The sequence below is a fragment of the Tenrec ecaudatus genome, chromosome 17 (assembly GCF_050624435.1).
Source record: "Tenrec ecaudatus isolate mTenEca1 chromosome 17, mTenEca1.hap1, whole genome shotgun sequence".
NCBI classification, from domain to species: Eukaryota; Metazoa; Chordata; class Mammalia; order Afrosoricida; family Tenrecidae; genus Tenrec; species Tenrec ecaudatus.
In genome coordinates, this window is record NC_134546.1 from 10,326,953 (window position 1) to 10,471,131 (window position 144,179).

Consider the following 144,179-nt stretch of genomic DNA (forward strand, 5'->3'; position numbering starts at 1 on the left):
GTAACTGTGCACTGTGCATTGTGATGTTCATGTGGAGAAAAAGATCAATCTCCAATCAGACCATTTCACTTGTCCACGGGCCTCCTTTACCAAGGCTCCCTGGGTCCCCCAGGATGGGAGGGCGGGGCATAAGGTGTACCCCTCTGTCGACAAAGCTCTTCATTTCTCTCCTGCTCCCCATTGTCCAGCCCCACCAGGGTGGGCGTCCCCTCTCCTATCCTGTACTATCGAGGTGGCTAGGAAATTAGAAATTTCTATGCAGGAAGGATGAAGGATGAAGGGTCCGATTCTAGTCTACTTAAATATGTAATGAATATTTTACCGGAGGCTGGCTCGCCGCAGGAAATGCTATTTTTCACAGTGCCCTAGGGTTTTAGGAAGCGCCACATCTTTGTATTTTATCTTATTCCTTTCTGAGAGAGGGGTGTGAGGGGCCCATGCCGCATCGTCAAAGGGCTTTAATCAAGAGCAGGCAGAATCAAATCCTAATAGTTTCCGTCTTGGTCATTCAGGTCCAAATCACATTTACTAATTTAAGACCCCTAAAAGGAACCGATCTCGCGGAATTCCACAGAAGCATGACATTAGCTTGCTGGCGGTACATCGCTGGACAGGAACCAGGCCAACAAATAAATCACGGAGGGACTTCAGAACCAACGTTTTCTTTCCAGCCAGGAAGACCGATGTCCCAGCACAGTAAGGATGCCAGCAGGCGGACGCCGTGTTTCTGCATAATTCCGAGAGACTTGGAAGCGGCCTTGGGGGCGGTATGGTTGGCTCATTGAAAAACAAATCTAAAAAGGGATCCCTTTTTTGGGCCAGTGATCATCTCCTGGAGAAAACCAACCTGTAAGGCACTCTATCCGAGGTGTACCCGCGGGTATCACGTGCTGCAGCGAATGGGTGAGGCTGTGAGCCAGGCAACGCACCTGCATAAGAAAAACATCTAACACCCAAATTCTTTCCACACAGAGAGAAACTAGGAAGAAACACAGTCACAAAATGATGTTCCGGAAGGGCTCTCACTTGGTGGGATGAGAGCTGCTTGTGTGTGTGGAAATCCTCTCCAGTAAAGGCTGGAGGCAAATAAAGGAGTCCTAACGAGCTGGTGTGGTGTGCGCTCTGAGAGAAGTACAGACTGACTGTAGAGATCAGATATGAGTCTTGAAACCGAGGAAACCCAGGTGTCAGGCATCATATGCAACAATTATGACAAAAAGTCAAAGGAATGTTCCCAAGAGTGAAAAAAAAAGTTAATTGCTCTGTGTTCTCTAAGCCTTCTCCACATCTGTGTCATCTGGGAGATATTTCATTGCTAGCCAGGTTTCAGGCAACCTAAGGAAGCAGTCATCTAGAAATCCTCATCACTGCAAAACACGCTCGCAGATGCACACGATGTTCAGACTGGTGTGGGTGTCCGCGGCTCCAAGTCACAGGTCAACATGTCATTAGATACACACGTGTAGCAATAGTCCGTGGAGTTCCTTATGAACTCTGACAATACGGAGTCACTACTCTGCTCCCAAGCTATGTCCTTCCAGTTTTTCAGCAGCGAATAATCTGGATCGTCCTTTGCATTCACGATTGAATGATGAAAAAAGTCCCGTGGCTTGAAGATAACTTGATAATTGAAGATGCTCGTTGTATGTCAGGCGACTGAACTTCCCAAGTGAAGGGGCTATAGATTTATTAGTTTGAGACCATCTGCTGTCACACAAGTCTGATTCCACACACAGGGCCAGCACCAAAGACCTAAGGGACTAAGATAGGTAGAACAAGTCTTAATGCATTGAGGCCAAAGGGTTGAATGGTCTTATTCCCATAAGAAGGCAGGTAACGAGGCTCATGACCACAGAGCCAAGGAGTTAAACAGAAAAGTGTGTTATAAAATTACAGGAAATGCTGGCTTCGGTACAGGAAATGCTGGCTTCCAGTCTTTTCAGAAGGGCAGAACTGCTTATCTTGATATTTTCTAACTCTCTCCCAGCAGTTAGGCTCTCATCAATTTCCAAGAAATAACTGTCCAGTTACCCACCTCGATAGAAGAACACTGGAGGACGGGTCTTTGAGGCTGGATGAGATTCAGGCTTGGACTCGTGCCTGACCTTAAGAGTTCCACGAATCCTGTGAAACTCCACCCAAGCAACATTTTCAAGGGTGCTTTTGTATTTAAAGAGGAATGAAAACACGTTGGTAAGTATGTATGTCCATATTTGAAGTCAGCAGCAATAATGAAGCCATAAAAGCACTTTTAAACAAACTATTGATTGTTGATGCTCAGACTTTAAAAGCCCTATCACCTACACCAAAGCAGCAAAATGCTCACTTACTGCTTCTCTGGAGAGGCGCTAATCCCAAGAATAATCCCTTTGTCTTCCATTTATCTCATCCCATACGCGTATCACTTAACAGTTTGCATAGTTACCTTTGCACCAAGATCACCAACTCTGCACAGGACAGTGGATTTGGATCATTTGCTACCATTGAGTTCTTTGAATAAAATCAATATAACATAAACCATCTGTATTCATATGTACATGCAGCATGCCCAACCTAGAAATGACATTGATAACAAATCAGAATGCACACATTGAAGTGAACGCTACTGTTAGTTGTTAGTTGCCATTGAGTCGATTAGACTTGGGCAGAGTAGAACCACACCCTCCCATTTCCAAGGCTGTGAGCTGTGAGCTTGCAGAAGCAGCCTGCCGGCTTGTCTTCTGAGGCACCCGAGTGGGTCCCCATCAACCTCTTGGTTGATAATCCAGTATTTAATCATTTTTATCACCCAGGCAGCCCGAGCTGTGGTAACACCACACTCACTGCCAGTGAGCTGATTCTGACTCATAGTGACCCTACAGGTCAGAGGAGAACTGCCCACTTTGGGTTCCTAGACTGTAAATCTTTATGGAAACAGAAAACCTTAACTTTCCCCTGCAGAGCAGTTGGTGGTTCGAACATCCAGTCGTGCAGTTTGCAGCTCAATGCATAACCCAGTATGCCAACAGGGCTCCTGAGAAGCCATACTTAAACATTAGCAGCAGCTGCCTAGAGAGTGTAGGTGTGACAGACGGAGAGCATCTAAGAAACTGCCTGCCTCTTGACCATATAGGATGCTTTTCTACAATCTCATCGCTGGAAACTTGGGAGGGCCACTGTGGCTTCTCTGGTGGAGGCAACAATATTTCTAACCACATCAGCTGCAAATTACTTTGGAAGTAACTACTTTAGGTGAGGATCCTTACATGTTACCAAGAACCACAGTAGGGGATTCCTCCTACAACATTGGTTGACTGCCACCTAAACCCAGGCTACCTGGTCTGGGAGCTCCTAGTTGCTCAGCTCTTGGACAGCTGTGGGAATCTTCCATTCTCTTCTCTGAACATCTGCTAATTTAACTCCTGCTCCTCCACCTATGGATCTGGACCTCAAATTCAGGATTGAGACACCTTGATGGGATTTGGGGTTCAAATCATCCTTATTACTCACCTATACTGTCGTGCCCTGGTGGGGCTGCCTGCTATGTGTTGAACTGCTAACAGGACCGCTAACCCAAAAATGACAGTTCAAATCCACTCACTCCTCCGAAGAAAGATAAGGCTACCTTGCTCCCATCAAGAATTACAACCTCTGAAACGCTATGTAACAGTGGTTCTCAACCTTCCTAATGCTGCGACCCTTTAACACGGTTCCTCATGTTGTGGTGCCCCCCATCCATAAAATTATTTTTGTTGCTACTTCATCACTGTCATTTTGCTACTGTTATGAATCGACAACCCCTGTGAAAGGATTGTTCGACCCCCAAAGGGGTTGTGACCTACAGGTTGAGAGCCTACAGGTTAGGGTCACCATAAATTGGAATAGACTCAAAGGCAGACACAAAGGATCGGGTTGTGGTACCCGACTTATGAATTAGTAAGTGTTTTGTCTGACTAGGCTTGGCTTCCTCATCTGTCACTTGATTGGCAAGATTTCCCACCAGTTTACACCTGTGATTTTATTAATAGTCACATAGTAACATGAACAGTAACAACTTCTGGAGCTTCTAAGACCAAAGCCTCATTTTTCTCCTGTGGTGCCGCTGCCAGGTTTAAACTACCAACCTTGCAGTGAGCAGTCCCAGTCTTAGCCACCAGTGCAACCAGGGCTCTTTTCTGAGACAGGCAGCTCCTCCCATTTCTTTTGATCTTGGCTGCTGCCTTGTGCCATCATTCCTCACCAAAAACAGTGGCTCGAAAACGTGACTAGCTGAACGACACCCTTTGGGGCTCTAAGGGACAGCCTTTTCTTCAACTCGAGGGGAATCCTTTCTGTTCTCTTCTGGCACCACCCCCATCGGTGTTCTTCCTGGCGCCCTGTCAACTTTAGTTATTGCCACTCTCTGAAGAATCACCGCCGCTTCCCTTGTTGCTTTCCAGCCAGGGAAAACACATTCTCAACCCATCAGCTTCTGCAAACTCCATCCCTTTGGCTATTTTTTCCTTGTTAATAGTACTACTCAGAGGCTATTTTGGAAATTTAAGGGCTGGTTTCTGTGATACATAGGATCCAAGAAATAAGTTGGCTGTTTTGTTTTTTTTAAAGCATAACTGTGTGTTAGCCAAGGAGTTCTGTTGGCTGCTAACTGCACTGGGCTGCTAACCGCAAGGTCTGCTGTTCAAAATCAGCAGCAGCAGCAGCAGCTCTTGGGAGCAAAATGAGGCTCGTTTTACTTCCAGAAAGTTAGTCTCGGAAATCCACAGGGGCAGTCCTTCCCAGTCCCATAGGGCTGCTCCCAACAGTCTGCCTTGACTCCACAGCAGAGAGTGAGTATGTGGAGCCCTGGTGGTGTGGTCGGTTATGTACTGGGCTGCTAACAGCAAGGTCAGCTGTTCAAAACCACCAGCCTCTCCAGGGGAGAAAGAAGCGGCTTTCTGTTCCCTTGAAGAGCTAGTCTTGGAAGCTGCCAGGGGCAGTCCTGTCCTGGGGGGTCGCTATGAGTCGGCATTGACTTCGTGGCAGTGTCTTGTGCACTAGCCACTGTGATCCTTCTTTTATCAAAGTGCGGAAGAATTCTTCCAGTATGTCATATCGTTAAAGGCAACAAAACATGGTGGCCGTGTACGGAAGGACGGAGACAGACATCTGAGCTTCAAGTTCAGATTCTTCTCCTTACAAGCCACGCAGACCTTGGGCCGCTTACTCAGCGGTGCTGTGCCTGCTTTCCTGTCATACGGAGACTCTAGGTCCTCCCTCAGTTTTGCATCTCAAGACCAGTACTCTGTTAAACATGGTGCATTTAGAAGGCAGCATGGCACACAGCAAGCACTCAAATATTGTTAGTTGTCCTCCAAATTAAAACCCCTTGCCAATTAGTCAATGCGGACTCATTATGACCCTGGAGAGCAGAGAACTGTTTTCTTAGGGTTTCCAAGATTGCCAATCCTTACAGGCACAGCCAGCCTCACCTGTCTCCCTAGTGGTTAGTGGTTCTGGATCACCTACCTCGCCGTGAGCAGCATTCTGCTTACCCGAACACGCCACCAGGGCCCCTTAGTGGCTATTACAATTGTAGTCTATGCTGTGTCTTGATCATGCACATAGCTGGGCTTACAATTTAATATTAACCTAAGAAAGTCAGCGTTCCCAGCACATCTTGGGAACATGATACAATAATGGCTAAAAACATTTCATGTGTTCTGCTGACAAGTGTTAGAAAAACATAATGTGCTACTCCCTGCTAAAAGGATTTAGAGCAGTAAAAATTTAAGTTTCAGTAACATTTGAGTCTTTTTCAATGTCAAGTAAAAAGGAGAAAACCTGCATTAGAACATATTGGTGAGTGGCCATGACTGCAGTTGCAAACAGTACTTCATTTCCTCAGAGGGCAGCCAAAGCACAGGGAAACATGAGAGGTGCCTCAGCTCTCAGTATCAGTCAAAGGAAGTCCACCATCTATTAGGAGAAATATGTTTTTGTTTCTAAGCTAGCATGGGTGCGTGGAGAACAGAAGTTCTGATGTTTAAAAGGCAGAGACATCTTCACTTTAGGCAAGTATCTTGTCTGATAGCTACCAGAGTCAATCTTAAGCACAAGACTTGAGTTTGGATTCTACAGCCAACCTCCTTCCCCACAATCTGTTCCTTCAAGAATCTTTCTCACATTGTTGGTTTATTGTGGCAACTAGGCTCCTGTAGGAACACATGGGCAGACTTCAATCAGGTTGCAGCTTGGAGCGCAGCCGAGATAAATGGCTGTCTGAGGCTTCTTCCTTTCCCCCTGGTGATCGGACTAGCAAGCTGCTGCCTGAGCAAGTCCTTTGCCTCAACCGTGTGGTGCACTACCTGTGGGCTGAACCAACCTGGGGATGCAGTTGCCTTCCCGTACATGAGAGTTGTGGATTCACAGAGACCTGTGAGGGCCCATTTCCACCTTCCTGTTGACAAGCTACATTGAGCCATGCTGAGACCTGCAAGAGCCCTGGAGATGCTTCCACTGTCACTGAATCCACAAGACTGCACCCACTGACTTGTCATCTTCCTGCATTTTGCATCATTGAATGTGCTTCGGGAGTCTGAAGAGGGATTTATAGGCTAGTTATCAGGCTTATGGTCTATTATTAGATTTATGGACTTGATATGGACTGGGCTAGGATGTTTTCTTGATATACAATTACTCTTTGATAAAAAGCTCTTCTTATACGTGTTACTGAATTTGTCTTTCGACTTAACCCGGTTTAAAACAGTGGCAATCTCACCTTTCCAGTTGCTGAGAACTGACCTGAGTTCTCCTTCTTCATACCCCACATCTCATCTGCCAGCACATGCTGTCAGCTCAGACATCGAAAAGGTATCCAGAATCTCGTCACTGCTCCCTTGATCCATGTCGCTGCCATTCTCCTGGGCTACTGCCATACATGGCCTTCTTACCAAGGCTTCCCCGTTTCTGCTTCAGGCTGGAGTTCCTCCTCCATCCCACCCGGAGTAAAGGGCACATTCTCACTAGATCTATTTCCATCTGCATTCCCTTTCCTCTTCAACCTTACCTACTTGCCCACAGTTCATAGCAGTTAGCCACCTTGGTCCATCTGCTCCTTTGTGCACTCTTTCGATATGCGTCTACTCCAGGGCCTTTGCAGTGGCTGTTCCCTGTCTGGAACGCTCTTCTCCTAAGTAGTCACTCCCTTCAGAGCTGTACTGAAGCATCGCCAGGATGAACGTTCTTGGCTGTCCAACTGCAACCCCCTCCTTGCACACTGGATTATGTGTACTCTATGTGAACTCCTACAGGTTGTACCCTTTATTTTCCTTATTCGTTTCTAGCTTCCACTCTAGAATAGAAGCCCCCTGAAGGCAAGAGACTCCCCCCCACCACCTATGAAATCACCTGTTTAGAACAGGGCCTGGGGCGTCGTGGGCAAATATCTCTAAGAATGAGCAGGTAAGATTTGAGAGCATGGCATTAAAGGAAATTCCTCGAGGAGTAAACTCCTACAGGAGGGATGGCGGACAGGACAGACAGGCAGTCCCTCGAGTGTGAATGAGTTCTGCTACTAAGTCCAATTTGTCACATAAATTGGAACATATATAGGTATCATAAGTTCAAGTACATAGTGTACCTTCGTTTGTATTTTTTAAAAAACAAAGCTTTAAAATAGTACTAATTTTGAAGTGCATCTCGGAGTCGCGTCTGTTTGTTATGTGATGAACATCTGTACCTTGAATTTTTAATACAAGCTGTACGTGGCTTGGTATGTCACCATGGGTCGTGCAGAGCTACACACCATGGGGGCTGCATGTAGTTTGTATGCAGTGTTTCAGTGACGATTATAAAGAAATGAACTAGAACTCTTTCCAACAGTGGTCTCTAAAATGGGGTAGCACAAGATGATCTGTTGGGATTAAGGACCAGCGTTAGAACTCTATTTTTCTTACAAAATTAAAGACCATTCGGTGAATACCCATGGGTCCCCCTCAGTCAGGTGGGAATGAAGCAAGTATCTTGAAGGGTCAATAGAATAGGCATGCTCAAATGATAGACAAGAATTTACACTGTTAACATTTATTCCTAACCTGCTTCCTATGGCATTGGGTGGCCCCTAAACAAGGAAAGGCTGGCTGCTAGACAGCTCTGTAGCTTGAATCCACCTACAGGCTGCATGGAAAAGGCCGGGGACTACTTCCAATGAGAACATTATGGGGCACAGTTCTACAGGACACATGGGGCAACGTGCCAGAATTATCTCGACAGCAACTGGTTCTATCCTGCTTCATGCGAAGAGTTTAAGAAACCCATGGGATAAGTTCTATTGTCCTAGAGTCACTATGAGCTAGAATTGACTCAGTGGTACATAGCAACAACAGATAAGATCATTTTAATTATGAAGAAAGTAAACTATAGCTTTAAGATCACCTGATCAAGGAATCCTAGCTCTAGCTACCTGCATGGTCTTCCTTCATGACACCAAATTTTAGATGGAGGGAAATGGAGTTTTGGGTTCCTGTTAAACAGGATTTAAATATTAACATCTTTCTGATACAGAGGGTTATCATAAAGATGAGCTTTTTGTCATCAGTGCACTAAGGAGATCTAAATACAACTTTTTCTCCTCCTGGTTCAGAGTACTGACATCCTTTAATAGAAACGAAAAAGCAAAAGTATCCTTTCCATTAGCCATTGACAAAACTAAGATGCAAAGTACTTGAACCGAAAAACACCTAATGAATTAAAATGTCTAAATTCCTAAATTTTCCAAACTTGAATTAGATCAAAAATGACCCCAGTGTCCCCCCAGCTGATAGGAAGAATGCAAGCACTGTGGGACGAGCATGGATCTTCTATGGTCTAGATATTCCGCAGGCAACACTTTAGCAGGACACCCCTTAGAAAAATGCCTCATCTCCTCGGCCATGAACTTAAAAGTCTCTGTGACTAAGTAGAGGCGCTTTCCCAGCTCAATGCAAACCCTCCAGTGACTTCAAATGACTATTTCTGGGAGTGGGGGCAGATTTTATACCCAAGTTTTCACTTCTGGTTTCCTACTCTCACGTAAAAAATGAACTCACAAAGGCAAGCATCTATTTTGAAAAGTATTTTACTTAGTTTGAATAAATTAATTGCAAATAAAAATTAGCTACAATATATAGCCTGAATAGAAATGATTAGAACAAACACAACACAGGACTGGATTTCCTTGCATTAGTCACGGGTATGTGACAGCCTGGAAAATCTCAAAATCAAGGCTCTTTCTTAGAAAAAGGGGGTAACAGCAGTTACTGATACATAACAACTAGTAAACTTATAATACAAGTTTCCTGACATGCATTTCCTGAGTGAACCCAAATGATCATTTTTAAGAACAAGAAAAATGTTGACAGCGGAAGTAAAATAAAATAGCTCATGGCTTCTAAGCAACAAAGGCTTGCTTCTTTTTTCTTAAAACCAAAAGAAAATTCAGAACATCATTATGACAGGTTAAATTAAAGCTATGCTATCACATACAGAAATGTGCTACCGTCAGTGAAGTATTCTACAACCTTTCGAACTAAAGGAAAACAGGATTTAAAAAATGACTGTCTAATCTAAAAATCTACCAACTTCTGTAAGTGTCACAATAGGGCTTGATGTAGTGCAACTGTCTATAGTTTCTTTGTGGTGCATTAAAAAAAAAGGTGGGGAGGAGAGAAGAGGGGAAAGGGAGTGTTGGCAAGAGACTGCGTTTTTGCTTTTGCAAGCAAAGAATTCATTGAAATTAGAGAATAAACAGACAATGCAAGCACGTCCCTCCTCTCTGCTGTTCCTGGTGCTCACCTGGCAGCCCAGTGTTCAACTGAGTCTCACGATGGTTACTCTCCTTGGGATTCACACCCACTGTTGAAGCTGGTCTGCTGGATTTAAAAAACAACCCAAAAAGTGGGGGAGGGGGTGGGGCGGGGACAGGCACTGTTGTCACTCAACCCTTTCTCTTCTCTAGATTTCCTAAGGCCTGGATAAAGCCAGATATAGAAAAATTAATTAAGCATTTCTTTTTCTAAAAGCAAATCAAGTCACACTCCTTTCAAGTGTTAATTTATGCTTTTTCTCAAGGGAATGGGTTTTTCTTTTTCTTTTCTAGAAACAGTGAACAGATGAACCACAGTTTATATCTAAAAAATAAACTTGCCAAATGTTGCTGATACTAAAAAGAGGTTAGTAATCATGGGAGAAAAATAGATAATCTAGATTAAATTGCATATTCAAAGGAGCATATAAAATGTTTCTTAGCATTAAGTTTTTGTTATAGTACTACACTCAAGAGAAACATTAAGGAGAAAAAAATATATCTTTCCTGATTATCTTCATGTGGTTAAAAGCAAACACATCTTACACAATGGTAACTAATAGGAATTTGGTATACAAACGTATCTTGCCTACCAAATCCCATGTTTAGATGAGGTGGTGGTGGGGAGAGGCTCGCGTGTCCTTCCATCCTAACCTGGCAAACTCTGGCACTGTGCTCGCTAAACTACCGGTCACATCCAGGATGTGGCCCCGTCACTGTCATGCTACTCTGACGACGCTCTAAGGTATTTTCTATAATAAAGATAAATAGAGGGGGGGGGAGTTAATATACAGGTTGTATTTTACAATGCTTGCGACACACTGTAAACTAACAGAGTGTGAACCAACAGTACCCTTGGCCTATACAAAACAAGTTCTCAACACTGAGGATGGGATGGGGTGATTTAAAAACACTAACACAAAGGCATCAAATTAGACTTTTTTTTTTTTCTCCTTAAAATATATTTTCGGAACTCAGGATTCAGAAGTCTGATACTTTCAGAAACCCTTCTGCTTGAGTTTCCCAGATTTTTGCTCAGAAATGGCTACTATTTATTACAAATGTTTAGAAAAATTCTTCATCTTAATGCAAATGATGAGAGCAGAGAAACGGTGATGGGGACAGAGGGTTGGAAATCCCCAATCTCTTAGCTTATAAATTTGTAATGCAGTCCTGGAGGGCAACTGTTAGTCTAGAGGTCCTTGGAAAATAAGTCTGATGTAGCCTTGTTCACCAGCCAACTGATGTGCACAGAAGGGGCAGGCTGCGTGGAAAGTGTGAGTACCATGAGGCAGCGGGATCTGGGACCAGTAGGCAGTTGTCTTTTCTGAACACACATGCCCACACGGGCTGAACGCGTGGGTTGGAGGGCCAGCATCCACATAAAATCCCGCTTCACATCCAAGCCACAGAGGGACGTAAGGACCCACGGACCTACACATAGGGCATTCCCGATCTTTTCCGTCCCGCTCTTCCTTGTTTCCCCAGTTGTGGTAGCCGTGGACATGGCCACAGTTTAGATAGACCCATGGTTGCTTTTCGTCTACGACATCTTTCCTCTTCATACTAGGAAATGCTAGTGTGTTGAAGCCGACAGGGCACTGGGGTCGGGCTGCATTGATTTCTTGTCTTAAAGCTTCTAAGTGCTTCACGGTGGGCGTGTGGGACAGGCCTTCCGCAGTGCGCCACAGCAACGTGGCCCCACAGAGGTCTATCAGTGAGCCATCTTGTAACTGATTGGTTTCAATTTCCACCTAAAGGAGAAAAGGGGGGGGGGGGGGGGGAAGAAACACTAGTGTGTAGATGTTTTGCATAATGGCTGTGGTCTTAAATGCTGCTTCTACAAGAGACTGGGTCTATGACTGCAATTACCATATATATGCGAGTGTAAGCTGAGTTTTCCAGCACACTTTTTAATGCAGTTTTTGTGGTAAAATTAGGTGCCTAGGCTGATATTTGAGTTGGCTTATACTTGAGTTTCTATGGTAAATATTTGAGAAACTCTTGACGGCCGCCATGAGAAAGTTAAGTCTAAGACAGAATATGATGCGTGGTCACTTACCTCTTTTCAGTCTTTTGGTAAAGATAGGTTTATGATGAACATATCTGGCTAGACAGTAATTTTAGTATTTTCAACTGGGTTAAGTATCATGGCTAATGATATATAAACACAGATAGTGCTGCTTAATTTAGGGAAGCTTAGGTTTTAAACAGAAATGTGACAGAGAAACTTTTAAGTGTCTCAATTGAAAAACAAACTACCGTATACACTCAAATATAAGCCAACCCGAGTATAAGCCGAGGTACCTAATTATTACCTGGGAAACAAAAAACCGATTGACTTGAGTATAAGCCTAGGGTGGGAATCGCAGGATGTGAATTAACACGGAGACCAGAGGGGAGAGACGGAGCGCAGCCACAGGCACATCCTTACCAGTTCAGCTGCCGGCATAAGTGAATCACTACGGGTGCTTCTGCGAATTGGAGCTGTCCCCGTCATAGGACGGCTCTGATTGGTTAGATGTGAGTAAACAAACATTCGAAGCCCTGCAGTGTCAGCGGGGTGGAGGAACGGCAATAACCCGCGAGATGTTACACCTCGCTGGGGTACCACTGACCCGTGTATAAGCCGAACCCCAGGTTTTTCAGCACAAAAAATGTGCTGAAAAACTCAGCTTATACACGAGTATATACAGTACATTCTCTTTTAGAACAGTGCTTGACGCGAGACTCGTCCTGGCTCAGCAATCTACATGAGAGCAGATATACCCCAGTCCTTACCATTTTCCCCCGCTGCTGAGCAGACCTGGTTTCCCTCAGGCTGAACACATTGCCGCACACTGATATTTCTCTCCAGATTCCAGGCTTGGAGTCTTCCGTGAACCCATTGCGGGGATGCATCACAAGGACTCCGTTGGTGGTCAAGCCATCCATCTGCCCATCTGAGGTCTTCCATTTGGCTGCCTTCTCCTAGGAGGAGCAAGAGTGAGTGGTAAACTCTCATTTACTTGAAAGCATGAGCTGGTACCAAATAATGCAGCAGGTAGGACCAAAGCTTCTTACCCCGAGGAAGATATTTTTTGAGGAGTCAAACCCTGCGGCATAAATCCGTGCGGTAAAGGGGGGATTCCGTTCACATATGATCCGACAAGCAAACCTTGATATCGTGCTCTGCACCGACTGTGTGTCGGAGTTACTTTGACTTCCGGGCACTGTGTCAGTTACTACAAAATCGATGGGACTTTCAGTCGACCGACCAATCTAAGGGGAAAAAAAAAGAAACGGCTAGAAAACCTAGTCAGCGGTCACAGTGGAAGATAGGTTCATGAAAGGCATGAAGAAGTGGGAACAGGGGCCTCTGAAATTTCTAGAGCTCAAGTTTGTCAGACTTAACTCTAAGGGCATCCCCCTGTCAGCCTCTCATGGAACAATGAACTTAAGAACTTAATTTTAGCCCTTGTAGATAGAAATACTTTTACTCTATCCTCCTCTATCAGAGCATACTCATCACCACCGGTGAGCCGATTCTGACCCACAGCAACTCTACAGGACAGGGTGGGATAGCCCTGCTGAGTTTCCAGGACTGTATCTCCTTATTGGGAGTAGAAAGCTGCATCTTCCTCCTTTCACCCTTGCCTGCTGGCTTTGAACTGTTGAACTTGAGGTTAGCAGCCCCATGTGTACACTACTACACCACCAGGGCTCCTACAGAAGATACTGGACATACTGATGTTGGAGACTCCAGATCAGTCCACTGTGAACAGCAATTATGGTACTCTGAAATACAGCAATTCTCAGGTGCTACAGAAGTATACTAAACTGCGGGTCCTCCAGTAGCCCGGCCAAGTCTTCCATACATGTCTCTGATGTTCCTCTCTGTCTTGCCAGGCTGCCACCTCCACTTCTTGCTGCTAGTGTCTCAAGGAGTTCAACCCCTTCTACCTAGCTCCTCTGATTCTGCCAGGGTTATGAGACAATGACGACACAGTAACTCACTTGAACCCCAAACCAAGCTCACTGCCATCAAACGGACCCTGACTCACAGCAGCCCAACAGGTCCCTGTGGGTTTGCGAGCCAGGCTGGAACTCTTCAGAAGTAGCTGAGAGTTTCGAATTGCTGATCCTTGTGGTTAGCAGCCCAACGCTGAACTACTCCACCACCATGGGTCCTTAGCAAGAGAGCCCAAGGCTCTCTCCAGGGAGCACAGAGTCCCAGGGTGTGGGTACTTAGGTTCGGTGTTTTTATTTCCTTCCTAGTTCTTGACCATATCTCAGAGCAACAAGGCTCTCAGGTAAGATGTCTTTAATTTTTTAAATGTTCTCACTGCCACGAAGTTGATTCAACACCATCAAATTAAAATACATTTTTCAGGGGGAGCAGCTAGTAAGTAGGCCCTTGGTGGCAGATGGATTACACAATGGCTTGGTAACCACAATGAGGTCAGCAGTTTGAAACCACCAACAGATCTGAGGGAAGAAAGACGGGCTTTGTACTCAAAGGAAGCGTTCCTGTCTCAGACACTCACAGGGGCAGATCTACCCTGTCTTAGAGAACCACGCTGAGTCAAAATCGACCAGATGGCAGTGGTAGTTAGTAAGTGAAAGCATGACCTTTGAAAAGCTGCTAGCAGAAAAGAACAAAGAAACCAGGGAATGGCTGACACAGGGTCAAAGGTTTAAAGCACCCATTTCAAAGTGCTCTTATCATGTCGCATCCTCCTTGTAGGCACTGAGACAAAACAATGGCCCTCCTTGAAAGGGGACCGCCACCAGCCACTGTTCTGCTCTCCTAGTTGGGCTTCAAGAGGTCCTCTGCCAGCATGCTTTGAGATAAAATTCTTCACAGGCTTCTTCCCATCAAGAACAATGTCTTTATTTACTTTAGATAGTTGCAGGTGGAAAATGGCTGGTTATCAAAGGTAACTAGACTGCAGGTTCCTTATTTTTAGTTTAATTATATCCAAAGGAAATGGTCTCTAATCTTTGAGTCATGTAAAAAAATTCATAAAAGGTGTGTTTAGAGATCAACATTCGGAACCAAGGAGAGGAATTCAAAACAGGCAAGGATTTGGAAGGGAGATTGGTGCCATTTGATCTGGGCCTTAGAGGAGGTGATTTAAGCCATTAAAGTAGTATTGATAAGAGCAGGTGAGACCAATGAAATCTTAAATTAGAAGAAGAAAAACACTTGAAGATTGTGCTCAGGTGCCAAGAAACGAATGCGTTTAGTCCGATAGACTCTAGTGCCTCTTCCTTCTATTAGTTGTGATAGCTCTTATCACAGGACATGTGGAGCCCTGGTGCCATAGTGATTACATATGTCTTGGTCTGCTGACTGCAAGATCACTAGTTCAGAACCACCAGCCGCTCCTTGGGAGAAAGATGGGCTTTAAGCTCCTGTAAGGGTTACAGTCTCGGAAACTCACAGGGCAGGTCTGCCCTATGAGGTCACCAGAATGGTCTTAGTGGCAGTGGGTTTGGTTTGGGATCACCAGACATAAACACACATCATTCCTCACCTCCATGAACACCTTTGGTGCTTCCCCACAGCATATACATACTTCACGTACTCATCAATATAGTCTAATTGTCTTCTATTTCTAACTACATAAAAAGTATATTCCAGCTACAAGTAGCTTATTCGTCAATCTTTCTCTTTGCCATTTCATGGCTTTAAAAAAATCATTTTATTGGGGCCTTTTACATCTCTTTATCATAATCCATACATAAATCCATTCTGTCAAACACACTTGTACATATGTTGTCATCATCTTTTTCAAACAATTTTCTTTCTACTTGAGGCCTGGCATTAGCTCATTCCACCCACCCCCCTCCCCTATGTCCCCTTGATGATTTATAAATCCTTTGTGGGGCGAGAATGCTGTTTCACTCACTGGAGCAGCAAAACCCCACGTAACCTTCAAGGTCCAGATACAAAGGTCCTACTATAAAGTCCTTTCTTCACTCTTTTCCTACCCAATCAGATGTGTGCACTTCCTTCAGGCTGCCAGTAGTGTCTCAGCATGTAACCAACGTATAGACTCCCTTACTTACATCATACTACTATGCAGGATAGAGCAAGTTCGATACTGGTTGGACTGAACAATAACGGCTTACTTTAGAAGTCTGCTAATCCTAGAATGTTTACAAAAGCAGCTCCTCCAGGATTAGTTTTAACTTTTTTTTTAAGGCAAATGTTTGCATGTTTACATAGGTGTACTGACTGAAATACAAGCTGTTTATGATGTTGGGAAAAGCTTTGTACTACTCAATGAAAAGGAGGAAACAAAAACTGCAACTTATTTACCCCAAACCACCAACCCACCGCCATCCAGCTGATTTCAACGTATAGGGCTTTATATAGGGTTCCTGGGGCTGTAAATCTGTATCGGAGCAGGCAGCGTCATCTTTCTCCCTCCGAGTGGCTGGTGGGTTTGAACCACTGATCTTGTCATTACCAGTCCACTGTGTCCCTGACAGCACCACCAGGGCTCCTTACAACAACATACTCAAAAACCTCCATAGAATGGTGAAGACTCTGGTCCACAACACAGTATGCTTATTTAGTTAACTTTGTCCTTAACAAACTGTATTCTTTAACTCTCCGGATTTCAGTAATTTTGTTTAAAAAAAAAAAAAAAAGCCAGGATTTACATCGACTAATACAAGGAAGCTTCAGCAAATTTGTAGAAAAAATGGAACTAAAGATAATGGAAGTTTCCCATATACTTAAGGCCTCTCATGCAAGGCCCTTTTGGACTCTGAAATTCTAGTCTAGGATCAAATATCTAGGTAGCATCTTGAGTCCAAAAATATGAGGCACATTTGTTTTAATTGACTTTCAGTAAAACAGATTGTAGAAAATCATGCTAAAACCTCATGGTGATGGCTTTGGTCAGATACAAAAGAGCACTGTCATGATACAAACCTGCATCTCACTATGTGCAGTATCTTTTTGGCAAAGGGAAGGAAACCATTAACATCTCGTCCTTGAACACTACCCACAGAGACACCACCTAAAAGACACCCAGTATTCCATGAAAAGGGATGAGGGAGGACGTGAGTGACTCCAAAGAGAGATCTTGCTATTGACTGTAATTAATGACTTTTCCAGACCCGTTCTCCTTTATTTAATCTTACAAAGACAAATGAAAAAATCTTCGGGCCAATAATTAAAAGAGAAAGCAACGTTAGCTGGTACTTCTTATCTTACGTGTTTGTTTTTTAAAAGCCCAAGGGTTTATACCAAGCCCTGTATTAAAGGAGAAGAGACGTGAATTTTGTTTATCTCCTTGGGCTTACCAGTTTATAAAAATTCTAGTACAAAGAAGTAAAAGAAAACAAACTGCTAGTTTTGAAATACATTTTCTGCTGAGAAACAAGTGTGACTTCATATATACAAGGGGGTACCCCCACAAAAATCAGAATATTTTTTCAAAACTATGTATTTAAATTTTAACAAAATAACCTTACCACCTTCCAAGTACTCTCCAATATATGTAAGACATTTGTCAAATCTGTGATTCCATTCTTGGAAACATTTTTCAAACTATCTATTTAGGATGGCTACAGCCCATTTTTTCCTTCACCTCTTCTATGCCACCAAACTGCTGCCCTTTCTTTCCCTTTTCATTCGGAAACAAAAAGAATTCCCATGGAGCAAGGTCAGGAGAGTAAAGTGTGTGGGGCAAGAAAGGCATGTTTTGTTTTTTTCCAAACACTGGCATACTGAGATGGCTGCATGAGCAGGTGCATTGTCTCAGTGGCAAAACCAGTCCCCCATCTGCCACAAACCAGGCAGGCAACCTTTTCAGAACCTCTAAATAGAAAACTTGATTAACCATCTGACCTGGTGGAAAAAACTCCAAATGCACTATCCTCACATTCAAAAAAATCCCCCCAAACAAAACAAATGAGTATCGTCTTGATCTTAGATTTCACTTGACAAGTTTTTTGGGGGCAAGGTGACAATGGCTTTCAGGGTCGTAAGAATAGCACCATGTTTGTTACCAGTAATGACCTTGGAAAAACTCTACAGTGACCCTTCTCATTCCCAAATGTTCCGTTAAAATTCGCTGAACCCAGCTCCAAGATAACTTCCCCATCGATTCAATGTTCTATCCTGGGTCTTCGAGCACAAGTGCACGGATTTTGTCAACATTTTCATCCGTTTGGGAAGTTGAGAGAGTCCAGAATTGATGACAGACCTTTTTTGAAACAAGAAAACCACTCATACATTGGAATTTTTTCCATAGCACTGTCCTTGTAAGCTGTGTTCAACATCACAACAGTTTTTATGGAATTTTCCCCAAGAGGGAAACAAAATTTCATAGCTGCACCCTGTTCTCTTAAATCAGCCATCACCAAAAACGAAGTCTGAGTGAAACTGCTTTTACTAAGATTCACTGTAACCACACGAACCTTCCAGGGCGATGCCACTGGGTGCACTACCTCAGAGTGAGTTGCTCCATGCTTGCCTTGTGGGAAAAATGTGTACTGCAAAAGCTCTGCCCAGCGACCAGCGGAGCTTTTTGCCGTTTGTTTTTGTGGGGGCACCCCTTGTGTGATATGAATATAGGTAGTCCCTGCCTTACAATGGTGATTTTGAGTTGTGACAAACCACAATTATGATGATCCATTCTTGGGGAACAAACAATGATGCAGTAGCTAGAGCACTGATGTTCTTTTGCAAGCCAACCCTGTAAACAAGTAACAGTCACATTTATAAAGACACTGATAATAACAAGCAATATTAATGACAACTAAAATAAAAAAAAGAAACACACAAAACAAAAAACAAAGAGGTACTTGAGAAGATTTATATCAGAAATGACTGACAGTGGAGTCACTGGTAAAGAATTGTTGTAAGTTGGTAACTGCCTGTACAAAACCTTTGTAGAGTAGTGGTTGAGTTGGGCTGTGACAAGATTAGCAGTTTGAAACCACTAGCCGCTCTGCAGGGAAAAGATGAGGCTTTCTAATCCTGTGAAAAGTCTCAGTGTCAGAAACCCAAGGGGGAGTTCTCCCCTGTCCTACAGGGCTGCTATGGGTTATAGCAAGGACTTCATGGCCATGAGTTTGGTTTTCTGGCTTAACCTGTCGTTAGGAATTGTTTGTAATTTCTGGTGTATAAAGAGGAAGGTGGGAGTATTGGCACAAAAGTGAAGCTATCAAAATGCACAGAACATTTCTCAGTTGCTATTTTTGGAGAACAATGCTAATATCACAGTACGCGTACTAAGTCGCAGGCACAACTAGCACCTTACGTGTCCCAACTCGTCCAATCCCATGAGCGTTCCCGAGGACGCCCCCCCAGCTTGCACGCTACAGAGGAGGAAACTGAGGGCAGAAGGGGTAGCTAATGTTCCCCTCACTGTTTGCAGAGCCCACCTCTTAACCCCGCTGCGCACGACTTTTACAGGTGGGGTTTACGAGTTAAAATAGAACAGTCCCTCATCCAACACAGCTGCAGGGTCAACGACAACAGATTTTAACTTTTATTATTATTTTAAAAGAAAAACAAAACAAAAATTTGATTTTAATACCTGAAACATATCCGTGTTGCTGTCATGAGTATATTCAACCACCACTGTCTGGGCCCGAGATAAGGTGTATGATATGCTATGCTGGTCCTTGTTGCTTATTGCCTGAGAGAGAACCGGTGAAGAGAAAAAGTGAGCACACAGGTCATTCAAGACAGAGAATCTTTTTTCTCCTCCAGAGAATCTTTTCACTTACAAAGGCGCATATGTTTATCACAAATATGACCTAGTTAGGTATTTTCCCTCTGAAATGTAAGGTACAGATTAGTAACTCTTGCTCGACCTCATCTGTGACACAGGAGGTGAGTGAGACTGAGTGGTGTATAGAACAATCTCCTGAAGCAGGGATGGTAGGGAACATAATTTAACTTTATAGAAAAGATTATAAAACCTGGGCCTGCCTTGTAAATATTTTAAATTATAATGTAGCTATAAGAGAATTCCATGTAGGAAATGAAAAACAATAACCAGTACTCCGAAAGGGACAAATGCGAAGTCTTGCAAGGTAAGAGAAACCTAATTTTTAAAGTCATACTGAGAGTTGCACAGGTAACTAATTAGCTTCTTAACTATCTTGTGATTCTGTAGACACGTGTTTGCTGTGTGCTGGTCTTGATAAAAAAAATGTCCATAGAATGACTAAACATTAAGAAGGGAAATGAGAACAAAGCTACTAACTTCTGATGTATCCCAGACGATAAACATAGCTAAAAGGGATTTTCAGTTTTGTTTCAGATGTCTTCTATGTATGTCACTGAGTAGAGACTATCAGAGGAAAAACGTAGCCATTGCACAAGAGATGTGAAAACTGGTTGCGTAAAAGGAAAACAGATACTAAGGCACAGGAAGTGATTGCATACAGCCAAGAGATGCAATGAAAAATGAATTTTAATCAGAACTTAGGTATTAGAAAAATATTACTTGGTTTCAATTTGCAACTCATCTGATAAAATCTACAGCAATAGCTTTAAATTAAGAAAGGCTTTGAAAATTTCAAATATGAAAAGAAAATCAATGAACACCTGGGTACCAAACCCAGTTAGTTCTCTCAAGACTTGAAAAATATCATCTGTGTTTCTGAATTTCCTTCCTTTTTCTAAAGAAATGACCCTTCACAGATAGACCTGAGGGGAGTTTCCACAGAACCATCCTCCCTGGGAAGCAGCAGTGATCATACTGTGCTTGTACCACATTGTAAGCACGCATGAACAATGATTTTGCAGGTGCTAAAACCTACAATTTACTTTATTACCTCAGTGTTTAATCAACTTTTCAAATATCTGCTCAGTACTTTTGGATGTTTATTCTGAGTGACATAACAGAGTTTTAAAAACCAAATCTGGATACTTTGATGTTGTAATTCCGGTGTCCTCTATTAGGCCGTACTCTTCGATCGAAAAAGAGAACTGTGCCAGCATAAGTTTGGGTCTCCCTGGCTTTGAAAGTAGACTTCTAACTATTCATCCCAGATGACTGCCAGACTAAACAATTCGGTTTCTTCACGACCTCACTAATAACTTTCCTCTAACATTGACAGAGAAAAGAGTCAAGTCTCTGATTGCTAGGATTCTTGATGTCTGGTCAAAATGAGAAGGCGCTAACAATGAAAATATGAGGAGTTTGACAAAGTAAGTCTGGAAGAAAAGGCACGGATTTCAGCGGTTCTTAACCTGCAAGTCACGACAGGGGCCGTCTGATTCTTAACAGTAGCATAATTACAGTTGTGAAGTAGCAACGAAAATTAATTTATGGTTGGGGTCCCCACAACATGAGGAACTGTAGGAAAGGGTCACGGCACGAGGAAGGTTGAGAACCACTGGATTAGGGTTTGCTGAGGCAAGGGTTAGAAACACCTGTCCTAGAATAAGAGTTCTCACCCAGAGGCAGTGCTAGCTGTCCAGCATGCATTTGGAAATGGAGGAGTATTTTTTGGGAGGTGGGGGGCTGTCACAATGATGTGAGGGCTCAAATGAGATTCTGTGGACAAGATGCAAAATTCCAAGATTGTATTAAGTGTCCTGTAATATGTGGGACAGTTCTGCAAACGAAGGCCTGCAGCAGCTGATATGCGAAAAGCTCTCCTGTGGGAATGAGCTATAAGAAGCTGCTCTCATCAGATCAACAGGTGTTTGTTCCACCACCTGCTCAGCACATTTCTTTTCTGCCACCAAGCAGCAGGAGTCCAGACAAGAACCGGCCCCTTTGTGGACACTTTGGCTCCCAACTAATCAAAGATGATGCTTGGTGCAGATTTGAGGGCTCTGTTTTAGTCAGCAAACTGGATATAAAACAGAGCCAAAATTCCAAATCTCTCCCAGGACTAAAGCATTATATACCAATTTCACTGTCTTGGATTTATTGCATTTACAAAAGTATACTTCAGATGGTATAAAACTGGACACCGCGTGAATGTTTAATTAAAGAGATTCCAGAAGTCAAAGGGCACAGTAATTTGTCTTACTTGTGCATCACAGTATCAATTCCATATGTGATATAAAGCTGGAAATAAGAGGGAATCACAGGCAACACAGAGACCTGACAGTCCTCTCACCTGCCTACCGTTCTCGGAAAAGCCCAGGATTCTGACGTGGGGCCACCTTTTCTCACTTGGGTAGGGACAGGAAGGGGCTAGAAGCACTCAACAGACCAGGGGTTTGGGAAGTTTTATTGTAGATACGGCTGAGCATTTGCTTTTACAGCTGTGATTCAAATGAATAATTATTTACTTTTGTACAAGGTGCGCACCACTGCTAAAAGCCATGAGGCCCATACAACAAAAACAAATAACAAGAGCCTCCAGAGACTATACCTTTAGTTTAAAAAATGACCTCATCCAGAGACCTGGCTATAAATACATATATTATACCTGGATCCAGCATCTTTTGCCTTCAAGTAACACAGCAACTCCCGACCTGCCAGGGCAGACTGACCAATCCTAAGGATTTCATCAAATCCCTGCACCCCCACCCACCCTCCACCATCTTAAATTTCTATTTATTTATTTATTTTTGCCAAAGGGGTATTCCCTTTTAATTTCCATCCACTGGTTTAGGTTTGTTATAGAAAATCGTTGGATTCCCCTTCTAGATAGCAGCCCTCCAAAGAACAGCCATGAATCCCTCTCAGAAAGCCCTGCCCATCCTGGCCTGCAAGGGCCTTTGGTCATCTTGTTCTTTCTTCCTGTCTTCTCTGATTCTCAGTTCTTAAAATTGTCCTGGAGAATGGATTCTCACACTGGTGCATCATGACCTGGTGGGTGGGTGGGACTTTGTCTGGACAAAAGCACCCCACGTTAGATCAAACACCTCCTCTCCTTCAGAAGGGAGTAGAGGGGCACCTCCTCTCCAGAAGGGGGGCTGGGGGCTTTCCAGGACAAGTAGGGTTGGGAGGCACACAGGCTTTAGAATATCTGTGCTCTTGCTTCTGCGCCATCAGAGGCCGCTGCCCAGGCAGGCTAGCCCATCCTCCTCTCAGGTGTACTTGTGTTGCTTACACTACATTCCAAATGAAAACAATCTTACCATGAAAAAGGAAAGGAAAAAAAAAACAAACCTTCTCAAATCCAAACAAAAGAGAATTTCTGAAATAGAAACATGAAGGGGAAGCCAGAGAATAATATAATATCAACAACACAGACAAGTCTTGCACACTTTCCCCAAGGTGATGTACTTGGTTTTTGTTTGACTTCTTACCTTTGCAGCCTGAGGGGTACAGGCTATGTGCACAGTGCTGGGCTTCACCCCGTTTGCCTTGGGTCTTTTAAACAAAGCAAACCTACTTTTCCTCCGTCCTCTATCGCCATTAGGGAGAGACCCATTATACCTAAGAGGTGGGGTAGAGGAAAAGTTTAGGTGAGTTCTTGTTAAAACCACAAAATTATAAAATGATGTTTTACTTTGCCCGTCAGAATGAATCTCATTAATTATCTATTAGCACACTCTAATTATCTCAAGTTCCTCTTAGCAACTGCTGATCCCCAGACCAGATGCCTGGGTGTGAAACAAGATGAGCTGCTTTCTGGCGATGCTCCAACGTCAGAGAAGCACCTTGTAGATTATACATAGCTTGAGTGGCTGTACTTTTCCTTTCTTCTGCTACTGAAGATAATCAAGAGCTGACTAATGGGGAGACCTAACTCTTTATGACGCACCCTGTTGTTTAAGGTGAACGTTTGCATGTGCTAATATAACCTTTGAAAAGTACACTAGCATTGTTCAAAATAGAATCTGCTTTAATTGTGAACCAAACCCTTAAAAAGTTGAACACAAAATAAAGGCTCTACAGACTCTGTTAAGTCTCAGCAACCTGGATGCGCACAAATACATGCACGTTCTGCTGGTAGAACCTGCCCAGCTGAGAAGTCTGCTAAGTGGTAATCCGACTTCTGCTATATTAGCAATCGCCTCTCCTCATTCCCTGACCTCTTCACTGTCCCCCTGAGAGTGTGGGTTGGGTGCTCTGGCAGAAAGGAAGCAAGCAAGGGCAGTTTTGAGGTGGAAGGAGAATGGGGTTGTCAAGTGGCCTGGGCCTGGACTGACAAGAGAAGAATCATGTTCTCAAATGGAGGGAGTTGTTTTTTTTAACGACTGCCATATAAAGAAATTGCACTGATCCTTTATAAAACAAAAAAACACTGATTTCTGTTGGAGAAAGCCTTGCTCATTGTGCTAACTCTTGACTGAAAAGCCAGACAGAGCCAAGCCTTTGGCCAACAGCCCCACTGCGGCTTCCTCAGGACCAGCCTCCGAGGTGCATGACTCACCCTTCTTTCTTCTGGATCTAAGCTCTCTATTCCCACGCTGTGGTCATGTAGCTCAGAGCTCTTTATTCTGAATCTCTCTTTTTTGTAGTAAAATAAACATAATTCGCCATTTTAACCTTCTTCCACCCTGCAGCTCAGTGGCACAGATTGCAGTCGTAGCGGCATCCACTTTCCCACCCTCTTCCTTGTGTTCAAGCTCTTTAAGTAGCAACAGAACCCGCAGACAACCTTGTCCAGCTCCACTCATCCTTGCAGAAGGAAACGAGGGAGGGGCAGCATCTGCATTTTCAGACACAGACTGAGAGACATAGAAACAATTCCTGTTGCTGTGGATGAACTGAGAAACTGCTAGGCCAAGAGGGCCCTTTAAGACAAATGGAAACTCTGGTCTTCACATGGACTGTCTGTCATTCATCTCCTTAGAACTGAGGTGGCTTGAACTTATAATTTTATATAGAGAATGTTACATATGGATATTATAATATTGTACTTGTTAAGCTTATGACCTTTTTAAAGTTTGTTTTTTTTTGCGGGTTGTGTGATGTTTTAAGTCTCAAAGGGGCTTCGGTGATCTTGTCAAACTGCCACTTTTCAGAAAACTGAAGTCCCAAACGGTGAAGGGACTTGCTCCTCAGAGCTGACGGTGCTGGAGGGAGCCCCCGGGTCTAGGATTCCTGATTCCCTAGACAAGCTCAGGGTACCACGTGGTCGTCGTCATAGTTTCTCACACTCTTTCATCTCAAACGTCAATGCATTTTTTCACTTAGACAAGAACTTGTACCAACCTGACTCTAAACCATGTTGCAATATCTAACAGGGTTTCTTTTGGCAGGAGGAAGGTAACGGCAGGGGGAGAGTCAAGTTTGCAATGTCTAGTTTCTGCAACATTCCCTTTCGTAGCTATGGCGAGTGTAGCTATGGCGAGTGTTGCGCGAACAAAGTGAAGTAATGCAATCATCTACTCCTCATTCTGTAGACTGTGTCTCTGGGAGCTAGGTGGATGGCCTGATTTGTAAAGCAAACAGGTAGCAAGGTCCTGGGCTTCGTTTTGCTGCCATGTACCTATGAGACATCTTTCACCACAGAGTACATCAAACTGAACCTACGAACAAAGCACAGCTACCTCTGAGGGACATAGGAACAAGTAACTGCCAACCTCCACCAAACAGCTTCAACAGGCGAAGGGATTTTTGGGTAAAGTCAGCTGAGACAAATTTTTCTAGAAGATCGAACAAGGAAGACAGAGGCAAATTGTCTATGTAACATTAGCCAAATAACGTTGCATTGCATCTTTACCACCTTTTCAAGGAGGTTAGAGGAAGGCAGTCTGAGCTGTAATTGGAGCACTTACTAAGATGGCATGACCTTATGAATTTCAAAGCCTTTCTTGATTTGGTAACATTGGCTTGTCCTTTTAATACTTTTTGAAAGCAGGCAGACAAATTCCACATGAATACCTTTAACTTACATGTTAAAGTTAATAGACAACATTTAATTTTATGTCCCATCAGATGGACAAACTTACCCTAAGACAATGAGTTCACCATATTTTACAGGGGCTTTGGATGGGTGATTTTCTTGATCAGGAGAAAACATGAGCTTGGCTGTCTTTCTCAAATCTCTGTCCACTGATCAGGAGGCTTGGGACACCTTTTGCATTATTTCCTAGAGGGAAAAAGTTTCCATGAATAATGTGATCAATGAATTTGAGTTTAGTTCAACTAAAGAGGTTGCTTTTCAGTGGTCCTCTTGAGCACAATATTATGTACAGTGTACAAAGTGACACCTTCTACAAAGGGTTATATATTAAACAAAATAATTTAAATAAATTAATTCTAGGAAGAGTTAAGATATTCTTTTTCCTACTCCTTTTAAATAAAACTAAAACCCTTGGTCATTATATACAACACATGAGACGCTGACCAGGAAAGAGAAGACAAACTGGCTAGGGACGGGGGTGAAGGAACAACTCAATGCATTCGTTTTCCTGAGGTGGTTTTTTGTCTCTTATATCCCAGCTTGTGGCTGAAGAAGCCAGCAATCTGAAAATGCCACGTAGCACAAAAAGAGAAGACAAAAAAGGCAACAAAAGCCTACTCTCTCTAGCCAAAGAAACAGGAGGGGGCCAATAAGAGAAAAAAAAACTTCTGACAATAACGGCTCCACTCCAGCCAAACCCCACAAAAGACACCATGGCCCCACTGTATCAGCAAAGCCAAGTGGGAAAGCCTAGACTTCATCCTCTGATGCTGAACCACCCCACACCCTGACTGCTGGTTTCAGGAGAGTCCCTAATCCTAGGCCAACCCACTGACTAGGAATGAACCTCACTCCACCATGGTGGGGTTGTGGAAACCACACCAGGGGTCAGAACTCCATCCTATCCAGCCAGCAGAGGCTGTCTGTCCACCTGGCAGTATCAAGGTGCCTAGCTCCTACTGCATAAGTGTCTGAGAAGGCCAACAAAAACAGACACTTCAGACAAATCCAGAGTCTCATAATATAATATGAAAATGTCCAGTGTTAAATATAAAACTACTTATATCAAGAATCTAAATGACCCAAGTAGAATGAAATACAATTCATAGATGCCTCAAAGTGGAGATGACAAAGATGTTAGAGTTGTCTGATGCAGAAAATTATCTGAGGAGATTTTCTAGCCGCCATGAAAAAAATGCTTCCATGAACCAAATAGAAGCTTTAGAACTAAAATTTTATTAACTGAAACAGAAAAGCTCAGTGATGGGTTCTACAGTAAAATGAAAGGGGCACAAAAAACGAATCAATAAAGTGGAAGTAAACAAACAAACAAAACTACAAGAACAAACTCATTGCCACCTCACTGATTCCGACACACAGTGACCCTCCAGGGCAGGAGAACTGCTCTTCTGGGCATCTGTGGAGTGGCTGGTGGGGTCAATCTGCTGCCTTGGCAGCTGTAGTCCGATGATAACCACTATGCTACCTGGGCTCCTAAATTGGAAGACAGACTAATACAAATAAGTCAGTTTGAACAACAAAGAGATCATTGATTTTGGGGGTGGGGGGGAGGTGAAGAACAGAACCACAGGAACCTGTGACACTGTAACAAAAGAGCTACTATTTGTGTCATTGTAATCAGAACGTGGAAGAGGAAAAAAAAGCCTGAAAAAATACTTGAAGAACTAATGCTTGCTGGATAACATAAAACTACCAATTCACGGAGCTGAACAAACCCCAAACAGAATCAATCCAAAAGAACCCACTGCAAGACACGTCCTAAGCTAACGTTCTGAAAACTAAAGACAGAAAATGTCTTGAAAGCAGCCAGAGATAAAACTTTCCTTAAAAAGGAAATATCCTTCAAGAATTAGGGGAAACACCAAGATACTCTCAGGCAACGAATGGAAAGTGAAAAGTATTGGTGACTAGTTGCGCTACTCTAAAAGAACGACTAAACCAAGTTCCCCAAACCAAAAAGAAATGATAAAATAATGCCAGAATGTTAGGAAAGAATGAATATGCTAAGAAAAAATATGAGTAACATTTCCCTCCATAAATTTTCTAAAATATGTTCGTTCAGAGCAAACACTGTTAACACTAATGTGTTTGTGCCAAGTAGTATTTAAGGCAATTGTAAGCAGGAAACATAAACAGGAAATAAAAGTTTTGGGTAGCTTTAAAAAAATGATGTGTACATACATAGCATTCAAACAACATATCATGTAATAGCTCGAGTAAACACTAAGAATAACTCTATAATGGACTATGTACAAAAACAATACAAATAAGTAGCAATTGAATCCTACAAAACATTTAAATAACCCACAGGAAAACAAAACAACAGAATGAATAACAAAGCAGAGACTTAAACCCTAAATGTTATCAATAACAATAGCAAATGTAAATGATCTAAATATACCAATTAGATTACCCAGAAAACAAACCTCAATATAAAAGTATCAAAACCAAAGAATGTGTTCTCTAAGCACAATGGAATAGAACTAAAAATCATTAAGAAGGTTAACAGGAATATCTCCTAGTATGTAGAAATCAAACAATATAACTTGTAAATATTCTGTAAGAAATTTCAAGGAAAATAAAAACACTAAACTGATTAAAAATGAGAATACAACATATCAAAATTTGTGGGACACAGTTAATGATGGGCTACACTAGAAAAAGAAAAAACTCTTATTCAAATTAATCTATGCTTCCACCTCAAAAAAGAGCAAAGTAAACAAAAAAAGGGAGAAAAGAAATAAAGAGCAGCTATCAGTAAAATTAAAAAATAGAAAAATGAAACAAAAAAATCAATGAGACAAAGAGCTACTTCTAGCAACAAAATTGACACGCCTTCATAGCAAGACTGGCAAAAAAGCAAAATGTAAGAAAACAACCCTTTAAGAGAGAAAATACACAAATTACCAGTATTAAGAATTCAAAAGAGGGTATTACGACAGACTCTAGAGATACTAATGATTGTAAGGAACATATACTCATACACATAAATGCTTATGAAAAAAATCGATCAATTCTTTGTAAAACACAAACTATCACAATTCACCCAATATTATCAATTGGCCTATGACTAAACAAAACTGAATGTATAATTCAAAAACTTCCAGAAAAAAACTTCCAGGCCCAGATGAGTTCACTGAAAAGTTCTAACAAGTATTTAAAAAATAAATAACATCAATTTTGCACAATCCTTTAAAACAAACCCACACACACAAAAAACCTTTAAGAATTATTCTGTAAAAATATTATTATCCTGCAGAGCTGCTGCAAAGTTCAAACCACTGACCTTTTTTTTTTTCATTTAGTAGCTAAGCACATCAGAGCTTCTGCCTATTAAGGAAATGCAAATTAAAACCTCAAAAGAGATCATTATCAGACTAAGAAAAATTAAAAACGATGACAACAGCAAGTCCTGGTGAGGATGATGAAAAAGTGGAAAATTTACAAATTTGAGCAACTGAATTACTTATACAGTTAGTGGAACTATAAAATGGTACAGCTAGTCTGAAAAATAGTTGAGGAATTTCTTAATAAACTAAACATGCACCTACCACACAATACAGCTACTACCCTCCTGGGCACTTACCCCAGAGCAGTAAAGACTGATGTGTGCAGACAAACACATACATGAGTGGTTGTAGCAGCTTTTGTCTAAATAGCCCCAAACCAGAAACAACCCAGATATCCTTCACCAGGTGAATGGTGAGTCTGGAATATCCGCAAGACTCAACAATGTCATGGTTTTATCACCCACCATAAAAAAGAATAATTAGTGATATAAGTAACAAACTAGATGAATCTTTAGATTCTTATGTGGAGTAAAATCTCAAAAGCTTACGTATTGTACTGTTCCATTTATGAAACATTCTTGAAAGGGCAAAATTTGATAGAAAAATGGAGGCCAAATTACTGGCTGCCAGGGAACAGTGTGTGTGTGGGGGTAAGAATGGAAAGAAAGTGGGTGTGGTTATAAAAGGGACCCTTCTGGTGATGATGCCTACATCAATGTCAATGTCCTGATTATATTTTGTTATAGTTTTGCAAGGTGTTATCATTGGGGGGAAATTGGGTAAAGGATTTCTGTGCATTCCTTATAAGTACATGTAAATTTACAATGACCTCAATATACACATAATTTAATTAGAAGAATTATAAATTTGACCCAAGGATGGAAAACAAATGATTACCAGACTACCCAGCAATGCAGATAAGCTGGAGTTATTACTATAATAAATAATTCCCAAATGTCAACCTATTTCATCAATTTAATGGGACCACGTGTTCCCTATTATCTATTTCTCTTCCTGATTTTCTTGTTAGACTGGTTTGTTACAAAGGTTTCACAATAAAATTCTTACTGGCTAACCTATAAAAACCTCTTGCTTTTCGACCTTGTCCAATAGGTTTCATAGGAAGCTCATGAACAAGTACACCTACTTGTCTTTTTCTATACTACAGTGAAATATACCCTATTACTACCTTCACTTCAGAGGCCAGTGAAGCAGCAGTTAAAAGCACTTGCCTGCTCCCCCAATGTCAGTGATGCAAACCTGAGGAGAGGTTGCCCCTCAGGAAAAAGATGGAGCAATCTGTTTCTGCGAGATGGACAGCCTTTGAAACCCTCTGGGGGCCGTTCTACGGAGTCGGAATCGTCTCAGTGCTAGCGGGCAATGTGTTGACCATCACTTCTGGAGAAAAGGCAACACAGAAAATCTTTTGCCCAATGAACAAGTAAAAAGAGAAAGCTTAGCTATTTCTACCCCCTTTATATCTCGATACACACACATTTACATCAGTAATCACGCAAATTCAATTATTGTTGGCAAATTAAAAAAATCTAAGTTCATTTAAAATAACACGCTTAAGAGTTATTTTAAGAAAAACACATTTCCTCTATCCAAACACACCATTAAACCTCTTCTTCCTAGATTAATTCCCTTTTGTTGACCAGATTTTAATTCATCGTATTGGTTAAAAGGTTATGGAAACCAGAGCTGTTGTCAGGCAACGTTGAGTCAGTTCCCACTCACAGTGACCCGTATCTACAACAGAATGAAACACTGCCTCTCCTGCACTATCCTCACCACCACCGTTTGAGTCCATTGTTGCAGCCACTGTGCCAATCCATTTCATTGAGGGATTTTCTCTTCTTTTTGGCAGACCCGCTACTGTATCAACCATGACGGCCCTCCTGACAAAGTCTCTAAAATACAGGAGAGGAAGTCACCCTTTACACTTCTATGGATTACTCTAGCTGTACTTTTCTTTCCCAGCAGATTTGTTTGTTCTTCTGGCAGTACACAGTACTTTCAATATTCTTTGTCTGCCTCCTAGTTCAGAGGCATACTTATCTCTGATCTTCCTTATCCATTGTCGAGCATGTGTATGCATATGAAGCAATGAAAAATACAATTGTTTAGGTCAGGCACACCTTAGACCTCAAAGCTCTTTGCTCTTAAATACTTTTGCAACAGATTTACCTAATGTGAATCAAATGGCATTTGATTACTGCTGTGGGTGTTGATTGTAGATCTGAGTCAAGTAAAATCCTCGACAATTTTAATCTTTTCTCCATTTATCATGCTTCTTACTGATCCAGTTTTGAAGGATTTTGACTTCTTTACATTAAGATGTAAAATATACTACACTGACGGCTAGTATTTGATTACTAAGTACTTCAAGTCCCCTTTACTTTCTGGAAGGTTGTATCATTTGCATATTACAAGTTGTTAGTGAGTCTTCCTCCAATTTTAATACCTCTTTTTTCTTCATGAGGTAGCGTAGTGGCAATGCATCGGGCTGCGATTCACATGCCGGTAGTACGAAACCACCAGCAGCTCCTGGGGAGAAAGACTGGGCTTTCTACATTGGTAAACACAGAGGTTCACTATTGGGTCAGCATTGACTAAGGCAGTGAGTCTGGTTTTTGAACCTATGTACTGAAACAGTCTTCTTGTACCTACAACAGTATATAATTCAGTTGACAAGCACTAGCAGCATTAAACCATGCTGAACATAGCTCATAATCAGTTCTGTAGGAGCCTTACACTGAAATACTGATATGGACAAGCATCAATAGGTGTGTGTTGCAAAGTTGTTGTAGGAATCTTCATGTGTTTTGAAGGTTTGTTTTTTTGTGTGGTGCCTTGGACATTGTGTAGTTTCTTTTTAAATTTTTATTGGCATATGCTTCACACATCATACAATTTAAACATTCAATCATAGGAAGAGTTGCAAAATCATCACCACAATCCATTTCAGAACATTTTCTTCTTACACTCATTGTTGTTAGCGCCCCATTTTACCCATCCGCCCCTGCCAAACCCCTAGGTAACTATCAATCCAGTTTCTGTCTCTACAGAGCCGCCTATTCCAGGTTTCATAGACAGAAAATCATACAAAACACAAACAGGAAGCCAACGACTAGATAAAATACAGAAAAACTTCCATCTCAAAGCAGAACATATTGAAAACAAACAACTTTAGAATGAGTCAAAAGACCAAATGAGAGGTGTTCTATTGTAATCTAAACACACTACCATATAGACTTCATAGTGCCCTTCGTCTGCTAGCAAGGGGATTGATTCTCTGAAGGCTTATTCCATGTGAGGACCCTGCAAATGGATTTCGGGCTTCTTTCCACTGTCATTCATAGCATTTTACAAACCGGTGTTCACAATTTAAGCTCTGATATTATCCCCTCCTTCAGATTTGGATCCATTATTTACAATTCTTGGTGTGCTTCTTCTATTCAGGCTTAATTGACACCTCACTGAGATGGCTGTTTGTTAGAAGACACAAGCCTTAAGACCCCAGGCACTATTTTTTCTGATAGTTAGGCACTACCTGGTTTCTGCACCACACTTTGCTATTGTACCCATCTTGAATGGTCTCTTCATGAAGGTGAGCATCAAGCAGGGCCATGTCATCGAAGAATTGTTCTTAGATTGGGAGTGAAATTAGGGCAAACCCTAAATCGATTCATTTATCGATGGTTTAAATGTATGTCTCTGGTTCACTTTAGGGACATCATTATCATTTTATGATGAGAGGATTATAAATCACTCCCTTGGGGCATAAAGTAACTATTGATAGTAGCATTAATTTATAGCCATGGTGGCCTAACTGGTTACTAGTTGGGCTGTTAACTAACTACAAGGTCAGCAATTTGAAACCACTAGCTGATCCTCAAGAAAAAGAGCTTTCTACTCCTGTAAAGAATCACAGTCTTGGAAACTGACAAAGGCAATTCCACCCTGTCCAATAGGGTCGCTATGAGTTCGCATTGACTTGATGGCAATGAGAAACAAGAGAGATGAGTTTAAAACAGTGCTGAAAAAAAGGAAATTACACAAGGTTAGGCTGGCTTCAGACTGTAATACTGTTGACCTGTAGAGATTAAACTCTCAAGTGACTGGACACTATTTATGCAAACTAAGGGGTTTGGTGATAGTGCAAAACTTTCAGTAACTCTCATTCACAAAGGTGAAACCATGCCTATAAAATCAGTATGTGTCACGAGAAAGCAAGTAGGGCCCTAAAATACCTGTATGGTAGTCCCGGGCCACCATTCAATACCTGTAGTGGTAGCCCCGGGCCACCATTCACTGGGTGCCTTCTAGGCATGAGACCCAAATCAGTGAAGAAAGATTCATGATCTTCACGATGGCTCAACATCTGTCATGCTTCTTCCCTTTCGATAGATTTCCTATACATTTTAAAATCCATGTAAGAGATACAAAACTATTCAACTTGATGGGTATATATATATATATATATATATATATTTAACATAGATTCTACTGCCTCAATCACTACTGGTTCCACAAGGTGGTCTTCATTACATTATAGATGATGATATCTCATATTCAGTCTTATCCCAATGTGATCTAACACCAAGAAGTTAAAATGGCACCATTAATGCTTCCGATGGGGAGGAGGGGAGGAGAACTAAGAAATGGCTACCATGAACAAAGAGATCAGGGGGGAAAAAAATCTTGCCAATAAGGTTGTTTTTGAAAATATCTTTCACTTTGAAGGCTTGCTTGATCCTTGAAAATTAACCATGTTGCTCTCATCAGGAGGAACTAACCTTTCCAAGTTAAAAAATAAAAACTGGTTTTTTTTTAGTAATATATTCTAGAACAGTGTTATTTTCTGTGTAGGTTGGGAGAACATGGAAAGTTAGGTATAAAATATATACATATTTCTTAGAAACAGCTTATTAATTTGATTGATTTAACATTCAAATCACTTGTTCTTTAAAGGCCAGTGAAGTACAATTACTTTCCTATCAATTTTTCCCAAGGGAAGACCTTCTAAAATATGTAACTGTCAGTTTCACCTTTAGGAGGAAAATTAGGAAATCAATCTTTGTCCAAATTGCTCCCTCAACATAACTGCTTTTTCCTTCTATTATTTTACATTGCACCCAGCCCTTTGCTTACCACCTGCTGAACACAAGTACACAATTCCTGCCCTGAAAAACAAAGAGCAGCAAAACAAGCCCTAAGCAAGGGACAGAACAGATCCTATGTAGATGTTTACACAAGCTTTTGAACACTTTTACTTTGGTGGGGTGGGCCTGAGGAATGTGATGAGGGAATAAAAAGAAAAAATAATTAAACATGAAACTGCTATGCTTTGTGACAGAAAACTATAGTGCTGGATTGCATATATTATCTCTGATGAACCAGATTCCCATCCATACTCATGTTCCCTGTGGTTGAATTTAAAAGGGCGACTCAAACCGAAAGAATGGTTTTGATATATTTGTGGTGGGGCCATTTTATGAAGCCAAATCAGCTGCTGACTGAAGGGAGGCTAATTTATAGCAGCTTCTTGATAAGGGTGGGGATTTAATCACTTTCTTCCTTCTTTCTCAACCAGCAGGATTAGTAAGCAGCATCTTTTACATAAAAGGAGAGAGATGCTAGGAGAAACAACGGTGTCATCAGCAGCGGAAGGAAATTCTGACTTTCTGTCAGTACCATTTCGTTTTCCCACACTTAGGCAGCTAAGAGGTGAAGTCTGTTCCCCTTTCCAAGATACAGGGCACCAACCAGGCCAGGACAGCCAAAGGATACACGGACAGTTTACCACCTCAGGGCTAACGTGCTGTCACCCTGAAAGGAAAGCAGTACACAGCTCTCACAGACAGAGAAAGTCGATGTTTCTCTAAACCAAAGGGCCTCAACCTCAGCACTACTGACTCTTTGCTGCCAGGGAGGCTATTCGTGCATTGCAGGAGGCTCAGCAGCAATGCTGACTGACCCTTGCCTCTGAGATGCCAGCACAGCAGCACCGCCCAGTTGTGGTAACCACTTATGGACCCCTGCCCCACTCAGCCTGTGAAAACCAAAGTTCTAATCTCACACTGGAAAATAACAGGATTTGGTTTTAGGAGAATTTCCTTTACTTTCTGGCATAATGCCTGGCACATAGGTTCTTAAAAATAAATGTTGGAGACTAAAATCACCACAATGATGCCTTTTTGGCTTTGTTGGGGCTGCCATCGAACTGATTTTCAACTCACTGTAACCCTATGTGACAGAGCAGAGCAACCTGATGGGTTTTCTAGGCTGTAGTCTTTATCTTAAGATGAAGCAATAGACCTCCAGGCTCTTCCCCTACGGAGTCTGAAAAGGTTACAAATAAAGGTTCTCTAGTGAAGGAATGGCTTTGGGTGTAGTGCAGCACTGGTAGCAGTGGCTGGGCGTGAGAAGGGATGCACTGCTCTTCTTCTGCACGTTTGAAGTACGCTAACACTGCAGCAGCCCCTCTGAAGGAGCTGTTGGGAAGGTGGTGAAGCTGTGTATGGCCAGAGCAGCCTTAACTTATGGAGAAGGACTAATTAATCTTTGGAGGCCAGGTAAGGAAGTAGCTTCTTGACCTAAGGGTCTCATACCAAGAAAATTCTCAAAAATGAACAAACCAAAATAAAACATGGCTTTGGAAAGCTTGGGGGAATACTTTTATGTCAAACGGTGTCACAAATCTTAATCAACCCAGTATTAAATTCCATCTTGCATTTACATAGACTGTATATTAGCTAAATGCTTTCACCTTGATTATTCAGACTCAGAATAGCCTGTAAATTTACAGGAGAGGGAATGGAGGGGTAGGTTAGAAAAGTCAAGTGACCAGGTTCAAAGCCAAACTGATAATGCATAGCAGAGTGAGAATTGAAGTCCATATGGTACTGCAACATACATTAGCTCTTCTAATTCCCATCGCAGCTATGACATGGAGGCTAATTCCTACACTAAAACCAAACTCACTGCCACGAGCCTCGCCCCACCTTCTCTGGGGTATAGACTGATGGTGCCAGGGGAAACAGTTGTTCAAAGCATGGCTGTGATGGAAATGAGAAGAGTTAATGTTATGTTGAATTAGTATATGTTAGGAAAGACACCTATGCAAGATGAAGCTTAACCCTTGTAGTCCTAACGACCACGCGGCTATCTGAGACTTGAACCTTTGTCACTTCCTCAGTGCGCACTACACTTGGCAACCCTGCTTCCTGGTAGGGACCCACAATAAAAGCTTCAGTATGAAGTGGACTTTGACTGCCTGCTTAAAAACGGCCTGGGAGAAAGGAAGAGAGGGGTGGCAACTTCCTGTGACCATCAGGAAGAGACCTGGACTAGAAGTGAGGCCAAACAGAACGAGGAGGCTTCATGAGCTCCAGGAAAAGTTGACAGACACACACACACACACACACACACACACACACACACACACACACACACACACACACACACACACACACACACACACACACACAAAACCTGGAGGGCAGAATTCCTGAACAGGGGTGGGGGGGTGTTTAAATACAGCCTCTCTGTCCTACTCCAGAATAACAACTTCATTTCCCATACCATTAAATGAGCAAGGATGCAGACATTTTTATTGCCCTGTCTATGTATTCAATTATTGTATTTTATTTATATTGTGATCTGGGTGTGTACTCAATCATCTGGGTGTGTATGTATTGAAATCATTTTAGATGACAAAAGTTCTTAAAATAACCAAATCCTTTCAAGAAAGCAAAACTAAAATCTCTCCTAGGTTTAACCATTAACATCCCGAATAAAATTCTCAGCAAAGAGTAGTAGCAAATTTGGTGGGATTAGACAGTTATTTGGATCAACAACAAAGGACAGAAGTATCCTTTTCAAAAGGCAGCATCCAACACTGGCAGTCAACTCATGCTTATGGTATCCTTTTTTCGTGGTTAATATTCACCCGATTCTTGACATGTATTAACTAACTTAATGTATTAAGTTACTTAATCCTCGAACTATTAATACCCCCTCATTTTATAGATAAGACTTAGCACACTGAGCAACTAAACAATTTAGGCTTACAACTCAAAATCTAGCAATCTACAACTATGTAAACTAATCCATGTAAAAGAACACTTGGAAACTGAACTGCCAAAAAACAAAAGCCCCAACTCTTTTCATACTATAAAGGGTCACAGAAAGAGGACTTAGATACATTATGCTATTGTCCTAATATGGACAGATTTTAAGGACAGGCTTTGATAAAGTTAATCATTTTTATTTCTTAAAGCTGATTTTAAAAGTCCTTGGGATAAAATTTACACATGGAAAAAAAAATAAAACGGATTTCCTCCACTCACTTTAAACCTAGACCAAGCTATAAAAAAAAAAAATAGAACACAAACTCTATGATCTCATTATTTTAGGAATAATCCAAATTGATTTTACATAGGCTAAGGGTTTATTCAAGGAGCTGCTGGCAGCATGGTGATTACACATTGGGTTGCTAACCTCAAGGTCAGCAGTTTGAAATCACTAGCCATTCCAAGAGATAACAATGAGGCTTTTCTACTAGAGTACAGAGGCACAGCCTCGGAAACCCACAGGGGAAGTTCTACCTTGTCCTATAGAGGCACTATGAGTTGGAATCAACTCAATGGCAGTGAGTTTTTGCATGAAGGGTTTATCCAACATTAAGTACTGCTTAAGGTTAAGGAATATCTTTGGACAGTTAAATTACTTCCAGAAATAGAATCATCTGGATCTTCTGGACCAGAAGATGCTTCATGACTCTAGACTAGACCAGGGTCCTTCATGAATCCTCAAATCCACAAACCATACTTTAGCACATGGTTTTCTCTAACTGCTAAAATGGTGAGTTCTGAATGGGAACAGTCAAGCTGCATTGAGATTTGGATATTGAGCCATCTGCTTGATTCACTTACGCAGTAACTAAATCCATTCAATCCTTTTCTTCCTTCATTCCTCCCTCCATCCATCTATCCCTTCTTCCCCTCCCCCTCCCCCCATAAAGCAATCTCAAAGCACAGAACTCAAAATCTATGCCTCAGCAAAATTACAAATTACTTTAAAATCATCCTTTCAGGTCTCCTCTTATTCATGTTGGTAATTAAATCAGTTATTTCCATGACACTACTTAAAAGTATCAAGCATTATTTGTCTAGTACCTAATATATTTTGAGCCACACATATAAACAAACCTAATCAAAACACACTGTAGAACTGCCCCCCCCCCCAAACCTCCCCTTGGGTTTCCCAGCAGAAAGTCTACTATGGAGGGCTGGTGGGTTTGAACTGTTGACTTTTCGGTTAGCTGCCAGGACTTCTTCCAGGCATTCAGAGTAGGTATTAAAAAATACTTGATTGTTTTATAGTGATGCTGCCTCATCAACCTAAGATGTAATAACTTCCTCAGAGATTTGTCTTTATTTCTAAGACCTCTACAACAGAAGAAAGGATCTCGGGTAGATCACGAGTTGGGCCGCTAACCCCCAAGGTCTGCCGTTTAAATTCACCAACCAGTCCGTGGGGAAAAAAAATGAGGTCGTCTGTTCCAGTAAAGGTCTACAGTCATGGAAACCCTAGGGACCCTATCCTATGTGAGTGGAAAGTCATCTGGCTCCATGGAAGTGGGTTTGCTTTTTAAACAAAGGAGTCCTGGTGGTTTGAACACGCGCAGCAGCTCCTTGGGAGAGATCTGGCATAAAGACTGCAGGCAAGAAAACCCCATGGGAACATTCTCCTACTAGTCCCATGTGGTCACAGTGAGTCAGAATCCACTTTTGGCAACTAACAACATCATCTTTAAACAAATGCTTAAAATCTGTTCTTTGTAGTTAGTTTGTTACTATGTAGAAAAACCTAGTTTCCTATTGTTTTTAATATAGAACAGACCCCTGAGTGTAATCAAAGGTCTCAACACTACTGCAATTAGTTTCAAGGTTGAATCCTATAAAAATAAAGAAAAATTTAATGTGCACATTCTCTGTTGTTTTTTTAACAGAGGCTAAAACATCAAGTCTCTCAGCTTCAAATTTCCAACCTCTATTCAAAAGGAATAGGAAAAGAAAAACTTAGTCAAAATTTCAAATTAAAATGAATCTCTAATGTTGTCTTTAACAGTAAAGTTAGATACTAATAATCGAGACATTATTTTTAAATGGCATGTATTTCTACTCTTACTAACAAACAAGATTGATCTTATGAGGGTTTTAATGTTCTCTTTAGTTAATGAAAAGTTCTCAAAAGTAGCAACTGAATTTTCTTTGACCAAACCAGCATGTTTTCCCCATAGATTTTTATAGCAGTAATCTAGAGACATTCTGTGTGGGAGGCTAAGAACATCTATTTTTTAGCACAGGGAATATTTTAAATCACTCAGTATGGCATTCCTATTTAACCCTTTTCATTAGGAAAAGGATAAATACACACCACTGGGGGATTTTTACACATTCCGACCTTTCCCATTTTGAATATGAGTATTATCATCCTACAAGTACCTCAATTAAGTCAGTTACAATGTCATCCAGTTTCTCACCAATTCACAAATTTCCCCTGGGCACTGGCTTCCATGTTATTCACATATAAGAGAATGACTACTTCCCTTCACAAATAAATTAGGAAAATTGATCAAAATGCGCCATACATTACTGAGCAGCACGTCAGTATTCCAGAAAATAGATTAAGCTTTCCATAGGTCGCTATACAAAGGGGATCAAAACAAAACAACCAAACACACTCAATTCTATATTTTCTTCTGGTGAAAATAAAAAAAGCTTCAGAAATGCATACATTCTCTGCAATCTTCCTCTTCTAAAAATCTATCATCAGGCTTAAAATTATGAAATTTCTTCCTCCCAAATCAGAGGAAAACCTGTTCAACCATTTAGAGAGAAATCAATCAAATTCCTTATAATGTATGGCTCTCAGAATATATTTATTTTTAATCCTTTTTAGTTTCTCCTTTGTGAAAAATGTTTAAACAGTAAGTTCCTGTTCTATCAAAAGTCCATCTGCTTCTTGAAAGGACATGGGCAGGTCTCTAAGGACTCTGTCAACAGCTGACCAAGCACATACACAGTGCTGTTCATTATGCTGGCTCCCAAATGAATTTTCAAATTTGGTAGTTCAACGTAAAATAATGGACAGCATTCAGTTCCAAAACATGTAAAAGCAAATTATAAAAACCAAACACTTAGGTGATTAAAATAAAATGAAGAGTTTGAATTTTTTACTGATCCTAATCTATAAGCATCAAATACTTGCAGTTAGTTTTCTTATTATATTCTTTAAGGCTAAGGGGACAGAGATACGATGAATAATGTTGTGACCCCTAAATGACAACAGTACCACGGAACTTGAGATATGTTCAATGCAAGATGCTTTTAAAGCCAAATATGAAAAGAGCAAATATTTCAATATAAACGATCAAATCAATGATGCTTCAAAATCATTTCCAGTGTAATCTTAACCCCTAATCTGAAGCACTGTTAATGGGATGCTTAAAAATAAGCCAAAGAACACCTACCTCTTTATTCCACCGCTATCACAGCAAGCTAGACCAACCACCAGACCTCACCAGAGACAAAGATCCAGATAGTATTAAAGCATCTCCCAGTTACACTTGGAGCCACACACACCGAATAGCTGTCTGCTCAGTGCTCTTTCACTAAGCGCCTCAGAATGTGTGTGGGTGGGCCGGGCCTGTGTTACGCAAAACAGGTAAACACTGTGTAATTCAAGAGTCTATTGGCTGAAGTCAGAATTCACTTCTCCCTCACCACCTCCCTAAGGAAGTCTCTTGCCCAAAAGGGAAGAAACGGAAGTTAAGAACAAGAACAGAACAATTTTTTAACACAGGCTTCATTTCAACTGATAGAATAAGGCATTTCAAAAGACAATATTCTATTTCTTAAAAGCCTGCGTGAAATTAACTATATAAATGCTGTATGAATGTTGGAGGTACAGCAAAGAAACAGAACTTTTCATGGTAGTATAACCGCCTATTTTAACAGATTGAGCTTGATAAACAATCTGTTAAGAAATGCTCTATTTAAGACAGAGAAGAATGAACACAATCCGTATGTAAAGAAAAGAGTTCTCGTTCAGCACTATTAAGTGAATCAGAATGTTTTGGCTTGGTTATAAATACTACTGTCTTACCCCAAAGAGTTGAATATTTTTCATTGATTATGCGTGTTTATTTCTAGCTTTATCTTTTCTAGCTTTATGTATAGACTTGGTGTTTATGGACAAGCTTCATCACTGATTTTTGTTGCTCTCACATTTGTATTACTGCTTGCTAATCCACATTACCCTGTACCTTTACATAGGACAAAGTTTTCCTTCTAGTGAGGGGTTGTACATAGAACTAGCACTGGTTTACTTCTGTAACAACCAAGGCGAACTTATGTTGTACTGACTTTTAAGCTGTTTCTTTTAAAGCATGCTAAAATTAAGACCAGTAAACGATGACCATATTTGCTTCCTGATGAATAAACTGCATATGCAGTGTGAGTCCTCCCCCCCGCCGTTTCCGCCCCCCCACATTAAACTGACATTCAACTCAAGTCTGCTGCTGCCGTGTGCTGTCCACTAGATTCTGATTCATGTCCATCCTACATGACAGACAGGAAACTGCCCAATTGCACTTCCTAGGCTGGAATCTCCACAGGAACAGATCGCCAGGTCTTTCCTTTCATGGATCTTGATGGGGATCAAATGATCAACCTTTTGGTTAACAACAGAGCACTTAACCATTGCGCCACTAGGTGCAGATAATTTCCTTGTTCAAGTTCATTAGTAGCCTTGAAGAGTCAATTCAATAATAAGGTGAAAGTAGTAATCACTCTGCCATAGCCCTAAAATTAGCGAGATATCCAGGGTTCGTGCCATCTATGTAAATGGCTATGTAATTAGAGGCCTAACTCCATTACACCATGGTTGAATGATATACAACTTGCTAATCATACCCGATTAGAAAGTACCTTTGTTGACCTTATATGCAATCCTTTAAGTTTGACCTAAAAATACACTATCACAAAACAAACAAATAACACAGCTGAATCAATTCTGACTCATAAGGACCCTACAGCACAGGGTACAATGGACTCGATGGGTTTCTGAAACTGTAGCAAGAGTAGATAGTCCTATCTTTCTCCCTCAGAGCAGATGGTGGTTTCGAACTGCTGACACTGAGGTTAGCAGCCCAACATGTAACCATTACTCTACCAGGACTCCTTTGCCTTAAATAATAAAATTATATAGACAGATCTTTAGTGGCCCTGTGGAGTTTCCAGGTGATACACATGGCTAGGTGCTAGCTAGTAACCGTAAGGTTGGTGGTTTGAACCCACTCAGAGGTGCCTCTGAGACAGGCCTGGCAATCTTTTTGTGAAAAGTCACAGCCTCAATCAAACACCCTGTGGGGAGAACAGTTCTACTCTGCATATTTAGGGGTTCCTATGGGGCGGGACTGACTGTCTGGTAACTAACAACAAACAGCTGTCTTCACATAAAGCCTTCTTACGTGTCCACAGGACAACAGTCCTGGCTCACAGTAGGGCTAAACAGTGCTGGGTCACAGTAGGGCTGTGGTTTTAAACAGAACATCGCAGTTATGGCACCTTGTTATCTAATGCCTTGGCATAAAATGAATCCCCCTCTCTCACAGCTCTAAGTCTACTTGTGTTGCTCCCCAGCATTCCATAACTGTGCCATGTCCTGAAGCTGTTCTTCAGTAAAATCTGTGTAATCTTTGTTTTGTTCATTCTGCTGGCAGCAGGCCTACTTAGGATGCTGTGAAAGGAATATGCTCAGTTATCTGTTTCTGTTCAAGGCAGGTACAATTCCAGACCAGGCAACATACCTGTAGAGATGATCTTGCATAGTCTTATGTTCTTACTTGGTGATCCTACCTTGTCATGTGATTGAGGCTGACGACACTGCTCAAGAAGCTGGGCATGACAGTTCTAATACTCAGACCAGAGAGAATGCACTGTGATAGACTCAGCCTCAAACTTGGTTCAACAACCACACTTGAAAACCTGACTAACTCTTTCAATCTTAGAGTTATTTCTTGCCTAACCTTTAGGTTAACTTAGATATCAATAACTCACATGATAGCCGCCTTATTAACTATTTTAATGATCAACAAGAGAACATTAAGTGTATAAAAATTCCTTAGATATTTCAAGCTCTGTGTTTATAGCAAACAAGATCCTGAGAGGATATATTTATTTTTCTTAAAGAGCTCTAAGAAGAATACATTGGAGAAGAAACCTCCATATTTTCTAAATGATTATTATGAGCTATATTTACAATGGGACAAAGAGCTTTTTCTTTTCAATCTAAATTCTAACTAGTTACTTTTTTAAAACAAAAAAAATTAAGTTTTACTTTCTTTTCCTTATCATAATGTGCTTTATTTACAATATGTCAGATAAATAAGATCTTGGGGAGGGGGGCCATCAATCAAAACAAAATAAAATCACACATACACACAAAACCTTAGAGACCTATCTTCCTTGGCTGATGGGAAGCAAAGTCCTAATCTTTGGCAAATGGTCCTGAACTTCAGTATCCTGTTCTTCCACTTCTTACACTTAGCTGACTGCCTTCCCATACATTGTCTGAGCATCTCGGGATTATATCTGTTGAGCTCATGTACCAATGATAAACTTCTAAAAATGTGTGTGTGTGGGGTTGTTTTAAAAGATTAAAAATCACTCCAGAACAGAACAAAACAAAGAACACTTACCTTATAATTTCTAAGTCTTTTAAGGTGCTTCGTTTCTTAGATGGTTATTTTTCTTTTATTAGCTGTGGTCTTGGTTTTGGTCTCTCCTCAGCACAAGTGCCCTCAGAGAGCCTGTTTCTTCCCCCAATGACCTCTGAATACTTCTTCCAAGGATGCAATCAAGGACACATGCCTTTTACCTCTGGCCCCGCCCACAGCAGGTATGCAAATTATTTCTTCCTTTAGTTTTAGTTCCACTTCATTGGTTCCTCTCATCCATACAGGGACACAAAGAGCACTATCCCAAGTCTTTCCTAGTATCTATAAGTGACTTGTTTCTCACTTGTCAAAGCTATCTAACTCAAATCCATTTGAGGAAAAGGTGCAATGGGAAGGTTTTCCCACAAGACATCAATTATTCCTTATTAGAAGCAGAAAGAAGAAAAACCACTCGCTTACTGTGCCATGCAATCACATTTCCAAGCTGAAAAGACTCTGCAAAAGCAACCTGCTCAATTTCCTTTTTAATTCCCTCCTTTGGGAGATGAGAAAAATCTATCTCCAGAGAGGGTATGTTCTTTGACGAAGGTCACTGGGCTAAGTAGCAGCTAGCCAATGTCTTCTGACTCCTCTGTGGGAATTTCTTTCATTATAGTGGTATTGGAGGTGGTATCACAGGCATGAAAGTAGTCCAGGTGGTGTAGTGGTTACATGTTAGGCTTGTTAACTGCATGGTCGGCAGTTCAAAACCACCAGTCACTTCACAGGAGAAAGATGGGACTTTCTGTTCCTATTGAATTATAGACTTGGAAATCCACAGGAGTAGTTCTACCCTAACCTGTAGGGTCCCCATGAGTCAGCATCAACTCAAGGACAATGAGTTTGGTTCTGAGTATAACAAGCACTAATGAAGAGGCAGCCAATAAGCACTGTGTGGATATTTTTACAGGAGAGGGCCAAGCATACACCTGTATTAGCTGTATTCTTTCCTGTACATTACCATGAAGAGAACTCTGAAAACTGGACAAATAAAACAAGTCTGATGGTGGGCACACCACAGACATCTGCTTCTTTTTCTCAGAAGCATGCCTCTCCTGGAATTGATTATTCAGTTCAATTAGAGAGCTGCTCAACTAGTCTCTTTGAACAAACGAATGTATTAGTACACGTTTCCAAAGTGCTGCCACAGCTAACCCACCAAAACTCACTGGCGGGGAGTCAATTCCAAATCACAGTCACCCTACAGGATAGTGCTCCTTAAGGCTTCTGACCCTAAATCTTTACAGGAGCAGACAGCCGCACCTTCCTCTGGATGATGGGCTGGTGGATTTGAGTTGCTGTCCTTGCAAATAGCAGCCTGACTAGGACACCAGGGTTCCTGTTAGGTAACGGACAGAATGGGAGGTAAAAAGCAAAGCACACAAAACAAAACCATAGAACTGATTATTATCTGATAATAGGCTTGTATCCGGACTACATAAAGAATTATAACTCAAAACTAAAAGACAGTCTAATAAAAAATGAGTTAAGGCTCTGAATAGACATCTTTCCAAAGTGACAGACAAATGAATAAACACATGAAAAAGGTGTTAACATCAGTAACCACTGTCAGACCAGTGCCACAGAGTCCACTGTGACTCATGGTGACCCCGTGTGTGTCAGAGGAAAAACTAGGCTCTGGTGGGTTTTCACTGGCCGAGGTTCAGAAGATCACCATGCTCTTTTCAAGGCTCTGCTTAGTGCTCTCAAACACTGATCCTGGGATCCAGCACCATTGTCCCCAGTCTCCTTGATCTTATCATGTCTTTTCTCTCACAGAGCCCAACATTCTGGTTAGCAGCTGAGAGCTTAACCACTGCACAAGGGTTCCTCATTAGCCATTAGGTCAACATGAATCAATGTGACACTAAGATACCACTTCTTATTCACGGTGGTGGTGGTGCTGCTGCTACTCTGTGCCATGGAGTCAGTTCCAGCTCACAGCGGCCCTGGTGGAGTCTATACCATCTTCACCACTGTTGTTTTGTCTGAGCACATGGCTGCACCCACCTGCATCAGTCCACCTTATTGAGGAGCTTCCTTTTTCATTGACCAAGCATGATGTTTTTCTCCAGCGACTGGTCTTTCCTGATAACATGTTCCATGTACAAAAATGAAACTCCACCATCCTCATTTCTAAGGAGCATTCTGGCTATTACTTCTTCCAAGACAGTTTTGTTGGTTTTTCTAGCAGTCCACAGTACTTTTAGTACTTTTCACCAACATCACATCCATTTTCCCTGTGGTCTTTCTTATTCATTACCCAGCTTTCAGATGCATATGAGGATGTTGAACCACACCATAGCTTGCATCAGGTGCACCTCAGTCTTCAAAGTGACATACATCCTTGCTCTTCAACACTATAAAGGGGTCTTGTGCAGCAGATCTGCCTGATGCAATACGGCACTGATTTCTTATCTGCTGTTTCCATGCGAGCCGATTAAAGCAAAAGGAAATTCTTGCCAACTTCAAATCTCTTCTCCATTTTTCATGTCGATTGGTCCAGTTGTGAGGACTTTGATTTTCTTTAGAGTTGAAATTCATACTGAGGGTTGCAGTCTTTGATTTTCATCAGCCAGTGCTTCAAGTCATATCATTTTCAGCAAGCTGGATTGTATCGTCTGTACAATTCAGGTTGTTAATAAGCATTCCTCTAATCCTGCCACACTCACGAGAATGTCTAATATCAAAAAGTCAGATAACAAGTGTTGGCAAGGATGTGGAGGACTGGAACCTTCATCTACTGATGGTGCAAAAGGAACTGCACAATTGCTTTAGAAGCCAGCCTGGCAGCTCCTCAAAACATCACACAGAGTTATCATGGGGGTGGCGGATGCCTTCAAATCAATTGAGATTTTATACTGGTACCACACGAGAAAGCACAACTATCCCACAGGGTTCTCTTTGTGGAAGCAGATCAACAGTTATCCTACTCTAAGGTACACACCTCAGAAAAATAAGAGCACATGCACACAGAAATGCTTGTACATAAAGGTTCAGAGCACAGCGTTCACACTGGCCCCAAAGTACACAATCCAAAGATCCATCAGGCGATGAATGAATAAACAGGGTGTGGTGGGCCTATTCAATGGAGTATTATTTAGCAGGGAAAGAAAGAGAGATGAAGTACAGACAGAAACTACACTGTGGATAAACCCTGAAAACATTATGTAAAGTGAAAGGAGCCAGTCACAAAAGCTCACTTTCTCCCAATCTTGTATATTAGTAAAACCTGCTGCTTTCAAGAACTTTCCCATAAGGTTTTCTTGGATACAATCTTTAAGGGAGCCAATTTCTAGGCCTATCTCATGCAGTGGCACTGGGTGGACTCAAACTGTCAACCTTTAGATTAGTAGTCGAGTGCAAACTAGCAGTGTGTCCAAAGGGCCTTTTCTAGATTATAAACACCTCGAACTCACTGCCATGGAGTGAGTTTCTGACTAGTAGCAGCACTTTCCAGATTATTTCCCATTAAATGCTTAGTAATGATTTCTGCAAAACAAAACAAAAAAATCCCCCAGCTCGCTCGCTTGCTTGCTCACTCACACACTGGCAACTCACAGGGACTATAGGACCAGGTGGAACTGCCTCTGGGAGTTTCTGAGACTATAATGGTTTACAGGAGCCAAAAGTCCTGTCTTTCTCCTGCAAAGCCCAACATGCAACTACTAGATTACTAGGGTTCTTTAAAACACACACGCACACACACACACACACACACACACACAAATGGTGCGCAATTTAACTGAGTAGTTTTCAAACATAAGGCTGTGGTCACCGAACTTCTAATTTTTCTTCTTGGTTCAGTTAGTCAATAGAGCAAAATTGGAACTGACCCTGAATTTATAATGTGTGGATATACCAAAATAGGAAAAATTAAATGTCAATGCCCTTCTAGAAACAGAATCTCTCAATTAGAAAATAAGAGCTGCATGGGTGCTGCATAGCAACCAAATCTCTTGATCAGCATACTTGAAACAATGGTGCTGGTTTCAGTTCAACACAGTAGTGAACCTCCTAGCTTTGTGCTACTTTTCACCACCCTGGCCTGGTAGAAATCCAATCTGCTGCATCAGGCTCCTGAAAGGGTTCACTATATGTCTCTTCTACATCTCTCATTCCAGAACTCTGATTCTTAATTTTTCCCTGTTTCAGAACACCCTGTTTTTCACTCAGGTTTGTTCCGATTTCACTGTACTGGCTATGGCTGAATTGGTTCAAAGCCTTGGTTGTTAGCTCTCACATCAATTCCATGTCATGCTGAAACATGGGTGTGTAGTGGTACAGCCCCATTGGGTTTTCAAGGCTCTGACCTTTTGGAAGTAGATCACCAAGCCTGTCTTCCAGAGTGGGTTTGACCCACCAATCTTTTGGTTAGTCAAGTGCTTACCGATTTGTACCACTGTTAAAGGAATAAGAAATCATATATACAGCTGGAAGATATCAAACTATTTACAATTAGCATGGCCAAAGTTAATCACAAGGAATCTCTACTTGATGTTGAATCTGGAGGTCATATTTTTAAGTATTAAGAACTAGGGCAAACTTAAGTATAAGTTCATGGAGGTGAGAACTGGGGTAGGCTGTAGTGGTATAACATTAAGGAAACCAATCAGGAGTTCAAATATTTGTACAACATACATAAATTCTCAACTAAAAAGATAACCATGGCTTAATTCAATGTAAGTAAGTATTACAATTATTAATTCTCCACTATCAGCTTGACAATAACAATAATTAATACATTTTATTCTCAACAATCGATAGACCACCAGAACTAGAAAACAAAACCAAAATCCTTTTAAAGAATGCTAATTTGCAATAGCCCTGGTGTTATATAACCCTGTGGTGATGTTAAATTACAATAAAAAAGAATTGAATTCCAAAAGCCAGGTTGGTTTGGAAACCTTTCCAAGCAGCATGATTCTGTATAAAGTTTATTGGAAGGCTTTTTTTTTAGTAGACAATGACATCCCAGCAGTATTAAAGGATGTTAGATGAGGAGCCAGGTTTAAATCACTGTGAATATGGTTTGAATTGGTAATGGATAGCTAAGGGAACTTATATCAGGCATGTTAAACATATAGTTAATGTTGCTTTAACTGTGTTTCCTCAACTCTTATTTCAAATGAGATACTTGGACTACAATAACTGCATGTTTGCTGCTGCCTCAGTTACCCTTTGACAAAGTCAAATTTGACAAATGTGAGCTGTATTTTTTAGGTCTGACCGCTAAACAGTCTTTGTTCAAGCTGGGCTGTTCAACTTAACTTAGCTACTTTTGTCCAATCATGTCAGATAAAAGCAGACTTCTCAATTGATGTATTCAGGATCTAAAGTCTAAAGGTCTGGAAGATGGTCCTCTAGCTGTAAAATCCAGTTTCCTTTTAAGTTATTTCAGTTCAGGCCATGATGTGGGAGATGATTCAATTAGTTTACTTCACTCTCAAAACTGAGAACCTGTTTCATTAGGATACAAATGTATGTGTGTTGGAGCGAGGGAGGGAGGAAGAGTTGTTGATGTAGTAAAGTCCAGGATATTTATGCACCCTTACTCTAAAATTTCAGGACAGTATGTAAACATTTAAAGAGTTAGGATTAGATTCATGAAAAATAGTCTTATCATAAAGGTAATTAAATTAAGAAAACCACCCCCCCAAATCCCCCCCCCCAAATGTTTCTCTTGAGTCCTATTTTAAAGCCCATCATAATAACAGGCTTATAAAGTTATACATGAAAAATTTATAAACTTTCAAACTAAGCAATCCGATTATGCATTTTCTTGGAGGCACAAACTTATCTTTAATTATATGTCCTACTCATGCCCTCGTCTGTACTGGAGTTTTATTGTAGAGTATATCAATACTGCATGTTTAAAGTTCTACACATCTTTGAATTTCATATACCTTACTCTATTAATAGTTTCACTTGTCAAAGTATTGGATTTTACATCAGTTCGCATGATGGCTTTTCATAGTAGAAAAAACAAAACAGATTTAAGTGAACTTAATGTATGCTCTTCCTCTTTGAAGACCTTGATACAGATAACATTACTGATATTTGGGTCTATTAAACTGGGCAGATGTTCTTTCCTTTCTCACCTTTGAGGATCAAGTATGTGTTCTATCACCATCACTGTGTTTACTGACCTAAGTTAGAGCCACAAAGACAAACAGCAAAGCTTCCAATTCATTCCAGTGAAATCAACTAGGGTATTCACACATTAAATGAATACATGCCAAAAGTCCCCCCTCCACCTTTCTAGAATAAAAAAAAAAAGCAATCTTATAATAAAGGTTTACTTTGTTTTGAAAAAAAGCCAGGGTTCTTAAATTCACTGTATTATTTTGTGATGCTTGCTTCACTTGCATCCAACACAGTGTGGGTGGAAGAAAGAAACCAAGACATTCAGAACAAAATGTGAAGTCAAGGGATATTTTAGACAGCAATAAATCACAAACTTACTGTTAGATCAATCCTTTGTAGAAAAACCGTAAATTGGGGGCAGTTTAATATATCCCTGGCAATCAATGAAAAATGTTAAGCTCAGATTACTATAAATTCAGAGATGTTATTTGTTTAAACTAATTGGGACTGTTTTTCAAGTAATACCTAGAGCAAACAGCAATTCCAAGCACACTTCAATAACCTTTGCCACTTCCTAAGTATCATCCTGAAGCCGCAAATTCTTAATGACATCAAATACATCGATCTACCTTTTACACTATATTAGAGGCCAGATTGTAAATGCCATTTCCACTTCACTTAATAATTTGGTATTAAATTGGAAGAGCAACCATACAATGAGTATTTTATTAATCCTTTTCGATGAGAACTCAGTTTTCATTTTGACTAAAATTATTTACAGAAATAAACATGCAACGAAAGCCTTTGCTAAAACCCTCTTCACCCTCACTCCTGACTCCATTTCTCCCCAAGGCTCCATATGTTTCAAAGAGGCCCTTTATACACTTCTTGGTTTAAAAGTCAAGTCTACTTCAGGCAATTAAAGTGTTATCCAGACAAGCACATGGATCTAGTGATACAGACACTGGTCTATACTACAAGAATTAGCTGTGGATAAGCACAGTGGTAAGTGTGGGTAGGAAAACCACAAGTGCCCTGTCTACTAGGGCAGCACAAATATCTGAATTTTTAATACATTTTCAAAGTTCTTTGGAGGAAAAAAAATCTTAGGAATTTCCATTTACACACTGCTTTAAAAGTCATTTGGAAGTAAACTCATACAAATCCAAGATGGTATTAAATACTAAATCAGAAAATAACTGGTCTTCCTAGTTGCCTGCTGAAAAGGGTAGTATCAAACATTAAGAATATCTACTTTCTGCTACCCAGGAAACACTGACCCTAGACTGCCTCTGATGTGATGGTATCCTCTTTGGAGCAAAACCTTTTCTTCGCAGTCTACCTGTATCTGGGGGATTTGATTAAACTCACAAAATCCATACAATCAAGGCATCAGTCACATTCTCCTGGCCACGGGAGTGGCACATGGCCCAGCCAGACACATGAGCTGCAGTATAACTTCTGCTGGGGCTTCTGGAACAGAAAGACAATCGCTCTTTCCAGCTGAAGATGACCTTGTGAGGATTTAGGCAATCAAGAGTATCAAACTATGTTTTACTCATGTGAGGTTGGAGAATAAACCAATACACAGGAAATACACTCAGAAACATCCAGAAAATGAGTCCTGACAACATTGTGTGAGCTGTACCTGGAGCCACCCTCGAAGTCACACTGACTGGACAAGTTACACTACACACTGAACTTCCCTTGCTCGTTTAAGCCAATTTGAGTTGCCATTTCTGTCACAATAGAAAGAGCCTGAACTGATATGCCAGCTACTTCAAGTGTATTTGTTTCCCTAAGAATGAATCTATTAAGTTACACTGATTCTACTCCACAAATAGGATTTAAAAACCACTTTCCTCCTCAAATGATTCTGGTTTTTCAAAGTTCACCCTCCTCGATAGTTTTCCCTTTCCTCCAAGCTCAAAGGCTAGATCATTTATATGGTCTGACTTTATATTATCTTAATACAAAGGAAAAGTTTTGCCACAAAGAAATATAACATCCACAATGGAAAAAAAGAAAGTAACAAGTAACTGGGAAGGGGGTGGGGGTACAAATCACTTACAGAAGCTTTAAATAGTAACCAGATATTCTTTTTACTATAAGTCTAAATGAGTGTCAGAGACAAATACTTATAAAATTAGCAGATTCAGCAACAGACAAAATCTAATACAAAGGCATCAAAATACTAAAATCAAAGTTCTATTCAAAAAGCAGCTGATCAAATTCACAGGAAAACTCCCTGGAAATCGAAATATCTTGGACTTTTAATAGGCACATCACTACATAATCTAAAATGAGACAATCATATTCATAAAAATATTGACTTTAGGCATGCTAAATGCATATGATATTCTGAAAACATTCAGCAAAAGAAGTAAATCACAACGACTTAAGTCACTGAGAGTCACAAAATAAAAGTAGTACTTCTACTTTCTAGGGATTCTGAGGACTTAACATCTAACAAGAGGGGGGTGGAGGGGCAATAAAGCCATAGACATAAACTAAGGTTAAAATGTAATCCTTGTGCTTCTCAGATAGTATTGAAATGGACTTCACACCTGCTTAGTTTAGATATTCTGAACAGAATCTACAATTCAAGAACAGTTTTTTTTAAAAAAAGCTGTGAGCACTGGAATGTGTTACAATACTATGATCACATTGAGACCATTAAATGGAATCTATAAGCAAGACGATTGAGACCGATTATTAGTACTTGGGATGAAATAAAACACAATGGTAAGAAGAGTTCTGTTGCCAGACTAAGGTGCTCTGGTGATGGGAAGTGAGACTGTCTGCTCCCATAAACATTGGGTCTCAGAAGCCCTAAGGTGCAGTTCTACTCTGCCCTGAAGGTCACTATGAATTGACTTGATGGCAGTGGTTTATGCAGTCGAACTAGGTTTAGCTCCTAGCACCATCATTTAGAAGAGGGCCAGCTTCCTCACTAAAAACTTAAGGCAACAGTAAATAATAACAACAGTAATTAACATATAGATAGCTCATATCATAAGAGCTAGTTGTTTTTTTCAAATGGGTTATGAGTTGGGCTAGTAACTGCAACGTCAGCAGTTCAAACTTCCCAGCAGCTCTGAGGGAGAAAGATGAGTCTGTTTGCTCCTGCAAAGACATAGTCATGGAAACCCAAAGGGAAAGTTCTACTCTGTCCTGTAGGGTTATTCAGAATCAGAACTGACTCGGTGGCAGTGAGTTTGGTTTGGGGTTACCTATTAATTCTTTAAGTCCTAATAATACTATTGGGAGATAAGCAAACTTCTTTCGTTATAGATGAGGAAACCCAAAGCCCATATCAATTCAGTAGCTTGCTTACCATCACATAGCTAATAAGTGGTAGAAATGACACCTGGGACTGGAACTTGCACAATCTTGGTCAAGAATCTCTATTTGGAACCCCATTCACTTTATCACCTCTCAATAACCTATCTGATATGGTTGTTATGGGAATTAAACAATGTCTAGCACATGATAGCAGCTCAATAAAGGTTACTGTTTTTACTGGAGTTCTTCAGATTGGTAATTCCATTTACAATTATGTAGATAAAGACACTAATCAGGTAAAACAAGCAAAAACAACTTGCCCAGCTAAAGCTCCGATTCCTTGGCTCTCAGTCCAGTATTTGCTGTTTCTTTCTGTGCCTTCTCAATGGGCACATCATTTTGAATTTCACTAATCGGAGATTTCTGCCATAAAACATTTAGGGTGTTAAATAAAAAGTATATCTTCAGCTGTCTTAAAAAAGGTCCAAGTGGGTTTGAGCTCTATTTTCATTCACTGAAAATCTTTTCTCAGCACTAACATTTCTTGGGATTATATTCTTTGCTGAATCTTTTCCTCTATTAGGAAAGATAAGGAAAAGTGGTCCAAGGATTATTTAAAAACATTAAAGTTCATAAAGTGAGAGAGATCAGGAACTGAGTTTAAATCAAGTTATCACTAAGTATTTTAATCTGGCTTTACTCCATTTTGAACTCTGAGTACCCCATGAATTTTCCTTAATCATTTACTTTTAGTATCTCTTCAGGAAACATAAACATACTCTCTTTGACTGTAAAGAATCCTTGAATTTAAACAGTAAAAGACGACTCACAAAGAATACACAGATGCTTTTATAGGCAAATTATTTAAAATCTTGGTGCTGGAAGAGACCTTATAAGGTTGGGATGAAAAATAGATTTCATCTTGACTGTCAATCACATAACTGCTGACACAGCTGTATCAAAGAATGTGAAACTGCTGTGGGGTCAGTTGTCAGCTCTATTTGCCAAGGGGTTCAAAGAGGGAGGGTGGTTGAGGTGCTGACCCTGTAAAGGTAAGGAAACCAAGGCCAGAGAGGTCAAGTTATATATCTGAGGGCATATCCTAAATGAATGGACCACAACACTGGGTCCGACTCCTGTGAATGCTAACCTCTACGCTGCTACCTCTACTCTCCAATGCATTTATATACCTTTTGTTAAGTTAAAAATACTTTTCACGTAATTAAATAAGAGAAAGAAACCCATACCCATTGCAGTCAAGCCCATTCGGACTCACAGTGATCCTGTAGGACAGAGAACTGCCCCATAGGTTTCCTGGGCTGTCCCTCCTTATTATGGAACGAAACTGACACTGATGTCTCCACAGAGCGGGTGGTGGATGGAATGGTAAGTAAAGTGCTTACCAGAGATTACTTTTCAACCCCATGCACCTGCCCTTCCCCTCTCCCCAGAAATGAAAACCTATTGAAATTTAACTGAAGATAAACACCAATGTATAAGTCCTCTAATAGAAAGCATGTGGGTAAGCACATTCAAAGGTTTAAACAAAGTCCCAGACCTCTAGGCTTAGTATCATGGTGATCAATGAATGATCTCTGATTCAGATTGTTTTCTGCCAATTTTACTTCATGATGCGTTCTTCCATATGACAATTCTTCTTTATAAGTTGAGCTGTGATGACTCAGGGTACCTAGATGCTATGAAGGAGCTTTCAATTTAAGGGGTGGGAGGAAAATGTGAGGGGGCCTACTGAATCATTAACGGCCTACTCAGTTCTGAAACCCAGCAAATTCTTTTTGGAAGCCATTTTAAAGATAGTTTTAGGTACAAAGTCTGGCTAACACCTTAAAAGGTTGGTCTTTAAAGAGCTATTTGCAAATAAATTCTGACACACTGTTTCTAAAAAGACACACAAGCAAAAAGGCTTTAGCAAAATGTAATTTTCTTTTTACTGCATGAGTCAGTGAAGAATTAAGGGGGAAAACAGTGTATGGAACCAGAAGTTACAGATCTGCTCTATATTAGCCAGTTTCAGAACCCCTTCATAGTTCTTACAGTGAACTGATAGGACTAGCTTAGAAAATGACTCACCTTTGTAAGTGAAATTTACAATACAGTAAGTAAATTTTAAAAGCTTTCTGATATATGAAAGCCTGCCTATAGGGCTGTGGTGTCTAATTAGAAGCAAGGATGGCTTTACAATGCACATTTTTTGCACCTTCCTCCTCCCACCCCACATGAATGATAAACTTAAGTAGTTATGTAATCTTGAAGTACTGGACTTTGCTGGTAAATTGAAAGTATCGACAGGTGGTAGAATTCTATCTCCCAAATGCAGGTAGAATTAAACTCAGGCTTCATTACTAGGCAATGCACCTTATCCACCACCACCACCCCTCGGTCTGTGCAAGGTTGCATGATGCTATGTTACTGAACTGGCTTCTGCGGCTTTCAAATGGAAGAAAGGCCTGGCAATCTACTCTCCAGTGTCAGCCAATACCAAGCTTATGGATCACAATGATCTGAAGCCTAAGTGACTGTGGGGGTTGGGGCACAGGAAGGGGCAGTGTTTTGTTCCATGAGGTCACTAGGAGTCAGGGCCAACTCGATAGTAGCTAACAACAGTGAGAACCAATTCAAAGAAGAATCCGTAACATTAACTGTAGTCTAAAACAACAAAAAATCAGCTTTAGTGCTTCTAGTACACGCAGCTCATTAAATCTGGCATAAGCCCAGAGGAACATGAAGTACTAGGGATGGTATCTGCCAAGAACCAAGAATACAGTGCTAAGGTTTTGAAGAACCAACAAAGCACCTCAAATGGTTTTCGCTTATTGATAATGAAATTAGCTGTGCCTTCTAAAGATTGAGCCAACTGATGGGCTGAGCACGACAAATGGTAGATGGTAGCAATGTGCCAACTAGCAAAAAATCAGAGTCGATCTCTTCATAATCCACTGCTAAAGAAAGGACAAGTTACAAACTTCTTTGCCAACCTTAATGATCTTTTTAATCCTTTCCCTTGGCTGTCAAAAAGAAGCTCAACAGAAGTTCAAATGACATTTTCCCCAATTACGTAACGTTTGGGATTATAGCGTTACAGGCCCCAACTGCTTGATGTTTCTAGAGAAGATAACCACCAGTATCAAGAGCTAAAAACAGCTTTCGAAATTTTATTAGGCTGTTAATTCTACTATTAAATGTTGCTGGTTAGGTATAAATTCTGGAAGGATTCTCATGAGGCTCTCAAATCAGAGTCAATTATAGTTTCCTACATTCCCATCCCCAGAAGGGAACTGCCCCACAGGGTTTCCGAGGGAGCTCTGGTGGCAGAGTGGGATAAGCATTGAGCTGCTAATCACAAGGTCAGAGGTTTGCACCCTCTACCTTCTCCACCAGACAGAGATGAGGCTGTCGACTCCTGTAAAGATAAAAAGTCTTAGAAACTCAAAGGGACATTATAACTCTGTCCTTACAAGGTTGCTATGAGTTGGAATTGACTTGATGACAATGAGTTTGTTTTTGTTTTACAGGGTTTCCAAGGCTGTAAATGAAGAAGTAGAATGCCACACCAGGGTCCCACCTCCAACTTTTTCACTTAACTTAATGGCATGCTACCAGGCCTCCTTCTTCTACAATACTAAGTTCAAAAGTACTGCATTATTGAAACAAAAGATAATCAAATAGTCACTCTTAATGGCTGCCTGATGGAACACCATCTGCACCAGAAAACACACACATATACGCAGACAGAGTCAATGGAGATCGTACATAATGCACAAGCAGGAAAAATAGGTGGAACCCTTGCCATATACATGTTACTTGTTTAAGGCCATTGATTCATTCTGAGTTTGCTTTATTAGGATAGACATGGAAGACAAGGGTGGAAACCGTTGTGCACTTGGGTGCAAATAGGTTGACAGAGGACCATAAAGAACTCACTCACTGCCTTTGAGTCAATTCTGACTCATGGCTACCGTATAGAACAGGGCAGAACTGTCCCTGTGAGTTTCCGAGACTGTACCTCTATAGAAGTATAAAAGCCTGTCTTTCTCCTGAGGAGAGCCTGGTGATTTCAAACTGCAGGACTTGCAGACCAAAGCCCAACTCATAACCACTATGTCACCAAACACACTCAATGCCATTGAGTCAAAGCTGCCCTGTAAGTCAGGGTAGAACTTCTCCTGTAAGTTCCAGACTGTAACTGTTGACAGGAGTAGAAAGCCCAGGCTTTCTCCCATGGAAATGCTGGTGGTTTTGAACTTTTGACCAAGTGGATTATAGCCTGATGTGTAAGCACTGCACAGTCAGGGCTCCCTGTCTTTCTCCCAAGGAGCAGCTGGTGTTTTCGAACTGTTGACCTTCCAGATCACAGCCCACCATGTAACCACCACACTTACAATGCTCCTTCCAACTATACCACAAAGCCTCCATTAACAAAGAGCTAGTAGAAGATAATCCAAGTGTGAGAGGCAGGAACATAGAATTATGAACATCTTGTAATGTGTAAGCTGAAAAGATTACTTAGAACCTGTTGTTGCAAAAGTATACAGAGCTTGAGCAATAAACCCGAACTTTCAAATGTTAATTACTTCAACTTAATTTCAAAATTAAGTATAGTTTTTTTTCATGATATAATATCTTAGTCAAAGTCCTTCATTCAAATTTACCACCATCAAGTTATCTTTGAGTCATAGCAACGCTACGACTGAGAAGAATTACAACTTTGTGTTTCCAAGACTTAAATATTTACAGCAGTGGTTCTCAACCTGTGGGTTGCAACCCCTTTGGGGGTTGAACGACCCTTTCACAGGGGTCACCCAATTCATAACAGTAGCAAAATATTCATAACAGTAGCAAAATTCATAACAGTAGCAAAATTATGATGAAGTAGCAATGAAAATAATTTTATGGTGGGGGGGGTCACCACAACAAGGAATTAACTTTATTAAAGGGTCACGGCATTAGGAAGGTTGAGAACCACTGATTTACAGGATTAGCCAGCCTTACTTTTCTCTGGCAGAGCGGCTGCTGAGTTCAAACCACTGCCCACCTAGTTAGCAGCACGTGCAGCCCACTACAGCACCAGTGCTCCTTCTCAAGGTGCCTAGGTGGTGCAAAAAGTTTGTGTTCAACTACTAGCCAGTGGTACCAGGGTGGAAAAAGGCCTGATGACTAGCTTCCATTAAAGATTACAACCAAGAAAACCTGACTTTCTATCACACAGGGTCACCATGCGTCAGAACAGACTAGATAGCAAGTAACAATATTTAAGTCAACATGCCACATAAGAGGCTCATCTTACAAAGCATCTTTTCTTTAAATGGAAGCTACATTGTTTTCCTCTTTGCTTAATTTATAGAACGATTCTTAGCAATTAAGTCAGATTCTCATGTAGATACAAGTCACAAATTATCCATGACCATGTTTGCTACTTGCAAGAGCCATTTTTTCTTTCTATTACTCTAGCTCCTTCCCCTTTGTTCTGATTCATGTCAGTCTTCTTGTATCTTAAGTTATTTATTTCACAAAAATGAAAAGGGAAAACAGATTCATAATCCTATCACCAAGTCAATAGACTATTTCTAAAAGGAGCCACACTTAGTACAGAATAGAAATGCAATTCAAGTCTTTCATGAAAAATGATTGCTGTTTTGATTTTACAGATGAATGAAACGTTGCTCAAATGTTTCAGAGTTAATGTAAAGTCCAGGAATTAAACTTGGGTCTGTGGCTCCATGCTAATGGCCTAATGTTTAAAGCATATTAAGCAATCCAGTCTAGCAGTTCAATCCTTACAGTTTGCACAGTATGGGAAATTATACAATGTTAATGTATCTCTTCAATCTTGAACCCAAGATACCAAAGGAGAGTGGAGAAAACAAAAACTCAGTGAATGAAAATAAACAAACAAACAAACCCTAAGATTCCTAAAAATCCACTGAAAAGATGTTTACTAATAAAGTTTTCCTTATCCTGTTATATAGTTTTAACCTTAATGGTCACGTGATAAAATATTGACTAGAAAAAGAAAGTTTTCTTTATTCACTATTATTAGCAGGGTAGAAGGCACTAAAGTAAGTTTTACATTATGCAAAAATTATTCCTATAAAGAATGAGCTGGTATATTATTTTTACAAGACCATTCCATATATATATATCCCATGAGCAGAAGACAAAAATAAAATAAAATGGTCGACATTTATATCCCTACCCCCACCCCTTTTGGAGTGGACTTTCAAAATATTTAGATGGGACTCTAATTTTCTATAATTTTAATGAAACACTATGAAGACAAAAATCAGTAATATTCTTGAAACAATTACTTGAGAGAAAAATAAAGCATAATACAAGATGACTTGACATTTGGACTAAAGGTATGCTGGTTTTTCTGTTTCCCCAATGCTATGTCATAGCACTAAAGTCGCACAATTTCGTTACATTGTATATACCATCTCTCCAATTCTGGATGTGAAACATATCTACAATGACAATTTTGATCAAGTATTAAAAATGAGGAGCTGATGCCATGGGCTTACGTGGAGAGAAAATGTTTTGAGAATGATGAGGGCAATGAATGTACAAATGTGCTTTATACTATTGATATATGTATGGATTGTGATGAGTTGTATGTGCCCCTAATAAAATGATTAAAAAAAAGAAATTTGCATGATTTTGTGTTTTTGGTAATCTATCATCATAGGAATAAACATCCAAATTCGTTTTCTTCCTTCCACACTAGTCATTCTGGAAGGTTCTGATGACCCAACTGTCTAGAACATTATTAAAACTCTTCCTTAGTCTATGGGTGTATCATGATTTTCAGAAATAGCTTGAAGTTATTTCCTAATTTCTTTTTTCAAAATCCTGAGTCACATCTGATTTTAAAAGAGATCATGTGGTATCTCCTGCCCCTTTTTCTTAAAAACAACCACCAAATATAAAGTAATGATTTATTTTCATGCATGGCTCTTAAACTGGCTTAAAAGGTCAAAAAAGTTTTAAAAATCCATACAGTGAACCTGTGAGAGCCAGAGAGGATTTGTTTTATTTTCTGAGTCCTGCAAGTCTTCCACTTTTGACATGGTGTGTATTACTTCCCACTTTTCTATACGACTAGTTTTAGTGGAAAATAGATGATTTTCCTTCTCTGGCCAGTTTCAAGGTTTAGGTTACCCAAGACTTGGTGTTGACAAATTTTACTGTATTTGTAATACTCTCTCTCCTCACTTACCAACTATCTCATTATCTGACATTTTGCATGTACAACAGTAGTTTTTTTAAAAAGTCCAATTTGCACATTAACTATCTGGTAATTACATATGGGAATAACAATTGCTGAAGTACACAAGTTAACATTGGCTGTGAGAGTTAAGATTGTGTCAGTTTGGCTGGGCCACAGTTCTCAGTAGTTTGGCAGTTGTGTAACGATGTAATTTATCAGCTGACTAACGATGTAGCCATCCTCCATTTTTGCTTAACACTGATTTTCACAGAAGGACCTGGTCTTTGGCAAACCATGTCCTTAAGGGAGGAGCGGGTAAAATGGTATTGCTGTTGGGGTAAGTACACAGCTTCTAGAATGACTACTCTCAGAATACTTATTCCAGTTAAGCATGGAAATACATATTCTTACTCTACAGCAAAGATGGCCCTACACAATCTGATCTTTTCTACCTGTCCTACTTCTGACTTTATTTCCTTTTACTCTCTCCTACTCACTCTAACCCAACCACACTGGTGTTCTTGTAGTTTCTTGCATTCTAGCCATGCCGAGTCTCAGGGCCTTCCGCTCTCAGGATGATTTGCTCAAAGATTTAGGTGATTTTCTCCCTCATCTTTTAAAGGTCCTTCTGACTACATTTTAAAACTACATCTCCCCTAGTACCTCTTGTATCCCTCAGAGTCTCTTTATTGTTGTTTTCCTTTATATGCATGTGAGTTTATGTGTTTGCTGCTGCTGGGTGCTTCTGAGTTGATTCCAATTCAGAGTGACTCTGTAGGACAGAGCGGAGCTGCTTCACAGGGTTTCCAAGGCTGTAATCTTCATGAAAGCAGACTGCCACATCTTTCTCTCATGGAGGGGGTAGTGGCCATGAACTGCCGACCTTTTAGTAAGTAGTGGAGGGCTTAGAAACAGAGTCAATAAGCTTCTGATACTTGTTTTAGCCATTTAAAAACTTTTTTAAAAGTATAATTCTATCGCCAAGACAGCTTTTAATGCCCCTTCTATGATGAAATTTAGCATGATAAAGTACTGACTGAACTTCTTGTCAAGTATATTTAAACATTTACTAGCTTAGTTTGGATAATTTAAGGGAAAAAACAAACTGCAGCCAAGAAAATAATTGGAAAGAAATGGCGGAAGACGATGGGAAACTTGGGTACTACATACTTTTAAAATTAACAACATCCCAAGAGGTTCAATATATTAAAAAAAAAAAAGCAACAGATTCTTTGAAGAGGAAGTATATTACATATGTATTGAATTATACTTGTTTTTAAATACATGAATGTTTATGATTAATTGAGAGAGGAATGATAAATGTTAGGATTTTCCTTAAGTTTAGGCATCAGCAACATGTTTTAATTTTCTGTAAAAGTATTACAGGATGAGACTATCCAGAATGACTCTCCAAAATGAAGTTTAATGTGGCAAAAAAATGGCAAAAAAAATCTAAACAACTTTGCCTGAGACTCTGAAATCACAATCAGCTCTTCTTAGAATAACAATACGTATTTTTGAAATCATCTGACCATCTAAGCTTATTTCTGTAGGTAACTGCTAATTAATAGGCTCAATCAGATACTCATGGATTATGTCTATCGAAACAAACAAACAAACAAAAAAAAAACCAAGACATTTCTATTGAAATGAAAAAACATCTCTGACATTTGCTCAAGAAATTTTGGGCTTTCCCTTAATTCCTTGTAAATTAATTTATAATCAATAACAAGAGCAGCAGCAGCCAGGTCCTGCTAAGTTTACAGCATTCACCATCTGTCAGTCTATCTTACGGGGAACTTGTGTGCATCTGTGATACTGGAAGTTATGCCACTGGCATGTCAAATACCTGCAGGACACCCATGGTAGACAAGTTTCAGCTGAGCTTCTAGGGCAAGGCGGACTAGGTCCAAAGGCCCAACAATACACTCCCAAAAGAAAAACTCCCAAGAAAAACTATGAATCACAACAGAATATTGTCTGAGAAAGTGCTGAAAAGAGGAGTCCCTATGTGACACACAGCAGTGGATTCAGGATCCCAATGACTGTGAACATGGCACAGGAGCGGGCAACAAGTTCCCTTTGATTGTACACGAGGTCACCATGAACCGGAGCCCACTCACCCAGATCTAACAACACATGTAGTATGCTAGGAAATTATTTTCAACCTCTGGAAGGAAAAAATGTTTAAAGCAAAGATCTATTTATGGGAACATGAAAATGCTAGAACTTGAAATCGTATCCAGATCTTTCAGTCACCAATCATTCTGGTCTTGAGGTCCCCAAGCTAAGTCTGGGATAATTTTTCTCCTCAGAAGTCAACTTTACAGAGAAAAACAATAAACACCACCACCACTAGTGTTAAAAACAATGTGCAACAACCCAGATCCCTTGAAAGACTGACTTCTATTTACTTTCCCTGTATATATTTAGAGGGATCCTAGAGAAGGCTGAAAATCTATACACAGAAAAGTGCTTCGTGGAATGAATGCCATGTTTGCAGACTTCAGCTAGAATCCTGTCCCATATGAAAAGGCTGCCAGATACTGTACTTGTAACAAACATCTTCATCAGGTTTCCTTCCTTCCTCTGGTCTTAAATATGTTTTATCCACTCTTTTTTGTCTTTCCTTTTACAACAGCTTTTGGAACAGCCCAACTTTCACAAAGAAATTCCTATGACTACCTTCCGTGCCATCATGTTATTTGTCATTTTAAAATCTTATTATACTCAGTTAAATACATATGCAGTACAGTACTCCATCCACTTTCCTGACGCAATTAAAACCAGGCTAGTTCTACATTGATGCACTGTGGTAAGAAAGATATATCTCATTCGAAGTCTTTGGGCTTTAAAATGTCAACTAGAGAAACGTCTGTCTAAAAAATACCATATATACTCAAGTATAAGTCAACCTAAATATCAGCGGAGGGACCTAATTTTACCACAAAAACTGCAGTAAAAATATGCCGGAAAAACTCAGCTTACACATGAATATATACGGTAATAGTTGTCCACAAAGCAGAAGTACCACAGCCCTGACCTTCTGGACAACCGCAGCCATGCATATCCTGAAACGACAGAACTCTTATTATGCAAGCGACATTATGACAACCTGAAAGGCAGCTGAACAAAGTCAAGTGGAAACATACTTATGCTTCCACTTGAAATCTGTCTCAGCAGCACTTAGCAGTATCCCCACTGCACTCTGCAGTCATTTCCTTGAGGGCAGTGAGTGGTTCTCAACCTTCCTAACGCCGCGACCCTTTAATACAGGTTCTCATGTGGTGGCGACCCCCAACCACTAAATTATTTTTATTGCTACCTCATCACTGTCATTTTGCTACTGTTATGAATTGTCCTGTACATATCTGTTCTTCAGGATGTATTAGGCGACCCTGTGAAAGGGTCGTCCGACCCTCGGGTTGAGAACTGCTGCATTAAGAGATAAGGAACCCTCCAAGGCGAGAATGCACACCAGTCAACCCTAAGTCCAGTCTTTGGACTCCAGTTGCAAAGACACGGTGTAAATAGGAGCTTCCTTAAAGTACAAGTTTCTCTGGTAAATCTGGTCTGTGAACGCTGGGAAAAAAATTAAAAAGGTTCAACATCACCCACAGTAAAATCACTTCACTGCTAATTTTAACGAGATCATAGGTCTCTCCATACCTTCCACCCCCCAAGTATGCCACTAAGAAGCAATCTACAGCTCACATTTTTCTTTCAATAAATACTACTCATACATTATAGCACTTCTACCTCGCTAATAAAAACCTACATGAGTTTCCTCGTTAAGAGCTGCAAATTTATTAGATGAGACATCATAATCAGTTCACTACATGCAACTTTTCACACACATTTAACTGTTCTATTTTTCCAACTGGTGTTTTAATTTCAAGATCTCTCTCAGATTAGTAGAGAAAGGGAACAGGTTGGAGGTATGGGGAGAATTACCAACGTAACAAATGCTATTTCTTTTCTGATTGCCACCACCAGAGTCTACAATCTAGTGGGGGGCGGAGGGGGACAACTAGATAACGCAAAATAAAACAGAAGCAGCATTTAGGATAAGCGAAAGGTACGTCTTGATACTACCATTCACATCGTTAGTCGCCTCAAGACAAAAAAACAACTAGTAAACACAATACTGGATTTTAATTTCTGGTTCCTTCCAGTTTTGTTCCACCACAAAACATACTTGTCCTCAGAGTTGAGTCTTTTATTCCAGAAAGGCTGTTGGGGAGAATACAAAGTAAGAGGAACTTATATGCTCTACTGGGCATAGTGGCCAAGTGCTGGGGGGCTAACGGAAAGGTGGGTCGTTGAACCCCAGAAAAAAGAAAGCGGTAGTCTGCTGGCAAACCTTAAGGAGAAGTTCTACTGTCCTAAAGTGTCTCTATGTCTCAATCAATGGGGCAGCAGTGGGTTATGACTCTTTTCCCCTTGCTTCTCTCTACAATCATGATGCTGTTTTGAGATACGTAAACCTGATCACATTTTTCTGTCAGGGATAAACAAAACCTATCATGAACCCAAACAGAAGAACTGAATCTTCACCATTAGAAGTGCTAAACTCACACTACTGAGCAAATAGAAACAACAAAAAAACCTCCACTAAGCCCCAAAGCTAACATTTCTCTTTAATTATAAAAGTAATGCATATGCAATGTGGAAAACAGGCAAGGCCAGTTTGGAAACAAAAGATCTGCTGCCATAAAAACTAGCAACATTTTGCAAAACAAGAAAAAGTAAACTTCCTTTGAATCTAAAACATATAGAAGACCCTTTCTTACACACCTAGAGCTTCATTCAGCCCTTGGCACAGCCAGAATCTGATCGTACATCTGGAACTATTTGCTAATAACCAATTTGATAACCAAACTAGGGGAAGGCCGTTGGTGCTGTTAAAACCCACACATTCCCATGATTAAAATCAGCTAAGTGGACATTTAAAAATAGCTCTCTTTGCCCCCATTACTGCTCTCTTGCCTCGACTTGCACATGCAAAAATTAAGGTAAATGGTGAGTTTCTGATTTACAATATTTTTCCGGCTCGGAGCATGTTTCCGTAGGCCTGTGCGGTTTCAGGGTTGAAAACACTCTCAAGAAAAAATATTGTTTTAACTACCTAACCATTACCCAGACTTCTTTCAGACTTCAGTGGCCGTGCCAGTAAAATGAGCATCCTCAACTCCTCCACCGGGCACTGGAGAACGCGTTATTACTCATAAATGCTTTCAGGGCTTCGGGCACTCGGCTCAGAAGATCAAGGGTATCCATCAATTAAAGGGCTCTCCGGGACCTCAGTTTACCCACTTACGGAAACTGGCTTCTTAACTTGCTTCGCGCAGGGCCCCGGAGGTGTCATTAATTAGTGTTTGTAAAAATGCCGAGATGAAAGGCGATGCGAGAGCCACGTAGCGACGGGGACAACCATCCGAACAAATAAAAAGAATGACTAACTTGGAAGTCTGCGTTATGTAAGGAAGGAGAGAAGTTCTCAGATCCGCACAAACAAAAGGAAAACCCACGGCCCTTTGTTTCTTTCATTTCTCTCTCCCTCCGCGGAGCCGCCCGCTCGGCGGCGCGGGGTCGGCCGGGCGCGGGAGCGCGGGGGGCGCCGGGCTCCGAGTCAGTCGGCCGCCCGCGGTGGGGGAGGGCGCGCCGGGCCCGCTCCTGACAAAGGCGCTCCCTCCGGCGCGGGCGCCGCAAATGGGGCGCCCGGACCCGAGACGCCGGCGCCGAGGAAGTTGCGCGCCCGCCTACCCCGCACCCCTCGCCCGCCCCGCCGCGGTCCCTCCCGCCGCGGCTGCCGCCACACTCACCGGACGACTGCCGGCGCCGGAATCCCTGCACGGCCCCCCCCCGAGACCCCGAGGGAGCGGGGGAAGTGTGTGCGCCGTGGGCGCGAGGAGACAGCCCGGCGTGCCGCCGCCGCCGACCACGCCAGCCGGCCAAGCCCGGCGAGGGGAAGTTCACCGCGGAGCCTAGCGCTGAGGAGCCGCGGGCGGACAAGAGGCGCAGGGCCCGCTTTGTGGCGCGCTCCCGGAGGGCTCGGGACAAATCCAATCGCGAGGCGAGGCGAGGCGGCTGTGGCTGCTGCTGCTGCGGCTGCTGCTTGCTGGAGGAGGAGGCGGCGGCGGCGGCGCCCCCCGACGGTCCCCTCCGCCTCACACCGCCTCTGGGTCACTGACACACACTCGGTGGGAGGGGCGGGGACAAGTGGGAAGGCGGGGCCAGAGGGAGGTGTCGGGGCAGGGCCACGGCGGTGGGCGGCCCGGCATGCCCAGAGGGATCTCGGGAGTTGTAGTTCTCGGGCTGACAAGAAAAAGGCTACATTGTTGGGACCCTTCCAGCGCTCGCCTTGCACGGCGCATGCCCAGCGGAAGAACGCTTGGCCCCCGTTGTTCCCATGGCGACCAACACGTTGACCTGGGGGAGCTCCTTCAGTGAAAGCGGCTGTTCACTCACCAAACAGGGCCCGGTTTTGTATTAAAGGTTACAAACTTCCAACTTACAAACAACCCAGAATTATGTACCGACAATGTCAAGCCGATTAATATTATAATTTGAGGTACATGCAATGGCTTACAACAAATGAACACTACTCAGGGATGCGCATCAAAGCATTATCATGTTTAAAATGTTTTAGTGTATCTGAATGTGTTTCTTTAATGCTTTTTCTGCCTAAAAATCTTTATAGTACACTATATACTGCCTACTAAGACCAACATTTGAGAGTTGTACCTAATTGTTCTGATTTGCATACAAATTAGATTGAAAGACAGGAACGGAACTCAATAATGAGTGGACTGTCTGTCTCGTCTGTGAGGGATCCTGCTCTTAGCAAGTCCTCTTCTCTCCACCCTCAACTTCTATCCTCGCCACTCAAATAACCAATGAAATGGATCATCCTGCACGCTCTGCAGTCTCCCCTGCTGCTGAATTTTCTGCCCTTTTCCCGGGCTTAAATTCCCTCTATCTGAAACACAAGCTTCTGTGCTCAGACTTACAGAAATATAGTGGTTATAAGTTAGGTTATAAGATTGTTAGATACAGCTATAATACACTGTAAGAATCCCATGTTAATTTCATGTCTCCATTAGTGCACGACTTGAAGGTTCAGGAAACCCATAGGGGTGGGGTGTTGGAGGTCAGTTCCACTCTGCCCTTTAGGATGGCTGTGCATTGGGATCAACTCAATGGCAGTGAGTTTTTGTGTTTGGGAAGGATTATTTTTTGTTTGTTTGTTTTTTAAACATTTTATTAGGGACTTGTACAACTCTTATCACAATCCATACATACATCAATTGTGTAAAGCACATCTATACATTCTTTGCCCTCATGATTTTCAAAGCATTTGCTCTCCACTTAAGCCCTTTGCATCAGGTCCTCTTTTTCCCCCCTCCCTTGGGGAGGGATTTTTATTTATTTATTTGGTAATTTTAAGGTAAGAGCAAGATTGTTTTCATTTTAAGGCCTGTCTTTTTAAAGATATACAAATTTTATAAAGTAGCTTTACATTCAAAAGATTACTGGAAAGTTGAAAATTTGGCATATATGTCATTGCATGTATAGTTGTTTATATAAGTTTATTTGCAAAGTTTCATTTCTACTGGCATGATGAACTTTTAAATGCAGCCACACTGGGCAACCGGGAGCGAACAGGCCACCCGTCAGGGTGTTGAAGAATTAGATGCATTACTTGATCTTCTGAGGGCTGAAGGTCCTGACCTAAGCCTTTTTGTTTTCCCTCTCTGGCTACATAGACTCCCCGTACTCTGGAAGAAAAAGACCAGTGTTTTTAAATTAGAACTACAATTTGGAGCAGAGAAAGTTAAGCTTTTCAAACAGTCTCAAGATCAGAAATCCTTATGCCTGCAGATCCACATAATTATTCACTCATTAAAAACAAAAAACAAACACTTGGCTGGGTATAATTGCCAGTTCTGGGGGTGGTGATGGAAGGTGAAGAAAAGTGGTCAATTATGATGCTTTTGTTGGCATGCAACAGAAAACCCAACTTTAAACTAACTTAAGCAATAAAAAATTTTATTGTCGTATCAGAATCAAAAGTCCAGTGAAAAGGCAAACTATAAGGCAGGTTGATTCAACAGCCCAGCGATGTCATTAAGAACCATGTTTTGGTGTGGCTCCTTATATTTCTTTCCTTATTATTGGTTCGTTTCATACAATGGCTGCCAGCAACTCCTGTGACTGTCTGCCCATCAAGGTCCACACAGAGACCAGAAGACAAGTCTTCCAGAAAGAAAACCCTTGGAAGGCCCAGTAATTGAGGCGCATGTCTACACCTAAACTGAAAAGGGTAGCAAGGAGAATGTTAGGCTAATTATATTAGGACTAAGATATAGGCTTTATTTCTCCAAACCAAAACCAAACTCACTGCTATCCAGTCAACGCTGACTTGTAGTAATGCCCATCACCTGGTGGGTTTCTGAGACTGTAACTGTTACAGGGAATAGAAAGGCCAGTCTTTCTCTCTTAGAGCTGCTAGCGGTTCTGAAGTGACAACCATGCAGATCTCAGCCTAATGCATAACCACTACACCACCAGGGATCCTAGATGCCCCCAAATTCAGAGTACCATATATGGTAAGGAGGAGATCTCCAAATGAAAAGATACAGAAAGCGGAACAGATACCAATGAGGGGACCACAATATCTGCCACAGAAACAAGTCAAGAGTGTCTATGTGTTACGCAAGGGGTCTGAACAGAAGACCTTAGTGAAAACTAACACCATCTAGATGGTTGTTGAAATGATAGGATAGACAGGCTTAGCAGGGACAGAATGCACAGCTGAAAAGGAGGAGTCCATGAGTACCCTGGAAAATACCGCACATAAAGAGTAGGCAGGAAGATCATGAAAATAAAATAGAAAGAAAGAGTAGAATTGGGATTCAGCTAGTTCACGTCAGTATGACCATACTCACTGTTAAAAAAAAGGAAGTTAAAGACCACCAGATAAAGCCCTGTTGGTTGGCCCCTTCAGTTCCTTTAGACATCCTGGTGGTAGAGTGGGTGGAGTGTTGGGCTGTTACCTGAAAGGTGGTCAGTTTAAACCCAGTAGCTACTCAGTAGGAGAAAGAAGAGGCAGTTGGCTTTCATCAAGATTTACAGCTTGGGAAATCCCATGAGGCATTCTACTCAGGCCTCAGGGCCACTATGAGTCAGAATGGACTTGGTAGCTGTGGGTTTGGGTTTGTTTTGGTTTACCAAAAACCAAATCCACCGCAATTATGTAGGTCAATTCCCATGCATAGGGATTTATGACGAGTCCCGATAGTGTTTTCAAGACTTTGCTTCATCTTTCTCCATCAGAGTGGCTGGTGAGATTGCAGCAGTGACCTTCCTTCCCTGGCTGTCCCGGCCTCTCCCTCCTCCCTTCCCTAGGATCTCATAATTAAGGTGGCAACCCCTGGCTGCAGTGAGAGTGTTCGTAGTTCAGATCAGAAGGCAGAGCCACTTGTACTGAAGTCTAGCTTGCTACTTATTCAAATATAGAGGGCTGATTATGTTGGACATGATCAAACTATGGAATGATATGACATGTATTAATTCCCAAGTTAAAGCAACAACAAAAAAAGATTCAGGAATGAGTTCTGGGCTCACACTAAATCCTAGCTCCAACTTACGAACAATTAATTCTTACATCATGGCTCTGCTCCATACCTTCAGGAAATGATTACTGAAGATAAGGGTGCCCCAACAAAGTGTGTGAAGAAAGCAGATGGTGCCCGGCTATCAATCAGAATTGTGTCTGGGGTCTTAAAGGCTTGATTTCAAACAAGCAGCCATCTGAGCAATGGGTCAACTAAGTCCACACAGAAGCAGCACATCAGCTTGTGTGATCCAAGGGTGACAGTTACAAATTCAAATATGGTGAAAAGTACCAGAGCTAAAATTATGGACACCCAATTTGGAGAAGGCTATGGATGACAGTGGGAGCCCAAAGCCCACCTGCAGAGTATCTAGTCAGACTGAGCTGCTGGCAGATTGGCTCTAGCTAAAGCAAGAGTCCTGGACAGCTTTACTATCAGGTAGAGACCATTGTAATCTTGATTATGGTGGATCAAACTCATTATTTCACCAGTTGACCTCCTTATAGACATGACCTGCATTTGTACTGGGAGGGTAAGTATCTCTTAATTGTTCCATGACAGAAATTTCTTCCCTGGCTTTTTGAATGTTGATGAGGATCTTTTCCCTCTTACTCATTATTTGTATTTTTGTCTTTATACTAATAATGATCTGCCTTATCCTTACCACCTTAGTGTGATTTGTTTTCATTGTTTTCTGTTGGGTTTCCTAGCTGTGAAGCACAGGAGGAGTCGATGCATAATGATAATAACTGATACAAGGCGTTATAGGGAATGCAGGGGTCGGGGATGAGTGATAGGGAGGGAAAGGGGATTTGGGAGTAAACAATGAAGGGGGGAGAGGGAAGGGAGTGCTAGAACTGATTGTGATTTCACAACTCAGTTTAGGGGAGATTTAACCATGGGGTGGGAGTAGGCTCTAAGATGGATGTGGTGGTGATTGTAAAACTCCCCTTGATATGATTGAACGACTGAACTATTCAATTCTATGATATGTCATTTATGTGCCAATAAAACTATTGGGGGAAAAATAAATCTAAAGGACTGAAAAGTATGAGTCATCTTCTCCTTCCAGACATGAGAGAGTAACAGGATCTGAGTATCAACCCACTATAAACAATTAGAAAAAAATGGACAAGCCCCAGGAAATGTGTAGACATGAAGTAACAGGCAGTGCAGGTCTGTCTGTGATATCTGATAAGAGAGAGAGTGAGAAAAAAAAATGAGGCGAGTCCTAATAACTTCCAGGCATTCTATCAGGAGCAATTTCCAAACCACAGTGCCAAGAAAACCAAAATCAAACTCACTGCCAGTTCATAGCGACCCTGCAACTATAAATCTTTAGGGAAGTTGACAGTCTCCTTTTTCTCCCTTGGAGTAGCTGGTGGGTTTGAACCTGCAACCTGGCGGTTAGCAGCCTTGCTGAGTTGAGGAGACACAGATGAGGGTTCAAGGAAACCAAAGTGATTAGAATCTGCAGGTCAGATTTCCAGAAAGGAGGAGCTACGCAGAGAAAGAATTGTGGGCATGGACACAGTTTACACATGGGGAGAATGAGGATGAAACAACAGGAGGCTGGGCAAAAATAGCTGCAGGAAGAACAATTATTAGAACCCCACATGGTTCTGGGAATTATTCAAGGTGTCTTCAGACAGAGGAAAACGATTTCCCTGAATATATGGAACATTCCAAAGAAACTGAGCCTTACATATGAGACAAAATGAACCCTCAAATGGAAACTCAAGCTCTCTGCCATTGAGTTGATTCCAACTCATAATGACCCTACCCTACAGGATAAGTTAGAACTGCCCCTGTGGGTGTCTGAGATTATAATGGGAATAGAAAGCCTTTCTCTTGGAGAGCAGATTTGGTTCCACGCTGCTGACCTTGTCGTTAGCAGCCCACGATGCCTCCTGGGCTCCTAGACTCACCATAAAACCCACTGATAATGAGTCGATTCTGACTCCCAACTACCTTTAAAGATAGAGTAGAGCTGCTGCTGAGGGTTTCTGAAGTTGCAACTCTTCAGCATGGAGTGGCTGATGAGTTTGAACTATAGACCTTGTGATTATCGGCCCGAAACTTAACCCACCACACACTGGGACTTCAAGAGATTAAACAAACTCAAAAGTAATTTACTTTCCTGCCAAGAAACATACAGCATTTTTAAAAGCAATGAAACATCACCAGCCTTTTAACCAGGTCCACTTGCTTATGTCTTTCACCTAGCCCCGAAATGGCTAAATCTACAAAGAGGCAGGAAAATAATGTCAGTAGGCAGCAGCAGTAAAGTCACTCAACAGAAACAAAGCCAGTTGATGGACTTAGCGATTAATAGACTAAAAATGGTTATTGTAAATGCACCTCAATGTTGCAGACTTCCGGAGTTCATATTCTTGCCACTGAAATTCCAGGGCTTAAGGGAGAAACTGAGAACCGGGATGAGAGTGTATGCGGACAAGTTCTCTACGCTCACATTTCAGGAGTCTGGGAGGCCAATTCTGGTGGAGGAAGACGCTTGTGAGTTGGAGAGGCATCCACATGCTCCTAACTAAAGTTGTTCCCCACGATGTGCCTCATAATAATGCCCATTTGAAGGTGCTCCTTGCAGGCACATGGTTGCTACTATACGAGGGGGTATTCCCCCAAAAGAAAAAAAAAAACGGATTTTTTTCCTCAAAGCTATTTAAATTTTTTAAAACAAAAGTACCTTATCACTTTCAAAGTACTCTCCATTACACTTACTACATTTGTCAAGCCTGCAATTCCATTCTTGGAAACATTTTTCAAACTCATCTGTATGGATGGCATGGGTGGGCGCTAAACCTGGATTGGCCCACCTAGGCCAGGTGAATTCTGTTCAGCCAATGGGGTCGATCAGGGGTGGTCCACCCATGCCTACCTGCGGGAAAACTGAACCTCTGAGCATGTGCAGTACCACTCCTTTGTTTCCGTAGCTTGGCTCTCTGGGCATGCGTTAATGGACATTCCCTAGTCCTACACTAGCCTACCTAACAGCACCTCCCTCAGTTTTTTCTTCACTACTTCTAAGTCATCAAATCACTGTCCTTTTGTGTTCTTCTTCATTCTAGGAAGAAAATAGAAGTCACATGGAGTGAGGTCCGGTGAGTAAAGTGTGTGGGGCAAGAGAGGCATGCTATCTTTTACCAAAAACTGGCACACTGAGATGGCTGCATGAGCAGGTGCATTGTCGCGATGGCAAAACCAGTCCCCTGTCTGCCACAAACCAGGCCTTTTTTTGTTGACACTATTAGGCAATCTTTTCAGAACCTCTAAATAGAAAGCTTGATTAACAGTCTGATCTAGTGGAATGAACTCAAAATGAACTACAAGTAGACATTTTCATTCATTTGGGACTTTGATAGATGTCCAGATTGAGGTTTGTCATCAACATTTCAGCTTTTTGGAAATGAGAAAACCACTCTCACATTTGAGTTTTTCCCATAGCGCTGTCCTTGTAAGCTGTGTTCAACATCACAACAGTTTCTGCGGCAATTTTTCCTGAGCAGGAAACTAAATTTCACAGCCGCACATTGTTCTCTTAAATCGACCATCACAAAAAATGAAGTTCGAGTGAAGCTGCTTTTATGAAAAAAATTCACTGTGACCAGAAAGAACCTTCCCAGTCAATGCCAGTGGGTGCACTAACTCAGAGCGAGTTGCTGGAGGCTCGATGCTTTGCCTAGCAGGACAATGCGTTCTACAAAAGCTCTGGTCCACCCAGTGTAATTCCTGTATTTGGGGGGTACCCCTCATATATGCTTGAAGGTTAACTGCTTGAAGGCTATTTGCCTGAAGGTGTCTGCCATCAAGAGCAATCACCCCACCCTAAGTAGGGCCTACTCCCCACCCTAAGTAGGGCCTACTCCCTTCTGATAAGAATCATAGATTACTCCTCTGGAGAAGAGCTCAGAGACACCTAAAGTCAAGCCAGCTCAGATCAGAGACAACCAAGGTTAAACTGCCACCTTAACTTTAGAATCCGCCCATCTTGTTACTGTGTATCTTCCTGTTATGTGTGTGCCTCTAATATATCCCCTTCCTGTTACATATGTGTATGATGTGGCTTGCATACCTGAGATTATATAAGCTTGTGAGAGAATACATTCATCTCTTCTCTGGTTCCAGTCTCTATGGGAGAGATGAGCAAGGCCTTACATGCCTTGTCTGATGTTTCTTTAATTTATCCTTCAGTTAAACAACCGCTCCTTGGGCCCATTCAGTTGTGGAGGCTGGTCCCGCACAGGGCTAGTTTATCTTTTCAATGAACATCATTTATATTAGTTCAATTTGTTTTTCTTGAATGAGAAGATACACATAAATGTTTTGCATACCATATTGTCAAGATATTATGTTGTGACTGAACCATAATAGTAGGAGTGATGAACCACAATTTAGACGTACTTTGTGGTTTAATCTCCAAAGTTAAGTGGAGGGAATCAAGTTGGCCTTCATTTAAATATTGTGTTTTTAAAAAAACTAATACACATCATATCGTCCAATCACGTCTAGCAGAATTGTACAATTGGTACCGCAATCAGTTTCCAAACATTCTTTTTTAACATGGACCCCTTGACATCCTCTTCCCTTCAACCCCCTCCACCACTGGACCCCTCTCCCACCCCCCAAAAATAAAACCCTCACTCTATTTGGTATTTCTATAGGTTCATCAAACCTGCATTTTATATGTTGAAAAATGGAAAAACATATAGTACAACTTCAAGAGGGTGACCTCCAATGACATCACACCTCTCAGAGACATCCTAATATGGGCAAACAAACACCAAAGAAAACAATACAACACCAAAGATACAGAGAACGGAGGAAACCAGATAAGGTCCAGCGTGCATTATAGAGGGAATGTACTGAAAGTTTCAACTGTTCAAGTCAGATTTACGTCTTTGACCTCCTACACTCGTCTCTTCAAAGTCAGCTGTTGGTGACCACTTTCTTCCTATCCCTTAATTGAAGATAGAGGGAGTTTTCTGGAGACTTATTTCCTATGTAGTTTTTTTTTTTAGTTTTGATTTTACATCCACCATACAGTTCTGTATGACTTATCAGACTCTTCAGTCTTTTGAATTCAGGGTAGTTAGGTCATGGGAAGTAACTGTGTCTCCAATTACCACCTGCTCGGGCTGCTCACCTGCTCGATTCCCAGTTTAATACTTTCATTTCATTGACCAAAGCAGCCACTCCTTTGTTGCTTAGATGTAGTTTAAAAATTGGCATGCTCAACTGCCTAATCATTTTAATAAGAAAGTGGATCCTGGGAGACTAAGATACGTAGGTGTTTTGAATTCCTTAAACAACTTGCCCAAAGGTTGGCGGTTGAAATCCACTTGCAGAAAGTCTGAAGCTCTACTTCTGAAAGATCACAGCCGTTGAAAACCCACATGGAGCAAAGTTATACTTTTAGAGACATGAGGTTGGAATGAGGTGGAATCAATTCAATGGCAACTGGTTTCTGATGTACAATTTAAAGTTTGTGATCTGAGGAAGTCATTCAGTAAATTTTAATACATGAATACATCTCCTTCATATCAAAATCAACTAAAATTTCATATCAAAATCAAGTAAAACTGTTTCTACTCCACTGGCTTGGGCGTGAAAATTGTATTTTTAGGACATGGATAACAATAACAAAAATCACAAAATTGATACCTTCCTTTGAAATATCATGCAATAAATCCCATTTGTTAGTATAAAACTAATTAGTTAGTAAATGATGCAGAGAAAATTTGGTACAATCTTGCGACAGGGATAAACTGTTGCAAACTCTTTTTTTCCTTTTATTAGAAATGTTTCATCTGTAGCAAAGGAAGACAGCTTTTCATGTTTAACCTTAATTTTGAATATTTTGTTCTGGCAAATAATTATATTAATTCATGTGTGCTAAAAGTTGTTTTTCACTAAAAATTCCAGGCACACCTTCCTTAGAGATCAGAAAGGCACAATTTGGCTTCTAAACTGCATATGTGTGTGTGTGTGTGTATGCGCACGCGCCTGCGCACATATGTGCACAGGCGCGTGCATATGCATACATTCATTGTAATATTCAAATAATAAACAGGCTATCTTTCAGAACCCTTATTTTCTAATATTCTTCCACAAAATGAAGCTATTCTCTCCTAATGTCCTCAAAGGCTCCAAATAGCTCATAGCCAACACGGAACATGTTCCTATTTTAAACCTGTGAATGGCACACGAGTTGAAGGCCTGGGCTTTCACTCAAAAAGATTTGCAGGTCCCAAATGCCGACTCTGACATTTTAGATATATTTGGAAAATGTCAAAAACAAGCTAGTTAAAATATTAATGTTCTAAAGGAGTATTCTTGTATTGCCAAGAATGCGGCCCTTGTTTCCCAAGTGTAACAAATAGGTCCTCAAGCAGTTACTTTGCAGCTTTAAGATACATTACTTAATGAGAAAAGTGGAAATCTCATGAGGCGATGACTTATGTTCTGTCCCTAAAATTGCTTATTTTCTGTATCTCAAGTTTCATTCATTCCTCATTCCATCAAATACTTACTATACGTGTATATCAACGAATACAAGCATTAACTAATAGGTCATTGTCTCAAGCCTCACAAAGATGACAATCCAGGAAAGAGATAAAGACAGTGACATTGTAAGGGTGTTTTTGCTCAGACGTGTGTTTGGGGACTAGTGGGAATAATGAGAAGAACAATTTCGATTCTACCTGGGAGTTTTTCTTTTCATAAGCTTGTTACCGATACTTTCAGGATCGCATCTGATTCTCAGATGTGACTTCATTGGGGCTTCAGGCAACAAGGACTGCGCTGACTGCTGCCCCTTACCCTCTCTGCAGGGTGGGTGCAGAAGGAACTCACACTGACAGGAAATGCAGGGGGCAAGGGTAGAATGGGAAGAGTTAAAGGCACCAACTGACTATAGTTGGCTCATGACACTCTCTTTTCCTCTCTCAGACCCCAGGCATGTCCCAAACCAAACTAAACTCTCACTCACAGCGACCCCAGAGGGCAGAGGCAGGAAACCTCATCTTTCTCCTGGGGAGCCACTGGTTTCAAACTGCTCACCTTGTGCTCAGCAGCCCAATGTGTAGCCTGTCTAGCTGTAGCTCAAGCCTCCCTTGCGACCTCCCTCTAGTACTCCGAGTTCCTGTCGTAAGGAAAGGGAGCGCTAAACCATCCTGCTTTCTGTCTCTGTAGGAGCCCTGGACCCCGCTAACACGGTTCTCATGCTTGGGTGCTGCCGTTGTGAGGACTGCCCCTTCCTAACCAGCTCTCTTGAATTGGCCGAGGTGAAGAGCTGATTTGACTCCAACTCATGGCAAAACTGCTCTCTCGGGTTTTCAATGTTGGTTTGAGGGTGTGGGTGGACAGGTAGCCAGGCCTTTCTTCCAAGGCACCTCTGGGAGGATTCATACCTCCAGCCTTTGGAGGAGTCAAACAAGCCGTTTGCACCATCCAGGGACTCCCCAGGACTGGTAGTACTTCAATTCTCTTCTAACAATTCCCCCAGGCAGTTTCACATCCTGCGTTACTCATCTCGCGGCTCCTCCTGCTTGTCCTACCTCCACAGTTACATCTTAAGCTCAGCTCCTCACATCTCCACCCGTTGTGTCACTGTACAAAGTCCCAGAGCCCAACTTGAGTCACCACACAGCCCCTTCTCGTGTTACTAGTCTAGGATACTGCTCCCACCCATGTAACACCCCAGATAAAATCAGCATCTCGCATTAACATACATACAGTTTCAACCATGTGGTTATACTTAGCCATCCTGGGCTTTTCAGCTTCTGAGAGATGTATTATTTAAGAGCTTTTTCTTACAAAAATCTTCCAAAGATATACATGGAGACGCATGGAAGAGCTATGTTGTTGTTGTTGGTGTTCGATGCTGTCAAATTCACTCTGACTCACAGTGAGTCCATGTGCCATAGATGGAGACACTGCCCTGTCCCGAGCCATCCTCACACCATTCCTGTGCTTGAGCCTGTTGCTCAGCCACTGTGTCCCTCCATCTCATTGAGCGTCTTCTTTTTCAACGACCCTCTACTTTACCAAGCATGACGTTTTTCTCCAGAGATCAGACCCTCCTGATAATGTGTCCAAATTATGGGAGATGAAGTTATAATGTTCTATTGATACAATGTTTTCAAGGATAGTTATAATACCTGATACCAAGGGCTCAAGTAGAAAGAATATGTTTTGGAAAGGATGATGCAATATGTACAAATGTGCTTGATACAATTGATGTATGGATTGCTTTAAGAGCTGTAAGAGTCCCTAATAAGGTGATAAAAAAATAAATATAAAAACAAAATAAAATAAATAAAAAATAAAAACAGACTAGGAGAGAGAGAGAGAGAGAGAGAGAGAGAGAGAGAGAGAGAGAGAGAGAGAGAGAGAAGAATACCGTATACACTCATATATAAGCCGAGTTTTTCAGCACATTTCTTATGCCATTTTGGTGGTAAAATTAGGTGCCTCGGCTGAAATTCGGGTGGTCTTTTACTTGAGTATATACAGTAGGTATAATGTCCTTGATGTACCCATCACCATTTTGACAAATGTATATACCAATGTAGCCCACATCCTTACCATGACACAGTACATTTTCATCTCTCCAGATGAACCTTGAACCTCAGATACTTAGAAGGGGTAACCATTGTGCTGCTTTTGATTTTTACTTTCTACTATTTAGAGAACTCCATTTTTTTTTTATGCCTAGCCTCCTTTTTCCAGTTTGTAGGTCTGTGAGATCTATCCATGTTAGTGGATCTGTTAATTGCTTCTCATTTCTGTAGATACCAGTGAAGATGTCCCTTCTAGCTCTAATTCCTTATATAATGTATAACAATTCGGGACCCTATGCCTGTGGATATAATCCCATTTTGGAATGAGTTCTCCGTTACAGGATTACGATGGGCTGTATCTTAAGGACTACTGTAATAGAGGGTATGACTTAAGACACATCCTTCTTCCTTGGGGGTGTGACCAGCTAAAAGGCCAAAAGCATACCTCCATCGAAGACACTCCTTGATGTATAAGATCCAACTCAGAGAGAGAAAGCCAAGAACCCCCTGAAGAGCATGTCCTAGATCTCTGTCTGAAGTAGCCAAGCCCACATCAGAACCAGAGACTGGGACAGAGGGCAGAGCAACAGCTGAGTGCTGAGACGGTGGGACTGGGAGACAGAGTGAGGGCTGCTTTCTGGGTCCATGGGGATTTCTGGGTCCATGGGGGCAGAGGCCAAGGGACCGTGTGACTGAGAGGTTGAGGACCAGGGACAGTGACTTGGCTGCTGGCTGTGGAGATGTGTTGCTATAGACAATGATTGTCTCGTGATTGTTTACTGCTCCTGACTTGTGGTTACATTAGCTTTCCTAGTCAATCCCTATCATTGTGAGTATTGTTTGTCAGTTCTCTGTGGCCATCTCAATGGACTGTTGGACCCAGTATGGAGGCAGTGTCACACAGGAGGAATGGTTGGTGTCAGAGTCGGTAAGGGAGGAAATTCAGTGGGGCATGTCTGACTCCTGCCTCTTGGCAGTAGGGAAGCCAGAGAAGGTCAGATAAGGCACCTCCCCTGCCTTTTACTACAATTGCATTATATGTTTTTCTTTTCTCTTGTTAGTGGACGTTTGCTCCATTTAAGTTTTGGGCTATCAAGACAAAAATGCTATGATAATTTCCACGTAATCTTTTTTAGTGGCTATATGGGGAGGCTTTAATATCTTCTTGTGGGCAAATAGGATGGAAAGATAATAGAATCTTCCCCTGAACTTCTTGAAGCCTCCTAGGATGCTTTTATTTCCTTTGGATACATTTCTAGGAGTGGAATTTCTTGGTCAAAGGGTGGGTTTATATTTAATTTGGTAAGAAATTACCAAACATTATTCAAAAGGGTTTTTTTACCATTTGTGTCCTCTCACCAGCAACACCTACGATTTCAAGTTGTTGCATGCCCTCACCAACATTTGATGTTATCCATTCTCATCTCTTTTAATGTATAAATATCTCTCTTTCTCTCACTCTGTGCGTGTGTGTGAAGAATTGGTGCATTTGAATTATGGTGTTGGTAAAGATGATGGAAATGATCATGTACTGTCAGAGGAGCAAACAAACCTACCTTGGAAGAAGTATAGACAGAATACTCTTTAGAAGAGAGGATAGCGAGACTTGTCTCATGTACCTTGGACATAGTGTCACGAGGAACCGGCACCTGCAAATAGATATCCTGCTTGGTGCTGGGCCAAAGAAAAAGAGAAAGACCCTTAATGGAGAGGTGGATCGGCACAGTGGCTGGAACAAAGGCTCACACATAACATAAATGGGAAGCGATGGTGCAGGATTGGTCAGGGTTTCTTTGTGTAGTACACAAGGCCATTAGGGGTTGGAACTGACTTAATGGCCCAGAACAACAACATGTATATAAATGATAAGCATTTTGTCTCTTTCCATTCCTATAAAAAGTTATAAAGAAAAATGTACTTCCAGTCCTCAGCATACTTGATGGGACCATATTCCCTTGAGACTTGAGCCTGATGGGATAGATATCTCCCCCAAATATGAGGGGGCACCTCTCCCCAAACCAGATTTTCCCTGCAAAGTTTTGTTTTTAATTTTTTTTAACAAAAAACCTTATCGCGTTCAAAGTACTCTCCATTACACTTAATACATTTGTCAAATCTGAGATTCCAGTCTTGGAAACATTTTTCAGACTTATCTTTTGGATGACTGGCAGCACTTCCCTCGATTTTTTCATCACCATCAAATCGCTGTCCTTTTTATGTTCCTTCCCAGGCGATGCCACTGGGTGCACTAACTCAGAGCATACTACAAAAGCTCTTCCCACTGGAGGTTTTTTTCCATTTGGGGGGTGGGTATCTCCTCATATATAGTCTCTTTGGTAGACGCACAGGGCTGCCATAGTTGAAATTGACTTGATGCCCACTGATTTCTACTGGTTTATGATGCGATGTAGGAGCCATGGTGGCATAGTGGTTAAATCTTAGATGGCTTAACCCCGCAGTTCAAAACCACCCGCCGCCTTGAGGGAGAACTGCAAGACTTTCTATAGGTCTTTTTAATATGACAACTGTTGAATTGTATGATATGTGACTCATGCGGTTACAGTCTTGGATCTCCACAAGGGCAGTTCTATCCTCCCCTACAAGGTTCCTATGATTTGGAATCTACTTGGCAGCAATGAGTTTCCTTTTCGGTTTAGCTGACTCTCTGAAAGGAGAACCCTAACCCTAACCCTATCTTTCAGTAATAAATTTTGAGATATGCTAATATATATGTTTTTTTGCTGAGAAATTTCACTGCCTAGGAGAGAGACTCCTAGCAATGTTATGAGTCAGCATTGACTCAATGGCAATGAGTTTGGTTTGGAGAGGTGAGAAAAACAACATATGCAGAAGCAGGAGTGACATCAAATCTAGAAAGATAAGTAAAGAGGTGTTGGGAAAATGAGTTAGAAACCAGACTGAAAGATAACTCAGGGTGATGTACTTACTGAAGACAAGGAAGATCGTTCTAAGATAGTTCAGTGAATAGAACATGAGAGGCAAGCTCCCTGATCAAGGGAATCTGGTAACTAAAGAATCCATTCTATCTGAGAGCTAGACAGTGAGGGCAGGACCCAAACAGAAATGCCTTAGCCTCCATCATGAAAAGGAACATAGGGCCGACTTGGCCTGCAGAAGATATGTATGGAAAGCTCAGAATATAAGTAAAGGAGATCTTTTTGCGAATAACTCGATAGATTGATTTGACCATGTCAAATTAGTATGAGAAATAAATCTGAGTATCTGAGAGTTGAGGGTCGTGGTAATTCAGTGATAGAATCCTCACCTTCCTTGTGGTTACACCTTGGGCTGCTATTTGCAAGGCCCGTAGTTTGAAACCACCAGCCACTCTGTGGAAGAAAGATGGAGCCTTCTATTCCCCAACAGAGTTACAGCTTCAGAAACCCACAGGGGAAATTCTTCTCTCTCTGGACATCAGGACTTGTAAGACTGTCTAGAAAGTTTTTTTTTTTAAAAAAAACCTAGAGATCGAGGTATTACAGTGTTTAAGACAGTTCAGCAGCATGACCTGCCTTGACAAGAAAGCAATGTGTCTAATAAGATCATCTTAGTATCTGACCAGATTGAACGTCTGTAGTAAAATCATGAGAAGTTATGCTTATCTTCAAGGAGACTAGCATCCCAGAAAGTCCTGCCAGTCAGAAATAGTTTTGCTAACCAATAAACATAAATAGAAACTTGGCAAAAGCCTTGTTTTAAACGTATATATCAGCAAGATTGCTAGAAAATAAGAAAAGAAGCCCCTTTGTGGCTGGAGCTCCAATTGCTTATTCAGGTTCTAGATTTCATTGTTCAGTTAGAGCTGTGTATCACTTATGAGATTACGCTGTTATCTTAAACAACATTGTTCTTATTTATTCCTCAATCAAAGCTATCTGCCTACCCTCATTTTTTACTCTCCAGTTCCAAATTCCAGTAGATTATTCAACTGGAGGATTAGGCGGGGTGGGCAGTTTCAGCCCACTAGGCAATACTTAAAAAATAAAATCAGAGCAGGTCTAATGGCACTGGAGACAGATTCCCACACAAAGGAATTAGTGGTCTTGTGTAATGTTAAACTTAGAGTCGGAACTACGATTTGGGAATGGTCTTTAGCTGACAGTCATTATTGTTCTTCACGTTCCCCTTAGGAAAAATATCTGCAATCCCTGAATAAATGCCAAATGTCTTCTGGGATGCTCTGATCCAGCTAAGTCCCCTTCCCACAAACTGAAAGGATCAGTGGAAAAAAGCTTTGAATTTCCTGTCTCTAGCATGCTCGATCTAAATCCTGACCAACCAACCCTAACCAGTATGTGTTTCACGTGGCCCCTTCAATTGTTGTTTAGTTGTTGCTGTGAGTTGTCATCGAGTTGGTTCCAACCCATAGTGACCCCGTGCACAACAGAATGAAACACTGCATGGCCCTGGGCCATCCTCACAATTGTTCCTATGCCTGAGTCCGTTGATGCCGCCACTGTGTCAATTCTATGTCAATCCATCTCGTTGAGGGTCCTCTTCTTTTTCACTGCCCTTCCACTTTACCCAACGCGATGCCCTTCTCCAGGGACTGGTCTCTTCTGCCATGTCCAAAGAATATAAGACAAAATCTTGTCATCCTTGCTTCTAAGATGTGCTCTTCCCCTTACTTCTTCCAATACAGATGTGTTTGTCCTTTTAGCAGTCCATGGTACTTTCAATATTCTTCTCCAGCACCACACTTTAAATGCATCTATTCTTCTACAACCTTCTTTATTCAGCCCAATGTTCACGGGCATAGGATGCAATGGAGAACACTACGGCTTGGGTCAAGCACATATTAGTCCTTGCTCTTTAATACTCTACAGAGGTCTTGTGCAGCAATATGTCTTTTGATCTCTTGACTCGCTGCTTCTGTGAGCATTGACTGTGGATCCAAGTAAGACAAAACCCTTGACAATTTCATTGTTTTCTCCATTTGTCATGATGCCGCCCATTGGTTCTGTTATGAGGATTTTGGTCGTCCTTACCCTGAGTTGTAATCCACACTGAAGACTACAATCCTTCATCTTCATCAGCAAGTGCTTCACGTCCTCACCACTCGAGGGTTGTATCATCCGATTCCAGCCTGCTCTTGTTCTTCCCTTTTGCTTTTCTACTCACAGTGTTTGGCTTGTCTGTCATTCTGTCGTACTGTGGTGGCTTGTGTGTGGCTGTGATGCTAGAAGCGATGTCACTGGTATTTCAGATCTCAGCAGGGTCGTCCAGAGTGAACAGGTTTCAGTGGAGCTTCCAGATGAAGAAGAAGGACTCAGTTCCCCGCTTCGGAAGACGAAGTTGCTGGAAGCCTTATGCATAGCTTCGATGCATTTTCAAATACAGAAAGCCTTAATAAACAAAGGAAACAGAACTTGGTCGCAGATGCTTCAGGCAGATGGGCCCCTCCAGTCTGAGGGTACCTGGAATGTATCTGAAGAGGAGATGAGTTCTGGGAGAGGAGTCAACCAGAGTGAGGCAAGTCTGGTAAAGTCGGTGGGAGTGGGGGCTTTGGGTTCTTCATTTGCTGACGGGGCACGACTCCCTTAGATTGTACGGTATAAATTGCAAGGAGTACTAAATCTAACTGTAGTTTCATCAAAACGTGCCTAATATCCTATAAGAAAATGAGATTCACACAAAATACCAATTTATAAATTATCAAGGGCTCATGAGGGAGGGGGAGCAGGGAAGGAGGGGAAAAAAGAGGACTTGATGCAAAGGGCTTAAGTGGAGAGCAAATGCTTTGAAAATTATTAGGGCAAAGAATGTACAGATGTGCTTTATACAATTGATGTATGTATAGGTGATAAGAGTAGTATGAGTCCCTAATAAAATGTTTTAAAAAATGAGATTCACAATTAGCACCTCTACTAATGACAAGGTGCAGGTCAGATTGACCTCTACTCTCCAACTTTCACCAGTTCTGACCCTCTTCACTTTCTTTGAGGAGTTTGGTAATCCTTGGCAATGCCCCCACAGAACTCACAGGCCATCCTTTCTGTTAAGTGGTGTGTTAAGGAACAGGGACAATTTGGATACTTAAGCAGAAACTCAGGAATCGGGGCCAGGAAGCATGTAAACAGAGTCTCCTTCTTCAGTGCAGGGCAGCTCTCATCTCCTTCTGGCCCTGTCATCTGTCACCACTGGCTCTGCTGCTGGGCTACCTCGGGGCTTCGTAGTGTCCTCACTCTTAGAACCTTGACCAGTGGTACAGTCCCTTTAGGAGGTTGCTGACCTCTTATTCCTGGTTCTTCATTCTGCTGCTTCTCTTCTTGCTTCCGACTCTGCCTCCTCATCTCTCTTCCTCAGGTGTGTTTCTTCTGCTTCTTCCGGCTATAGCCCTTCTTTCTCCTTTTTGTCTCCACACTTGGGTGGGCCTTACATGTACAAGCTCTTAATCATTTTCAAGGCATGGCCCTCCCACCAAGGCAGCCAACTGACCTCATAGGATAGACCACAGACACTTCATTTGCATAGTAGGCACAGTTGGGCTACAGCTCACCTCATTTGCATAGTTCTATTGACCCATCCCTATAAGGGACATACCAGCTTCAGGGCAGGCTACAGTCCAGCGCCAGACAGAAAGTAGCAAACCAAGTTGTGTATAATTCAACCGGGACATGTCAGTCCATATGGACAAAAGTAATACATTTTCTGGAGTAGAAAACTGGGGCTTAGAGGAAAAACCTCTCAAGCTGTTTTCCCAAAGACCCAAGTCAAAAGAAAAACCACATAAAGGAACTCCTTTCACCACATGAGGGAAACCAAAAATGTTTAGGAACCAGAAGAGAATTATGGCAGACACATGCCTTCTTAGAGCTTAATATGTGATCCTTACTGCAAGCAGGGAAAAGAAATCACCATGAGAAATGCTACTGATGATATGATCAATAGTCATCATTATGTTTGGATCAATAAACATGGAGAAGAACACAGTAAACATCTTGTTCGGTCGGCACAGAGCAGCAAAGTGGATACAGAATAAGGACATCATTATCTAATAACTTGAGGTTCGGTTTGAACTTTTGTTTATTAAATTTCTAGATTTCAGCCTAAAACATTGTTGCTATTCACTCCTCAACCATAGCTATCCTGCCTCTCAGAGTTTCTTCTCCAGTGCCCCAGTCCAACAGATGATTCAGTTGGAAGATTATATGGAGCCAGGTACTGCAGACAAATGGGTGATACTTCAACACAAAGAAAGGGAATAAACAATGCACATATTTGACTGTGCTATTCGATTATGAAATGAGTTTGGGTTAAGGTTTAGACATAAAACCAATTGAATTTTTACTGATGACATGGTGAATTGTGCCCTTAGCTCCTGATATGGTTGGCCACGCTTGAAGGAAGGGCAAACATTTGTGTGTGAAGAACAAGGCACATTGATTGGCTGAGAAGAAAACTTTAAATCTGTAAACAAAGCAGTGAAAATAGAGCAAAATCACATAGTTAAACAGAGAGGAAAAGAAAAAGGTGGGCTGTTTTACAGTTCCATATGAGAAAAAAAATCTTGATTTAAAAAAAATCATTTATCCAGCAATCGGAATAGGAACCCCCAGGCACAGAAGTTAAGTGTTTAGGCCGAAGGTTGAGTGGTTCAGATCCAGCCAGTGGGTGCGTGGGGAAAGCGGTGGCACATTTCTTCTGTAAAGACGGCAGCCTGGGAAGCCCCACAGGGCAAGTCTACTTGGGCCTGGCGGGTCACTATGAGTTGGGTTGAACTCAACAGAAATGGGTAATGGCACGCATCAGAGACACTAAATAAATAAATACAATTAAGAAATGATAAAGGGCTCACCAATTTTATTAATAAAAAGATTCTCGTTTTTTAAGCTTTTTCATGCAAGTTCATTATTTAATTCCCCAGGCCACAGAAAATTCCAATGCACCCCAAACTCACTACCATCAGGTGACTCCAGGAGACTCCATGGGACAGGGTAAAACTGCCCCTGTGAGTTCCAAGGCTGTAAATCTATATGGGAGCAGACAGCCTCATCTTTCTCTCTCATAGAGCAGCTGTTGGGATTGAACTGCCCCACTACGCCACCAGCACTCCTCATGGAAGATTAGAAGCAATGGATGAATTCTGCTTTTCAGTCCTTAGAGCCTAACATTGATAGTGTGTTTCCTCTGTAAATAAGAAATAAAATCCTCTGAGGTTGGCATTGCAATTCCATATCATTGACATGTGAGAAAACTTAAGTAGAGAGAGACTGATTAATTTGCTCAAGTTCACAGAAGAAAGAAGCAGAGACAGGATTCAACCTCAGGCATCTTGGAGGAGATACACTTTCAGGTACTGATGACCAACGCCAGGGGCTGTGCAAAAGGGATCCGGAGCTGTAGGAGGATAAGGAGGCAGGATTCGGAAGGCATGCGGACAGCACAGCATTAAGGAAAGGGGTTGAAGTTTGGAGAACACTAGACTCTTTACAGTTATTGAATTTCTTTTTATAACCATTAAGTAAGTGAGTATCATTATTTTTTTCAGATGGAATTGTGACTTTAAAGAGTTAAAGACATCCCCCACCCCCCGCAACTACAATTAGTAAATATGGGAGCTGAGATTTGAATCCAGGTCTTACTGACACCAAGGCTCCATTTCTTACTGACACCAAGGCTCCTGATTCTCACTATTCTGACAAAATCCCTCAAAACCAGGAACTTAAAATATTTTTCAGGGTCTGGTCAACTCTATGCATAAGGTATCAGCCTGAACACACTGTAGAAGTCTTTGAGGAATGTAAAAATGGTACAGTAGTGTGTAAACTGGAGACCATCAAAATCAAGAAATGGTTATCTCAAACTCAAAACTCACAGCCATCGAGTCAATTCCGATTCACAGTGACCCCATAGGAAAGGGCAGAACTGCCTCTGTGGGTTCCTGAGACAGCAACTCTTTACAGGAGTAGAAAGATTCATCTTTTTGCCCTTTGGTTTTGAACTGCTAGTCTTGTGGTTAGCAGCCCAGTGCGTTACCCACTATGCCATCAGGGCTCCTTAGAGAGGGCTGTCCATGTTCATTATTATCTGTTTGAGAGAATGAAGAAATAGTATAGCATCTATTTAAAAGTCTAACCATAGATATGGTTATAATTTGTGGATTTAAAAGGGCAGGCTTCAAGTATCTGGAAAATTCTCTTTTGTGGAATAACTTCTTTTCCAATTTCTACATTGGGAAAAAATACAAATAGATATATTAAATAAAGATTAAAATGGTTGTGTGTCACAGAACCTAACAAAAATAGTTCCAACACTTTAACACCAGCGTGGATTATGTGTTAAGATTGAATCAGACAGTATCTAAAAAGTGTTTGTACAATTTTTAAGAAATTATAATGTACTAGTAATTCAAACTTTAGAAAAGCAAAATATTTGGGGCCCTTCATACTATAATCTTGTTAGAAAGAAAGGATAGCAGATGTTTGTCAAAAACCTCTCATCTTAAAATTAAAATATTCAGCACCAATTAAGCAAAAGAGCAATGGAAAGGGTGTGTCCCGTTGATGTGTTATTTAACCTGATCTTTACACTTTCCTCAATTATAGTGTTGTGCTGATAATTGGTCTCATAAGGACAATTATGATTCATACTCTGCCCTTTGAGCTATAAAAATATGAACAAGACAAATTGGATTCAATGTAATTTGAGACTAATAATTTGATTTTCTATCTTTTAAATAATTAGTCAACTATTACCTATGGAATAGCTTTCAGTAAATGTTCATTTGAGAACTCCATTTGCTAACCTGTCCTTGGGAAGATTTGAAAAATACCTATGGAAAGTCTTTAGAGAAATAAAAAAAGGGTTTTGGTCTATTGCATATGATTTTTATTGACTTGCATGTTCTTTGAAAGTTCAATATTCTGATTAGGAGTTTGATATGTTCTTATCAAAGGCTTTTAATAATTTAAAATTAACTCATCCAAAATCTCTAATTGGTTAAATATCATGGTGAGACACTATTTATACAAACAAAAACGACCATTTGTTGATCACTAGTTTTAATGCTTGACACTCTGTGCATGAAAACTTTGTGTAGAGATAATTCACATTCAAAAGTCGTACTTTTATGTAAACAACAAAAATACAATTAGGCATAAAGGTTAAGCCCTTTTCTGATGTAGAGAATTTACAGCATCAAAGAAATGGATATAGCTTAAAGTACAAGGGACAGAATAATTCCATTATTTTCTCTTTTGTCTCATTATTTTCTTCCTAGGCATTTACGGAATAATACCATTCATCAAATGCAAATAAAACTTTGCTGAAATAATTTAAAAATGGTTGCAGCAGTAACTTGCAAACCCAATTCAGAAGAAGGTATAGAATGCAGGGTAATATTGCTGACAACAGAGGGATCTTGGCTAACATTACCAGAAAGATGTTTATTTGTGCTTTTTGATTATGCAAAAGCACTTGACTGTATGGGTCATAACAAACTATGTATAACATCATGAATAAGGGGAATTCTAGAATATTTAATTGTGCTATGTAGAACCTGTACACAGACTATGAAACAGTCCTCCAAATAGAACAAGGAGATATTGAATGGCTTAAAATCAGGAAAGGCGTATGTCAGGGCTATATACTTTCACTATATTTATTCAATCTGGATGCTGAGCAAATAATTCAGAAAACAATAATCTGAAGAAGAATGTGGCATTACAATTGGAGGAAGGATCATTCACAACCTGCGCTATGCAGATGACACAACAATGCTTGCTGAAAGCAAAGAGGACTTGAAGCACTTATTAATATAGATCAAAGCCTACAGCCTATAGTATGAATCACAACTCAATGTAACAATCTTCACAAGTGGATTGATTGTTAAACAACATAGTAAGTGGAGAAAGATTCAGGTTGTCAAGAATTTAATTTAATTTTCCTTGCATCCAAAATCAATATTCAAGAAACACATGTATGCATTGGGGAAATCTGCTGTCTAACACCTCCTTAAAATATTAATGACCAAAGATGTCCCTTTGAGAATTAATGTGCACATAACTCAAACTATGGTACTTTCAATCTCCTATGCATTGGAAACTGGACAAAAAAGAAGGAAGACGGGAGAGCACTGATGCACTGTAATTATGATGTTGGAGAAGAATGTTGAAGGTACCATGGGCTTCCAGAAGAATGAACATATCTGTCTCAGAAGAAGTACAGCCGGAATGCCCCTTAGAAGTAAGGATGGCGAGACTTCTTCTCAAGTACTTTGGATATTTTATCAGGAAGGACTAATTCATCGGGTCAACAAAAAAGAAAGACCCAGAAAGAGATGGATTGCACGGTGGCTGCAACAATGGACTCAAATAGAACAATTGTGAGGCTGTGAGAAGCAGGCAGCGTTTTGTGCTGTCTTACACCGGGCCACGCTCTGGGTTGGAACTGACGCAACAGCACCTAACAGCAGCAGCAACAATGGGCATTTGTATGTTGGATAGAAGATGTTTTTTATGCAAGTCTTCCCCCCCCCAGATTTTCCAAGGCAGTTCTAATTTTAATTTTCCCTTTTGAAACAATGTTAAATCATTTACTTTGATTTTTGCTTGAAAATGTTTGGACACTGTAGAGGATAATGAACTAAGAAAGTAAAAAAAAAAAAATCCTTGTCTTTGATTTTGGAAGGCATTAACAATGTCAGAGTTTTCAGAAGAAGGTAACAGTACTTATTACACCTAGATCATTTAATTAATAAAGAGTAACTAATTCTGGATCATTCTTCTAATTGGCTGCAGAAATTTTATAAAATTTGATTTGGGTTTATAACATCACCAAGAGATCTATTTATGGAGCATCATTATGTTAGAAATATTCTGAAAGTTCTTTCTTCCAGCTTAAGACTTCATATGTATGTATGTGTGTACACACATAGACACACATACATACGTACATGTATGTATATGAGTATACTAGTAAATCCATAAGTAATAAGGAGTTCATACTCTATTACCAATACAAAATTTCAACCATGTAAGGGGATATATTTCTCTTTTTTAATAACGTTAACTGCGGTTATATTTTCTAAGAAACTGTTTTAATATTGAATCAGTATATCAAATTTTGTCAGAGCAGTATTTGAATAATTGCCCTATAATTAGTATTTCTTGAACCAAGATGAGGCTCAGATAGTAGAGCTCATTAAAGGAAAATAACGTCCTGTTTTCTGTCCCTTTAAAGGAAGGAAGTATTTTAGCAGGAACAGTATAAAGACAGGACATGCCCATTTCTTGCTTATTAAACAAAGTGTTGACAGGGAACCTTACCTCTGCTTGTTTGACACCTTTGCAGAAAAGACCAATATTTTAATTTCCTTTCTTTTTTGTCCCTATCACTTCTAGTTGGTTCATGTGTCCAGACCTCAGGTACCATTGTCATCTTTCCCTCTTACTGTGGCATATCCTCAATACTCTAACGCCCATGCTTTGGGTACCATGTAGGTTGACTACAAAGAAAGTTTATTCCTTTGTGATGTACTTGTTATACAGCAAACACAGATTTTAAATGCATCTACTTTCTGGGTTTGCACAGAAATTTGTCTATCAAAGCGTCACTATTTTCAATCCAGGTTATGACCCTTGAAGGAGACTTTATAATGGTGGGATCCTACCCGTGTACCAAACACGAGAGCCCTTAGGACCATCTATTATCTCCACACACATTGGGTCTTATGGTTGCTCCAGAAAGCCCCCAAATGAATTCCTGTTAGGGTACTGGAGATGAGAGTGCATTTCTCCATTTGTAGTTGATTCCCTGGTCTTGGACTTTTAGAGAACTAAGAAATTATGTATACTCACATAATCATGGACTACAGCCAAATCTTCCACTGGCATTTGTGAGTGTATGTGCACATTCATGAATAGATATATCAACGATTGCTATCTTTGTACTTCATAAACTTCTATGTCTAGACAAAAACAAACACAGAGCTATGTTTGGGCATTATTTCTGATGTGTGGTAGTCATTTGAAGAGACCATTTAGACTGACTTAAAATAAGTGAATTAGATGTGGAATTTATGATGAGAACATTTTGTTTTGTTTTTCACTATGAAGAAAAGAGTTTGTTCTTTTACTTAACTTCCATCCCAGGCTGCCCCTCCCCCTACCCCCACTACAACTCAAAGGATCCCATGACCTGAATTTTTCTTGTAAATATTTTAAAGAACACATAATAGAAATAACACATAAGAACTTTAATTAAATACAGAACGGTCTTAGTTAACTAGCACTGCTGCAACAGCAATACTACAAATGGACAGCTTTAGTAAGTAGAAATTAATCTTCTCAATTCACAAGGCTAGAAGTGCAAATACAGGCTACCAGTGCTGAGGGAAGGCTTTCCCTCCATGTGGGCTGTGGAGAAAATTCCATGTCTCTTTATTTTATTCCCTGGTTTCTTGGAGCTCTCTGTATGGATGGCATCAATCTTCCTCCCTCTCTACTTCTTTTGCTTACTTATTTAATCTCTTGTATCTCTAAAGATATTCATTCAAGGCACGCACTCATCAAAGTAACAAAGACAATCTACTCACCAATGGGATTACAACCACAGGTGTAGAGCCTGGGATTTACCACATCATTTTAGGGGGGCACGATTCAATTCATGACAAGAACTATTGCAGAATGCAATATTTAGAAGATCTTGTCTCTTGAAATTTGACAGAGAGCTTTCAAATTTATCTGTTTGATTTTTCTTCAAAATATCTTGAACACAGAATTGGGAAGTAAAAAATTCTATCAAATTGTTATTGTATCTGTCTGTTCACTGTATATGATACATGACTCGAAGGAATTGATAATTTAATACACAAGTGATTTTTGTGGGCCACTATTAGCTGTCTAAAACAGTGAATTAGATGAATTAATCACAGTGAACCAGATATCCATGTTTTAAACAGAGAGTGTTGGGGTTTTACTAAACTTTTCCCATTTAATCTGGGGCAGAACAAGATAGTTTACCATCCTTTATGATCCAAAGTTGTGCTTATATTATATCATTTCACCCCTCTCAATGTTGGTCTCTTAGGTTCAAAGCCAGAAGATTTAGAAGCAACTCTCAACCGCCCTATGTCATCATGATTCTCACTCCACTCATAATACTACTTTATCTTTGCTGTCCTTTTGATAGCTCACTCCCAACTGGCTTTCTCATCCTAAAAACACCTTTCACCCAACATCTTGTGTAGTCATTCCCCTTTTCTTTCCCTCCCTTCCATGTAAGTTTCTTCATATGTTCTTTCCCCCTTTGTTCTGATCTCTTATTCTTTTGATTGTGACTCTTCATGTCATGGAAGCATTCTTTGCCAAAGTCACCATGAGTCCCCAGGTTCTGTAATATTCTTTTTTTGGTTCTGTAATATTCTCAGAAGTTGTCTTTTCCTTCCACAGGCAATTAACTGCATTTGGCATTTCTCAATAGTCTCTCCTCTCGACTTCCAAGACATTCCTCCACTTGATTTTCTTCACACATTTCTAGCCTCTTGGAGCTTCTCTCCCTGTTAAATACTATTTCTCTTCCATGTCCATGTGTCATCTCCAGTCCATGTTTGTTGGAGGATATCCTCTGTGTCCGTGGCTTCTACTACCACCCATATGCTTACACAAGCTCTGTATCTCCAGCCGAGATTTCTTTGCCCCAAACAGATTTGACACATGGCATTATAATGACAGAAGACTGGAATAGCTGTGGGATGACATCAAGAACACCATACATTACATGGATTGTGTGCCAATAAAATTGTGAGCAAAATAGAACACCATACATGAAGAAAGCAAAAGGTCATTACAAAGACAAGAAAGAAAGAAAAGATCAAAGTGGATGTCAGGAGATACTCTGAAACTTGTTCTTGACCATAGAGTAGCTAAAGCAAATAGAAGAAATGATAAAATACAAGAGCTGAACAGAAATTTCCAAGAGGTAGCTTGAGAAGACAAAGTAAAGCATTATAATGAACTGTGCTGCAAAAGCTTGAAGCTAGAAAGCCAAAAAGAGGGAACATGCTTAGCATATTTCAAACTGAAAGAACTGAAGAAAAAAATTCAAGACTGTGTGGTGGTACATAGCATGTCTACCTGGAAGGCATAGGCAGGATAAACAAGTCAGAAGAGAGAACAACAGGTTGACAGTTCCGGGGGGACATGGGAGAAGGGGAGGTGGGGAAAAGGAAGAGGTTGTTAACAAACTCAGGGAAAAGGAAACAACAGGGATCCAAAATCAGTGTCAAGGAGGGTGTAAAAGGTCTGGCAGGGCTGGATCAAGGACAATGTAACTGAGAGGAATTCTTGAAACCCAAATGTAGGCTGAATATGATAGTGGGACAAGAGGAAAGTACAAAGAAATAGAGGAAAAAACTAGGTAGGAGGCAAAGGGCATAGAGATTTAAATATAGGCATATACAGATATAAGTATATTTATATATGACGAGGGGGAAAGCTCTATGTACATATATTTATAGGTTTAATATTAAATAAACAGACGCACAGTGGGCCCCTGCTCAAGTACCCCCTCAACACAAGAACACTTTGTTCTAAAAATTCAGCAGTCTGACATGCTCACCTTCCTGACACGATCACTGAAGACAATTGGTGCACAAGCAAATGTGGTGATGAAAGCTGATGGTTCCTGGCTACCAAAAGATATAGCATCTGAAGTCTTACAGGCCTGAAGATAAACAAGTAGCCATCTAGCTGAGAAACAACAAAACCCACATGGAAGGACACCAGCCTGTCCCAACTTGATTGCTGAGGACAAAGTAGGTGCATAAGCAAAAGTGGTGAAGAAAGCTGATGGTGCCCAGCTATCAAAAGAGATAGTGTCTGGGGTCTTAAAGGCTTAAAGATAAACAGGCGGCCATCTGGCTAAGAAACAACAAAGCCCACATGAAAGAAGCACACCAGCCTACTCCAACACGATCACTGAAGACAAAGCGGGTGCATAAGCACATGCGGTGAAGAAAGCTGATGGTGCCCAGCTGTCAAAAGATATAGAATCTGGGGTCCTATAGGCTGGAAAATAAAAAAGGGGTCATCTAACTGAGAAATAACAAAGCCCACGTGGAAGAAGTATTGTGAATGAGGGGGATTATGGAGTGAGGCCCATCTGTGGCAAATTGGACATCCCCTTGCAGAAGGGCTGTGGAGAGGAGATGAGCCAGTCAGGGTGCAGTGTAGCAATGATGAAATATACAAGTTTCCTCTAGTTCTTGAATGCTTCCCCCCCCCCCACTATCATGATCCCAATTCTACCTTACAAATCCAGTTGGACCAGAGGATGTACACTGGCGCAGATAGGAACTGGAAATCCAGGGAATCCAGGACAGATGAACCCCTCAGGACCAGTGGTGAGAGTGGTGAGGGTGGAAGGAGGGTGGAGGGAAGGTGAGGGAGAAAGGAGGAACAGATTACAAGGTCTACATATAACCTTTCCCTGGGGGATGGACAGCGGAGAAGTGGGTGAAGGGAGACATCGGATGGTGTAAGACATGACAAAATAATAATAATTTATAAATTATCAAGGGTTCATGGGGGATGGGGGAGCAGGGAGGGGAAAATGAGGAGCTGATACCAAAGGCTCCAGTAGAAAACAAATGTTTTGAGAATGATGAGGGCAACATATGTACAAATGTGCTTGACACAATTGCTATATGTATGGATTGTGATAAGCATTGTATGAGCCCTTAATAAAATGATTTTTAAAAGTTCAAGACTGAGTTGCAATATTGAAGAACTCTGTGGGCAAAACAGTCAATGATGCAGGAAGCATCAAAAGTTGATTATGGCAGATATAGGCAGGTTAAAATATAGTATCTTAGAATTTGATCTCCATTTTGACCCATTTTAAAGTCGTTTCAATATACAAACAAAATAAAACACAGTGAAGGGGAAATGCATGTGGATTAAACCTCCAATGACTGCCTTCTGAACACAGACCAAAGATGTGAGCAACCTCGCAGCCATGCAGACTGCATGGGGAAGTGGGTCACTGCAGATGCCGTTGACATTTCCATTGAGGTTTCTCTGTTTTACTTTATTATCACTGCTAATTTTTTCTTTTTTTGTTTTCTATACATGAAATCCAGGAGAGGTAAAAGCTATAGGGACAATGACTGGATGAATGGTTTCTTGGGGTTATAGCAGGGGAGACTGGGGGGAAATGGGGAGCTAATATCATTGGGTACAAGAAAGAAGAAAATGTTCTAAAATTGACTGTGGTGATGATTGTACAGTTCTTCTTAGTATGATTGAACTAATGACTTGTATGATATGTGGGTTATAAGCCAATAAAACTTGAAACAAAGAAGATGAAAGGATTACTCGTAGTCACTGTACCACAAAGAAGTGGTTGACCATCAACTATTTCAAAAGGTTGCATATGATCAAGAACCAAGAGTACTAAAGGAACAAGTTCAAGCAGCACTGAAGGTTTTAGCCCAAAACAAGACTCCAGAAATTGACTGAATGCCAATTGAAAGATTCCAACAAGCTGGTTGTGTTAGTCTGGGTAGACTAGGGAAACAAATCTAGGGAGACTCATATGTATAAGAAAGAGCTTTATATACAAGAGCAATTGAATATTGAGAAAACATCCCAGCCCAGTCCAGATCAAGTCCATAAGTCTGGTATTAGCCCATATGTCCAATACTAATCTATACATTCCTCTTCAGACTCACAAAACATATGCAATGATGCTGAATGCAGGACAATCACAGGCCAGTGTGTGGAAAGTCTTGTGGATCCAATGGCAGTGTAAGCATCTCAGCGCTGGCAGGGGTCTACACGTAGCTCCTCCAGCCCTAGGACTCTGGCTGCCATTACACTGTCTCCATGTGTCTTGTCAACTGCAATGTCTCCCAGGGAGTGAGCTTGTGTCCTGCTTCCAATGAGCTATTGTTAGTGTGGGTAGACTAGAGAAACAAATCTATAGAAACTCATATGTTTATAACAGAGAGTTTTACATAAAAGGTAATTGTACATTAAGATAGCATCCCAACCCAGTCTAGTCCAAGTCCATAAGTCAGATATTAGCCCACACCTCTGATACCAATCTATAAAGTCCTTTTGAGACTCACAAAACACATGAAACGAAGCTGAATAGAAGATGATCATAGGCCAATAGGGTAGAAAGTCTTTGGATCCAGTGGTGTTGTAAGCATCTCAGTACTGGCAGGGGTCTCCACGTGGCTTCTCCAGTTTCCAGGACATGGGATCTATCAGTGTAGTGCCATGTGTCTTGTCAGTAGAGAATCTCCAAGGGAGTGAGCAGAGAGACAAGTGTGTCTCCTGCTTCCAAGGAAGAAAAATACTGGAGTTCCCAGAATTCTCAGGGGAAGGCCATGCCCACACAGAGGCTTCATTGGCTGTGATCTGATTGGCAGATAGACTCTACCCCTTCACTCTTAATCCTCTCAAGTCCCCAATTGACACCAGATTATGTAACTACCACAACTATTTATCTCCTTAGTGCCTCCAAATGAGGTCATCAAGCTGTCACCTGATTGACAGACTAAATTCCACCCCATTCACTCTTAATCCTCTGCAATCGACAACAGATTATATAACTACCACACTGATGAAGCGCTAGGACTATGCACTAGTCTATGCCAAGAAATTTGGAAGAGAGATATCTTGCCAACTGACTATAAGAGATCCATATTTGTACTCATTCCAAAGAAAGGTGCCCCAAAAGAATGTGCATATTATAGAACAATATCATATTCAGCAAATATTTGCAGAAGATAATCCAACAATTGCAGCAGTACATTGACAGGGAGCTATCAGAAGTTCAAACCAGATTCAGAAGAGGGCATTGTATCAACTATATCACTAACATCAGCGGGATCTTGACTGAAAGCAGAGACAGAAAGATGTTTACTTGTGTTTTATTGACCACATAATAGTGGTTGACTTTGTCCTCTTCTGTTCGTTCCCACTGCTCCTCATTAATCCAAATGTTACTCAAGTCCTATTTAAGTCACTGCTTCCCCAGTGAAAGGGTTTCTCTTCCTTCAGGTTTTTGTTTTTCCCCCAAAGATCACCTCTACTTGTTGTCAGGATGACCTTTGTACAAAGGAAATCTGATATCATTCCTTGAATAGAAGTTTTGGATGCTTTCCCATTGTCTTCAGGAAGAAATCCAAACTTTTTAGCATAGTATAAGGAACTGGCCTCAGCTCACCTTGTGAACTTCAGCAATTTCTATTTTTCTTTATGCATTATACGTATCCTATAAGCATGACAACCCTCAATGAACACACACTCCTCAGGCCACCTTGTCTTTGTGTGCACCATTCTCCTGGATAACTCCTACTTGCCCTTTAAGACTCGACTCCAGGCCCACCTTCTCCAGGAAACCTTATCTGAATCCCTTCTGCGAGTCTATTTGATGCTGTGCTGCTTAGAATCCTCCACTCCCTTCAGTCCTGAAGCAGCCATTACCCTAACTTTGGGGTGTCTTGGCAACTGAGAGTGTTCAGTTAAATTTCCCTTTGACATTTGCCCTCCTTAGTTGAAGAGTCACTCAAAGTCACACCTTCCTTCTTGGGTGAGACCCATATGCAGTAATTAGTTGAGAAGGACCATGGGACAACTCCGCAGCCCACCCAACTCTAATCCCTCCAAGGAAAGGCTGAGGTCTTTGTTGTAACTATATCACAGCCCAACTTCCCCCTGTGCTTCCCACATTGGTGTCAATCCTGAAAGCATACACCTCAACCTCTCAGGGTCTTTCCCCCAGGGAATCTGAATAACATTAGCTCATTACGACCTTAACACCACTTGCTAGACCCTCTCAGAACTCTTATCCCACTGTATCTTCATTGCCTATTTATGGATCTATAGTAGGGAGCCCTGGTGGCATAGTGGGTTATGCATTGGGCTGCTAACTGCAAGATCAGCAGTTCAAACCCACTTGCCATTCTTCGAGAGAAAGAAGAGGCTTTCTACTCCCATAGAGATGTTCAGACTCAGAAACCCACAAGGGCAGTTCTACTCTCTCCTTTAGGGTGACTATAAGTTGGACTCAACTCAACAGTAGTGAGTTAAAAAAAAATAGTGAGCAACGGAAGAAAGGGAATTTTCAGTCTTAAAAATTTTTTTACCTCACTTCTATTTTTATTCCCACTCATTAAGTTTTTATGAATGACTGAATGAACAAATGTGAAAAGGAGTAAATTCATGTGCAAATGGCATGAGAGACCACCTTCTTCAAAAGGCGTGGGGGGCTGTCCTACAATCAGTTCAGTCCTTCTGGAATCTTACTTCCTATTGGAGCAGACTGAGACAAGCATGCGTGTGCATGCTGATTTTGATATTTCCAGGAGCATGGGTATGGAGGCCTACATCTGGAGATCTGGGTGACATTCTTGTAGCATCGCACACCAGCTGTGTGACTTTGGGAGAATCATAAAATCTCTCCAAGTCTCCATTTCCTCCAAACTGAAAAGCAGTTAATGTTTAGTCCGTACGTGCTGCTTGGTGGGAACGAAATGAGCCCATATCTGTGCCAAGTGGTGGTACCAAGTACACACTCAGTGTTCAGTTTTCTCCTCCTCCCCCCCCTCCTCCTCTCCTTACTCCTCCTATAGATTGAAGGCACCCTTGTTTCTAATAACCTGGAAATAAATATAGTGGCTGGGTGCTACTGAGATGAGCTCATTATCTTTCTTCCCCTCACATGGCAAACATACATAATTATCTGCTACTGTTCTTTTTTCAGAAGGGGAAAGGATGGGGTGGAGGCAGTTGAAAGTTTTTACTGAACAGTGCAAGTCCCTACTTGCTGCGTGTTTTGTTATTTTTGTTGTAAGGAATCAAATTTGCTTATGGCAGAAGGTGTGGCTAGGCGTGTCAGCGAGTGAATCAAGGTGAGTAAATAGCCCAAATGATACACTACCTGATGGGTTTCAGTGACGCACAGGAGGAGCTGAAATGATTTATATAAGGCACTAGGGTTCAATGGATGGTTGTGAGGTATGCCATGCTTAAGTACCTGATTCATTTGGATGACCTAAAGCCCCCTTGTATTTCCAGTTTTCTCGGCTTGAAAAACATCCAGTGAGAAAGAATAAAATAGAAATGAGGTTAAAAAAAAAGTTCTTGAAAAATTACCTTTTTCTGCTACCTTACAGTTATGTGGGCCATATGATCATTTTTAACTAATTGTCTGGGAGTAGAATATAGCAACAACAACCATAAAAATCCCATATAGTATATTGGGGGAAGTATTGAACTGACCAAAGGTTGCTGGTTCAAAGTCACCAACTGCCCAGGGAAAAGGATGAGATGTCTGCTCCCCCTCAAGATTTACAGCCTCAGAATCCCCAGGAAACAATTCTACTCTGTGCTGTAGGGTTGCCATGAGATGCATTGGCTCATCGACAGTGGGTAGTGCGCCCTAAGTGTGTTGTTATTGTTAGGTGCTGTTGAGTCAGATCTGACTCATAGAAACTCTATGTATAACAAAATGAAACACTGCCCAGTCCTGTACCATCCTCACAATTGCCATCTTTGAGACCATTATTGCAGCCACTGTATCAATCCATCTGGTTGAGAGGCCCCTTTCCCCCACTGATGCTCTACTTTGTGTAGGGAGAGGTATTTAAGATCCACTGATCAGTTCTCAGCTAGAAGCAGCCTGAAGTTTGGAAAGAAAGGTGCCCTCAATAGTCTTCCTGATGTGGATCAGATTTGGCTAAAAGTGGAATTACCTTTTGGTGTGTTAAACTTCTGAGATTTTTCCTGAAACATGTACCACAACAAAATTTAGCTGACCTTGATTGATAAATTGGAACTTAGAAAAACCCAAGATAAGCTCAATTAACCATCATTTGAGGAAGACAGGACTCATAGTCAGCTGTCCTAGAAGACAGGACTGGAAGATGGCTCAAGATTCTTGTTCTCAAAAAAAGAGGACCTGATGCAAGGGGCTTAAGTGGAGAGCAAATGCCTTGAGAATGATTGGGGCAGGGAATGTGCGGATGTGCTTTATACAATTGATGTCTGTATATGTATGGATGGTGATAAGAGTTGTATGAGCCCCAATAAATTGTTAAAAAAACAAAAAACAAAAAAAAAAACCCACCACCACACACACAAAAAAACACTAAAAAAAATGTATGGATTGTGATAAGAGTTGTATGAGCCCCTAATAAAATGTTTAAATTTAAAAAACAAACAAACAAACAAACAAACAAACAAACAAAGATTCTTGTTCTCTACTCTTTGTTCTCCTGCTGCACCTTGACAGTGACTTAGCTTCTTTCTCTCAATTGGGTCCTTTTTGTGCCTGCTTCTGCCACCTCCTCTTTCCATTTGACTTTCTCAGAATTTCACATTCATCCTTTACGGGACAGAAGACAATTGGTCCAATTTGTACACCCATCAGGGGGGTGTACCATCCTACTTCAAAGACTGCTAGCTTTTCTTAAATCAGGTGGTTTCCTCTGGACGTCCAATTAGCTACAAAAATTGGGTTAGGTCACAAGATACCAAATCTAGCCACCAGTGCTTAAGGGACAGCTTGAGGCTCTTCTCCCAGTTAGAAGTTATGGATTGGAGTTCTGTTAGGCATAAGCTGTAGATATATGGTAGATACCTTTTTGGCCTGCCCGGTAAACTGAGATACAGATCTTTTATATTAGTGAGAGAGAGGCTATTAACAAGAGGGCTCTGATGTCTTTGTCTACTAGGCACAGAACTGGTGGAGCAAATATCTTGGTCTTGAAATTGAACTATGATCTCTAGGTTGGAAATAAATTCTTGCTCAGTTTTTGTGTCTTTCTGGATGAGACAGGCAAACTGGCCTGAATAACTGTTGGACAAAAATGTGGATTTCTGACTAGTTACTTGACCATAAACTAGATATTCAACTTTGAGAATGTGTATGATTGATAATATGAACAAAAGAGAATTCTTATTTTAGGACAGTATAATAATCGGTGATTTAAAAATTGTTCTGTGGTTAAACTATTAAATGGGGATCATTCCATTTCACCCAGGGTCACTCACGGTGGAGAGGTTTAAGTGGAACTTCCAGATTAACACAGACTAGGAAGAAAAGCCTGATCATCTACGTCTGAAAATTAGGCCCTGAAACCTATGGCTCACAACAGTGTATTGTGCAACATGATGCTTGGAGATCAGCCCCAAGGCTGCAAGAGGCTGAAAATACATCGTGGACACAACAATGGGCTAACGCCTGTGAAGATGGCGCAGGATGGGCAATATTTCCTTCTGTTATCCAGGGGATCATGTGAGTCGGAACTGACTCAACGGCAACTAACAACTAGCTAATTAAAATACTATATGTGAGGAAGTCACTTTCTGACAGTTTAAGTGATGTCTTAGTCAGAGCCCTTGAAAGAAAGAGAGAAGCAGGCTGAAAATTTGGGCAGTCCAAAATTGGTAGACCAATGACGGGCTGGAAATTCCAGTAGGATAGCTGTTGATAACTTTATATCTATTTATATCAGTCTAAAACTCAACATTTGCTCTTATGACTTTAAATTGATTGAATGAGTCCAACCCACATTATGGAGGATAATCTGCTTTATTTAAGGTCAACTGATTTAAATGCTAATCACATACAGATATTTTCATAGCAACACATAGACTAGTGTTTGGCTAAATAACTAACTGGAGAAGCCCTCAAGCTTATGCCATAGCCTCTTCAAGTTGACAAATAAAACTAATCACCACAAGTAACAAAATAAAAACAATACAGAAACTTTTTAAAAATTCAGAGATGTCTTCCTAATACTCTTTAAATCATCATGGTTAGGATCTTCTGGGTTCCTTTTGACACTACAAACAGAATAGAGTCCATCTTGGTCAGAGGGAATGATACAAGATAGAGATGGTAAATTACTATTTTTTAGAAACTACCACCATATTTCACATAATTTAAGATGTTGTCATTTATCAATATCATCTCTATTTCAGAGATTTTAAGGTATGAAAATGGTGTGTGTGGAGCAGTGAGTAATGGAATGAGTACTCAGCTTTGAGACCTGTTTTGCTTGGCTGACAATTGAGCCACCAGGGTGAGTTCAGTTCCGGACTTGAAGGGTGACAAGGGCCAGAGTCTCAGAGATTCCACCAGCCTCCATCTGACCAGTAAGCCTGGTCTCTTTTATAATTTTGAGTTTTATTCCATAGTTTTCTTGCATTCTACCCGGGAATTTCTAATGTGACTCTTTGTCAAGCACTCGATAGTGGTTGCTGAGCATTCTGGTCTTCGGGTCATGACACTCAATATTGTGTAGTCTACCTCCATTGGGCTAATTGTTTCCTTAAGTCTTCAATTTTCTTTTCTTTTCTTTTTTTTTACCAACAGATAAATCAATTTATTAAAATAGTTGATTTAAGCATCTGCAATGGTGACTTCAACCTCTACTCCAGGCTCAATACTGATGGAAGTGATCTGCTTCCCTCTCTCAGACGGACTGTGCAAGTCAATGAGACGCTTGTGGATCCTCATCTGGAATCGATCCCAGGTCTTAGAGCCTTCCCCACAGGGAGTGTTCCTGGTCGTAATTCTCAGAGTCTCGGTAGGCATCCTAACTGGTCCCTTCACGTTCAGGTTTTTCTCCTTAGCCCCTCTGATCAAGTCAGCACACACTTTCTCCAAGGATTTCACGTTGCGGCTGGTCAGAGTAACTCTAATTAGGTGAATGGCCACCTCTGGTTCCACAGGTGTCTTTCCGGTGTCCTTAAATGCCATGGCGGTGGGGCGCTTCCTGACGGACTTGTTCCTCGGCGAGAGCGAACAGCGGTGAGTCAGGAATGGGAGCAGGGGACGGAGCACTGCGGGACTACGGCCACGTCTTCCTCAAAGAGAGCAAGTCTTCAATTTTCTTCACTCCTGTTTCCCCCAGACAGGAGGACCAATAGCTGTACCTCAGATGGCTGCTCACAAGATTTTAAGGTACTCACTTGCTACTTACTAAAGTAGGATGTAGTACATTGTCTTTATGGTCTAGACTATGTCAATCGACCTAGATGAGCCTGGAAAGTAAAACTGAAGACCAGAGCCAAGAGACCTCCACTCAGAATCCAGAGGATCTGGCTGACACGCTGAGTTTGGAGGGCAGGACCAATTCTCAAATGGTCCCAAAGAATGTAATTTGCTCTGCTGGAGTTTGGATTTGCTTAGTGCCCATTATCCCTTCTTTCCCTCCAAGTTCCCTCATTAGTAATGGAAATGACGACTTTGCGACTCTTCTACCAGTGTACCTTGGAAGCAGTTAACCTGTACTCTGGACGTCACAGATTCCCAGATCAAGAGGAAGTTTGCCCCAGGATGGAGTACACCTAAGTCTCACCTGTATTTGATTGAGATGTTTCAGAAGATGAGATTTTGAACTTGGAGCGGATTTAAGACTTTTGGAATGATGTAATGAGGTGAATATGTTTTGCACGTGAAAAGGACATGAATTTTTGGTGAGTATGGCAGTTAGGCGGGATCCCTGGTGGGGACCCTTACTCAGTGGCCTTCTAACTGCACGGTCAGCAATCTGAAACCACCAAACCCTCCACGGTAGAAAGATGAGGCTTCCCACTCCCTTTAACAGCTACAACTACCCACACAATTGTAGAAGTGGGTAATTCCAATGAGGTCCAAGTCTGTGCATTAGATGTTAAACAGTCTTAGAAACTCACAGGAGCAGTTTTAACCTGTCCTAAAAGGTTGCTCTGAATTGGACTCATTTTGGGGACAATGAGTTTGGTTCTTTGGGGACAGGTTCTGTGGCAATGCGGCTTGGCCAGGATTCTTAATGGTTTGGCAGTAAGTACCTTGGAAGCTCCCATGATGTGACCTTATGCAGTATTATCAACTTCGTGAGAGGGTATTCTGGGAGCCGTCAAGCAGTTGCGAGAAGGTTGGGGTGGAATGAAAATGAAGGGAAGTTTCCTCAGGGGTGTGACCCATTCCTAAATAAGTAGACATGGCTGAGTGCTTCTTTGCTTCTTGCTGGTCTGGATCCTGCATATTGCTCATCAACTTCTGGTTCTTTGGACTTGAGTCAGTGGCCCAATATACTGACTTCCAAACCTGGGAGCAATCAGAGCCTAATGTTTAACCTGTCAATCTTGAATTCACCCCCTTCTGTATTTACCAGCCACGATACTCCTGCTTGCCTACTTGCTTCAGTCCCAGAAGCTTACTCAAGTCAGGAAACACATCCAGCTTAACCTCTGACCCACAGACTTGAACCAGAATGGAATTACTCACCCCTACAACTTTGTGAGTCACTTTCTTAATATAATATATAGTATCACTGGTTTTGCTTCTCTAGTGAACCCAACCTAACACAGTGGTCAGTGGGTAGAATGTTATGAATTGACTGTGTTTCCCCAAGATATATGTTATAAATTCCTATATCTAGGCCCATGAATATAATCCCATTTGGGAATAGGTTTTCTTTTCTATATTAATGAGGCAGAATTCGTGTAAAGTGTTTCTTGAGTCAATCTCTCTCGAGATAGAAAGAAGACTAAAGAAGCAAGTGAGGAAGCAGACATGGGGGAAGATTGATGCCAATCCACACAGAGTGCTCTAAGAAATCAGGAAACAAACAGATAAGACGAGGCCTTTCCCAGAGATAACAGAGAAAGAAAGCTGCTCCCCTGAATTCAAACTTCTCATCTTCCAACTGTGAGACAATAACACTTTATTTGTCAGAGTGCCTCACTTGTGGTACTTCTCTTGTAAGAGCACTAAATAAGGAGGGTAAGGATTTGTTGTCACTGTGAGGTGGCTTCTGTGAAACAGAACAAAATATCACCCAGATCGGTACCATTCTCATAATCATGGATAAGCTCGAGCCCATGTTAGACACTGTGTTATCCTCCCATCTTATGGAGGATGTTCTTCATCTTTGTTGGCGCTCTGCTTTACTAAGCATAATGTCCTTTTTACTGATTGGTCTTTCCTAACAAAATGGCTAAAATGAGCAAAATGAAGTCTTGCCATCCTTGCTTCTTGAGTCTCTGCCTTCTGGAGTACTCTGGTCGGTGCTTCCTTCAAGACCGAGTGCTTTGTTCTTCTGGCAATTCATAGTATAGCTAATATCCTTTGCCAACACCATAATGCAAACACGTTAGTTCTCCTTCTATCTCCCCTTTTCATTGTCCAACTTTCACGTGCATATGAAACAATTGAACCGGCCATCGCTTGGGTCAGGACACATTACTTATCAAAGTGACATGTCTGTGGACTAATAGAAGACTAAATCTCAGGTTCCTCAACTTTGTCCAATTTCTTTCATAGTGTTTTTGACTTGACCATACTGTGCTTGATGTTCATTCATTCACTCCATTACTACATTTTGAGACTTTAGTTTTTGTCAGGTACTGGAGATATGCTAGAGAGCCCTGGTGGAGTAATAGTTATTCCTTGGGCTGAGACCTGCAAGGTCAACAGTTTGAAACCACCATCCACTCTTCGGGAGAAAGAGTGAGCTTTTTAGTCCGATAAAGAGTTCCAGTGTTGGAAACTCACAGGGGGCAGTTCTACCCTGTCACTATTGACTCTATGGAAATAAGGTGTTTTTTTTTTTTTTGGTTTGGGAATAAGAGAAATGTGGTAGTCCCATGGATCATAGAGTCTTATGGGGGAAAGAAAGCATGCAAACAAATAAGTGAGAAGAATTAAGCTATCTATTCTAAAACATTTCGCAGATATCCTTTCTATTAAAGAAATAAAGAAAAATAAGATAGATGTCCAAGATCTTCTATTAGTTGTAAAATATTGTAGAAGCAAGGGTGAGCTAAAATAAACTATAGGCAAAAAAAATACCCTTCTTAACGTTTTCCCCTTGTTAGAGTTAATTTTTACTTTGGCATTAGGGCACATTAATTTTTCTTCTCTCACAGTCAGCATCTGTTACTTTCCCCTTCAGGCAAGCACAGAAAATAAATTGCCAGGCAAGAAACAATAAGTGCATGCATCTAGAGCCTGAAACAAAATTGGTAGGTATAATTTTAACTCTTCCTGTTTTCATAGTTTTTTTTTGCATATGGAATAATGTGCAGATTGAACTTTCCATTTTTCTGATGACGTAGACTGGCACGGTGGGGAAAATTCAGGCATAGGAAGCAGAGGAACTTTACATTTTGATACTAGTGCTGATTATTTGGTGGACAAGCCACTTAGCCTCACGGAGCCTGTTTGCTTGTTGGTAAAAATGAGTGATAGAATTATTTATGCTATTATTTTAACAAATATATATATATGTTTACCTATATTAGGCCTTTAAGAATCCTGAGCTATTGCTATTGGACTCTAGATAAGAAAGGAGCTTTGGTGGTGTTGTGGTTATGTGCTAGGCGGCTAACCCCAAGGTCAGCCACTGGAAGCCATAGCTGTTCCTCTCCTCCTGCAGCGTCCCAGTCTCGCACCCCCGCCCCAGAGGCGCTTCTACTCTATCCTTGCAGGCTCACTCTGAGTCAGAATCGACTCGAGGGGAGTGAGTTTGGTTTTTCGTTTTCCCTTTTGTCTTTGAGGATAAAAAAGATTTCGTTTTCTTAGTCCTTGAATGAGCGTGCAATATACACAATTGCTTTATTATCTACTACGGGGGGGACGGGACTTGGCCTAATTATATTAAAAGATAAATAAGGAATAAAACGGTCTTAATTTATGACATCTATCGGGACAAAAAGGAGTCGCTAGGTGATGAAAATGGCTAAATGTTTAATTATTAGCCCAAAGCTTCCAATTTGCCTAGAGACACTTCAGAAGGCAGGACTGACTGTTCTGAAAAGTAACAGCCTCCAAGGCCTCTGGTGCTGTTGTGTTCTGTTCACATGCATATGGGGCTGCCAGGAATTGGATCTACTCAACGGCAACTAACATTGCCACCGCCAATTAATGGGACAAGGTCGCTCCAAGTTTTGAGGGCCTAGGGACGGACTCTAAAAATGAGAACAGGCACAGATTAAAGCTAGGACCTTGTGTAAATCGTAATGCCAAACCTGCCCCATAATATGAAAGGCGAATCTACATTCGTCTAAGATTACATAGATATTAGATGAAAATAGGCGATTGCACTTCTGATTAGAGATACATAGTAGATGTTGGTTTGGGTTGATTTATCATTGAATCCCTTCTTGTTTGGAGAAGTTTCCTAAATATAAAGAATAGGGGCTATTTCTCACCTCTGTAAAGCATAAGCTAACAAATGTTTCCGTATTTCCAGCCATAAGGACATGCCATGCGAACTACGGGTAACATGGAAAGGAATGCGAGTTCTAGAACACTTCTTTGTGCTCATACAAATCTGTACATGGGCTAAGAGATGAGAATGCACAACACATGAAAGACTGGACCACATGTCAGGAAATGTGTGTCAAATCATCTAAGAAGCTGGGCTTCATGAAGAAGGTCACAGCAGCAGAACAGGAGGGAGTCTTGTTAACAACCAGAGACAAGCAGAAGACACAACCTTGCTTGATGAAATCAAGCAGAACTTAAAACACTTGCCGGTGAAGGTCAAAGACCGCAATTTTCCGTAAGGATTACAACTCAATGCAAAGCAAATCAAAATTCTCACAACTGGACCAACAGACAACATCATTATACTTGAAGAAAAATAGAAGTTGCCAAGAATCTTATTTTGCTTGGATCTACAATCAATGCTCATGAAAATAACAGTCAAGAATCAAATGATACGTTGTCAAGTTTGGAGGGCTAGAAGTTCAAATGCAGGGGCAGCGGGGGAGAGGAAGACCCTCAAGGAGAGTGATTGAACAGTGGCTGCAACAATGGACTGAGGCGTAGCACCAATCGTAAGGGTGGCTTGAAGCCCTGCGGTGTTTTGCTCTGTTGTGCAGAGCATGGCTATGGTGGGAAAAGACTCTATAGCACCTAACAACTACAACAACACGACACTGTACTATTTATTCTATTGTTTGAGTTCTTCCAGCTTGCGCTATCGAATGCTCTTGTTCCTTCAACACATCTCATTTTCCTTCCTTCCTCCCTTCCTCCCTTCCTTCCCTCCTTCCTTCCTCCCTCCTTTCCTTCCTTCCTTTCTTCCTTCCTTCCTTCCTTCCTTCCTTCCTTCCTTCCTGAGTGCTCCTTGCTTTCTGTGACCACAAGAAGCTTCTGGCTTATTTGATAATTTCTGAGTTCCAGCCCTACCTAGAATCAGCTGCTACTTCTTCAAGAAGTCCTGTTTCCTTTTAAGGAAAATGACATTTAGAATCCAAGAACTATATTAAATGAAGGGGGAGGTGCAGAGTGGAGAACCAAGGCCCAAGTGTCGACCAATGGAGATCCCCTTACAGAGGGGTTTAGGAGAGGAGATGGGTTAATTAGGGTGTGAGGTAGTATCGATGAAGAACACAGCTTTCCCCCAGATCCTGGATGCTTCCTCCCCCCAACTACCATGATCCGAATTCTACCTTGCAGGGCTGGATAGGACAGAGGCTGTACACTGGTGCATATGAGGGTTGGAGGTACAGGGAATCCAGGGTGGATGATACCTTCAGGACCAAGGGTGTGAGGGACGATGCTGGGAGAGTGGAGGGTGAGTGGGTTGGAAAGGGGGAACTGATTACAAGGATCCACATGTGACCTCTTCCTTGGGAGAGGGACAGCAGAGAAGGGGGGAAGGGAGACTCCGGATAGGGCAAGATATGACAAAATAACGAGGTATAAATTACCAAGGGCACATGAGGGAGGGGGGAAAGGGGAGGGAAGGGAAAAAAAAAAAGAGGACCTGATGCAAGGGGCTTAAGTGGAGAGCAAATGCCTTGAGAATGATTGGGGCAGGGAATGTATGGATGTGCTTTATACAATTGATGTATGTATATGTATGGATTGTGGTAAGAGTTGTATGAGTCCCTAATAAAATGTAAAAGAAGAAAAGAGAAAAAAATGATTAGGGCAAAGACTGTACAGATGTGCTTTATACAATTGATGTATGTATATGTATGAACTGTGAAAAGAATTGTATGAGCCCCAATAAATTGTTAAAATAAAAAAAATTAAAAAAAAAAAAAGAATCCAAGAACTGGCCACCAGGAATGCTCAACAAATATTTTCTGGATGTTTTTGGCGGGACTGGCATTTTTGGGCATTAGAAACATATCAGGAAAGGTCTAGGCCCTCGTGAAATTTACATTCTAATACATCAAGTTCATTCAATGTGACAATGTGAACAAGGAGCCTAGGACAGCACCTGGCTCATAAAAGGTGCTCAATAACTGTTGGTGTGGATCTCCTTTCCTCGCCCTGCACCCCACAACTGTGCTCCCCTATGTGTTTTAAATCCCTTCCTTAAGGATGGCCCAAACTGGGCTATGCTGAGTGCTGGAGTCAGGTACAGTGTGATATAGGTGAGCTGTAATTCATGCTAGTGTACACAGCATTTGATACACAGCATTTGTCTCCACAGAGCAATTCTGAAGTATACCTGAGAAGGCAAATCAGACTGTAAGCATCTAACCTCAACCCAAAAGGTCCAACTCAAACTAATGGCAGGAGATGAGGACAAATCTTAGTGTTTCATTGGACAAAAAACAAATGCAGAAGCAGCAGCTACATCCAGGGGAAAAGGTCCAAAATGAAAAGTAGGAATAGGGTGGTGAAATAGGGTCTCAATGGAGCCCCTACAGTGTGGAGATGTCTTAACAGGCAGGGCAGGTATGCTAGGCCTTTGAATAGACATCTCTTTCACTTTATTCAACTCCCAAAGTTCCCAAGGTTCAGTCAGGTAAAGAACCCATCCTCACCTAGAGGAAATTTTGGCACAAACATAGTGTGGACACTGTGATAGCCACAATGTTTATGTGTTCCATTCCATTTTTGACAATTTCCAAATTTCCTAGATTCATACTTTGTAGGTTCTGTGTTCTGATTATTAATGCACGATTATAGCTTTTTTTTTTTCATTTTGAGTTGTGCTCGATCCAGAAGTGAAAATTTTCAAAATCTTTACTCCCTCCACCTCATTAAGGTAGACTGAGTTTTGGGGAGGCAGCTCTTCCCCAGGCACATTTTGCTTGCTTTTTCATGCGGGGCTCATCTTCCAGCTTTGAACCGGATAACGTGCTGCTGCTATTCATAAGGCTCTCGGTGGCTAATTTCTCAGAAACAGATCACCTTTTCTCTCTCCCTGGTCTGTTTTTAGTGTGGAAGCTCCAGTGACTCTTCTTCACCATGGGTTGACTGGTGCCATGGCTTCCAGCACTGCAGCACAGTCAACGGACAGATTGAGTGGTTATTTATAGTAGATACCCTACATGTATACATATTATAAATAGTGAACAAATCTAATTATTAATAACTAAATACATCAGAAGGCCACACACAAACACACACCCTTCTGATATCTTTCTGAGGTTGCGCTCAGTATGGTTTTAGGAGAAAAAACTCACTGTATTCTAGTGAAATGAATCCAGAAGAGAGTTTGTCTTTTAAAACCACCTCATTGCTTACAACATTTATAGAATGAATCAAAACTGCCACTTTCAATCTCATTTTGATACAGGAAGAGGGTAACTGGTTGTGGAAGCCGTACGGTGCTCTCTTGTCCCTTTATAGCCTGGTCCCTTGACTAGGGACTGTGGGATCCAAGAATTTAGAGAAGAGGTAGGTCGGGGCAAGATGATCACATTTCTGACACTGTCCTCTCATAAAACCTGTTCTCCTGGCACATTCTTGCCAAAAAACATACCAATCAATGCTGAAAGATACCAGTCAGGAGAGGTGCATGGGTAGCCATGCGGGATGATGTCAGGGATAAGTCGATTCTTCCTTAAAGCTGGGCATGATGTCCCCTTGTTGCCATGTACAGCAGGGAATTTGAAGGGCACTTCTGTACTTAGAATAGGATATTTTTAGAGACTTAGCTGGCTTAAAGTAGAAAATAGAACACAACAAGATTTTAAGCTAATTTCAATTCCTCCTTGGCAGCTGTAATATTATACATAGTAAATATCTAGGGTAAACCAAGTAGTCACATGGGAAAATGATATTTCACACCTCTATTTTGGAATTGTCTGCAAAGTTTGCCACATCCCTCATGATGAACATCACATAGTTAAATTGATCATCACCCGAGATGAACATGATGATCTATAATTAAATTATTAGTCATTGTTCTCCTACATCAAAAAGATTTGATTTCTCAATTCATGGACAAAGTCCATAACAAAGGTTGCTGCTTACACCTTGATATCTGCCACATACTGAACCAAGCTGAAACCAGAGGGACTAATTAGCATGGCTGTTAGATCATCTGTTTAAAAACAACAATAAAACTTTCATGAAACTTTATATTCAGCTTGTAAAAGAAGAATAAAACCCAAAGGACACTGGTTTCCTTAGCAGTTGAAGACTAGAACTTTGCAGTCTTCTGGCATATTAAATATAAATAAGCAAATTGAAAACCAGCTGCCACAGAGTTGAATCAAACTCATGGCAGCCTTGCATGCATCAGAGTAAACTGTGTCTATAAGTTTTTTAAAAATAAGAAAGCTATTCCTGTTTATGGTTCCTTTGAGAGAGCCTTTCATTTATTTATTTACAAAGTTTTATTGATATGCAATTTACATATCATACAATTCAATAGTTCAGCCATGTGAAAAGAGTTGTGTGATCATCACCATAATCAATTTTAGAGCATTTTCTTTTTTATTGTCTGAGTGTTGTGATTAGCTCTCCACTCCTCCCCAACCTCCTCTAGGAAACTATTCATTCAGTTACTGTCTTTATAGACTTACTTAACCTGGATTTCATAGATAGAAAGGCAGAACAAAAGAAATCAACAGCAAGAACAAAACCGGAAAAACTTCCATAGAAAAGAAAGCAGGACATATTAAGACTCAGGGCAAATTTAACATGGGTGACAAGGGAGATCAAACGATAAGGCATCAAATTGTAACCTAACTACGTCCACCACCAGGAGCCTGGGTTTTCCCATTAGGCTGCTAACCACAAGGTCAGCAATTCAAGCCCCCCAGCTGCTCCATGGGTGAAAGTTGAGGCTTTCTACATGTCTCCAACCATCTACTTTCCATGCACTCTGTCTGAAAGGGAGGCAGTCACATCTAGGTATGGTTAGTGAGGTTTCCAAATTGGATCCTTCTGGTGTGGCCTATGAAGGATACTGTGCATCTTGAAAGTTCCAGAGGGTTTCTTATGGCTGGTTTTCAGACCTAAACCCAAATCAAACCACTGCCATTGAGTGGTTTAGAGTGCCCCTATACAGGATGTCCGAGACGGAAATCGTTCTGGGAACAGATAGCTTCGTCTTTCTCCCACAGAGAGACTTGTAGGTTTGAGCCACTGACCTGTGGTTAGCAATCCAAAATCTAACCCATGGTACCATGAGGGTTCACCAGACCTTAATTCACTGCTAGGAATATACGAACCTCTAACCTTGCAGTTAACTGAGTGTATTGACTGTACCACCACCAAAATCCTAGGCATATTTTACAGTGGTGGTACCTCTTACAGCAACTTGGTGCCACTTGTGTGGAGGTAGCCTAGGAATCTAACCGGTCAATCAGGTGTGTGTGAGGCCGGGTGGTCTAGAGAAACAAACCAGTGACACTCATCTGTGTACAAGAAAGAACTTTCTATGAAGAAGCAACTTTACAGCAAGAAGCCAGCCTGGCCTAGTCAAACTCAAATCCATAAAGTCACTGCTAACTGGGCCCTTTTATCAGACTCACGGAGCTGCGGGTGGATGATGTAGAAAAGTGAGTCAGGGAGATCACAGGCTGGTTAGTGCAGAGTCTTGTGGATTCAACATAGGTGGAAGAATGGCAGGGTGCCGTCGGCTCTCAGGATTAGGTGGCCCACTTGGGGCCATCCCTGGAAGCAGACACAGAGTCCCAGTGAAGTTCCAGGGAGGAAGAAGGTGAAGTGAGAGAGAGAAAGGCAGTTCCCAGAATCCCTCACTCTCACTCCCTCAATGAGATGTCATTAAGCTACCACTTAATTGACAGGCTTGACTCCACCCCTACCCAGGAGTGTCCAGTTGACATAAAATCATCCAATTACCCCAAAAGAGACAGGGGTTGTGAACTATAAATAAAGAGGGTGGACACAGAACACAAGGAGCATTGAGGAGTGAGAAGGAAGTGAGGGAAATTATGGGGTCTAGATGGGAAGGAGTAAGCAGTTCTTACTTTTTTGAAGGCAATGCTGCACAGTGGATGTTAAGAAACATCCTGAGTTCTGGAAGCAGAGTAAGATTCCAAGCTCGGTTCCAGCATGCCCTGAGTTGACCTGGACTAAGTGATTTGATCTCTCAGTGTTGTCACTACCTCATATCTGTGAGGACTCATTAAGAGAAGCAGAATCACTATTGTGGGAGGCAGTGGGGAAGTGAGGCTCTGGAATCCAGTTGAAAGATCAGAGGGATCACACACATATCAGCCCCTCTGAGAAAGCAGGTGTGTCCAATTGCTGAAATGGGACTGGGCAAGGGAGCTGGTGGAGCAATCTATAGGGAGCTGTGGCCTTGGAGGACCAGATCCAAGCATCTGTTGATAAACTCGGGGCTGCATTTGGTCAGATCCAGAGGTCTGGGGCGGGGAGGGGGGGTGGGATCAGAACACTTAGAAGAGGAGAAGAGAGGAGAGGAAAGGAGAGGAGAGGAAAGGAGAGGAGAGAGGACAAAAGGAGAGGAGAGAGGACAACTGCAATCTGCAGGCATCTCTGTCTGCCTGTTTTCCATCTAACCAAGCTAACTTTCAGAGATTAATAGCTGCTTCTTCACTCTGCCCTCAAACCTCATGAAAACTCCTCTTTTTGACTGAATGAAATACCAAACCATATGTAGAAGAGAAATCGAGGTTTCCTAGATTTAACCAAGTTAACATGGTACAAACCAGCTATACGCCATTTTCAAAACACAGTTATCAAAGGTTCAGCATGGGTATAAAATGTGTAAGAATGTTCTTATCACAGTGTCACGACACATGAGAAATTCTCAATACACGTTAGTTGTTATTTCCCTTTGGTTTTGAATTCATTTCTTCTCTTGTTGCCCTCTTCTACCTAAGGACCATTGTCAAATTTCTCCATACCATTGAAGTGCAGGATCATTAGTAAGTGGTTGTGGGTGAGATAACAATAAACGGACACAGTAGTTGGTGTATATTGTAACTTTATATGTAATAAAGTATGTAGGGCTTCTCACAACCTCATAATTTAATGTTTGTTTTGAAAGATGAAGAAGTTGAAGTCGTGAGATTACTCATTTGCCTAAGATCACGTGGGACTGAAACAGTGCTAGTGTACACCACAGTCATGGAGCTCAGTCCCATTCTGAATGGGAGCATCAAAGGAAGGTCATTTTTAGCAATGTAGAACCTTCAAAACCTAGAACTGTTATTTTGCTGTTATTGTTGATGATTCACACACGATTTGGACCAATTATAAACCTACCCTCTGGGGTTTGGGACAATACCACAAGGCAGAAAGGACTTGGCATGTGTCCACATTAGAGGAAGGATCCTTGATTAAGCTAATAGAGAGCTGAGGCATTTTGAGAGGGTGATGGAAGAAAGTTAAAGAAAGGTTAAAGCTAGTTTATATTTAGATATAATTTTACAATCTAGAACTTGAAAAACCTGCTCCGGATGGACTCCCTGGCTCCCTTTGCAGCATAGCTTTATGACTTCTATTGGAAGAGCAAAGTTTATAAGTTATTCTAGCCCATCGATTTTTTGCCCATGCCCCTAAGCTTAACCTCTCCCCTAAATATTCAGATAATATTCAATGGGTTTCGGCAGTTCCTTAAACACTTTGACAATTTTTGGAATGTTTTCATTTAGGGTTTATTACAGTTCAAATTCATCCCTCCTTATCATCTCTCATCTACCCTTACTTTGCATGCAAGCAATATTTTAAAATTATTAAACAACAGCTGCAGCATTACATTAACATGAAATTGCCAGAAGTTCAGGCTGGTTCAGAAGACATGGAACAAGGGATATCATTGCTGATGTCAGATGAATATTGGCTCAAAGAAGATAATATCAGAAAGATATTTACTTGTGTTTAATTGACTATACAAAAGCATTCAACTGTGTGAACCATAATTAACTATGGATAATCTTGAGAAGAAGGGGACTTCCAGAGTACTTCACTGTGCTCATGAAGGACTTGTACATGGATCAAGAGACAGTTGTAGGAAAAGAACCAGGCATCACTGCATGGCTTAAAATCAGGAAAGGTGTGTGTCAGGGTTGTTACCTCTCACTATATTTCTTTAATCTATATGCTAAACAAATAAGAGAAACTGGATTATATGAGGAAGAACATGGCTTCAGGATTGGAGGAAGGCTTATTAACAAGCTGAGATATGTAGGTGACACAACCTAGCCTGTTGAAAGCATTTGCTGAAGAAGATCAAGGATAGTAGCCTTTAGTATCGATTACAACTCAATGCAAGGAAGACCAGAATCTTCACAATTTGATCAATAAGTAACATGATGATAAATGGAGAAAAGGTTGAAGTTGTCAAGGATTGTGCCTTGCTTGGGTCCACAATCAACGCTCATGGAAGCAGCAGTCAAGAAATCAAAAGACTAGTTGCATTAGGTAAATCTACTGCAAAAAATGTCTTTAAAGTATTGAAGGGCAAGGATGTTACTTTGAGGACTAAGGACTGAAAAAAAAAACCCCAAAAAACAAACAAACAAAAAAACCCTGGCTTGGGTGCACCTGACCCAAGCCAGCATATTTTACATGGCCTCCTATGGATGTGAAAGTTGGAAATTGAATTAAGGAACCCCAGAGAAGAAACAATGCTTCTAAATTGTGGTGCTGAAGAACAATATTAAAAGTTTCATGGAATGCTCAAAGGACAAACCGTTGTAGTGGAAGAAGTAAGGTTAGAGGCAAGGATGGCAAAACTTTGTCTTACATACTTTGGACATGTTGTCAGGAGAGATCATCCCTGAAGAAGGCCATCATGCTGGTCAAGTGGAGAGGCATTGACAAAGAGGAAGGTCCTCAATGAGATGGATTGACACATTGACACAGTGGCTGCATCAGTGGGTGCAGGCGTAGGAACAATTGCGAGAGCGGCACAGGACTGTGCAGTGTTTCGTTCTGTTGTACATAAGGTCGCTATGGGTTGGGGCCAACTCTATGGCACTTAACAGCATTCATTGATACCTCAACCCTTCAGGCAACTGAGTTTCCAATTCCTGCAAAGTAGCGGTGCCTATCAGGATAGATTTCAAAGGAGTTGAGTGGTCCTGGATTTGACAGAGAGAATGACATGAATAGGCTCATTTTTCCTGTTCTCTAACCCCTCATCCCAATTTATTTTTCTGCAAACACACTCAAGTAAAGAACCAATTGTGTATTTCTTCTTCATTTGCAAGGTTTGGAGTTTTACCCTCCTGTCCAGCCACCCCTCATCCCAATTTTTTTCATGTATATAAATATAAATATCCTGTTCTCTGCTTGTCCACCCACCCAATCCCAATTTTTTCCATACATGTATGTGTGTGTATCTATATCTATATATATCTATATATTCTGACAATCCCTACATAAACCTTCCAGGTAGCAAGACTTGAATTGTTTGAGTAGGTAAGTGGTTGTCGTTGTTGTTAGGTGTCATCAAGTTAGTTTCTAGTCAAAGCCAGTCTACGTGCAACAAGCAAATACTGCCTGGTCCTGCGCTCTCTTCACTATCACTGCTATCTTGAGCCCGTTGTTGTAGCCACTGTATCAGTCCATCTTGTTGAGGGATTTTCTCTCTTTACCAAGCATGATGTTTTCTCCAGGGGCTGGTCGCTCCTAACAACATGTTCAAAGTATGTGAGATGAAGCTCGTAAAACCACACAATTTCAAATGTGACGTGCATTTGTAATGAACAAAGTCTTGAGACAAGCACTGACAGAGAGAGACAGAAATGTTAGGATTTACTCCTAAGTAGGTGCAGATGTAATTTCTGCAAACACACTCAAGTAAAGAGCTAATTGTGTCTTTCTTCTCAGTTTGCAAGGCGTGGAGTTCGTACGTGGGCTATTAGGGAAATACTTGAATCCCTATAGTTTGAAACACGTTTTATTTTCAAAAAAAGTTGAAGGTGTTAGAAAATGACAAATGACAACATTTTAGCTATGCTGACAAGCATGTTGGTTTGGTGCCGAGGTAGGAAATTGTGGCTGTATGAACTGCTTTTATGGACTGTCATGAAAGCCTGGGAAATTGGGATCATGGTGTGGTAAAATGCATTTGGTTCAAAAATTAGATTTGATATTTTATGGTGCAGATTGACTAAAGTTTGAGATGCATAATTTAAAATATGTGAGGGCACTTAAGACAACCAGAGTATTTCTGGGATAGGATCTCCCTTTTTATAGACGTAAATGGAAGTATCTGGAAACTGTGGAAAGTTCTTTTTTTTTTTTTAACAATTTATTGGGGCTGACACAATTCTTTTCACAGTTCATGCATATACATACATCAATTGTATAAAGCACATCTGTACAGTCTTTGCCCTAATCATTTTTTTCTCTTTTCTTCTTTTACCTTTTATTAGGGACTCAAACAACTCTTACCACAATCCATACATATACATACATCAATTGTATAAAGCACATCCATACATTCCCTGCCCCAATCATTCTCAAGGCGTGAAAAGTTCTTATCTGAAAGTTTTTACTAAAGCAAGCAAACGGGTTAAAAGACTCACTGAACCCGCTGTAGAGTCTAGCTCACTAATGAAAAACAGAGAAAGAAGCTTATTATTTATTTTTTAATGGGAGATACAGGCACCTAGGAATTTGCAATTGCAAATTTCCCTGAAGTACTGACTTTCCTGATTTGTGTACCTGGATCTGGTCATCAACTTGTATCCTTCATGAGATGGCCACCATTCTTCTACAAGTTAATAGTAATCACAATAGCAATAATAATGAACTGATTGAGCTTGGAAAATTAATATTCTTTTGGAGTTAGGGTGTTAGAATTACCTGAGTTGTGCTGTTCAAGAGAACATTCTCCAACATGGAAATATTCTATAGTTTCCACTGGTAAACCACTTATGTTAGGCAGGGTTCTCTGGAGAGACAAAACCAGGAAACTTATGAGTAGATATATATATATATGTGTGTGTGTGTTTATACAGCAAAAAGGAATATAATGGCTAATTAGTCCACACAGCAATACAGAGGGCTCAGTTGAACTCACTTTTGTGGAACAGTTAATATGCTGAAGGTTCTGCAGCTCACTCCTGCCAGTCCAAGGTCAAGGAAGCAGACCTCAGAGTCTTCCCTCAGGCAAGACAGGGAGAGTCTGCCCGCAGGCAGCAAACAGGGTGGGGCAGCAACAGTCAGTAGTGAGGGAACTTAGAGAAGCAGACCCCCATAGGATCTTGAACTCAAGTGATGTGCGGTGACAGGATGGACCAACTTGAGTTTGGCAGAGGAGGTCTTGAAAGAGCATCAAGCTCTAGTGACACTATCCACGGATTGGCTTGGTCCACAGGTAGTGCAGCATATGGTTGAGGCAAAGCACTAGTTCAAGCAGCAGCACCTGGTCTGGTTGATAACTAGGGAGGAAGAGAGAGGGGAAGCTGACTTCAGAAAGTATTTATCTTACTTGCTCTTCAATCAAGCTGTGACTTGATTAAACTCTGCCCACATGGTCCTATGAAGGCCTAGTTGGCACAATAAGCCTAACTATCACACCACTAATCACATGTGACTATGTAGTACTTGAAATTTGGCTAGTGCAACTGAGGAAGTGGATTTATAATTTTAACCAATTTAAGGTTAAAATTCAATAGCCAGAAGGTAGCTACAAACTTTTATATTAAACACTGTAGCTCTGAAGCAGTGGTTCTCTACCTTCCTAATGTCGTGGCCCTTTAATACAGTTCCTCATGTTGTAGTGACCCCCTAAGCATCAAATCATTTTTATTGCTACTTCATAACTGTAATTTGGCTACTGTTATGAATTGGGCGGCCCCTGTGAAAGGGTCATTTGACCCCCCAAAGGGGGTCATGACCCACAGGTTGAGAACCGCTCCTCTAAAGTGCTATTTACAAAGCTCCTCTGCGCATTTTCATATATTAATGCATATATTCATAATATACATTTCCTTTATCAACTTGTTAAGTGAATATATTCTTGGTGCCAGGCAGTTCGACTATAATAATGGCAAAACCGACCCAGCATTTACCCTCATGGGACTTATACCAAAAACACACAAATCAGTTATTGTCCAGTTTCTTCCAACTCAGGATGAGCTTATGGTATGTCAAAGTAAGTCTGTACTCCATACCCATCATCTTTTACAAATAGGTTGACACGCTGTGTTATTTACATACTCTATTGTCACCCAAGATGAACAAATCTCAGCAGAGCTTCCAGATAAGAACAGGCTCCTAAGGAATAGCACTTGTAAGGAATTAGTCACTGGAAACTTTATGAACAGGAGGACCAGGCAATGCTTTGTTCTGTTGGTCATAGAGTTACTATGAGTTGGAAGGCACCTATCAATCCAATAACCACACCAATGAAATCCAAACCAAGTCCACTGCCAACTCAGAGTGACCCCATAGGCCAGAGTAGAACTGTTTCTTAGTTTCTGAGACTATAAATCTTTATGGGACCAAATAGCCTCACCTTTCTCCTGTGGAATGATTTAGTAGGCTTGAACTGCCAACCATGAGGTTAGTGGTCAGGTACCTACCCCATTGACCCAACAGGGTTCACACAGCTGGTGGGAATTAAGAGAATTGAACTTGTAAATCAATTCCATGTGGTTGACTTCTGAGGAAAGTCGTCTTGTTCCTCCAAGGAAGTGACCTCTAACCTGAGATTGGAAAGATGTTTGATCCTATAAAAGAAATGGATATTTCCAACTCATTTTCAGTCATAGCGTACAAAGCAGAGATCCACTAAAGAATTGTTTTCTTCTCTATTGAAAGAAGATGCAGAGTGCGCGTGTGCGCGCGCGCACACACACACACACACACACACACACACACATACCTGGATGTAATGAAGAGGTAATAGCTGAGATAAATTACACTTCTTTAAAGTAATATTTTGAGATGTTCTTGAAAAATAATGTACTTCCTAAATCCTAGCTAAATTTCTGACACAGCCCAATTTATGCCTCTTGCAAAAACATGCCACAGAAAATAGAGCTGATCTCTTTCATTTAAATATTTCCCAGTGCCCTAAGCGCTGGGAAATAGTTGATGTGAGGATCCAGGAAACACAACATCTCCAAAAGGAGCTTCAATGGGACTTGGAATCTAGTTCTGTGAGTAGAATTCCAAACTCCCCGGGTTCTCGCGATGACGCTCATTTAACCGTGGAGTGATCTACGCCCATTTGAGAAGAATCACGTCCTCTCCAAGGAGAAACCAGGAAAGCTTGGCAGTGCAGAATTCAAGGAGCACGTGACACTCGCTAATGGTACCTGCCACCATTGTAATTTGGGGTTTGAAATCAGGGTGACACTGCCCCCTCAAAACATCTCGATCCTGGTTGTTTTTTTTTTTTTAAAGAAAATGATCCAGGTAGAATATCTAAGAGAGAGAGCTGTTGAGGAGTATTCTCTTCAGGGTAGTGCAAAAAAGTGTATTCAACATTCCCCGCAGTGCAATGTTTCAGACATCTGCGCAGGTAATTCACTTGAAGGAATGCTGCCCAAGGACTGGGATTGCTAGCTTTCCTGGAATGTCCGAGAGCAACTGAATTTGGTAACAGGCAAGCCAAGTTCAAGTATTCTCAGACTTTCTATTGCGTCTCTGTAGCAGAAATCACTACCTCCCACCCTTGTGGGACATTCTGGGGGTGTGAGAACTCTGGTCCATGCAGTGGCGAATGCTTTGATCTCACCCACACAGACAGACACCATCTCGTTCGCTGGCGGCATGTAAAATGTCCTTTTTTGCCACTTCAGGATTCATGACCACAGGAACCCCAAAGTCCCCTCAACTCCATGGATGATACTGATTTCCTTTCACCACAAAACCCACCCTGACTGCTTTTCCACCAATGGTGAATCCCCAGACCGTCGAAGTCTGTTCTGATGCTCAGACTTTCCAACCTTCGTTGTTGGATGCTGTTGAACCTAGTGACCCCATTTGCCTCAAACCTAAAGTTTTTCATTAAACAATCTGTGGACGTGTGTGGTGGGGAGTGTGTGAAGGAAAATTCAGTTCACTCTCCCCTACCTCCAGATATTATACATTTTGTAGCTTCTTTAATGGTTGCTCCACAAGTAAATGATCTGTGGAGTACGTTGCCTTTTTTTATATGACAACTTTTAAAATATACCCCCAAGCAAACACAATCGTGTAAATGAGGCTCGACACACTCAGTTTCCATGTGACCAATTCCAGGTTATCTCCACCCGCACTCACGCCTTCTTTTCTGCATTGCTTCTAAACAAACTGATGAGCAGTTTACCCCTCTAAAGCTTTCTCTGAGCCTTCTCAGCCCAGAAGACAGTCACTGCTTCCTTTGGACCTCCTGATAGTTCTCTGTCTGCTCCCACCTATGGCTTGTCTGGAATTACAGACATTTTGGTACGCCCACTGTGAACTTGAGAATGGCAATTCACATTTGGCATGACCTAGCAAAAGGAATTTGGGAAGGGGAAGTCTCGACGTGGAAAGAAGATGGACAGTGAGGTGGCCAGCCCTGGTGGCAAAACCCAGTCTGCGACTTGTTTGCTACATGGCCTTGAGCAAGCTACTTAACCTCTCTGACCCTTACTATCCTAATCCATGAACATGGAATTTTGCCTTGCTTCACAGCACTGTGAAGGATTGAAATCAACAAGAACACAACAAGACACCAGAAAACAACAGCCAAGCCCATTGCCACCAAGCAGATTCTGACTCAGAGCCACCCTACGAGTGACAGTAGAATAATCTTAACAGCAACAGCCTGGCACATCTTCCCCTGTGGAGCTACAGGTGGGTGGGGACTGTAGACGTTTTTGTTAACATCTTGTCACTTTAACCACCGTGCCACCGAGGGCTCCTTCAGTGAGCGCTCACTCACCACCTGCTGCCACTGAGTCAATTCAGACTCCCAGTGGCCCTATTGGACAGAACAAGACAGCTCCACCGGGTGTCTGAGGCCGAGACTCTGAACCTTTAAGCACGCCAGCAGCCTTATCTTCCTCCTGAGTAGCAGCTGGCGGGCATGACTTGTCGCGTGGTTGGCACGTCGTGGGGGAGGGACTTCAAAAAGTTCATGAGAAAATATGCCGTCGTTTTTCAATTCCATTGTTTCACGAACTTTTGGAGCACCCTCATAGAAGTGCTGACACTACCACTAAACCGAAAACCAGTTACCGTCACCTTGACACTGACCCGTGTGTCAGAGTATGTGCCATAGTAGATCTGTGCACCACAAGGCTTTTCAATAGCGTGTCTTTCAGGAGTAGACCTTCAGGCTTTTTTATATCTCTGCTTGGGATTCGAACCTCCAACTGTTAGCAGCTGAGCACATTAGAAGGTGGTTCTACCCAGGGACTTATTTATTATTAGAGTTTAGTATATGTTGCCACTGGATTAAACGGGATAAAACTAGTGTTTTACTAATTTTGTTGAGAATGGTGTTAATACTTTCACTTTACTAACGAGGAAACTGAGGTTGAGCAAGGCTATGTGACTTGATCAAGGTTACTCAAGTAGTTAGACATGTTGGTGGGCTTAGTCTACAGAGGAATTCTTGGTCACTGCCTAACTTGCTTTTATTCAAATGTCTTTGAGGCATTGCAAATAATTGCACTTTTAAAATCTTTAAGAAAAATAGCCTTTCTTCAAATCACATATTGCTATTAGCATTGCATATAACACAATCCAAGAAATATGCTCATTGGAAGCCTTGAAAATGAGAGAGTGAATAATGGAAGGATGCTTGCAGACCAAATTGACTTTCACTTAAAACATTTATGAGAATAGAGATCTGATAGAAGATTAATATAGCCACTTGCAGGATGCAATGCAAAATAGACAGAAACTTTTATGCTTTACTAATTTTGATGATGTAGTGGAAAAATATACTTAGAGGCATAACTTCCACAAGGCACTGAAAGCCGTGAGTCAAAGGGTCAATGTTAGTAAATTGCTTACCACAGTCTGGCACATAACAAGCATGAAATAAGTGTTTATTGGATAAGATGAAGGATGAAGTATTAAATGCTTAATATATTAAGTCACCCGGAACCAGAGGTGGTGTTTAATGCTTAAATAAGTCTTAAGAAAACATTCAAACATACTCGAAGATGGTTGTTATATATTGAATTGTGGCCCCCCAAATGCATGCTGTAAATTCTAACCTCTGCCATCCCATTTGGGAATGAGTTTGTTATGTTAACAATAAAGACTTAGTGTAGAGTATGTTTTGAACCAATCTCTCTTGAGGTAGAAAAGAAAATAATAATCAAGAGAGAGAAGCAGAGATGGGGGAAGAGAGAGGCCAAGCCACATGAAGACTGCTTAGGAGAAGAGCGCAGAAGAGACATGGACCTTCCTCCAGGGTCCACAGAGAGAGAAAGCCTTTCCCTGGAGCCCATGTCCTGAATTCAGAATTCGAGCCTTCTGATGTTGAGCGAGGCAGTGCCTGGTGGCATTGAGATGGGAATCGCAAGGCCAGGAGTTGACCCCACCAGCAACCATGTGGGAAAAAGTTGAGGTGGCTTTGCTCCTGTAAAGATTTACCATTTCTAAAACCCCAATGGGAAGTTCTACTCTGTTCTCCAGAGTTGCTCCGAGTCGAAAAGGACTCAAGGGCCGTGAGTTATTGAGTGAAACTGTGAGAAAGTACATTTCTGTTCCAGCCATCCATGAATGGTTTCTCTGTTGTCACAACACTTGATAACTAAGAATTTGGTCCCGGAAGAGTGGAGTGTTGCTCTAACCAATACCTACAATGCTGAAGTAGTTTTGGAATGGGGTAGTGGCTGGAGATCGACAGAATTTGAAGGGGCCTAATATGTCTTGAAAATATTGTAGTGACAAATATGGCTGTCAAAGGCAATTCTGGTGAGGACTCAAGTGAGGCGTGATGGAAATGTGGGATTAAATATGTTTCTGGCGGACTTGTGATTGGACAATGAAGGAAGGGCAATGCTTTTTATACAGAGGCAAAGAACTTGTCTGAATTATATTCAAAAGTTTGGTAGAAGGTAGAACTTGTAAGTAGTGAATTTGGATTTCTGATTGAGAAGATTTCTAAGCAAGAGCTTAAAGGGGCTGTGTGGGTGTCTCCTTGCCACTTAGAGTACAATGAGGGAGGACAAAAAAGGGGCTTCAAAACGAACTGTGCAAGGTGAAACAAAACAAAGATTTAGAGAATTCTGTTGTACAAACAGAGGACATGGGTTTTAGAAGATTCACCAAGGATGTAGCCAGAGGGGATAGGCCTGTGTTGATCAGGAAGCCTGCTGTGCTGTGGTTATGTGTGAGGTGGGCTGCCAACCTTACAGTCAGCAGTTTGAAACCACCAAGCTTCAAGAGAGAAAGGCTGGGCTTTCTACTCACATAAACAGCTACAGTCAAGAAACCCACAGGGGGATCTATGAGTCAATAGATCAATGCTGATTGACTCCATGCAGTGGGCTTTGTTTGCCCTCCTAGTGGATTTAACCAGCTACCAGAGCAGAAAATCTATAGGTTTACACTGAAGAAGACAGAGAAAGCAAACCAAAGAAGCCAAAGGAGCTATAGCCACTGCTGGAAGGAGCACAGAGAGCAGGGTGAGGCCAAGGTCGCTTGCATCTCCAAGGGTGGGGCCACAGCCTCCTAGATTCCAGAGCGCAGGGCTGTTGTTAAGGTATACTGGGGCATGGGGCCACAGCTCGAGGCTGAGGGGACAGAGCAAACATGTCCAAGGGGCAGAAGAATGGGCTTGCGGGGGCTGAGATGTGGGGGTCGCAATTCAGATGGTCTGTCATAGGGCCACCAAAGCTGATGGAGCAGAGTTGCCATTTTAGTGGGATTAGAAGATGGAGATGAAGCCTAGGGCCAACGGACCTCCGCCTATAACCAATGCCTGGAGTATGGGAGGCTCTTGCCCAGATGGTCCCGATGGACAGAGACTTGTTGGCAAGTCTTGAGAACTTGTGTACATTGCTCTGGGTTTGGCATTTGCTTGGTGCCCGTTATCCCTTCTTTTCCTTCATTTTCTCCTATTTCTAATGAAAATGATTACATTGTGTCTGTTCCACAGTACTTTGGAAAGAAATGACTTACAATTGCTATTTCACAGGTTTACAGATGAAGAGGAGGTTGGGCCAGGATGAAATCTGTTTAAAGTCTCACCCATATTTGATTTTGATGATTCAGAAGATGAGATTTGGGGCTTGGAGTCGCTTTAAGGCTTTTGAGCTGGTGTGATGGGGTGAACGTGTTTTTCATGTGAGAAGGACTCGAGTTTTGGGGTGTCAAATGGGTGGAATTTATGGATTGATTGCTGTCCCCCTAAACTATGTGCTGTAAATACTAGAGGTGTAATTATCATGCCATTTGGGAATGAGCTGCCTAGTATGCTAACGAGGCAGGGTTGCTGTAGGGTGTCTTTGGGGTCACATCTCTTTTGAGATATAATGGAGATTAAAGGTCAAGAGACTGCAGAGATGGGGGAAGCAAGAGGCCAAGCACAGGAAGATTGCCTACTAGCAGTAGCTCCAACAGACTCTATCTGCCACTGACAGAGAGAAAGCCTTCCCCTGAGCTGGTACCCTGCATTTAGACTTTTAGCTTCCTGAGCTGTGAGAAAATAACTTTCCGTCTGTTAAAGCCACGCACTAGTGGTCTTTCTGCTATAGCAGCCCTAGGTAACCATGACAGTGCTATATTTCATGGATTCTTTCTACGGTGTGTGTGTGTGTGTGTGTGTGTGTGTGTAGTTCTGGCATCTTCTGTTAGTTACATTTGTTACCTCAATATGAAAGCCTAGAGCAGCTTCCACTAAAATATTTACATTGGCTATTGAGGTTCTCAGTACTAGGTGTTTAAAATACAAATATCTAAAAGGTTGGTCTCAGAAATACAACCCAGCTAGGAAATATGTCTGTAAGGGTAGCAGCTCTCTACAAACGTTTACAATCTGAATAGAGAGTGAGTTTAATCAAGAAGAACCCAAATCAAGTGTCAGAAAGATAGGGTGTGATTTAGCTCAGGGTATTGAGGTAGTTAGTTTATTGTGCCAACCTGGTCGATAAACACACGTGGGGTTAATTGAAGGGTGGAGAGATAAATGACTCAGTGATCCTCGCCTTTCTAATTCACGGGTCTCTTGCTTTTGTGTTGGTTGGACCAGGGTGCAGCTGCCTTAGCCAGTTCTCTGCTTCAGCTGGCAAGGCTCACTTCCTGTAAAACATCCCCAAGGAGAAGCCACATGGACCTACCCTGATGCAGCTCTGGGTGCTGGAGCAGTCATGTGGAGACCCCTGCCTGTGGTGAGATGCGTACACGTTCACTGATTCGGCTTTCCTCCTGCAGTCGGCATCATCGTGTGTGTTTTGTGAGATGGAGGAGGACTTTGTAGTTTGGTGTTGGACATATGGGTGAATGTTGGACTTGTGGGGGTGGGCAGCACTGGGCTAGGATATTTCCTTTATGTGCACTTACCCTTTATATAACACTCCCTCTTATATATGAGTTTGGGTGGATTAGTTTCTCTAAAGTACCCAGACTAACACAGGTACCATTCCACGGAAAGTAAACAGTTGGTCTTCAAGAATCTCTGAATAGCTACTGTAAAGCTTCCTGAGGACAGGCTGTTCATTTGTGCATGTTCCAGGCCCATTATACACATTGACTGTGGGATGGGACGGAAACTACTTACACCCTGGTCTCACTGTAGCAGGAACCTGGTTTTGTGCTTATTCTTATTGCCCAAGGTTGCCTCAGCAAGTTCCAGAACGTTGGGGTAGTTATATTAGATATTTTTCTGATAAGTTTTGGACAATAATCTCAATAGGATCCAGGTTGTATATGGCAAAATACCAAGCTGCTCTGGTATGACTGCATCTATGGATTTTGATGCTGGCCAAGATGAAGCAGACATGGAATGGGGACAAATGCGGAATAGAACAATTGCTGCCTCCGTTGCTCTTGACAGAAGCATTTGGGAGAAGCCTTCGGTTAGGAGGAGGGCCATGCGTTTGCTATTCATGGAGAGACTCTTCTTTCTTCTTCAGGATCTGAAGCTAATAGTAATGAACTTATATTATCGATCTTCAGGGTAGCTCATGGGATCAGTCCCTTGGGGTCTGCTGAGGAACCCACACTTCTGATTACCCTCTCAAACTCACTGCCATCGAATTAGGAAGGAGCAGTAACCCCCTTTCTTATTTTTTAAAACAATTTATTAGGGGCTCTTACAACTCTTATCACAGTCCATACATATACATACATCAATTGTATAAAGCACATCTGGACATTCTTTGCCCTAATCATTTTTTTCTCCTCTTTTCTTTTTTTACATATTATTAGGGACTCATACAACTCTTACCACAATCCATACATATACATACATCAATTGTATAAAGCACATCCATACATTCCCTGCCCCAATCATTCTCAAAGCATTTGCTCTCCACTTAAGCCCTTTGCATCAGGTCCTCTTTTTTTCCCCCCTCCCTCCCCGCTCCCCCTCCCTCATGTGCCCTTGGTAATTTATACATCGTTATTTTGTCATATCTTGCCCTATCCGGCGTCTCCCTTCACCACCTCCTCTGCCGTCCCTCTCCCAGGGAGGAGGTCACATGTGGATCCTTGTAATCAGTTCCCCCTTTCCAACCCACTCACCCTCCACTCTCCCAGCATCGCCCCTCACACCCTTGGTCCTGAAGATATCATCCACCCTGGATTCCCTGTGCCTCCAGCCCTCATATGTACCAGTGTATAACCTCTGCCCTATCCAGCCCTGCAAGGTAGAATTCAGATCATGGTAGTTGGGAGGAGGAAGCATCTAGGATCTGGGGGAAAGCTGTGTTCTTCATCGGTACTACCTCGCACCACCCCCTTTCTTTAGTATGTTTGAGTCCTGGTATCCTGGGCATGTTCAACCCAGGGACTTTGGCTTAGGTGTGGGGTGGGCAGCTCTCCACCAAGAGGCCCTCAGGGTGCAGCGTCTTGAGAGGAGGTGAAATGTCATAGATGAGCCATCAGCTGGTACAACCACCTCAAATGTCTTACTCTGGTCTTTGTGTCATCCCTGATGGAAACATTTGAACCATTATCTTGCTTCTGCCTGGGGAGAGCACCTCAGGTTCCCCAAGTTTAGCCCGAGGCAGAAAAGATGCCATACCCCAGGGGCTGCTTCTAGCAAGGGAGCTATTGCTCTTGCACGCATCACTAAGCATAGCATGAAATGAGTCTCTAAAAGGAGGGCGCATGACCAATGCGTGTCAGATGTTCAGGCTTTCGTGGGGCTCCAGCCAGGGCCAGGGATGTGGCTAGCTGGAATAAGAGGGAGAAAAGTAACTTGAAGGCAATCAGCCTCCCAACCCCCGACTCATCCCACAGAGTCCAAGGCATGGAGGGGCGGGTAGGCAGCATGAGTGATTCTGAGGAAGACCTTCCTGTGCCTCCGATCAGAACCCTTCACCAACTGCCCGCTTACCAACAGTGTGACCTTGGGTGAGTGAGTTACTTTACCTTTCTGTGCTTCTCTGCAATGGGGGCATGGAGAGTAGGGAACCATCAACACAGACATGGTAAACATTTGAATCTGCTCCTGGCAAATAAGCAGGTGCCCCGTACACATGAGCTATGAAGATCGGTGGCTCAGACTCACTGTTATGCTGTGATTGACTTAGGTTGTCTACAGTTTGTTCCAGAGAGGGCTGTGTTTTTTTAAAAACAGATCATTGTTGTACTGAAATACATCCATCCAAACAAAACAGCTGTCATTGCAACCATCTTTATGTGTGCAATTTAGTGACGTGAAGCATGTTCCGTATGTTGTGCAACCGTCACCACTACCTGTTCCAATTTTCCCCAACATCCTTAGCAGAAACTACACCTTAAGCAATCCCTCTCCATGTCTCTCTCCTACCTGTTCTTGGCAATCTCTAATAAACGTTGGTTTCGATGCAGTTGTCTATTCCAGAGAATAAATTAAATAAATACATTCATATAAATGACATCATAAAATATTTGATCTTTTGTGACTAACTTGTATTTCACTTAGTACCATGTCTTCAAGGTTCATCCAAGTTGTAGCATGTATTTGAATTTCATCACGCTTTAAGGATGAATAATAGTCCATTCCATCATATGGATTTACAGGCAGGCCCTGGATTATGAATCAGTTCCAAATCTGCTGGCTTCCTTAAATCTAATTTGTTCCTAAGTCTGAATAGTTAGGCTCGGTTCGTATCTGATGTCTGCTGGTTAAGTATTTGTCTTAGCATATAGTGTACCTTCTTATGGATAAAAAGAGAAAAGAAACACTTCCAGGCACAGGAAGTCACCTGTAACAATAATATATGAATAATATTTCATGTGCATCACAAAGTTGTGTCTGTTGGCTATTACAAACTGTAGTATGTGCTTCACATTTTAAATATAATAGACTTTGTAGGGGTTGGTTCATAACTACAGGTCAAACATAAACTGGGGTTCATAACCCAGTGGCTATCTGTACAACACTTGATTTATTTATTCATTTGTTGAGGGGCATTTCCGTTGTTTCCACCGTTGGCTCTGGTGACACAGGACTGTACAAAGCTCAAGGAGAACCCCCCTTCTTTCTATTCCATTCCCCCCCCACACACACACACGTGAAGCCCCTTCATTGGACTACAATGAACATTGTGATACAAATATCTTCTGAGTCTCTGCTTTCAAATCTTTTGAATCCTATGGTAGCTCAATGCTTAATTTTGGAGGAATTACCAAATTGTTTCCCACAGCAACAACACCATTTTATAATCCCAATGGCACTGCATGAGGGTCCAAATTTCTTCACTGAAGTGCGGGCTGCTCTGGGGCACAGATGCTTCATGGGACATCACGTAGTAGTCTGAATAAAACGATGCCTGCCCCTGTAGGGAAGGGCTGGCAATCCTTAAGGAATGCCCTTAAGAAAAGAAAAATCACACCTGCCACCAAGTGTGAATTATCTGACTAATTCAGTGTTACAAACACAAAGACAATTTTTCAAAAGAGCTCTCCCTACATTTGTCCTCACTGATAATAGAACAGGACACTTTGTGTCTCACTCTCTGCCCTGCTTACATAAGGCAATTAAAGAACTTGTTCACAAAACATTTGGTTGCAAAACCAGAAGAGGCCAGTGTACATCTGGAGAGCGGCTTCTTTCTTCTGCAGGGCCGCTTTCCCATCAGATCTCGTGCCAGCCTGCCTCGGGGGCTTGGGAGAGAAAATGCCAGCTCCAGGCAGAACTGTGTAAAACATCTACAGTGAGACTTGGTTAAAAAACTCACGAGAAGAATGATACTAATAACTTCCAAACAACTACATCTTGAGCATGTAGTTCCAAACCTGACCTTCAACACGTGATCAAGACCCCACCATAGGCTCTTGAGGGACACAGAGGAGACGTTACTGTACGTGATACAGTAGTTGGATGGCATTGTAGGAGAAGGGGGCCAATAATGCAAAAAATAAGAAAGGAACCACATTATTTAAATCCTTGAATGGTAGTAGGATGGAATGGGGTGACTCCAATAACCTTGTTGGGTTAACTTCAGCTACATTCTTAACAGGGCAGCCAACATCCTTATCACCAGGTCATTTTAGAAAGCAATCAGGAATGAGATGGAGAGATCATGATTCTGCCTAAAACAAAGCACACCAGTAAACTATTGTAGAGACTTGGCTATAGCATTTTGGTCAAGGGGGAACGATCCGTCATGTATTTTCCCCGGAGTCTAGCTTCGGAGTGTAACGGATTAAACCAGGGTTTCCTTGGAGAGGGAAGACCTGGTGCCAGTGTTACTGGAAAGTCATTGTTCTAAATCGTCTTCAAGAATTAGCCGATGATTCGTAGATCCTTGATGGAAATTAGCTCTGAGAAAAAGCATTTGAGGGCACTGACTTTTCCTCCAGGATTCTGCAAGCTCACATCCCTGGCTGTGCCTTGCGAACAGAAGGGGGTATTAGAAACTCAAGTGGGTTCTTACCAACATTGTTTTGTAAACTTCTACCAGCACCACGGGGTACCCTCAAAGTATTTCTAGCTCACGAGGCCTCCTGTGTGTGAGAGAACTGTACTCCCACACGGTTTCCACGGTGGTGACCTTTCACCAATTCGTTCTCTTGAGGTGCCGCTGGGTGGATCTGAACCACCAGCGTTTGGCTAGCAGCTTGAGGGTCCAGCCTGTGGTGCCCCTCAGGAACTCATATTCTAATTCAGGGTTCCACTGATGAAAAAGCGGGTGTGCTTGGGGGATTACTAATTATGAATGTTTCATTAACAGAAAAAAAGAGGGAGGGAAAAAATCAAAACAGCAACAAAATCAGCCAGTTGAGTTTGATCCTTTGAATGGCAGAGTCAGAACGTTGGCGTCTGGATCTTGCCTCTCAGGGACAGACACATGGATTTGAATAACTTAATCTTTCAAGCTGTGGATCAAGAATACCTGATGAGCATTTCACCCTGTCTACAGCATAAATGGTGGATTTTTACACCACCTTCAACGAGCTCCGGGTGACTGATGGGGATGGCAAAACCAGGTCTCTCAAGTTATTGTCCTTGACTTGTTTGGCTTGACTACTGGCATGGACTTAATGAACCAACTTGTCGCAGACTGTCCTTCATTTTCTGCTGAGCAAACTTGACTGCAAGAAGGGGTTCCCTCCTTTGTGAAAGTGAGCATTGCTTTACATTACTAAGATTTAAAAGAAAAAAAAAAATCAAGATGCAGTGCTCGAAAACCAGAGTTACAGAAGTGATCGGTCCCAAGAAACGGACATCCCTCTTCATATACTTACTCAAGCAAAGGGTCTTTTTTTTTAAAAAAAGGAAGATCCTCAAGAAGACGCTTTGACATTGCGGCGGAGACAATGGGCTGAAACGTTTACTGCGAGGATGGCGCAAGACCCAGCGGTGTTTCGTGCAGTTGTCCACGATGAGTCAGAACCGACGGGAGGGCACCTAACAAGAGCAGCAAATATGAGAGTGGAAATATTTCCTTTCTTTCACTTCCCCGTTTTCCTTCCTTAGCTCCCCCGATGGTTAGTGCCTCGCTCCTGTGGGTCCCCTGCCTCTGGCCCACGGGCTCTCCAACGCGAGTGTTCACCAGACCCAGGTGGAGGACCTGTGGATATTGGGTTGCTGGGCCCACCTCCAAGGTTCAGATTGCGCGGGTCTGAGCCGAAGTCGGAGCGCTTGCATTGAGAACCAGTTTTCAGGTGCTGCAGAGGCTGCTGCTGAGGACCAGACCTCACTGGAAGAACACACGGGGACTTGGCTCCTGTCAGCTCGCGAGTTTCCCTCTTGGCAGCTCCTCTCGGAGCCTGGGTTCTGCCTTGGGCCACAGCTTCGAGCACTGCAGGTCTCCGCATGGATCTCCTGTCTTGCTCTTTCCTCTGGGTGGTCCCCACGGAGGGGGGCCGTGGGGAGGAGCCGAGGCTGATGGGAAGGAGGCCTAACTTTCACCACCCCTCCTATAATGTAAGGGGTGTGTGTGTGTGTGTGTGTGTGTGTGTGTGTGATAAAAAACGGAGTCCTGAAGGTATCATCCACCCTGGATTCCCTGTGCCTCCAGCTCCTATATGCACCAGTGCACAACCTCTGCTCTCTCCAGACTTGCAAGGTAGACTTTGGATCATGGTAGTTGGGGTGGGGGGAGAGGAAGCATTTAGGAACTGGAGGAAAGCTGTATTCTTCATTGGTGCTACGTCACATCCTGACTGACTCATCTCCTCCCCTAGACCCCTCTGTGAGGGGATCTCCAGTGGCCGACAAATGGGCCTTGGGTCTCCACTCTGTACTTCCCCCTTCATTCACTATGGTAAGATTTTATTTTATTTTTGATGATGCCTTATACCTGATCCCTTTGACCTCTCGTCATCACACAGGCTGATGTGCTTCTTCCATGTGAGCTTTGTTGCTTCTGAGCTAGATGGCCACTTGTTCACCTTCAAGCCTTTAAGACTCCAGACACTATCTCTTTTGACAGCCGGGCACCATCAGCTTTCTTCGCCACATTTGCTTATGCACCCATTTGTCCTCCACAATCGTATCATGGAGGTGTGCAGCCAATGATATGATTTTTTGTTCTTTGATGCCTGATAACTGATCCCTTCAGAACCACGTGATCACACAGGATGGTGTGTTCTTCCATGTGGACTTTGTTGCTTCTGAGCTAGATGGCCACTTGTTTATCTTCAAGCCTTTAAGACCCCAGATGCTATCTCTTTTGCTAGCCGGGCACCATCAGCTTTCTTCACCACATTTACTTGTTCACCCGCTTTGGCTTCAGCAATTGTGTTGGGAGGGTGAGCATCATAGAATGCCAATTTAATAGAAGAAAGTATTCATGTACTGAGGGAGTGCTTGAGTAGAGGCCCAAGGTCCTTTTGCCTCTGCTGTCTTTTCTATTGAGGTTTTCCTCTGTTTTATTCTGTCAGTGTCATTGGGCCCTTTGTATTTTGTCTCGATTTTGTATTTTTTTTTCTGTATAGGAAACTCAGATTAGATAAATCTAGAGACAGATGCTGGATTAATAGTTTCCTAGAGACATGGTGGGTGAGGTTGGCAGGAAATGGAGAGTTAATGACGAGCACAAGGAAGAAGAAATGTCCTAAGATGAATTATGGTGATTATACAACTCTTTTGAATATGATTGAATTATTAAAATGTATGATGTGTGAATTATATGTTAATAAAACTGGTTTTAAAAAATAAAAGTTAGTGGGTCCTGTCGCATCCACCTCTGACTAGGTTTCTGGAGCCACTGACCATGGATTAAGCATTACTTGGCAGGTAACTTCCATTTTTACCCTGATGAGAACCTGTTGTGTTTTTAAATTTGTAAGTCTGTGGCACAGTGAATGGCTATACTGTAGCCTTTGAATGATGCTCTTCTAAATCCCACAAAACGGTGGGATGAGACTGGGCACATAATGTGCTGTGGCCCACCAAAGGGATTGCACCATCTGCTACAATTCAAATAAGGTACATGGAAGTCTAATGGGGGTGATACCATAAAAATATGATATATGGAACCTTAATGAGGGGATTGATCAGTTTTGCTATCCTGCTAGGCTTAAAGAAAGTCAATCCCAGAGAAAGAAAGGACTTCATTATCATTAATAAGAATAGCCAGCAGGAGAGTGTGTTTTTTGCACCCAGAGTCCCTGTGCTGAGAACCTTCTAGACCCAACAGAAACAGAACGAGAGCCCCAGTAAGAGCAAGAATGAGAGAGGAGTGAAACTGTATGTGGCAGTGGGATAAGACGGCAGGAATTAGGAGACCAGTGCAAGACTGTTGGGAAAACTTTCTGGCCACAGTGCAGGAGAGATCGGGGCATCTTTGGGCAGGAAGCTTGCTGGTATAGTGGGATGCCTCTGAATATTGGGTGGAGATAGGATGGTATTGCCAAACCACAGACTGAGAATGTTGGGAAATTTTAGGAGACTTGCTGTTTGAGTGGGTTGTCTCTAGTGCATTTACTGGTGAAACCAAAGGTATTTTTAATACTTGTGTGAGTAGGGCTGAGGCCAGGTCAAGGAGGGAGGGAGGGAGAGAATGAGAGAGAGAGAGAGAGAACAGCTTATAGACACAGCCAAGAAGATGCTGTCCTGTTTCAAGAACTGTATCCTGAGTATTCCTGAACCGGCATATTAACCTGTTTCTTTCCTAATTAACCCCATGGCTGTGAGTATGGTCCATGAGTTCTATGTGGCAATTGCAATGAATTTATGGACTCAGAAGAGAAGTAGAGAGTGCTGTGGGAGGGGCGACTGGGGTCAGGATTGCAGAAAAGGTATGTTTGGGATGCTGCTGGTCTTGACTGTGTCTCTTCTCTCTGAACTTAGTAGAGGTCGGATGTCATGCCATTTTAACATTGCCTCTTGGCATTGTTAATAGCTGTTTTCCAAGCACGAAAGGTAAATAATGACAAAGAACCAGCATATGTTTAGCCTGACCCAGCAACACTCCTGAATATACTGTCAGCTCGCAGCCTAAAATATCTTGGTGGGTAGGCAGTTGAAATTTTAGTGTTCCCAAACTAGTCTTAATATATTCTTTGTTTTATTAAAAATGTAAATTAAATAATGAAAATGAAGAGGCTGGTGCGCTGTGAGCTGAAACGCTGGGTGCAGAGTCTAACCAGACCTGAGAATGATTGATGAGAGGGGTCAGATTAGGCGATGCTGAGTGCTATAGATTCCAGTGAATAGAACAGGTATAAAGATAATTAGGTAAAAACTTTGCCTTTTTCTTTTCACCTGAAAAGTAGTTAAGAAAGAATAAAGTCCATCTGGCTAATAGCAAAGATAAACGGAAACACAGGATAATACAATAACAAAAGATTTAATAAGCAGCAGCAGAAGCAAGGAGCCGCCAACTTTTGGCCTTAACAAAGCACAGGTATTGTGTTTCAAACGTTGTGTTTCTTTGGAAATGTACTTATATTTTCATTATTCTTGCTGGTTGCCCGGTGGCCTGATTTCCCTGGAGGAGCCAATAGGCATAAGAGGTGAAGGATGGTGTCGGACTGGAGGCTGTAAAAGTCAGGGAGCTCCCAATAGGGACCCAGGAAATGAATGATTGCTTTCTGGTTTTTTAGTGAGGATCCTCCAGTTTGTAAGGTTATCATTATAGCCATGGGGACATTAGTTAATCCAATCTGCTGTTCAGCTGTGGTCCCACTCAGCCCTGCAAGAACACTTGGTCATGGCGTTCAGCTAACAACCAGCGAGTCTTGTAAAGCCAGCGGGATGGGAGAGCATTCCTCTCTGTGTTCTGGGAGCTACTCAGGGGATGTGGGACTCTGAGGCAAGGCATCCAACTTGATTTGGACCACACAGAAAAGTTACAACAAGGAGTCATATTGGGACACATACACTTATGGTAGCCAAGACACCACTGTTCACTGCATATTGGGGTGCCTTCATTTAGAGTTACCCTCAGAACCAGGCTCCTAGTTTATGGATTTCTCAGGACTAAATAATTAGGGATTCAACTCAATTTTGAGCCCCGACGAAGGTGATGGTGTTTCACACTTTTGTGCGATGTTGAAAGCGGCTTTATGATTTGAATGACTATTATTTGCGGGTGATTGTTCATCCTCCCCGAGTTTCAGCTCCAAACAACTCAGAGTACGTGGAAATATCAAACCCAGTCATTTATCAGGTGATTCATTTATTTAATAAATCCTCAGTGGCGCTTTGCTTCAGGCTCTGAGCTCCTGTCCAGTTGGCACCTGAGTTATTGCAGAAGAGAGACCAAAGCCACAGCATCAACACGCTAACAAACAAATGACTTGCCAGTGGAGGTAAGTGGCATGAAGGTGCCAAACCAGAGAGATAACAAGAACTAATTTGCTAATAGATCACCCCACTGGAATCTGACATTTAAGCACAACTGCAGACTGAACGATGGTCACTAGTAGAAGTGTAGGTCCTACGTTGCCCTTTACCTCAAGGCTGTCGGTTCAAACCCAAATCAGCAATACCACAATCAACAGGCCTGGCAATCTGCCTCCAAAATGGCGCATTGTATGAAGCAGCTCTCCCCTGTCCCAACCAGGGCTGACGTGGCCCAGAATCTATTGGACAGAGATGGGGTTGGTCTTTAAAAAAATTTTTTTAATGGTTGTTAAATTTGACTCATGGCGACACTATGTGTCAAAGTAGAACTGTTCCATACGGGTTTTAAAGCTATCACCTTTTGGAAGAAAAACAGCCAGGCCTCTTTCCTGAGGTGCCTCCAGACAAGTTCGAATCCCAACCTAGAGGTTCGTAGTGGAGCCCTGAACCATCTTTACCACCCAGAGACCATTTTTAATTTTAATTGGGACTATTCAGATGAATATGTTTTCATTTCATTTTAATGAGTGTCTTGGCAGAGCTCACTTTCTCCACGGTCTATTTTCTTACCCTTGGGTAGGAAGGTGGTCTTAGAAGTGGAGCGGAAATGCCACCAATAGTCTGTTGGGCTCCAGTGACATGCAATTCAAGCACTTGGCTGCTAACTGAAAGGCCTGTGGGTCCAACACACGAGCCATCATTCCATGAGAAGAAGAGGCGGCCGGCTAGTCTCATAAAGAACACAGCTTTGGAAACCCGAAGGAGCAGCGCTACTCTGTTCTACGGGGTTGCTATGAGTTATAATCAACTTGATGGAAATGGGTATTCTGTTAGGTAATCTGTGATAGCAAATAGGTTACATCTGATCCATTGGTAACAGCTTCCTGGTAACACTATGAGGGGAATTCCGAGGCCTTGCCTTCGTGGTATAGCGTGCTGCGAAGAGTTGATGACATCTATTATAAGCATAGAATGGAATCATAGGGATTAACTATTTACTTTCTTTATTGTATATAATTGACAGTGGGAGGTGACAACTTAATTCAGAGTTAGAAATCTCTTCTCTTTTTTTCGTGTCCTAAACCTCTGGTGTATAGAGAATTTCAAGAAAATCCAGAAGGATTCATTTTCCTAATCTGATGGGTCATTATTATGAATGGAAGCTTTATTATTAATTTTTAAAATTCAAAATGGTCAGGTTTTTCACAAACATATCTTAAATCCTTTTTTGTTTTTTAACATGGAACACTTCACGAATGTGCATGTCATCCTTGCACAGGGGCCACGCTAATCATCTCTGTATCACTCCCATTTTAGTGTATGTGCTGCCGAAGCGAGCACCCTATCTTAAATCTTAAACTCCTTTTAAAACTATTCAGATACGGTCTCCTCTTCTATCATGAAAGCAAGCCTGGTCATCACTTTCTATGGGGTAGACTGAACTCGGGTTTGCCCTGCAGTCGCAGCTGGGCCTCTCAATACAGACGTCCCTGCTTCCCCACCTCCTTTTCAAAGCGGCCATCGTGTAAGCTGTTTACAGAAGGGCAGGAGAGCAAAAGGACTCCTATTTCTTTAATGGATTGAAACCTGTCTGGACAGTCCTGTTACCCGTGGTCATTTAAACTTGTGAATGGAAGCTGTATAAAGAGCAATTTTAACTCTTTTTAGAGAGGCAGTTGAGGCTAATAAGTGACATGGTCTCAGAGTAATGCACGCATCTCCAGCTACCGTAGAACCCTGGACCCCAGTGCTAATCTGTTCTAGAAGGAGCATCAAGATGCGATGCAGTCGAGTTCTGAATTAGTTTTTCCCATAAGAAAGAACTGAAAATGGATTAATCTGTTCTTGACCACCAAGTGTTTACCCTAACCTTGCCTTTAAAAAAAAAAAACTTTATTAGGGACTCATACAACTCTTATCACAATCCATACATACATCAATTGTGTAAAGCACATCTGTACATTCTTTGCCGCCATCATTTTCAAAGCATTTGCTCTCCACTTAAGCCCTTTGCATGTCTTTTTTTCGCCTCCCTCCCTCATGAGCCCTTGATAATTTATAAATTATTATTTTGTCATATCTTGCCCTGTCCCACGTCTCCCTTCATCCCATTTTCTGTTGTCCATCCCCCAGATCCTTGTAATCAGTTCCCTCTTTCCAACCCACTCTCCCTCTACCCTCCCAGTATCACCACTCATACCCCTGGTCCTGAAGGGATCATCCACCCTGGATTCCCTGTGCCTCCAGCTCCTATCTGCACCAGTGTACATCCTCTGCTCTACTCAGACTTGCAAGGCAGAATTTGGATCACGATAGTTGGGGGTGTGGGGGAGAGAAAGCATTTAGGATCTGGAGGAAAGCTGTATTCTTCATCAGTGCTACATCGCACCCTGACTGACTCATATCCTCCCCTAGAAACCTCTGCAAGTGGATCTCCAGTGGCCGACAAATGGGCTTTGGATCTCCACTCTGCACTTCCCCCTTCATTCACTATGGTAAGATTTTTTTTTTCTGATGATGCCTTATACCTGATCCCTTCAACACCTTGTGATCACACAGGCTGGTGTGCTTCTTCCATGTGAGCTTTGTTGCTTCTGAGTTAGATGGCTCCTTGTTTATCTTCAAGCTTTTAAGACCCCAGATGCTATATCTTTTGATAGCCGGGCACCATCAGCTTTCTTCACCACATTTGCTTATTTACCCGCTTTGTCTTTAGTGGTTGTGTCAGGAGGGTGAGCATCATAGAATGCCAATTTAATAGAAGAAAGTATTCACGCATTGAGGGAGTACTTGAGTAGAGGCCCAATGTCCTTCTGCTACCTAAATACTAAAGCTATAAATATAGGCACATAGATCTATTTCCCCATCCTCATATATGTTTGCATATGTACATGTCTTTGTCTAGACCTCTATGAATGCCCTTTGCCTCCCAGCTTTTTCCTATATTTCCCTTGACTTTCCTCCTGTCCCACTATATTGCTCCGCCCCCACCTGGGTTTCAGCTATACCTCTTCGTTACAGTACCCTTGATCATTCCCTACCAGGCCTCCCACACCCACCTCACCACCAATTTGGATCACTTGTTGTTCCCTTGTCCCTGGGTTTGCTAACACCACTTCCTTTTCCCCCACCTCCCCTTATCCCATGTACCCCCGGAACTGTCGGTCCCGTTGTTTTTCCTCCAGATAATTCATCCAGCCTATCTTATTTAGACAGAACTGTGGAGATAATAACATGCACAAAAACAAGACAGAGCAAAACCAAGCAACAGTATACAACAAAACAACAACAACAAATGACTGACAAAGAACAAAACAAAACACAACAAGAAAGAAAAGCTTGTAGTTAGTTCAAGGATCATTTGTTGACCTTTAGGACTGTTTTCCATTCCAGTCTGTTGGGGCACCACGCCCTGACCCCAAAGTCCACTTTCAGCATTCCCTGGGGACTTTGCCGCAACCATGTCTTTTAATAAAAAACATTACACAGAAATTTTAAAGTAAATAAGCCCAGAGTTAAATTACATTATTTAAATAAGAAACACAACAATAAAAAGGTTTTTAACAACTATAGTATAGCGTATACCAGGGGTCCTCAAACTTTTTAAACAGGGGGCCAGTTCACTATCCCTCATACCCATTGGAGGGCCGGACTATAGTTTGAAAAAAAAGTATGAACAAATTCCTATGCACACTGCACATATCTTATTTTGAAGTAAAAAAACAAACGGGGCAAAAACACCGGGCGGGCCGGATAAATGTCCTCGCCGGGCCGCATGTGGTCCGCGGGCCATAATTTGAGGACACCTGGCCTATTCTTGAGATTGATGAGGATCTGATGAGGAGGTGTCGAGAGAGAGTCAGTGTTTGGAAGGGAAGCCCCTTCCATAAAATCAACTGGTGGCTGCTTTTCAGGAGTTTTCCCCCTTCTTTGCCTTTTTTCCACTAGGACCTGGCTAGCTTTCTCTAAAAAACAATCTGTCTAATGTGGTCTGCTGTTGGTGTTTCCTTCACTGTTTTCTAAAAGGGTTTACTAAATTATCATCAACAATATCGATAACATGATTAACCAGTTCCTTATCATGATAATTCTTTTTAAAAAACTCTTTCTTAGGACCCATGTTGTTGTTTTTTTTCTCTTAAAACAGTTAAAAAAGCCACAAAACTAAGACAATTATAGCAAAACACTTGTAACACAGCTGCAAACGGTTTAAATAATGTGTCCTAACAACACCAACTAGCACTGAGTGACTGAAACATGAACGCTTTTGTTTATAAAAGTTGCGGGCATCAGGTCGGATTCCAATGCTTTGTTTGAGCTCCGATGCAACATTTCGAGTTGCAATCCGATTATGTAGAGTACTGATGCGGTCGAGCACCAGGTTTCTACTGTGTAGCTATTATTTTTTATGTTAGACGTAATAGCATTTTCAAAATTGTATCTTAATCTATGTTCTTCTAAATGTAATAAGTCAAATAAGTATGGCCTAAGTTAAAGGACCAACGCTCAGTTTTGTCATACTGTGGTGGCCTGGATGCTGGGGGGCTGCTGGAAGCTATACCATTGATATTTACAATGTCAGCAAGTTCACCCATGGTAACCAGGTTTCCATGGAGCTTCCACATGAAGACTAGTCTGTTGTTGGTAGGTGCTGTCCAGTCAGTTCCAACTCACAGTGCCCCTCCCTGCACAGAACCCCAAACCACTCCATCCTGTGACAGCCTCATGGTTGTTCTTAAGCTTGAACCCCTTGTTGCAGCCATGGTGTCCGTCCATCTTCTCTTGCCGCCCCTCCACTTGATCAAGTATGATGTCTTTCCCCCGCATTAGCGGGTCCTCATAAAGAAACGTCTAGGGAGAGGAATAGGGAATAGGCTGTCCAATTCTGGGGAAAAAAATCTTATGAATAGGAGCAGAAATGATAAGATGTAGTGTGAAAATGTGTGCTCCTCAGGTTAGAAAACTAAAAAACCCCAACAACAACAACAACGAAAAGCCCTCACCGCCACAGATTCAATTCTGACTCAGAGTGCTCCTATCCTACAGGACAGGGCAGCACCGCGTCTGTGGGTTTAGGAGTAGAAATCCTTTACAGGAGTAGAAACCCTTGTCTGTCTCTCTTTCTGACCTTAGTAACCCAACACACACTGCAACTATGCTTGCGGAAGAACCATCTGCTCGAAGTGGAATCAACCTAATACTATAAGTGGAGTAAAGCTTGTGGGCCTCTTGTTTGCGGATGGGGCATGGCTCCGAATTAGAAGAAACAACTGAAAACATCTATCAATAATTGGAATGTGGAATGTATGAATCTAGGAAAATTTGGCATTGTCAAAAATTAAATGGAACATATAATGATGCATAGCCCAGGCATTAGTGAGCCGAAATGGCCTGGTATTTCACCGACTGAGTCAGAAAGACAATCAGGCTTACTACAGGAATATCAAAGCCAAGAGCCATGGTATCACATTCATCATCAGAAAGAACATTTCAGGATTTTTCTGGAAATACAATGCTGTGATAAGATATCTATACACCTATAAGGAAGTCCAGTTAATATAACTATTGTTCAACTTTATTACCAATTACTAGAGCTAGTAATGAAGAAATGGAAGCAATCTACCAATTTCTTCAGTCTGATATTGATCAAACATGCAATCAAGATGCATGAATAATTACTGGCAACTGGAATACAGAAGTAGGAAACAAAGAGGAAGGATCAGTAGTGAAAATTATGGCTTTGTTGGTAGAAATGAAGGTGGACATCCCATGATACAATGTTTTATGACTAATGATTTCTTCATTGCAAATATATATTTTTAAACAACACAAATAGTAACTATGTAAAGATCACCAGATGGGATGCACAGTAATCAAATAGACAATAACGGTGGGAAATGATGAAAAAACTCAATATTGTAGCCCCCCCCTCCAATAAAAGCCAGGGTCTATCAATTACTGATAAGCAAATTCCAAGTTGTAGCTGAAGAAAATTAAAATTGGTCAAAAAGAACCAAAATACAACTTGGGGTACATCCCACTTGACTTTAGAAATCATCTCAAGAACAGATTTGAAGCACTGAATACTAATGACTGAGGGAAAACTTGATCTATAGCAGCAGTTCTCAACCTGTGGGTTGTGACCCCTTTGGGGCTTGAGCAACCCTTTCACAGGGGTCACCTGATTCATAACAGTAGCAGCATTACAGTTATGAAGTAACAACGAAAGTAATTGTATGGTTGGCAGTCACCACAACACAAGGAACTGTATTAAAGGGTCGTGGCATCAGGAAGGTTGAGAACCACTGATCTATCTATAGGATGAAATCAAGAAATCACACACGAAGAAAGCGAAAGGTCATAAAAATACAGAAAAAAAGAAAAGGCCACAGTGAATGTCAGAAGAGTTTCTGAAACTTGTTCTTAAGTAACTAACACAAATGGAAAAGTAACGAAGTAAAAGAGCTGAACAGAACATTTCAGAGGATAGCTTGAGAAGATGAAGCAGAGTGTTATAACAGAACGTGCAAAGACCTGGAATTAGAAAACCAAAAAGAAGAATTTGCTAGCATATCTCAGGTTGAAAATTTGAAGAAAAATTTAAGCCTTGGGTTGAAATATTGAAGGATCCCATGGGCAAAACATTGACTGAGTCAGGAAGCATGAAAAGCAGATGGAAGGAATACACAGAATCACTGTACCAAAACGAATCGGCTGATGTCGAAAGTTTTCAGGAGATAGCATATGATCAAGAATTGATGGTATGAAAAGAAATTTGGAAGAAAATTACCTGACCAACTGACTAGAAGAGATCCATATTTGTGCCCATTAAAAAAAAGACCCAATATAATATGGAATTATTGAACAATATCACAGGCATATAAAATTTTGCTGAAGATAATTCAACAATAATTGCTGCAGTACATTGGCAGAAGCTGCCAAACACTCAAGCAAGATTCAGAAGGGGACGTCGAATGAAAGCTATCGTGACTGACATCAGACGGAGCTTGAGTGAAAGCTCAGACTGCCACGAAGATGGCTACTTGTGTTTTGTTGACTGAGCCAAGACCTCCAGCACAGGGAGCGCAACCAGTGATGGCTAGCATCGCAAGGATGGGAATGTCAGAGCACTTCAGTGCGCTCACACAGAACCTGGACGTGGACTAGGAGGCAGTCATTCGCACAG

At 41.6% G+C, this 144,179-nt stretch overlaps 2 protein-coding genes and 1 non-coding gene across 5 annotated transcripts; all 3 read right to left on the bottom strand.

Annotated features, from left to right (window-relative positions):
• Window positions 1-9,870: 9,870 nt before the first annotated feature.
• On the bottom strand, window positions 9,871-66,479 carry PELI1 (pellino E3 ubiquitin protein ligase 1). 3 transcript variants are annotated; one of them, XM_075535361.1, is made up of 8 exons: window positions 66,110-66,479; window positions 30,154-30,291; window positions 25,629-25,768; window positions 23,034-23,163; window positions 19,345-19,446; window positions 12,863-13,060; window positions 12,581-12,769; window positions 9,871-11,553 (listed from the first exon to the last, which is right to left on the bottom strand). In XM_075535361.1, the coding sequence occupies exons 3-8, from the start codon at window positions 25,697-25,699 to the stop codon at window positions 10,987-10,989; spliced, it is 1,257 nt and encodes a 418-aa protein (XP_075391476.1). In that variant the 5' UTR covers window positions 25,700-25,768; window positions 30,154-30,291; window positions 66,110-66,479; the 3' UTR covers window positions 9,871-10,986. The 3 variants fall into 3 exon arrangements, with proteins under 3 accessions (XP_075391476.1, XP_075391475.1, XP_075391473.1); XM_075535360.1 differs by having other exon boundaries at window positions 30,126-30,291; XM_075535358.1 differs by lacking the exon at window positions 30,154-30,291 and having other exon boundaries at window positions 66,110-66,478.
• Window positions 66,480-102,833: 36,354 nt separating this feature from the next.
• Window positions 102,834-103,285, bottom strand: LOC142430673 (small ribosomal subunit protein uS10-like). The gene has a single exon (XM_075535685.1). It carries the CDS (start codon window positions 103,228-103,230, stop codon window positions 102,871-102,873), a length of 360 nt encoding a protein of 119 aa, XP_075391800.1. The 5' UTR covers window positions 103,231-103,285; the 3' UTR covers window positions 102,834-102,870.
• A 34,942-nt stretch (window positions 103,286-138,227) lies between these two features.
• Window positions 138,228-138,334, bottom strand: LOC142431137 (U6 spliceosomal RNA). The gene has a single exon (XR_012780702.1). It is a non-coding gene; the product is annotated as a U6 spliceosomal RNA (small nuclear RNA).
• Window positions 138,335-144,179: the final 5,845 nt, after the last annotated feature.

Coding starts and splice junctions, on each gene's coding strand:
- PELI1 (XM_075535361.1), bottom strand. CDS start 25,699: ATGTTTTCTCCTGATCAAGAAAATCACCCATCCAAAGCCCCTGTAAAA. Junction 23,164..25,628: donor GGTGAACTCATTGTCTTAGG/GTAAGTTTGTCC, acceptor CCCACCTCTTAG/GTATAATGGGTCTCTCCCTA. Junction 13,061..19,344: donor GCAACACGGATATGTTTCAG/GTATTAAAATCA, acceptor TTTTCCCCTTAG/ATTGGTCGGTCGACTGAAAG.
- LOC142430673 (XM_075535685.1), bottom strand. CDS start 103,230: ATGGCATTTAAGGACACCGGAAAGACACCTGTGGAACCAGAGGTGGCC.